This window comes from Lichenostomus cassidix, chromosome 1Aa (assembly GCF_008360975.1).
Source record: "Lichenostomus cassidix isolate B80296 chromosome 1Aa, HeHo_3.0, whole genome shotgun sequence".
Lineage (NCBI taxonomy): Eukaryota > Metazoa > Chordata > Aves > Passeriformes > Meliphagidae > Lichenostomus > Lichenostomus cassidix.
This window is the reverse complement of record NC_139480.1, coordinates 52,108,545-52,252,723: the sequence shown is the minus strand read 5'-3', so window position 1 is coordinate 52,252,723 and position 144,179 is coordinate 52,108,545. Positions and strand designations below refer to the sequence as shown.

At 38.1% G+C, this 144,179-nt stretch overlaps 1 protein-coding gene across 6 annotated transcripts; it reads left to right on the top strand.

The window, feature by feature from the left end:
• The first annotated feature begins 35,331 nt into the window (after nucleotides 1–35,331).
• On the top strand, nucleotides 35,332–127,988 carry CCDC91 (coiled-coil domain containing 91). 6 transcript variants are annotated; one of them, XM_085048958.1, is made up of 14 exons: nucleotides 35,342–35,443; nucleotides 36,892–36,991; nucleotides 53,978–54,020; nucleotides 54,125–54,203; nucleotides 57,392–57,549; nucleotides 60,780–60,968; nucleotides 62,488–62,592; nucleotides 79,459–79,536; nucleotides 88,363–88,470; nucleotides 98,682–98,774; nucleotides 98,961–99,029; nucleotides 100,285–100,461; nucleotides 110,581–110,694; nucleotides 126,436–127,988. In XM_085048958.1, the coding sequence occupies exons 3-14, from the start codon at nucleotides 53,991–53,993 to the stop codon at nucleotides 126,553–126,555; spliced, it is 1,320 nt and encodes a 439-aa protein (XP_084905084.1). In that variant the 5' UTR covers nucleotides 35,342–35,443; nucleotides 36,892–36,991; nucleotides 53,978–53,990; the 3' UTR covers nucleotides 126,556–127,988. The 6 variants fall into 6 exon arrangements, with proteins under 6 accessions (XP_084905081.1, XP_084905084.1, XP_084905083.1 ...); XM_085048957.1 differs by lacking the exon at nucleotides 36,892–36,991 and adding an exon at nucleotides 46,619–46,650 and having other exon boundaries at nucleotides 35,372–35,443; XM_085048955.1 differs by lacking the exon at nucleotides 36,892–36,991 and having other exon boundaries at nucleotides 35,332–35,443.
• Nucleotides 127,989–144,179: the final 16,191 nt, after the last annotated feature.

Sequence of the window (144,179 nt, the reverse complement as noted above, 5' to 3'; positions counted from 1 at the left end):
ATCCCATAAAAATCAAAAATTCTGTTGAGAGGGACAGAATGAATTGAGTCTCTGCTCACCTGACTTTCCTAATCTATCTCCAAAAAAAGAACAGTGCCACATGGAATGATGTTGGATGTCTCTGACTCTCTTCAAGCAGAAACACATAGAACTGCTTTCTACAGACTGTCCTTAATCTTCTGCAGCCATTTAAAGCATCCAGGTAAGAACATCTTGCTTTCCTGAATGGGGTTAAAGACAGTGTGCAACAGCTGTGACAGGAGGTTGTTGTGTATCCCCTTACCTGATTTCAGGCTCTTGTTTAGGCATTTCTTTTCCCCCTTCACACTTCCTCTTGCTTCATCTCTTTTCAGTTCTGGCTTCTGCAGGAGGCTTTCCTCATCTCTTCACTTCACTGCCTGGTCCAGCTGTTTCCTGGTGTTGTCCTTGTGTTTGCTGGCTCCTTCACAGGCATTACTCTTCTCTTGCTCTTACTTGACTGTTTTCTGGCAAGCCTTTTCTCTTTTCTAGCTCTTATCACTGTGCCTGCCAGCCTCCACTACCTGCTGGACTTGGCAGTGGCAGCAACTCGGGATGAAAAACAGGCATCAGACATTCTTACCCCTATATGGCATCCCTGGTGTGATGGTCAGTGTGTTTGTCCCACCCTTGCTGTGGACTGGTCAGCAGATGTGTTTACCCTGGCCACTTGGTCTAAAAACAAACCAAACCCAAACCCCAGGTGCTGTAAATTAGTTTAATACGACAGGAGTGTTTCTAACCTTGTTTATGTCCACTGGACACAAGCTGACGTCAGTGTGGTCCCTCCTGGTTCACATGGTTGTTTGTGCAATTTGAGCAAATTGCTGTCAAAATGAACTGCCATGGAAGAATAAGGTGAATTTTGGCTTAATTGCCAACTCCAGTATTACACCAGTGTAACGCCTCTGAAATCAGTGGCATTGCTCTAACAGAAAACTGCAATAAACTGCAGCAAATTAAATCCTGTTTTCTTGCCTCTGAGAATTTTCGGAGGCTGCCTGATATGGCATGAGTCAAAAATATTTTGTTATTCACTGCTTTTTCTAATTATCAGATTTGTCTCCAGTCCATTTTGTGGTGTTGGCCAGGCACTCGATCTGAGTCAAATTTTCCATACAATCCACACTGCTTTATGTTTCAGTGTTTTGGTTTTTTTTTTTTTTCTTTTGCCCTAAAACCAGAACAGAAGAGCTGGCTAAGCATGTATAAACCTGCCTGAAGAAAAGACTTGTTTTTCCTTTTCCCTCAACCCTCCTTTTCTATTTAATGTTAGTACAAAGATAAAACACAGATGAAGTAGCACAGTGGTTAGAATTATGATTAGCAGATTCTCAATCTGTTCCCTTGCCATTGGACCACTTTATCTACACAAGTCATCCCCACTTAAGAGCCCACCCAATCTCTTGGAGTGAACATTAATTTTTGTAAGGAGCTGTTTTACAATAAGGAGCTGACACTGTTTTGAGAACACTTCTTCCAGCATTCCTTTCCTGCTGGGGTTAGTCCATGGAGAGTTATTCAGGGTTGAAAACCACCTCTACTTGCATAAAGCCATATGAGGAACACAAAAAAAAAAAAAAAAAAAAAAAAGGAATGAATAATAACAAACCCTCTCGTTCCTCATTACTGCATCACTGACGGGTCTCATCACTTGGCCTGAGATCTTGCTTTAGTTCTTCCCATTGTGTACATGATGCTGGCATTGTTTTCCCTACCCATTTCCCCAGCTGGAGGAAGGATGTTCACTGCTGAGATTTAGGTGAAATTTCCTGTGCAAGTTGCTTGCTGTCAGTTTTATGCACTACAATCCGAATCTGTGACAGACAATTTTGTGTAAGAAAAGGATTATTTTGTCTGGGTAACATGATAGTTTCACTCAATTTTCTGAGCATGGGGTAGACCTTAGAGGCATCATTGCAAATATTGATTCAGACAAACATATTTCCTGCTGAAGAGCACAGCCACAGTGGCTCCCAGGCCTGCTATGTTGACTTGCTTAGTGAAAATATGCATAAAACCTACTTTGGTTTACAAGTCATGGCTGAAGGAGCTCCACAGATGAAACTGTAGCTTTTGGACAAAAAGAAAATAGTTTCTTGTTTATATATTACACTAAAAAATTTCAGCGTTGTTGGCTTTGCTAAAAAATTCCCACTGGCATTGACTTTGGACATCAGAGATTATCAGAAGCCTGGCTTGAAAACCTCCTGTTCTAAACTAGCTTTTCCTGAAATTTCCAGCTCACCAGGAATAAAAAAAAGCCAATAGCTTCTGTTGCACTTCAGCTCCTCTTATTTTTCTGAGCGTGTCTTTAGGTGTGTGCTGCCTTTGTCTTGTCCCGGGTCAAAGATATCCAAACAAAACAAATGTTTCTGAAGTTGAAAAAAACATTAAGCTTCTGGCCCAGGTGGAACATCTTTCTGTCTTTTTTTTTCTTTTTTTTTCACAACACCAAATAGATATGAGTGTTACATCCAGCCTTGAATCTCTGTTTTAGCTTTACACTTTTGAACTAATATCTTTTTCTTACTCTGACTGATGTCAGCTGAAGGAAAGTTCCAAGTAAAACGCCCTTAACAGTGCTATTTTAGGGCTGAGGCCATTCTTTCTCTCTTCTCTTCATCTTTCCACTTTCCTGATGCAATCCTCGGTCTGGCCTTGGGCTCACCTCGCAGACGTTAAAAATCAAAACCAAAAACAAGTAAAACCAGAGGGACCCCTCAAACCTCAAAATTTTGCTTTCAGAATAAGCTCAGAAGTTAGTAATTAGCTTCCTCCGAAACAGCTTTTCTGATCCCCAAGTTTGGAAAATTGGGATCACCAAAAGGTCTGGTGGCAGATATGTATCTTTTCCTTTTTTTTTCATTAAGCCTACAACTCAATCTGGCAATGAAGAAGTCTAGAAAAGAAGCAGTGCAGAGGGAGGAAGTAGCTCTGTAACGCTTGGCAAATACTTTCAAAGAATAACTGTTTTTCCAAGTTTGATCGCTCCAGACACAAGCAAACACAAATTGATACATTACCTTATCTAGGATTATTCTGATGAGAGGGAGGGGTGCTTATGGGGTACTAGCCTGCCATACTGACTCAGTTCTTTTTGCAGCAATTAATCTTCCATGTTTGGTTTTACACTGCTTTACACTTGGCCTCACCACAGTGCCAAAAGGTCAGTTTGCTTGTCCAAGGTCACCAAATGACTCAGTAGATTAAGTGAAAACTGAACTCAGAGGACCACCCTGCATTTTAGCTTTTGTTTTTGGGACTCAATCTACATGGCTCCTCTGCTATTTCATACATTCCATTAATCCCACTGGCTACCAGCCACAAAGATACAGCAGAAAGACTGAATACATGTAAATGTGCACGGTGATATACAGCTTCAAGCTGATGGAAAATACATTCGACAAGCATGGTTAAGTTCCTCGGCATTAAAAATACCCTTTAGGCCCATGGCTCAAAAACAGAAGAACATGAGAATACTATTTGTGGCTTTCCCTGCATTTATTAAGATGAATAAGATGAACCTTTTATCTTATTTCACTCTTGCACTAACCACACATATTCAAAATCCCACGTTTTTGCATCCAACTTCCCAACTTACTCCTATCTGAAAACGAAATTAGTAGCTTGAGTGTTATGACTACTCTCCTGTTGATGTCCTCAGGATGCAGAATAGATAAATTCCAAGTTTCAGGATAAGGTATTTGTTTACAGTTTTCCCTCTTGTAAAAACTGAGAGCTGGAGATACGAGGAAATTCTCAGTCCATCAGTAGAGTAAGTGAGGCCGATTTCCATGTGAGAGCTTGCTCCCTAGCCAATGGTGAAAATCTTGTAGAAGTGAGAAACTGCTTCCTTTTAAAGTACTCTGGAGAAATTAGATCTGGGAATGGAAGAGTTATCAAGCAGCTACTTGTTATTACATTTCATTAAGAATCAACAGTAGGACCTGACCCTTGAGAAACTCTACAAGTACCTAAAGCCCCGTGCCGCAAGGATGTCCCAGAGCACTGCGAGGTGGATAACTATTTCCTTCTTTAGGAAAGCATCCTTTGACTTCTTATCTTAAGCACTAAGTGTGGCTAGCACAGACCTTTCCTGTGAGAATTCTTTTCTCTCTTCTTCCTGTGTTTTATAAACAAAGATAACGTTTGGATGTTATTAAAAACAGTGTCTCAAGATTTGGACGGTTCAGGCCAGGCCAATCTGCCTAGGGGGAGGTTTCAAACTGACCAATCTGGGTGACCTTTGAAAAGTCTATATAAGTTGGAATTAAATAATAAAATGCTCTCTTTTATGCTACATGGAGAACCGGGTCTTCTCTCTCTGCTAGCGGCTCAACAGCAACAACTAAGTGCCTCCCTGACCCATCAGTTTGCATAAACTTAAAATATTCATTTGGATTAAAGACATCTATCAGCTGTTTGAGGTTCTCTATGTGTCACTTCCCACATTCCTCTGCAAAACCAAGCCCAATATCTTTGGTAAGAAGCCTCTTTTTTTTCAGAACTTTGGTGAGAGTCTCCCAATATTGGGTTTTCTACTGTCATTACCAGCATTTTAAGCCCTTTTTTCTCTGGGCTCTGTGCAAGCTCCTGGAAAAGGTACCTGTGAGTTCAGATGTTTTCTGAGACAGTTCGGTGTTTTGTTTCCTTCTGTAAGAAATACTTGCGTCAGCCAGTGGTGGTGATCAGCTTTTGGAGACCTTTCAGTGAGTTTTTCTTACCTCAGGGTGTCCTTGCTGCATGGTGAGAGGGCAAGGAGAACAGTACAAGAAGCATTTCAAACATTTTGAAGGCAATGAAGGTGGTTACTGTTGGCCAGAAAAGGGAGCCTCCATATGTTGCATGGCCAGTCTATGTCTATGTCAGTATCAACGACATTTGTCTACGTCAAATGGAATAGATAAGTTGCTACGGGACAGTGGTCTGGATTGTAATCAGAGTTCCCAATGTTCATAGTGCCCTGAAAAGCTCTGTAAATTGTTTCCTTTGAGTTATGTCAGCTCTGCTCTTTTGGAAACCCCACTGCTTCCCACACCTCCATGAGGAAACGTTGCCATTTTCTTTTCACTGAAAATCTCTTTATATCCTCCCCAGCCTCATCTGTAAGTCAGATGTGCCCAGGTTGCCACAGGAATATCTCCTGGGAGGGACAGAACATTCTCTGCTCCATCCATTCTCTCTGCCCATCTCTATCCCTTCTTTTATTTTATTATTTTTTTAATCTGCTAGGTGGCTTGGAAGACACTTGCATGCTTGTCTGCCTGGCACAAAGATTTATTTTTAAATGGAGCCAGTTGCAAGATCAAAAGGTGAATTACAGTGATTTTATTGAACAAACAACACTTGCTTAGAGATGTTTTTCCCACGAGAGCTAAGAGCTTGTTAGAAATACCATGGCTAAAAAATAGCCATGTTAGGAGAACTGGGCTCACCTGCATGTGGAGGTTTCAAGGTTTACTGTGAAACAGTCACATAGTATTTATCCATTCATGGCTCTACTGGACTTGTTTAGGTTTTATTTCTTGGTAGCTCTGGAAAAATGTTTTAGTAGCCAAAAAATCTGTACTTAATTAGACACACAAAACCAGCAGACAGGAAGTCTATTTCCTCACAGAGATACTGTGGTTTATACATTCTGCCCTAATATGAACAAGTCTACTATTATTTTCTGATGTCCCCCTCGTTTAAGGTGCTCTGACTAACATGAAAGCTCTATTTTTGTACACCAGTCATGAAAGATACTCGTCAAGATCCAGGCATGCTAGACATGGTAGCATTGCATGGTTGCTAATTCCATTTGGGGGAAAAAAAAAGCTCCTGTCAGATTTTATTTTATAGAAATTCATATCATTTAAGAGCATTTAAAAGTAACTGTGGATATGTGTGCAGGCTTGGGGCAAAATCTGATGACTCTGTACCAGTGCTCCCACCCTGAATTTCTTCAGTGTTCTAAGTGGTGGTTTTATTTCCTTGTTACTTGGGGTTAGTCCAAATATCCAGTGATTGGAAGTTGTTTAGGACAAGGGCTCTGTGTTCATGGAGTGTGTCTCATAGAAAGAGCCATCGGAAAACTGCTGTAACATAATAAGCAATGAAAAATATTAGTATATGCAGCCAAAAAAAGGAGGTGAGGTCTCACTCGGGATGTTGATTATCCTCACTTAAATTTAGAAGTTGTGTGGGAAAAGTAAAGTTTGTACCCAAAAGAAGTGTTTTACTTTACCTTATAACTCTGAGCAAGTGTCATAGAATTTTCTGAAATTCCATGAATTTCACTATTGTTTTTGATACTGCTCAAGAAGAATTCAGATCTGAAGTGATGGGTGGCCATACAACATCCACCCCCTCAAAGCAAGGAGGAAATTGTTGTGGGTTAGAAACCAGCACTATTTCCTAAATATTGAATGCAAACTAAGGTATGCAGCATGACTTACATGGCAGGACAGCTATGAATAACCTACTCTCACAGTGTTATTTGTCCTTGCTGTTTTTCTGGAGGGAGGGTGGGGTTTTTTTTTTGCTTTTGGTGTTGTTTGTTGGGTTTTTCCCCCATTTGGGTTTGTTTACCTTAGGATAATTATTAGAATATAATTTCTTATGTCTTCAAATATTCTCAACTTGTTTATTTTTGTCATCCTTTCTTTTGAGCCCACAGATTTCCCACTCTACTGTGAAGGTTTCTTGCATTCAACATTTGCTCTACGTTTCCTCCTCCCTCTCTCCTAGATTTTGTCTCTGTTTCCATTGTTCTGATTTCATCTTCCTCCCACAGAGCAAGTAGTATATTCCATGGAAGCATAAAAACAACCTTGAAGGTGATGCCAATATTGACCACGCTGGAACAGGAGCTTCTGAAAATCTGTTCAATTCCAGGAGATGTGGAACAAAGGGGACTCTCTCAGTAAGATTTTACCCCACTCCATCACCATAAAAACATACCTGAATTAGAGCTGGAGTTAAAAATAAAAAAAAAAAAAAAAAAATTGGAGGTAAGTAGTAAGATTAGAAAAAATAGTGAAGCAGATAGAGTCTTGTGTCTCCTTCCATGTTACACCTGCCTGATGTGGCTGAGGTGAGATCCCCACCAGACACAGAGTAAGAAGGATGTGCTGGTGGAAGAGTTCAGGTCTCTCAGTGGTTCTATTCAAGCCTTTTTGGGGTAGATGCCAAAAGCTCTCAGAGATGCTTCTTCTTCCTCCTAATAATTTCTCCAGGTAGGAAAAAAAGTCATGAAGCCCATTTACCAAGCAACATGTCTGTCCACATGTCATGGTAACTGATGGCTTCAGAAGAGAGCTAAGCTCTCACTTTTTGATGGTGAGACCTCTCTGCAAGGCTGGTAATGTTTGGGCTGTGTAATCCCCTCTCTTCATTTGGCTTTTTAGATCCAGCATGTCTGAGGAGACTTTCAGCACTACACAAGTATTTAAGTTTTCTTGACATCTCCAATCTTCACCATCTCTTTTTTTTCAGAAAAAAACCTAATGCTTATTGATGACATATGAAAATATAATCACTACACTGCCCGACCAGTCAAGATCCCCCAGTGCTCTTTTATCATAACTGAGAGAAAGATGGGAAAGAGATGGAACTTTTAACCACATTGTTTTGGACAAAGAAGGAAAAAATATAGCTATCAAAATACCAGTAGGCTCTCCCGTCCTTAACTTCATCATGACAGCCCAGAAGAGCAATGTTTTTCTCCAAAAAGAAGCGTGCTCTGAAGTAGTCCCCCTGGATTATTTTGTGATTTAGTGCCCTGCAAGCTGCTCTGAGAGACCTACCTCCGTGCTGTGTCTGAATTCTAGTGTATTCTTTGCTACAGGCGAGATAGGTGACGGGAAAAAAACAGACCCAGTGGGAACATTATTGGAAAGCAGATTCCTGTTCAAACAAGCTCGAGATTAGTGAGATAGATTTCTAGTGACTAGACTCAGCCCTGGCTTTTGTCTTCCTGCGGCGCGAAACAGAAGACAGATAGTTTGATAGGGGAAAGTCTGGCAAACGTAAATGGCAATGATGGAGCAAAGGAGTCATAACATTCTCCTGACAAAGCCTGGGTGTCTGAATAGTGAAACACAGAGGAAACACGGAGGGAAGATCATGAAGGCACTGCCAGGCTCCCCACAGGCTGCCAGCAGTAGTGACAGTGCCCTCCCAAAGGTGTCACAACAAAGCCAGGTCACACCTTCCTTTTGTCCCCACAAACCTCTCTAAAATGCAATTACCCTCTCCAATAGAGGGATGTTGCATTTTAATCTTTTTTTTTTTTTTTTTTTTTTTTTTTTTGGTGCTGGGCTGTGTGGACATCACCCGCTTCCTGGTATTTTGCAAAGCAAAAGGCATGTTACTCATTGTGACTACTTCTTAAGGCTAAGGTTTTTGGTAGTAATTTCCACATTTCAGAGTTCTCTTGGGTAATCTTAACCTATCTTTTAATGAAAAGGCCATTCCCTGTCTTTACAATTGAAAAAATAATAATTACAGCCTCTCTCTGGCTGTGCTTCAAAAATTAATGCTGCAAATTGTGTAGTATCTTTTTAAAATAAGCACTAGATTGCTTCTTACCAATTAATAAAAGTATTCAGTAATTTCAGGAATGCAGACAACACAATTGTCTTTCCTAAGGATGCCTTGAGATACAGAGGTAAAGCCCTAAAAGATGCATAGCTCTAGTTCACCGTTTTACAAAGTCAAGTTGTGCAACTTTTACCACTAGATGGAAAAATAGATCTAAACTTTATGAATGTATTTTCTGTAGAAAACAAAATGCACATCTAATGTTGGATAGATTTCCAACACAGCACAGGAAGAGACAATGACCCAATAGCTCAGCACCCTTTTCCAGTGGGAAAAAAAAAAATCTCAATACACTTGGAACATCTTGACTTGATCTTCAAAGGACACATTAAGTAACCTTCTCTTTCTCTTGTTGCTAAACATTGGTAATGTGAGCAGGAGGATATTTCCATACCCAAGTTATTTATATGAGCATAAGGGACATCCTGTGCCATAGATTAGACTGAGCCATGGCTAATATGGATTAAAAAAGATATTTCTTCCTAGGCCTATGATAGCTATTTTCATTCTAAAAGTGGCCAATCCAGTTACCATGTGGTACCTATATTAATACATTTGAATAGCAAAAGGGACAAATATGGAAAATATTCCTTTTAGGCTCACTAGCAAGCTGGGTCTTCCTCCCATTACAGATATAAACAAACACAATGAATCACTTACTATTAAGCAGAAGCACAGAACAGCAGAAGCTTTTATCTTTTTATATAGAACCTCTGAGTTCAAGCTTGAATCCTGTTTGTAAGAGCTACACCAAATGATGTTGCTTCTCTGGACATTGATCACATCACACTGTGATCAGTCACACTAAGAAGGCTGCAAATGGATCTGTAACTCCCAACATCCTCCAATACCTTGAACATTATTTGATTTTGGAAAAACTCCTGCCCCACAAAAATTTATATTTTTAAATAAACCTCTGGTCGCTACATCTGGGATCAGGTAACATAAATGAATGGATTCATGTGCTTAAAGCTGAGCATCTGCAGAAACATCTATAGCCCCAAAGTCTAAGGAGTCAGTGTTTTATTTTACATGGTTAGGTTACCCCAAATTTCAGAGAGACACTGAGTACAAAAGGGACCAAGGTACCTAATTTCCACAGAATCAAAGCGCTGGGATGCCTTTAAAAATGAGAAACCCCCTTTCATTAACACTGAGCAGGACCTTATTTCAAAATAGTTCCCCCAGGTTGTCAACATCAGGGTTATAGAGCACAGCCTAGGGATGTCACATCTTTCTCTTCAGCACATCAGAAGAGGGAGAAAAAGGACTGAGACCTTCATGCCCCTTGACCTAATATTAACCTCTGCAAGAATATCTCTCCTGGAAGAATTCTCTCACTTTATTGCAATTGCTCAGTATTGAAGAGTTTGGTAGTCTAAGTTCAGGAAAGTACTTAAGCAAGTACACATTTCCCAGATTTCTTGGGCATGCAGTTTTATTTTAGGGAGGCAAAAAACCAGTTATTAGTATTTCCACACAAATCAGCATGATTTCCTCGCCTGAGGTGTTTCAGTGTGTATCAGTATTTCTGCTTGTAATGCTAGATGAAAGCAGGAAGCACGGATGCTTGCAAAACCAGGGATCAACAAGAGAAACATGGAAATTAATTCCTCAGAGCTCATAGGTGAATTGAGGCTGTGCTCAAACCTCATGACAACTGGTCGATACTTAAATTTCAAGAGCAACATAGATATGGTTCTTGGGATTTTTTCCACTGGAGCAACAGCAGTGCATCCAAGGGGCAGCTGTAAACTTTGATGCCATTATTAAGAGAAAGCTCTTGACTTCAAGAGAAACCAAGCAACTTTGTGTAAGGTATTCCTGAGAATTGCATTGATTTCACAACAGGTTTATAGTTTGGCTTTGGCCTGCAGTCACCAGCATGGCTTCTCTTCAGACATGCACCTTGTACTACACAAACACTTTCAAGAAGGTAAGAGGACAGCTAACCCGTGAAAAGAAAATAAATTGAAAATTCTGCTCATAAAATAAAATTAAAACATCATTTGGAAGAGATTTAAGTATGTGCAAGTTGCAACAGACTCCCTTAGGCACATAAAACCTGTATGCTTACGACAAGAGATAACTTCAACTGATGTTCAATTTGCCAGTTTATTGCAATGGTGATATTTTGAGTTGTATTAAACAGTCTTGACTGATGACCTCTCTAATTAATTTGGTGCAAACATTTTCTTTCAACATCAGACACTAATTTTTTTTTTTTTTTAACCAACTACTTATTTGAGAGTATGATCTACTGTGGCCTGTGCAGACAATCCAGCTTTTTAATTGTGTTAAAGGTTTTTGGAATCTGCTAGACAATGCCTGAGAGCACTTGGTGATTTGATTCATTGATTAACCTGGAAACGTGCTTGCTTCCCAGGCTTGCTTCTAAAGAGTTTTTGGCTCTTCTTTTAAATAGAATTTGCCAAAAAGCAATTACTAGTGAGAGGCAGAAAAACTTGCCTTCTGGATTTGAAATTCACTTTCTCCTTTAATGTACCAGGAATCTGAACATGCTGCCTCCTGCTTCTTATCAGTTAAATATATGCAGTGACACCAGAAAAAGCAACTGTGAATTCTGCAATTCTAGTTCATTAGAAGTCATCATATGGGGAGCATCTATAAAAGAAAATGCTGCCAAGCCAACATTTAAAGCTGTTCATCAACTCTGGATTTAATAACTACCTTATTTATATCCCACATGCTAGGAAAAATATTGTAATTGGGATGGATTATATAAAACATGAGGAATGGAATAATTGATGGAATAATTAAAAAAAAACAAGCCCTGGTATGCTTTGCTTCTGAGACATTTGTTTGAGACTTGTTAATTCAGTGGTAACAATGGAATACCATTAGTGTCCAACTACTTTTGCTTTTCTAGGTGACATCAGTGTTTGGGAGAGAGCTTTTGAATGGAGGACAGAGCTGGAGGATATTTCCTTCTGTCTCTTTGCAGGTGACAAGGGGTCTGGCCAGCTTGCTGCAGGTTTTTGTTGCTGAGTGCTCATCCAGAGGCTGCTCTGCAGCAGGGCAGCTCCAAACACAAGCACTCCATCCCTTAAAACTCTCTGAGTGTATATGTACAGCAAAGCAGGACAGGAGGGTGATGTCCTGCCCTCCTTTCATCCTGCCTGGGTTTTGCAGGCTGGGGAAATGTGGTGCCCCTGAGTGTCAGTGAACCATCTTCTGCCAGCACTCATCAGCCCTGACACAAAGGGAAACTGAGCACAGTGTGTTAAGACTTGCTCAGGGATCTGATGCAATATGAAAGGGAGACAGACCTGCTGCAATACCCAACATGTCTCAATGAATGTCCCATAAACCAGATTTTTACGCTGGAGAGCTGCTGATTGCAGTAGCTCCCCATAGCTTACACCTCTGCACCTGCAGGTCATCATCTAGCAAGTGAAGGACTTTCTAATCTGACATATTTAATTACACACTTCTCATTTAAGGACATCAAGAGCATTGAGTGGTGCTCCAGCAAAGGGGGACTTGTCTTGAAGTTCAAAGGTTGAACTTCAGCAGTGTGGGAACCATGCACCATCAGGATCCTTTGTCTGGCAAAAGTGCTCATGCAGGTTTTCAGCACAAACAATAACCATATCTTCATTGTGAGTATCAGCTGAGCAGGGCAAAAGAATGTTTTTATAACCTAAAACAAAACAAATCAAATTATGTTACACATTTTTTAATGGTTTTCTTGTTTGTTTTTTTAATTCTGATTTTAAAGAGGAGAAGGGATATAGCAGACAAAAATAAATAAATAAATAAAAACCCACCACCACAAATAAAACCAAACCCAAACCCCACATGGTGAGATTCATGGCTATGCAATGAAACACTTAATGCATTCACTGACCCCTTATTAATATGCTTGTCAAAAAACTACATTTTGCAATGTACTGATCTGGAATCAACTCTTCACTTTTTGTTGTAGGCAGAGTATTAAAAAGAAACAACCCAACAAATTAGGCATTTGATCCTGGAGACAAAAAAACAGAGAGAGTTGTGTGTGTGCACATTACAATTATATTATCAAGGCTTTCTGTAATGTTATTATAGGCTGTTCCAAGTTACCATGTATGAAAACAAACCACACTGATTCCAAGCCCCAAAATGAGAGAAGTTAGGGAAATATAATCAGTGCAGCTGTGGCAACAATACTATTGTTAAAGTACAGGGAGATTTTATAAACAGTGAGTAAGAAGTCAAGAAGGAAATAGTTGTAGACAAAATCATTGCTAGAAAACATGAAAGCAACTCTTTTTTTCCCATCCCATCCCCTCTCCACCCTGTGAAAAGATTATCCATGGAAGGGGAAAAAAGGGTGAGGTTGTGGGTGGTGTCCCACAGAAAGCCATAACACACAAAAAGTATGTGTACTTTTTTCTCTTGGAAGAAGATGAGGGGAAGAAAAAAAAAAAAAGAGCCTGGAATTTCTTTTGGAACAGATACTGTACTTTCAGGTGCCATCTGTGGACTATGAAATAAAGTCTATGTTAAAACATGAATAAAAGAGATAAAGGACAATCCATCAGAGCCACTGCCTGCAGCTCAACAGGGATGTTCCCAAGCTGGTTTGGAACAGTTCTGCTGTGAGCACTGGTGGCACTTCAGCTTCTCTGCCAGGAATGTGTAACATGGGGCAGCAAATATTTCAACAAACACTAATTTATCTTGCTTCTTATTGACAAAACTGCAGATGCCTTAGCGAAGAAAAACAAATGCCACTGAATCAACAGCTGTGCTTTGCGGTGGTTTCCATCCACTTTGCTTTGGCACTGTGGGAAGAACTTCGGTGGCATTGCTCCTGCTTTACATCACTGCAGAAGAGCCACTCAAAGCCTGATCCTCTGATAAATCACATTTCCAAAGAACTTGGTGATGCAACTCCCCTCAGCATGAGAGCCCAGGCTTTAGCCCCCATGATTTTCTCTGCTTCCATGAGAATTTAGTGGTGTGATAGACGATAGTGAAGAGGTGAAACTTGACTAGTGTACCATCCAAATATACATTAAATAAAAGACAGCTTTCTATCTGTAGGAAAATGAACTTAATATGAACTGCAAATATATGAGATGTGAGGGCAGTGTTTCCTGATATCTCCAGAGCTACAGGTAGATGGAAGGAGCTTCCCAGTCTAGCTAATTGTCACCTTCCAGTTTTTAAGAGTGTTTGGATCTTGAACTCAGTTTAAAGCACTTCTAGATCATAGCTGGGGAATATGGCAGTGTTGCTGTTCTTCTCTGCCAAGATAAAAGATTTTCACCATTTCTTTTGAAGTTTAGAGTCTATTAAGCAGCACTATAACATTCACATTTTGGAAAAATAGGATTCTTGTGAACTGGCAGGAAGCATAGCATGACTTCCTGGTAATTATTTCCATGATATTAAGTTATTCCCTTTTGAGGTTTGCTTCGAATATATGTATTTGGTAGAGCTAGGAAAGTTTACCGAGCACATGTGCAGGCTCATGAGTGACAATGACATTTTGAAAGAGCTGTGACTGTTTCTTCAGACCACTTTGATATGGTGCTGATGACTCCAGGCCAGATCTTTGAGGGGAGATGTGATTCCACAATTCAATACTGGAAACTGAAAGGTTTAATGGAACTCTGAACTGTAGACAGTAGGAGTTCTCCTAAAGACTACTGTATCTCTTGGCAAAAAGGAAGATGACACCATCATTCCTATCTCACATCTTATCTTTTGCAGAACCAAGTTACTTTCCCTTCCCCCCAACCACCAGGTTAAAAACTCCAAGGAAATAATTTCAGGCTGCACTTTCTCCGCAGTACCTTCAGCATGTTCTCTGTCTTCTCCCTGCCAAAAACACTTCCTGTCCCCCAGACACAGAGAGCTGGCAGCGAGGAGCTTAGGTCAGCTATGTGAGGTTTCCATGGAAGCAATTAAAGCTTCCTGGCAGCAGGAAGGCAGACACTGTGGGATGTGATGGGACTCACTTCACACAGAGCTTTGACCTCATCCAGTCTCTGAAAGTGCTCCTTGACCTCCAGCCCAGCATCTCCACTGCTGCTACTGCCCAGAACGCTGAGTTCCCAGACAGGCCAGGTGTGCAGTGAGAGTTCTGTGCCTCCCTTTGGTACCGGAAATTGCTTGGGATTCAGCCGAATCCCAGAGCAACAATTACTGCTACTAATTTTTCTGACAGGAATCTAAATGGCTTAGAGCCAGTCATAGCATCAATACGGTTGCTGCCAACTACTAAAAACAAGCAAGTCAACCATAATTTACTAGCATTCCCGACTCTTTTGCTGAATTAGATTAGTGCATTTGGAGACTTTGCAGAGAACATTTGAAAGAATTCAGCTGGATGAGGAACAAGAATTGTTTCACTGACATAATTTATTGGGATTTTTAAAGCACTTTTGACAATATACCTCACAAGAGGCTAGTAAGGAAGCTGGGAGGCTGTAAGGTGGGAGTTGTAGCTGTGTGTTGATCACAAGCTGGCTGGAAGAGAACAGAATGGAATGAAAAGTTCAGTTTTCAATATGGCAGTGGTTAGCAGCAGAGCACTAACAGAACTCCACTGTATTCATGACTGTCCTGGAAAAGGCTTTAATCAACATGGTGGCACCATTTGCCATGGAACTGTTTTTTTAACAAGGAACAATTATTCAACTGAGCAGTTATTTAAGTTAGTCAAGACAAACCTAGGCAATTAGGCAGCACAATGGCAGAGGAAGTTCATGATGGAAAATTCAAAATAAGGTGTGTTGGAAGGATATTACTAACGCACATTGTTGAATTTTGAATTAACAGTAACCACCCAAGAGAATGACCTGTGTGTCACCTTGGAGAGCTTAATAAAAACATCTGCTTAATGTGGGAAGGCAATCAAAAGCAAATGAAATGTTACCACGAATAGAGAAAGGGGTGGGGTCCTACAGAACCTGCTCTGGCCAAGACTGCCCAGGATGTGCAGTAAATGGGGACATGTTCTCACTCTGCTGCGCAATTTCGGGGATGAGCTGGCTGCTCCCCTGGAGGAGAGGAAAGCCTTGAGTACTTCCGACATTGCTCTGACTTCTGACATTTTTCTCTGCCCCCAGCTCTCTCCAAAAGGCCTTCCTGTGGCTGCAGACCAGCTGTTCCCAGACTTTTTGCTGCTGGAGAGAAGCTGAGCTCATAAAGCAAGCCCACTGAAATGCAGTCATTTAACAACATACAGGATCTCAGAACAGATGAATAACATGACATTCAATTCAAAACAAAAACAGAAAAATCAAGTATGCAGAGTTATTCAATGCAGTTGTGCTGAAAATTGGTCTAAATTCAAAGGCTAATGCTCCCAATTACAGACCAAGACTTCTTTTGTTTTAATTCCATAATTTAGTAGTCTGTAAGATCAAGAGCTTTGTCTACTATGTTGTGATGAAGGAAGATGTCCACCACAGTGTGGAAGTGCTTATGAATTTCTGAAAGCCTAAATTAAAAACAGCAAGCACCCACAATACCCAATTAATCACCAGGTTTTGTTTGTGGGAGTTCTTTGCACCTCCTCATAAGCATAAAACCCCATAATGGCAAAACATCTCATTGCCTCTGACTTACACACTATTATTCTGTGTGTAAAATCTTATTCTCTTTGCAGTAAAGCTGGGGACTAGAAGGACTGATAGAACCAGTCCCGCCCAAACTTACAGCATGAGGCAGAAATCAAACTTTGATTATATCTAGTTGAGAATGCATTTTTACTCCACAGCACGCTGAGTGTTCCGTACATGTCTGAAAACAGATAAGCCAAAATAGTGCTGACTGTGGTAAAATAAGAAAGCAGCTGATCAAAATGCATAGGGGTAAAGAAAAACCCCAAACAACCCAAACCCTAGAATTACCTATTTACAGAGATTGTGGGAAACAGAGATGTACTGGAATGAGAAGCAGTGGCCACATTCATTTGCCAGAATTGCTTTGTATTAGTCATAAAGGTCAGGTTTAGGCAACCTGAAAGTAATTTCAAAGTAAATTTCAAAGTATTTTGTCTTTTTAGCAAGGAAAGGCAGGGAGAGTGAAGCTGATGCTTGAATACATGGTTAGGAGAAGAAGAGGAGTTAAGTTGTGAAAGCCTGGAGGAGGGAGTAATGCTGAACTGGCCTTTGACAGGAGGGAAAGACACCCTGGGAGACATTGGTGAGGTCTAGGCACAGCAGAGGAAGGGATTGATAAGCAGTCATTCCCATTCCCAACATGGAACTGGAAGTGCCTGAAGTTCCAACTAAAGGAAAGCTGAGCCTGGGCATTCCCACTGTGCTGGATGTAGACAAGCAAGAATGGGAGGAGAAAGAAGAGCTGGACAACTGTCCAGTGAATATCTGCTGGGACTTTCAGTAGCCATCCAGGGAAAGTCAATCTGGAACAAAAAAAATCCCAGGGGGAAGAAAAGACATTGGTCCTGAATGGAACCAGGAATTACCAGGCATCATGTCCTTACTTTGGTAGAAAAAAAAAGATATTATTTCTGTTTATGCTGGTTCACCTAGACAATGGTTAGTCATCCTGCAATCAATCAGTCTGTCAGTTCATGTAGGGCAAAGGAGTACAGTGGATTTGGGTTCCAATCCTGCTGACATTTCACATGCTGCCAGAATACAGTACTTTTTTCCAGTTCATTTCTTAAAAAATCAAGAAGAAATAAAACATTACATGACAATTATGCACCATGGTCATAATGCCAAATGTTAACATTTATGAAAAGCCCAAACTAGAATTATTTATGCAACCCTCATTTGACCACTACAGACATAGTTGCAATATCATAGTTAATTACATAGTTGAAGAGTTATTAATACACAAGATGCCAGTTTGGGTTGTTTGGTTTTTTTTGTTTTGTTTTTTTTTTTTTAGCACAATGAAGGAAACTTTAGCTACAGCAGAAGTCCAAGGCAAAGGGAGTCATAAGCCAGAGAACACAGTTTAAGAGAATGTCTTAATGACTATCAGATACCAACCTGGAGGATTCTCTTCTAGACTCTGGTACTTCCCAAGTAATATCAGACAGCTGACTTGAATTTGTTTTTGCCAGATGATCTGCAAGCATGGTCTCTATTTTTTAGAGTCTGCTTGATTTATAGAAAAGCCTACAGCCCAGGGCCATATTGGATATGTAATGGACTTGTGTTTGGAGCACATGAAGTGGTAGATAGCTCTGCAAAGATCTATTTCTAGGCACTCAAGATCCAGCCCACACAATCAGTGAGAACTTCTGACCTCGAGATCTTTGTGCTTCTGTGCTCTGTCTATAAGACTGTGTTCCCTGAGGCTGACTAGTGAAAAATATACCATAAATATTTGTGGAGCATTCATAAAGTGCAGACAAGAATATTGAGTGACTTGATTGACTACCAATCTATTATTTGCATTCTATTTTTCATTAAAATCACATCAAAACCCGTGGCAAAGAAAATCCCCAAAGGTCTGCTTATCTCAGAGCCCCTTGATCCTTCTCAGTCCCTTTATTTGCACAGGTATGGGATGGAAATTGCATTGGTTCCATCAGCCTGAGACTGAATTATGACTTCAAGGCTACAGTAACACTGCGAGGCTTGTCTCCCACATTTCACTAACTTTCATATTACACAACAGCTGTGAACGTTGCCTTTGAATTGCAATTTTCTCCCCGAATGTGCTTTTCCCAAAACCCCTTGTGTAAAATCCATTTCCTTTCCCTGAAGGCACTCAGAGGAGGGACTACATTGGAGATCTTCATTGTCATCTTTCCGGTCCGTTGTGTATTTGAGACTGCTGGGTGAGAGGGAGCAATAGGACCCGGGTATTGTTTCTAGGATGTTATCACAATTTTATCACTCCTCCAACCATTAGTGCAGCGCTGCCTTGCCAAGAGTCTGGGGAAACTGCAGAGAAATGAAATCTGCTGATTCATCCAGTGCAACAGGGATTAGATTGATGGCACGGTTGGGCATTGCAACTGAATTGCAAAAACCCTAAATCTCTCATTGTTTCACTATTTCTTACTGACATTTGCAAACCTGTGGTCATGTTGGATACCAGCTGCTCTCTGATCAAGGAGCAGAAGCTACCAAAAATGCTGTATTGCCTGTGCTTGAAACATTCCCTGTGGCTGTGGAGGATCCTAACTTTCCTGTTAGGATCCTTGCTTTCGTACTTCAGGACTGGATTATCTCAAACTAAACTACTTGGGGTGCAATCCAAAATCCTACACAAGAAAATCTGCTGCTGTTAGCAGCAATAGATGCCCCCAGTGTTCCTTGCTGTGGAATGATTCCTAGCTGGAATATAAGGAATTGATTTTGGCTGTAAGGTGTTGGTTGTGAGCCCCAAACGCCTGGGTTCTCATGGCCTGAGGAAACACAAGGGATATTTTTGGGCCAAGTCACCAAAGGCTGTCTCCATGGAAATACCCTTGCAAAATCCTTCTTGACTTGAAAGACAGCAGGTTAGCCACAGAGTATCCTCTGCTGACGTTCCTCAGCTTTGGAATGACACAATTTTCTCTCCTGACCCCCAGTGTATGCCAGAAGTTCTCAAATGACTGCCACAGCAGTGGAATTCTAAGGGAGATTTGGGCTGATATTCCTATGATATATGACAGGGATAGCCAGAGTCCTTACAGCCTTCCTCTTGTGCTTTCCTGTGCATTAAACATGAATGTTGAAGATACCTGTGGGACAGATGTTCAGTCTGTGCCACCATGAGAACGTCCTCAGGCAATGGAAGGTGCAAAACCAGTTTCAGATTGAAAACCCCATGAACTAAAAAATAAAAAAAAAAAAAAAAAGAAAAAGAAGGGAATCCTTCTATAGGGAGAGAACACCATCACAGAGATATTTTTTTATTTGTCATTCCTTCTTCCGGACCAATAAAACCCTGCAAACTTATGAGAATCTGCACTTGTTATTTCACCACTTCTGAGCAAGGTAGCAATTCCAAACTCATGTTTATAAAACTGTTTCATCCTTTCAACATCTGTTTCCAGTAGATGTGAGAAGTGGGCTTATCTTTGTTGTCTGCTGCAGTCTGGCAGTTCTACTTGGGATTCAAATCTCCTTTGAATTCCAGAATACATCGTTCTGTTGATCTGGAATTTTGGACCAATCCAAAGAAGCTCACCTGGAAATGATAGACCCATTTTATGCTATATAAATGTCTTTTTGAACTTTTTAAAGTTCATTACACTGATGGACCACCATAGTTAATTATTGTCCTTCCTATCACTTTTTCCTTCTGATGTTTATTATGATTGTAGAGTCAGAATCCATTTTATGATGGATTCATGGATCCATCTTATGAGTGAGTTGTCTTAGCTGTATTTCCTACAATGCTATGAAACATCTAGTTTAACCCTAAGTCTGTCACTAACTATGGAAATTTCAAAATAAATAAAAATATGTGGTAAAAATTAATGCATGGTGGAAGATTTGACCCTTCCCCCCAAGGTCTGATCATGCAGAATTTTATACTACTGAAATTTAAAAGATAAAAAGCATTTTTTTCTTCAAATACTGATGGTTTTCTTCATACTGAGAGTTATTATTTCCAAAAAATTTCAAAAATTGCATTAATTTTGGTGCTAGTTTTCCCTACCCCAAGTAAAGTTTTCATGTAACATACTCATAAACATATATTCTTCCTTTCCTATCCCATTCTTTCATTTTTTTTCCTCTTACTAGCCACACTGTTACTACGTTTGCCAGACTGACTATGCTTGTGATCTTTATGGGACAAATAAGGAGAAGGGAAATAGGAGTTTGCTTCAACATGACTTGTGCCTGCCAGCACAAAAATACGCCTGAGATTGGAAAGACAATTTATTTCATTTTTTCAAAAACAGTCAAAGAGTGCCAACATATGAACTGATGGAAGTTGCATGAGAAGCTCCAGAAAGGAGATGATCAGAGACAAAAGGAGTAAGAATGAATTTGATTTAAATTACTGTAATACACTGACACAGATACTTTTGTAACCACCTGGGATGAGTTCTGACAGCTTTTCCTAGTTTTTATTCACTCATTATTCAGGCAAAACTCCCACTAACTTCTCTCCCACGGTCTATTTTCTGACTAATATTTATGTACATTATCTCTATGTCACCTTGTATGGATCACACAGATCTTACTCATTTAGCTCCAGGAGACAAGTATTTCACACTCAGAGACAGGCAGAGCTGTTACAGCCTAAACATGAAAAAGGATTAGAAACATCATTCCACTCATTACTACTTCACTCTAAGGCTTTATGCCTCCTTACATAAAAACTTTTCTTTCCAGATGGAGAGCTGCTTTCATTGTACCATTCTGACAAATAAATATGTAGCCTAGCCATATGATGGCAGCAATATGCTTAAATATGTGGATTCCAACATTCAATAGGTTTTATTTGTTCAAAAAAGGAAGATACAAGTCAAACCAGTGTTCTGGAGAGCAAGACACAGCAGTCAAACATCACATTCAAACCGAAGCTTTCACAGTTTTGGAGTATAAAATAAAGATTGGCTACAGTTTTAGTTGCTGAGTACAATTCTAGTGGATCCAGTCATTCATTCCAAGGCCATTTCAACCTCTTTAAATGCAGAGAGAAGCATCTGACATACAAATTTGCCTTAGCACAATGTATGTGCTAGATGACATGGAATTCCCTATGCACTCGTCACACCACAGTAACCAAAGATTAAAAAGTGCAACAGGGATCTCCAAAATGGGATCTAGAGGGAAGATGCTGGAAATTTAAAACAAATTTCACTGGTTGATCTAAATTTCTCCAAAATGCACCTTTCAGGAGGTGATGAAATTGAATGAATACTAAATACAAGCCAAAATGGAAAATGATTTCACAAAAGTGCCATGCTTGATAAATTATTTAAATTATTACCCAGAGAATTCCTAGATTCTCAAAAACTTGGTGTGAAAATAGTGGACATGGACATACAATCATGCCTATAAGTCTTGGAAAAATAATTACAGCATTGACAAAGATCAATTTTCTTTCTAATATCCTGGGGTTTTCTCTTCTTGTGATCTCACTGGCTTCCTCAGTATATCTAGCCTGTATAAGAGAGATCTCTTAAGAGTAGAAATATAAAAAATAAAGAAGGTAGGATCTGGAAGGATAAGGGCCACTGGTAATATGTTCTCTTAACCCCCTGATAGTAATTTACACTAAGATTTTTCTCCCAAGGACAGCTCCACTGAAAATTTATTGAACATTCATTTCTACCCAGTGAACTTGAACTCCTCTGATTCCAGGGGGAAAAATGTTTCAGAGAGAGGAAGAGGCATGCCTACAGCTTGGACAGTGAGATACTCTTTAGATAAATATAGATATGTTCAAAGAAAACTTCAGCTCCCAATAGACTTTAGTTCAGAGCAAATGCTGGAGCAAATCAGAGGTTGAGGGGTCAGTCCTTTTCTAGTAGCTGCTGTGTAACTCCAAATAGACCTGAAGGGGCATAACAGTGTTCAAACAACTTGAAGGAAATTGGGTTGTACAACTTTACACCTCTTTCTTCTTTGTTTATTTTAATTGCTCTCTCAGCCTTTGCTCACTAATCCTTTACTAGTCTGTGGTGTTATTAAACAAGGAAGATTATTCAGAAACAAACCAAAATGAAATAAAACAGATTTTCACTGATTTGATTTCTTGATAGAGGAAAGAAACATTTTTTTATTTGACAGATTAAACACATTACAATAGATTTTAATATTTTAAGGATGTTAAAGCACAATTTCTCACCAAGGGATCCAAATAATTTTTGTAAACACCTTTCTGATAGGAGATGTTATATGGAGAAGATTAAAGGTGTTTTAAAAATCAATCAATATACATTTGGTTTGCAGGTGTCTGTGAATTAAACATACAAAACACAATTTTTTTTTTTAACAGATGGTTTCTTACAGTTGTTTTGAGGGCCCACCTGTATTGTCTTACTTTTATGGCCATGAAAGAAAATGTAATTCATAAAGAAATGGAGAACAGGAAAACTTCGTAGCTTAAAAGATATAATTAAAATCCAAAGAGGTCCTGAAAACCACACTGTGCCCTGTTCTTGACAAATACACTTTTATGTATTTATCAGCAACTGAACTCTGCTATCTACTAAATGCTAATGGACATTGCTGGCCTTTGCATCAGGTCTCAAATGTAAGGGAAATTTCTTTAAACAGGTGTCAGTAGTACCACAAGAACTGAAAAATACCTATTTAATAAAGTATAGCAACTTCACTGACATGTTACCAAATGTACACTTCCACACTTAACTAAGACTTAATGGGTGCTTCCACTGTATTCAAATTGTTCCTGTGTGTTTTGACCTTTTCTCCTCAGAATATTGCTTCTCATTTTCGGTCATTTGCCATACGAGATGAAATCCACACAGAGTTCACAGAAGACTCAAACAGAGTTTCTGCTGCTTCTGTTTTCATTTTATTTAGGTTTATTTTTCTAAACCACATGTTACCTTATACCTTGCCAATGTAACTCGTTTGGAAATAACGTATTAATTCAAACAATGTTTGTTTGGAGGAACTCTGTGATAGCTTTCAGCTGGCTAAACACACTTAGATAGCATCCTGTTGGTTTCTGAGACAGAAGTGAAAGGCTGATTTGCTTACCAAGCAACAGCTTTGATGCAATAGCCTTACAATGTAGGAGTACTTACACTTCCATATTCCTGGTGGTAGCTTTTTCTCAGGAGTCCTTCAAGTGCCAAAGTTAATGCAGCTCATGTTTGTATGCAATTAAATCCCCAGATAAAATATTTGCAGACAATTGCAGCATTCTCTAGCTCTACGGAAGCCATTCAGACACATCTTCTACACAGATAACAGCGTGGGCTAAGTGATCATTCCATGACAAATCACCTCTGCTGCTGTTGATTTTGGTGGAAAGTAGCTGCTAAATTTGTTTGCATGCATCCAAAATGAAATGTAACTTGATAACGCTTCCACTGAAAATGTAAAACGGGTTCAGAAAAGGAAACTGCAATTCAGATTTGTTTTAAAACATTTCACAAGCTGCCTAATTATTTTGTTTTCCGGGGGAAACAAAAATCTAAATGTGCCATGTGCAAAAACTGAATGAAATTCAATGTGTTTCTAGAATGAACTTGAAATACTAGCAGTTAAATACAATGATTCATAACCATGTTTTGATAGTGTTTTTCTCTTTTACTGCTCCCTGAAAGCCTCGTAGCAGCAATCAAGGAAAGCAATTGTACACGAATAATGTTAAATGCAATATGAATAACAGTATACCTCTTTTTAGCATAAGAGTATCTCCCTTCCAATTGAAAAAAAAATGAAGTTATTTTCCTAGCGTTGCGGCAACATTATTTTATTATCTACTTTAATTAAGCTCAAAACCCCTGCAGTTAACTTAGAGAATGGTCTAACAATATAAAATATCTTTATTGTGGCACACCCACACCCATACATCAAATGTTTCCCTTTCTAGCTGTCTATGAGAATGGCATTGACTTCAGAGTAATTTGTAAGGGAAACATACAGTAAATAAATGTTGTAAACTGTAGGTAGATATAATCATTATTATTACAGCACTGTGTTATTTGCTGCTAAACCACTGATAGTTCAGGTTGATCAGGGCAGCATAATCAGGGGATCACTAATTAATCATAATTACAGTATCTGAGTTCCATGCTGGTAAGACAAACCAAGTGTAGAAAAACAGCAGTTCTAGTGTCATTAGAAGCCACTTGCCTGTCTCATAAATGTCTTGCTCTATTTCTTGGCTTTACATAGAAGAAGAGCATCTTTTGTGGGATTGTGGACAGGATATTTCCTTTTCTGTGAAGGGAAAGGCCTCTTTCAACTACCCAGCTTTAAAAACCAAACAGAAAAACCCCTGAAACAACAATGAAATGCCCCAAAAACAAAACAACAAAAAATCAACAACAGAAAAACCAAAACAACAGCACCAAAAAACCAAACCAAACCAAAACCAAACCAAACAAAAAAAAACCAAAAAAAAACCCCAAAAAAGTAAAGAGAAAAAAAGACGCAAAACTAAAAATAAGTAAAAATACACAACATGAATAATTTGAAGATTCTCCTCTTTCAGTAGAGTAAGATTATTACTTCTTTCTGGAGCCCATAGGCACTTTCCCACTAAAACCCTTGCCTTTAAATGTTATCTGGGGATGTCCATGGTATGACTATCATAACTTGATAATTCCCCTCCTTTCAAATCCCTGATAAGAAGCCATGACTGCCACTGCCAATCTGTCACAAGTAGATACTGTCTACACAGGATTCATGGGGGTTTTCTTCTCTCATTTCATATTTGCAGCACAAAAGAATCATAACTGGCAGTGTTGATGTAAGTCTTAGCATTAGTTTCAAAAGAATGTGCTTAATGAATGTGCTTCCTTAAAAAAAAAAAAAAAGGAAATTTTGACTACAGTCAAACCTCAGGATATTTGTTGGAGAAAAGCCAAAACCAACCCACTCTAAACAAAATGGAATCCCTGAGACTGAATCCCTTCCCAAAACTAAGAACAGGTTTGGTCCTGTGTTCCTGGAGCTGGAGAGATTCTGAGTACCACATAATTACTCTCATGGCTTCTTCAAATACCTGCTAGAACAAAGCAACAGACCTGAAACGTGTCAGTGGGCTTCAGAATGACAGTCATCTCCTGAACAAAGGATGTTTTCTGTCAGCAGGCCCTCCAGAGTATAAACTTTCCTGGTTCCTTGGGATACACCTGCACTGTCATGTGGACACAATCTCAAGCTTGAAATATAGTTTCTGCAACAGCTTTATTGCCTATGTGCAAATATATATTGAGACTCAAATTCAGCCTATACCACCATGCTCACTGGCAGGGAAGCTGTGCTGGAGAAGGAACATGACCAGAGGATTGGGATCTGATTTATGATTCAGCTCTATTGTTACAGAAGGTAACAAGCATGGCTGAATTAATTTGTCCTGGCTCCAGTCTTCCAAAAACCCTATCAGCTTGCCACGTCCTTCTACCATGACTCAATAGCAACACAATCTCAGAGTTCTATTAAAAATCTGTTAGGCATGAAACACACTTGTGCCCCCTGAGGGAGTCTTTATAGGATTACGTAGCTCTTACATGAAGCAGGTTAGTGAATTACAATATAGAATGGAACTATAAGGGCCTGGGAGAAAAATAAAATTTCTGGAAATATTTAAAGGAAGGAAAAGTTTTCCTCTAACCATCAAACAAAGAAGGCCACAGAGGGAATATGATTCTGATCTGGACACAACAGGAGAATACAATACAAGATTAAAAAGTGAAGAATTTAATATTTGTTCATATGGACCTTCAACATCAACCAGCCCTGCAGGGACACACTTGCCTGTTCCATGGAAAGCAGAGTGGACATAAGCTACATGAGGTAATTTTTGAGGCCCTGCCATTCACTGGCAGGACCGCAAGTGAAATAGGTAAGTAAGCCCACAGCCCCTGGGACGCACTCAAGGTGTGAGACCACAGGGCACTGGCCCCTTACACCAAGGTGGATTTTGGAAATTCCACTGCAGATGTTACACACACTTCAGCTGCAGACATCACTGCAGGTCCTGTGGAGCAAACCCTGCTGACTGCACAGGTGTAATGCAGATGTTGGCAGTGGTGAGCACAGATAAGGGGTGTGTCATGAAAAATGCAGCACATGTGGAGAAACTGGCAAATCCAAAACCCTACTGTGAACATTTTCTGAGTGCTTGAGCCCAGGATGAGTAAACATAAACTTTGGAGGCAGTCTGTGCACAACTCCAGAGGCTGCACCTTTTCAGACCTTTCATATCTCTGTGAAACACAAACATATAGACATACTAGAAGGGCAAAGTTCAAGAGAATAGGTAGTATACTCTAGAAAACAGGTATTTAGACAACCATCTGGTGAAAATTCCTATCTGACATACATTTGCTAATTTCCTTGGTGTGACTGAAAATGTATTCTCTCCAAACCTAGTTAGAATACCGTGATTAAAAGAAAACCATCCAAAAGTAAACCTGAGTGAACAGAAGATGTACATACACTGGGATGTCGCATTTTGCTTTACAAATAGGTGTACATGCTATTTAGCAGAACATTACTAATAATGAATTTGAAGAAGTACAGGCACTTTTATGAGTGTAAGCTGGGTTTATCCATAGGGTGTCTATGGCATGGGAAGGGTTAGGTGGTGGCTAGCCTTGCAGCCTGTGGGGTCAATCTTGCCCCTAGATACACAAGCACGTGTCATTTATGTGCTCCTGTGCTCGCCAACACTTGCTGATTTCAGAAAGTATGTGCACAAAACCGTGGGCAAGACTGAACAGCCACTTCTCAAACTGAAGTCTCTTCACAGAAATGCAAACACTTCTTGCAATCTGATTCTAATTAACAATAGAGTCATTCATTCATTCTCTAACAAATGAGCAGAAATCCCCTTTCCTTTAGCAACACACAGACATTTGATAGTAACTGAGTATTTTGGGTGATTATGTGTTACAAGATCTGATCCTGTTGTATTTAAGACTCAAGTCCTGTTTCCATCTCAGCTACACGCCACAAAACCACTATGCTGGATCATTTGCTTAGGGGCATTGGAAGCAGAAATCTTCCCCACACAGCTGCAAAGAAAGCAGCTTTTTGACACAATGAAGAAAACTTCAGGGCTGTCCTAACACCTAGCTCATAACCCACAGAAAGGTACCTGCTGCATGTCAGCAGGAGCAGCCAGCACTGTCCTTTTTCTGTGATGGGCTGAGCTCAGTCTAACATGAAACTTCCCAGTGAATCCATTAACCCCAATTAATAAAACCAGATAGGTGAAGAAGCACCCCACAAGCTACTGGCAGTGCCCAGTTGCTAGTAAGCACTTGATGCAGCCATAAAGCTATTGCCACTTAAAAAAACCTCAACCAACATAAACCCCTGTGGACCACTTAGCAAGTAATTTAATTACAGAAGAAAAAGTAAACTGTTTGCTATACTAGAAACTAAGATTCTTGCCACAAGAGCCTACTGTTGGCTTATGTTCAATTGTTGTCCACCAGAACTCCCAGGCCTTTTCCAGCATAACTGCTTCTCCAAGGCTCTTGTTTAAATCATTAAATCTTCATGTTTGGAAATATGTTGTTGCTTTCTTCACTCATGCAAACAATATACTGGTGTGATATTCCATTATAATATGCTAATAAATAATGTTATTTCTAATGTATCTAGTGTAGTAAAATGTGGATCAATGGATTAAGGTAAAAATTCTCCTGAGCAATATTGCAAGTATTCAGCTAATTTTTTCAATATGTGGACACATTTCTTAATGCATATTTTCAAAAAGACAGATGTTTCCACCCCTTTAAAGGTTTAATAATATTTCATGCAACAGGGTCTTATGTTGGTTGTTTTTTTCGGTTTTTTTTTGAAGTGGCAATAGCTCGATAGCTGCATCAACAGAAGATTTTCCCTCTAAAAGCAGTAAGAGTTGGTAGCACTTATAACCTGCTCAGCAATTTCCAGGTTTGCTCAATGAACTTTTTCTTAGAAAGAAAAATTAGGGATATCTTTTTCACTAATTTCCCCTGTGTGATAATGTAATTTATGAGTATCAAAAGTCTCCAATGCTACTTCTAATTCTCGGCTTCCCCAGAAGTTTCTCTGATACACTTGCATGTTCGCAAATATTTAGCTCTTTTCAATAAAAATACCTAGTCAAACATTCTATGTTTTGAATTAAATTTTTGCATTGCAGCTGGAATACTTGGGAGTGTTTTAAATAGAAAACCAATCTCCAGTAGATGAATGAATAATCAGGATCAGAATAGTAACCACCTATTTGCTGGGCAATTATTACAATGATTTTATCCCCAAAAATTGATCATTTGGTTGCACAGAGGAAAAAATTTACACAAAACATTTGCTGTATGCTTGTCACAATTTTCCTGTATCAGGCAGTAATATAGGAAATAATTATTCCAGATCTTCATTCCATAACTTTTTCCTTCCATAATGAAACAAAACAACATTGTTAGATAAGTTCTTGGCTAAACCACTTCATTTAGCAGCATTAAAGCCACTTTGATAAAAACAGTGATTAATTTTATCTTAGAACTAAAGAGAAATGTCATTGTCCACTGTTACCTTTCAGTTATCTGCATTTTAAAACATAATATTCTGAACTCTATTATGAACAAATCCCTGCTGAAGGTATTTCACAAGTGATCAAAAGCAGAAACAATTGATTGCTTCTAATTCCAGAGACAGATCATTCTCCCTACTCTTCAGCGTGAAGAGATGGAACAAATATGTGTTCATTCAGGAAAGAGGAGTGGAACAGAAATGCTTGCTCCTTTTCATTCCATACCTCCACGCTCGATCTTTGACTATATGTAGACATGGCTGTGACATTCCTGGTGGAGCAATGGCCCAGCTCTGTGGATTACTGCTGGAGAGAGGAATGGTCAGTCCCCTCTGACTGCCAGTGGAAGGAATGCCATTCCCTGGCTGAGAGCTGTCCAACAGTGATGGGGGCAGCCACCGCTGCTGACAAAGTCCAGGTCTCACAAAAAGGTACACACTTTTTACAAAAAGAACTCATCGAGGATTTTTTCCTTCCAAAACCCTTCTGACTGTTTGCCTGCATCTGTCTCAAACATAACAAATTCGTAGGTGGTTATAAATAACTCTGGGATTACGTTCAGACTCTCAGTCTGAAGATTTTTAGGTCTTACTGCAAGCTATTTTTAACAGTGGATAAAGACATTCATAAGGAATGATATGCTAATATGCTGAACAATCTGAGGCAGTACCTGGTTCCAGCCAATTTGGTCAGAGAGGATTCCAGGACTGAATAATGTGGCACAGCATCTGGTTCAACTGCAGTATTAGAGTCATGCTTTGCACAGTAGGACACACAGTTCCAAACAGCTGTTTCAAAATAATAGTATTTGTCCTTCTTTGGGGCTCGAGATCATCCCCTGAGTAACTGGAGCAGTTGCTCATCCAAGTTCTTTGGAAAGTTTTACAACCACCTTTTAGTTGTTGGATCATTCACCTGACATTTCTGAGATCCCAGAAATTCTGAGATTCAGCTCTGGATTTCCATAGCTTAGAGGGAACTGTGCCAGTTTCTGCTTAAGAGAAGTTCAGGACTCACTGCATGGCTTTCTAGATTACTTAATGTCTGTATCAAGTCATTACTATTAACACAGCAAAATTATCACTATAGTTATTCTCGGTGTTTTATAAAAATATTAATGAACAACCCAAATTCTTACGGTGAAGCTCTATCTGTCAAATATTGTTGCTCTGAGTAGAGGGACTAAAGGTAAGGCATGATTTAACTCTCTCTTGTTCCTTGAGTTAGTCTCTACAAAGCAGTGTTGATGGGATATATCCAGTAGTGCTGAAAAGCCTGTTATTTTCTTTTTACATACGTATTTAAAATGAACAACAACAACAACACAGCAAAAGCCTGAAAAGAGGACCAAAAGCTTTAGGAAAACTTTTGGCCCATTGAATTTCTCTGCTACTGGGCATTAAGCCACAACATATGCTTAAATTTATGTATTCAGGCTGCACTGTGGAGAAGATACTGATTATGCTATAAATAAAATTATGTTTCAGTATGATCTATAGATTTCTTCAATGCTGAAGCTTTAAGAAAGCCAAGTGTGAAAATAGAATTGCTTTCAAGTGGCAATGCTTTTGTCCTCAAAAACTATTTCTTCTGGATAAAGTTCAGAGTTCTTACCCTTGGTGTTGAGAGAATTTATGGAGTTTGTTTGTCCACTCTTTCAAATGCCCACAAAACATGTATACATTAGTTACCAGCTGAAGAATCCAGCCCTGGTTCTTTTTGATGAGGTTTGACTCATTTTAAGGGCCCCAAGTACGCTCACAATGGCTTTAAAAAGGGACTACTTGGATGTTTCCCTCCCAGCTAAACCATTCTCCCAGCATTAATGCAGTTCTCCATGATTAACTAGGTGACTTCTTTGTGCAATATTGTTTACTCTAGAATTTCTACGAACTCCAATATTTATCCATTTTAACATTAAACAGGAGAACTAAAATACTGTAGGAAAATACTGCTTGAAGTAAACGCACCATTCCTAAATTGCTCTTGCAGATGTATGCAAAAGCTGATTTAAAGAGTTGCCTGTGTGAATCAAAAATCTGTCTTAAAACTTTTAACATGATTTCACAAAGATGTCTCCAGTGTAGCATTGCTGCTTATACAAATGCACTTAACATATAAATCAATTAAACCAGGAAAAAAAGGTAGCTGAAAAACAGATCACTGGCTACAAATCCAAAAGTATTTCCACAGGATTTAAAAAACAGCAGGATCAAATATTTAAAACAATTAACACCCAACCCAGAAAAACACCAAGTCACCTAATATGGTGTGTATTTAGATGCACAGGAACTGTGATAATTAGAAAAGGTTAGTTAGGCAGACACTACTAATTGACTGCATGGACAGGACTTGAGATGACAGGTACAGTACAACAGGTTATCAGAATGATTCTTGGTGAAGCTGGAGAAGCCTTAGCATTTCTGCCAAAAAACAGATTCCATAAATGGGAAAAAAACCACCTCAGAATGTGGCCTCTGGGTTCTGCTACTGTCATCTAAAAGAAGAAATACATTATAATAGGTAGAGGAGAAAAGTTACTCTATAACGGTTCTTCTTTAACAGCAGGAGTTTTAAATGTCTTTTAGTAAATTTCCTTGAAAGGAGATGACAATGATTTCTATACCACATTTTTTCCAATAAAACCCTAAAAGGCAAACAAGTACAGTATGCCTTGACTGTGGGTTTTTTAGTGGGTAGAAAAGGGTGGCAGAATTTTTCTCAGCTGGATTGTGGTCTAGCAGCAGATACGCTTTTTACTTTATTTCCAATCGTGAGGACTGAAGTAGGTGGTGATGGGAGTAGTGACCTCAACATGGTAGAAATCAGAGATTTAATTTGATAAAACAGCCTAAATTATTCTACACAGTATGGCTGCTTCCATGATTAACACAGCAGTTTCTTCTGCTGCCCATGCAAACTGTGTGAGTGGCTCTTGCTCCTCATAGTGACCACAACAATGAGAGGATGTTGGCTTTTATTGTGGAAATCATAGTTTGGCAACAAGATGAACTTGGTCCATTCTTTCCTGCAGATCACTCAACAAAAGATCATAAAGGCTTTGGATTCCCTAAGCTTTGGCATTATTTGAAAAAAAAATAGTGGTTATGTTTCATATAAAGAATCCCACTGTCCTCTCCACTGCCCCATTGTCTCTACCTGCTTCAGGGGAAGCAAAGTGAATGCTTCATTTCGTTGGGTTCCATCACCAACTTCCCTCAGTAAGGAAGTCAGCCCTGTAGGTTAATGATGGCATTTAACAGTGGTAAGTCAATCCATATCTACTTTATAAATCATGCCTGTTCAGCAGTTTTGCTTATTTCTCTACTAGGATTTAAAAAAAGCCTCCAGCCCAACAGCATTACAAACATTGTTTCCTTTGGAAGACCCACAAGTATGACAGGCTTCATATCACACAAAAATGCTCAAATGAAGGGGGGTATCACCCACCTATTTATAACCACCCAGTGTTACCATCTAAGGCTGAATGAATTTTTTAAAAGTTCCAGAACTGACAGGAACCTCTATAAACTTTGCTCTCTAGGAGACAAAACAATAACATTCAGCCCAAATTAAGATGCTTTTTGGTCTTAGATTGGTTTGAACTATTTTGGGTGCAATTATACTGGACTTTCTGTTTTTCAGTATTATGAAAGGTCTTTCTCATATTTCACAAAGCTCTAGAGAGGAACATATTTTAAAGCTGAGTGCAGCAAAAAAATATAAACCATCAACCTTTTGCTATTTACTACATTCAATCTTAAGCCAAAATACAAGCTTCCCATACAGCTTCTTCTTCCTGATTCCTTTTAAAAGCTGTAATCAGTGTATAGTTTGCGATGTGTTTCCTCTTGCTTTTTTTACTTGCTGAATTTACATTTATTAAATTGTATGAATGAGTCTGAGACTGAGACAAGTGAATTTTCTTGTTTCCATCCACTTCCCTTCCCTTTAGCTTTCCAAAATACGGTGGCTCTTGAGAATCAATACAGCTTTGGGAAAAATGCCAACAATTTATACTGATGGTCTGATCAAATTGGGGTATTCAATGAATTGCAGTGCTGGACAGTAAGAACATTTTGGCTCTGTTTCCTTGGGGTGCACTACAATAGGAAATAGTCCTAAAACATAAGGGGCATTATCCAGGGAGATTTGCAAAGTGAGCTTAGCAGTGCCTTGAGACAGGTCAGCTGAAGGAAATGTCGAAGTAGATTCACCAAGAGTAGCTTATTTCAAGGGTTACAGTGTGGCAACTCAGCAGGGAAGATGGGAAGATGATTATCAAAACAAAACCACATCAGACCCCAAGGAAACCAAAAATACAGATATTTCGAAAATTATAGCCTTAAAAAACCCCAACACACAAAAAACCCCAACCAGAGATTGCCTGTGTTACAAAGATCTAAATTGTGTGGAAGAGATGTTGAAATTGATTTTTGGGCATGCTAAACATAATCACACATGAAAAATCTTATTATTTGAATTCTTTTCTGGAACTGTGTTAGTGTACTAGGGACACTTTCCTCATGGGCTGCTGGTATATGAGTGAAGGATAGAAAATATAAAATTAACGCAGTCGTTTTAGTGGAAAATCAAAACAAAAGTGCTTTCATTTTTCTCATCTACCAAATTCTGACATGGAAGAAAAGTAAGAGAAATCTGATAATGGCCATTATAAAGCATTAAACTCAGGAATAATATTAATAATAATAACAACAGCAACAATAAAAATAATAGATTGTTGTAAAGAATATATTTACGTTTACTGAATTTCAAAATGGAGAAAATGAGCTAATTAGAGAAGTCTGCACTTTGAGGGGACATTTTTCTTTAGCTAAGAAGAAAAGTGTAAAGTTATGTGTATGTGTATTAAATACTAATTCTCACAACCCAAAAGACACAGCTGTGCTTTAAAGACACAGTAAAATTGTAATTATCTAATTTAGCTTGGTAAGAGCTACTTTTTCTTGGCTTTTTGCCCAGAATACATTTATTCCTTCTGCAAAAAGAATATAATAAATTCTAAAATGAAAAGGAACATGTTACAGAGATGCAATACAAGAACACATTGATGATAAATGTAACATACTTAAGGATTACTGTCTTCAGTAACCCAAATTTACATTAATCTGTACAAAGAGAATAATATCTTGCAGGTAAAAAAAAAGTGAAACCTTCAGTTTATTGACAAAACAGGATCAGGCACTCCAGGCCTCAGAGCAGGTTTGAACACCATCCCGGAAAGAACCTCCTGAAGTTCTGAGAATCTGAACGTTCACTTTTAGCATTACAGAAACCAATCGAATAACTACTGACTAAAACTTTATAGAACCTATTGAATGTACCAACGTTAATATAGAATATTGAGGAGGTTTTTTAGGGGGGGAGATATTTTTTTTTCCCCTTTTACATCCAAGAAGAAATTCTACCATCTGACTGACTTACATAATGGTCTTTAGCTGGGATAATAGTGCAGTAGAAGATTAACTAATGCAGAGAACAAGCCCTTAATTGCTGGTTTTGTTTGCTGAGTATGAGTATTTCACAAACTTCCATCAAACTGTCAACTTTTATAGTGCTCAGGCACACAGGCTCCAGCTTTCTTTTTTTTTTTTCCATGGTGTATCTTGGAAGAAGACTGATAAAGTTGCCTGTTATTTACCCCCCAAAAAGTAATGTTCTGTAGCTACCTTTGGCAACACTGCAGTCAGGTGCAATGGGACACATAACCTACACTAGCATGTCTTTTGGATTTTTAATAATATTCTGCTGAGGCCCTGGCACAGGGTGCCCAGGGAAGCTGTGGGTGCCCCTGGATCCCTGGCAGTGTCCAAGGCCAGGCTGGATGTGGCTCTGAGCAACCTGGGACAGTGGAAGGTGTCCCTGCCCACGGCAGGGAGTGGGTCTGGATGAGCTTTAAGGTCCTTAGCAACCCAAACCATTCTGTGATTCTGTGATCCTACATTTCTTCATGTAGTATGGCGAAGAAAAACCACGGCAAGGTACTGTTCCAGTGCCATAGCGTTAAATCTTTCTCATTCTACGCCCTTCAATGTACTCGCCAAGCATCTATCTACAGGATACTGACACTGCTTGTTCACAGAAGAGGTCCGCTAGTGAAATTAACCTGTTGTTTTCCCAGTACATCACAGCGTGCCATTCACAACTTGGCTCCTTGCCCTTACTTTGGCCTCTTAAAAGTCCACAAACGCTTATCTCCCCCTGCCCAGCCCAGGGCGGGGTGTGCTTGCACAGATGATACCAGCAGTGATCCCAGCGGTGATTGATCCCAGCGGTGATTGATCCCAGCGGTGATTGATCCCAGCAGTGATTGATCCCAGCAGCGGCTCCAGGGGCTGCCCGAGCCCGGCCGGGATCAGCAGCAGCTCCCGGCGCTGCGGGGGCTTCTCCCGACTTCGGGAGCTCCCTAAACACCCACAGAGCACTTCAGAAAGGAAAAGCTCCTCATTCTGAGTACGGCGCACACTGGGGGTTCCCACCAGCCCAGCACGCCCAGGTGGTAACAAGTGGCATCTTTCCTAGAGCGGAATTCCCAAGGACCCGCCTATCTAGTACACACTCTCCGCCTACCTAATGCATATTTATCCCCGTGATGTAAGCTTACGCAATGCTCGAAACACAAGGTTCTTTCCTTCATTAAGCAACTCCTATTGTAGAAGTTATCTGACGCCATCAGTTGCGTTGCCAAAAGGTGAGACAGCCCAGCGCGGGGACAGACAATTCAGCCAGGAGCCATCAAGGTGACCTCGGCCGCGGGGCTGGGGGAGGCGGCCGGATCCACATCCGGGTGAGGCCGGCGGGCGGGCGGGGAGCGGGCGGCGAGCGGCGCCGGGCCGGGCCAGTCGGGGCGGAACGGGCGCTGGTCCTGGCTGGGTCATGGCCCTGTCTGTCGGGATCACAGCCTTGCCCGTCGGGATCACAGCTCTGCCCGCCGGGATGGCGGCCCTGCCCGCCCCGGGTGCGGGAGCGGAGCTGCGCTGGCCCAGCGGGCGGCAGAGCCTGGCCGGAATGTGGCTGTGGGGATGGTCCTGCGATCTCCGGCTCCACCTGCCTTCACCTTTCATTACCTGCCTTCTCCTCCCTCCTCCTTGGTCCTCCTTCATCCTCCTGCCCCAACCTCCCTTCTCCTCCCTCCCCCTGCCTCCACCTGCCTGACTCCTCCTCCGAGCCCTCCTGAGCTGCAGCTCACCCACCTTCATTGCCTCCTCCTGCTCCGCCTGCCTGAGCCCTCCGAGCCCTCCCAGTGCCACATCGCTGATAATCGTGTCCTCAGTGCTGTGGGAATAAGGGTCTACAAAATAGCGTTTTAGAAGTGTACAGGAGCGGTGGCCTGCCTTCCTTCGCTGCACCTTCGTTCCCTGCACCAGAGAGTTGGTGTGCCTGTCAACGGGAACACCCTTAGAGTAGTTCTCTAGCCCAGAGGTCTGAAAATCCTGGCTATGAGTTCTCTGCTTCTTTGCTTCCAAGGCCAAACTGCACATGGCCAAGTTTTCAAACGTTGTCCAGAAACTTTAGTTGTGAAATATCCTGTCTGATTTTTCAGAGGTGCGTGGGTGCCTAGTATCTGTTGCTATAAATGGAGTTAGGTGTTGGAAGTATTTCTGAAAATCTCTCTGAATCTTCAGGCATCTAAACCAATTTCTATGCATCTGGTTTTTAAACATTTTAGGAGTTTGAGGCTTCTGATATGTACAATAAGGTTGATGGTGTCCTCTTGGTACCTCAGCAGCTGAGCCCTACCTTCTGCTCTGGGATATTGTCACAATAAACTCTCTGCAACTTTGGTTCTTGTCAGAGGACTGTAGTTTATCTCATAAGCAATTTTTCTTTCTTGTCTTAGCAATTCGTTTTGACTCTCAATTGCACACTGTGAATACATCTTTTGCCACCTTGCTGCAGCATTTTAGAACTTTGGGTAGTTTTTGTCACAGTGCTGGAACACCTGTTTCAGTAGATCTGCTTAATATTTTTGTTCTCAGCACTTTCTGGCTGTTTGCCTTTCTGCCCTTCAGATTTTGGTCTTCCATATATATTTTTTAAACATATGACCATGTTCTGAGTGCCTCCACATCCATGGCTTGAATGTCTAAAATAAATGTTGATGCTAGTGTTGTAATTACTTCCTTGTTTTTCCTTCAGGGGCTCTCAGTTTCTCACTCCCTAATACTGGAAGCAGGCTGCTGACCATCCTCAAGCACAGACTGCAGGGCTGTTGAGTGCAGTAATGATCCTCATGCTGGTAGGATCTGAAAGAAGAAAATCACAGTAGTGTTCAAACAGGTGATGCTTGGATGCTCAACGAAGAGTAGATAATCCCAGAGCCTTTTTCAGAGCCTCTTAAAGACATTTTAAAGAGTCTGACTCTTGAGAGTCTTAAGAGTATTTTGAAAGAAGACAGTTAAATACAGGAGATAAATTTATGTGCTCTGTGCCTCAGTGTGATTTTGTGAATAGTTGCACTAATAATGCTTTCTGCTATTAGTCTGGGCAATTGAAGCTGAGATGGTGTTTTACTGTAGCTCAGCTGAGTAGGTGGGTGGGTCATGTACACACCAGATTGAGACAATTGGTGTTAAAATACGGTCTTGTCACCTCTGGATTCCTTTTTACCCAAATCTTACTCTGAGCATTGCTATAATTAAGTTTAAGGCTTCCTACCAGTTAGATTTTACCTGGAAAACTGAGCATACCTGGTGACACATTTGCTTCTGTCATGTTCACACATAAACCTCCACGAGGATTTGGAGACACAGTGATCAGCCCATGCTTCACTAGGACTCTTAATGCAGTTTCAGTCCTTTTGCACATAATTAGGGGCTCCTTGACTGTTTGCTGCAGGTCTTGGGCTGTTGGGCCAATTCCTTCACATTTCTTCCCAAGTGACACAGCTGCTGCCAGAGCTTGGTGAGGAGTACCTGCTGTCTAGGCACTGTTAGCTGTTTCTGTGATGTCAGGCTGATGACAGCCACACAGATTTAGAGGTGCCAAAATAGTGATGCTGTAAAGCATATTTCTGGTCCAGAGGAACAGTTGGATCACAGTCTTAAGGGCAGTAATTCCCCAAATCTTTACAGAACTGCTGAGACAGATATCTAAGCACGGTGTCTCTTCGAGTGCTTGGCTGGGTTCCTCCTGGCTTACTGAAAACCCAACTTCCAGGAAAGCTTGCAACACCAAATGGGAAAAGGTTCGTGGTATGATGGAAATGCATTTTTTGTGAATCCTTAAATGTAAAGTTCACAGCACTTTCCTGCCCATGTTCAGATACACGAGTCGTGGTTTGTGCCTGCAGGGCCCAATACCCTCATGTGTGGTGTCATCTGCTGTTGTCCACCTGTGCAGGGCTTGATGCTCAAATGCCCTTGCAAGAAAGTTCTTTCTGCTCATGGAAAACTAATTTGGTTATAATAATGGAGGAAAAAAATTCTGGTTAAACCAATTGTGATACTCAGAACTTTTTTAGCTGTGGTTTTCTTTGTGGTAGAGCTTTTCCCCCAGCACACTACAAGTTCCAGGCTACAGACTTGAAATTTAAAGTCATGTGGACTAAATCTACCTTTAAGTGCAGTGTTAGTGGCAGACCATCTAAAAAGGGTCTCAAGGTGACTTTCAGACATACTTTAAGTTACACTTCATTACTTTGTTACTTTGATACTTCTGAATGTAAGAAAGCATCAGAAATTCAAAATGCAGGACTTGTTTTTCTTTTTTCTACCTCATACTTCTGAAGACTTAAGATTTATGTGGAAATAACCCCTGCTGTTTTTAGTAAAAGTAAATAACTTAAATTTGAGGGTTGGATTTATCTCTTCTGATAAGGCCTCTTGCAACCCTAATCTTCCATCATCACTTTGCATCCCTTAAGCAAAGGTACCTGTTCTCCAGACGTGAGTCTCCAGAAATGGTATTATTTTTACAGCTAAAATTTAAGTGATTTGTAATTTTCTTAATGCAGAATTATATTATCTAAACTTTCTCACTGTACAGTAGGATTTGTGTTACTTTGTCCTGAAAAGTTTGGGATTGACCAATGTGAAGAACTTTGTTTTTCTGACATAGCAGAGTTTTTTCCTTTCTATTGTTCAGTTGGCAGATTTATTTTAGGTGTGCCTGAAGTGAATTCTGGGGGTTCTGTCCACTCTTTCAATTAAACCATTAAAAATGTAAAGTCCATTATAGGGAGTGGTCGGAGAAGCAGAATTATGTAGCCATAAATTTCTTCCTAAGTGATCACAGAGGACTTTCTGAATTAAGAAAAAAGTGAATGGACTTTTTTTCTTACATGTACAAGTGGGAATGGATGTTCCTCAAGAGGTTTTTAGGGATGTCATTTTTACAGAATTCTTCTGCTGTTTTCCAGCAGCTTTATGTGCCATCTGTGTCTGCCTTAAGTTTCTTTGTGTACATGAGGCTAAAATTTCCTGTGATCACCTTGTTACAGATGCTGCCTGGTAATCTTTGCCATCCTTTGAATCAGACCTACAGGAATGGGCATAATATTTTTAAAGCCATTTTGGATCCTCAGAAAGAGAGTTATTTATCATACCTATGTAATGCTAATAAAAAAAAAGCAAGTTTTTTTAAATTGTCATTGGAGTGATAAAAATTCAGGGTTTTTATGTGTTTCAGAGAAGAATTTGGATATGGATTTAGCTTAAAATATGTCTTCTGTTATATTTGCAAGAATTCTAAGTTTTACTTTTAAGAAAATCAAGGATGTCTGAACCATAGTGCTAATTTAGTACAAAAAAAAAAAAAGGCCTAAAATCTCAGGCAGTTTGTGGAAATCTGAGGTCTTTAAAACCCTCCACTTAGTGAAAATGTATAGGGCTAAATTCTCATTTTTAGGGTTTCCACTAACAACTGTGGTAAGAGTTTTAGAATGTTGAGTTTTCACCTTTTCAGCACTTTCCTTGATTAAAGAACCAAATTTGAACCTTCTTATCTGACAACATATGGCATCATAATACTCAAAAATTTAACTAGTCAGGCAATTCCACTAGTCTTTTCACTTCCATTGAAACATAAGTCAGGTCTCAATCAGTTCTTCAATAAAGTTCAGGAATATTCCTGTCATTTAATGCAGTTCTGGAAAAAATGGCAAATTTTGGTGCAGGTACATTAACTGATTCTAGGTGACTGTGCAACAGTAATGGTTGGGGCCTTTTATTTGCTTGGTTTTGGAAAAAGAATAATTAATGCTGGTAGCAGGGGTGGCTTGAAATTGTGAGTTTTGCTTCTATTCGTCTTTCCTCTGGATTTTAAGGCTGTAGCAGATGTGTACAGGGTTGAGCAAGCTGTGCTGGAGGGTGAGTTGCTTGTAGGAGTACAGCTGGAATCTGGCACAAAGGGCTGACAGTATTTAAAACCTTTTTTTCTTTGGAGATGAAGGATATAGGGTGTGCAAGCACATGTTAAGGTGCAAAACATCCAAACTCAAATTATTCCAGTCTGAAAACTAGTAATTTCAAGGCTGTAGCCTTGGATCTGTTGCTAGAGCTGTTGTTTTCCCTCCAACAAAGAACTTAATGAGGGATTTAATGTGCTGTGTAATTTCTAGAAATGCAGTTCACAGGGGCATTGCTGTCAATGTTTGAGCCTGCTGACGGATTGTGTTTCAGTTTTTGTACATACTGGAGCATTGTACTCTGGTTATGAACCATTGCATTCTTGAGAGCCTCTTGTGTGACAGCCCAGCCACACCGAGGCACTGCATCTTTTGATCCCAACAGAAGATGGGAAGATGAAAAATCTCTTTCAAGTGACAATAAACGTGGATGAGAATGGAGTGGAAGTTCCATACTTCAGCATGGATATGATGGAAGGCATGTCCTGTGAGGAGCAGCCAAAAACTTTGGGTTTGTCCATTCTGGAGAGCGGGAGGCTCAGAGGTGCCTCTGCGAGGGTGGCCGGGCAGGGGAGAGGCTTCCAGAGAGGTGGTCGGTGCCCCAGGCGTGTCTGCTCCTCAGAGGCACTTGGACAATGCCCTTCCCAATGGGCTCCAACTCCTGGTGGGGGCTCAGTTGGTTGGAGCAGATGATTGTTATAAGTCCCTTGTAGCTGCAACTGTTCTGTTCTGTGAGCACTCTGGGGAGGGGATGCAGCTGTGTGAGAGGATATTGAATAAATGTGAGCTGAAAGGGATGACAGATACTTGCTCTAAGCTGTGGACTTTCCAAGAAAATAACTGCTGTAGACTTCCTTGCTGTTGCACATGTTCTTTTGGGCACACTGGCTGGAGGCAGAAGAAATGTGGAAGAAGGTGAGCAGGTTTAGAGGTGCTTCATCAGTTAATAACCATAATCACAAAAAGTGAATATAATCTACAGCAAACCAGCTTGCTTAACCTAGCCCTGGAAGTACTTTAAAAATCAAACTGAACAAACGCCTTTCGTCTGGGAAGCAGAGACTAACGATCCATTGCATCAATTCATAAACAATTTGAACTCACTACACAAGATTATGAAAGGATTCTTTGTAACAAGCCTTAAAATTAGAAGCTCATAAGTAATTATTTTTGTCTCCCTCCCTGGTGTTTATATTCAAGTGAAATAATTATGCGTAAAATTTAAAGATTTGAACTACAAAACTTCCAAAGGCTCAGAAATGGTTTTGTTTTCTCAACTTCTGTTAAATTGTAAATAAATAAATATATTAAATAATGCACTAAATATTATAAGTTCATTCTCTGTTTCCCTAATGTTCATTCTATGTCTCCTTCAGGTTTCTGAATAAAGTGAATACAGGTAAAAGGTATCCAATATTCTGCATATTGTTACCTAAACATGGTCTTGTAGTTCTTTATTCCTCATTAAATACTTTGGCAGAACCCACTGCGTGTGGGATATTTGAGTTATTTTTTTCTTGAGGTGGGCTTAGAGAATGATGGAATTGCTTTACTTTGAATTTGTTTTAGTATCCATTTACATTAAATTCCTATGTTTTCACTTAAATATCTTTTATTTATTGCAGAACACAGTGATGATTGGGATTCTTTAACATTTCTGAGAAAAAGAGACCTACAGTCAAGTTCTTTCTGCTAGGCTTGCTTTTTTTCAAAACTTAAACAACACTTTACTATGTTACCGTTCTTGAGCTTAGTGTGTGTGTATAGAGAGAAATAAAGTGGAAATCCTGTCTCTGAGGATTGGAATTTAGTGTAGATTTAAATGGAAACCAAAATATTTTAGCATGCATTTGCCAGTTAAGCTTTTAAAAGGACTTTCCATCGGAGGCAACTTCTAAAATAGTGTTAACAGTGAGTTTCTGAAGAGGTTTCCACGTGATGCACATGCTACAGTCAACTTGCTTGAGGTTCATAAGCTGCCAGAGTGAAAAATCAGCATCTTGGCCTGATCGGCTGTAGGCTGAAGAAAAGTTGTAGTTGGTTTGAAATCATGGAATTGTAAAGGTTGGAAAAGACCTCCAAGATGGTTGGCTCCAGCCATTGACCTCACACTGCCAAGTTCGTCACCAACCCATGTCCCCAAGTGCCACATCCACACATCTTTTATATACCTCCAGGGTTGGTGACTCCACCACTGCCCTGGGCAGCCTGTTCCAGTGCTTGACCACCCTTTTGGCAAAGAATTTTTTTCTCCAATATCCAATCTAAACCTTCCCTGGCACAGCTTGAGGCCATTTGCCCTTGTGCTGTCCCTTGTTCTCTGGGAGCAGAGCCTGACCCCACCTGGCTGCCCCCTCCTCTCAGGGAGTTGTGGGGAGCCAGAAGGTCCCCCTGAACCTCCTTTTCTCCACCCTAAACATCCTGGTGGGTTGGACTGTAACACACTCCCACCAGGATATCTGCCTTGTTGGCCTTCCCCTTGATTTTTACCCAAAACAGTTTTCCCCACCACTTTTTTCTTTTTTTTTTTTTCCCTGAAGAGTTCTTACACATTTGGTTAGCACTAATGGACAACAGCATTGTAAACTAACTCCAGAAGGGGACTCAGAAACTGAGTTTGAAACCGTTCTTGTTTAATCCACTTAAAATTATTCTTACAGAAATTTAGGATTAATTACAGTGTGATGAATGATAAAATGAGATACTGATACTCCGGGACCAGATTAGTTTCATTATTAGAACATAAAAAATAGGTTCTGCTTTAAGACTTTTATGAATGCTTTTTCTAGTTAAAGAGCACTTTAAAAGTGTGTGATACAGCTATATAACTTCCATTGATATGAAAGGTTACCTAGGATTGAATTAAGTTATCCTTATAAATGCACTCAGGAGCTGCCTTTAATGTTTATAAAGAGACCTGACTTGCCCTCTCTTGGGTTTGAAAGAGCAGTATGTGTTTAAGAATCTTGTTTAAATGCAGAAGAGACAAGAACTAATGTACTTGAAAATTTAAAAAACTGATGCAAATTGTACTTTTGTTTGGAAAATATTACATTTAAATTGACTGTGTGCCCAGAAGACTTTGCTGTACATAGATCCTTTGTTTTACTATCTGAAAATATGTGTGCTTTATCTATCTATATCTATAGCTAATCTATATCTATCTATCTATATCTAATCTATTTATCTATATCTCTATATCTATATATCATCTATATGTATATCTATGTATACACACCTATGTTGCTCCAGTGGTTCTTGAACAGTTGAGCAAAGTTCATAGTTGATTTTTTGGGTTTTGTTTTGGGTTTTTTTTTTATTATAGCAAGCATAAAATATGTGATATAAATCCATTTTACTTTCAGAGCATATCTTTAGAAGTAAACCACCTTTGCATTGCATTTATAAGGTGCCAAGGTAATACTGTTAGAAAATTAACTTATCAGTGAAAGGGTTCAAAATACTTTTACGAGATCCTGACTTGCTGAATTGCCTTGAGGTATTCCAGAGTGTGTTTAGGAAAGGTGGAAGAGGTTAATTTACCAGTTTATTGTGATGTGAACTGTATTAAAGACATGTTTCTAGTAAAATAGATGAACACTGAGTAGTGAGAATGCTCAAAAATAGTTACAACAAATTTAAATCACTTTTTATAAGTGGTGATCTAGATGTAGTATATGTAAAAAACACTTATAAATGAAGTAATTTTCTTTCTAACATACTTGAATATTTTTTATAAAAAAAAAAAAGGAAAAGTTAACAAAGTTGTTGCAAAAACAGAATGCATTTTCATTTTAAATGGTCGTATTCTGGTAGCATCTATACTAAAATTTTTCCAGTTTCCTCATAGTGTAATTTGCACCATGATCTGATTACAGTGTCTAGCTAATAAATAAATAAATAATTTTATTTTCAAAAAAGAGATTTTTTTAACGTTAATTTTTATGTCAACATTGAATCCCATGGAGAAATGCAGATGTGTATTTAACCTGGTTTAACTCTACATGACTGCAGGACATGTGGGATTGGTAAAGCTGATGAAGGATGGAACACTAACAGTGTCTTTGGTACAACAGGGACTACTGATTAGCTTTTGCTTATTAATCCAATCCTGATTTTCCCATTGAATTATAGAACCACACACCAAATCAAAAAGTGAGGGAAGGCTGAAAACAGACCAACATCTTCAGAGTTGAATTTAGTTCTAGTCTTAAGCAGGCTGCAGGTCCTGGTCAGAATTCTGGTGCCAGCCAGCCAGGCTCCCTCCTGAGCAGCTGCTCTCATGAAACGTGCTGGGTTTGAATTTCTTGAAATTATTTTGGCGTTTTGGATTAAAAATAAAAAGGTTTTTCTTTGTTCCTATTTGGTGAAATGTTTTACAATAGTAATTTTTTTGTGTAAGTTGTGCAGTGAGCAATATTTGTCCTGGGGAAACTAGTTATTTGGTTATAGGAGTAACTAACATACTACTCATGATTAGTGAAGGAAGATAGTTGTGATTTTTTCTGTTGGTTTTTTTACAATCATGTATTTTAGAAGATGACTGGATTAGCTGAAGTTGTCCATTCACATACATTTTTTTGTCAAAGCCTCTACAAAAAATTATGGTTATCACCTGAAACTTTTAATTGCTAACTATGGGGTTGGGTTTTTTTTTTAAATTACTATTGAGTGTAAGTGTAGTGTATAAATGGTTATTGTTCAAATATTCAAGTTTTTTCTTGCTGACTTTAGTCAAGCAAAACTTGTTTTCATTGGGAATTTTGCTGACTGAAGACTATGTAATTGCCCAGTAATTAATGTAGTTAAAAGATATCACTCTACATGTAGTTTTCACATTGGAACCTGAATGTTCTGCCGGTTTTCTCAGCATTGCCAGAAGGGATACTTTTGCATAGTAATTTCTGGATAGATTTCAGTAGTTCACTTTAAACAGTGCTGGTTTCAAAAGCCATTAAGCTCCGGTGACTATGTAAAGTTCTTGTTACCTTAAATAATTCCATGAATTCTCAAGTATATTAGATCCAATTTCACTGTCCTTATATAAATAAGTGTCCACTGCAGTTTGTTACTACTTTGTTCTTATACATGTATTCTATGTGCATGGAAGTTTTATACTCTGGGATGAATATCTGTTAGGCACGCATTTTTTTCCAATTTAACAAAGGTCTTAGAGGATGTACCAAATTGTGATTTAAAATAAATTGCATGGGAGAAGGAGCAATTGGTTTCTCTTAGACCAGGAAGATGTGGGGCAGTTTGGTTTTGTCTGTTTATTTGGGGCTGAGGGGAGTTTAACTCTTCTTGACTGAGAAATAATTTTTGCTTAGTTGTTAACTGCTGTGTGATATTCTTGGAATCAGTGCCCTCCTCACCTACAGGGTACTTCAATGTCCTGGGAACTTGTTGGGTATGGGACCTCTTAGGAAATGTCTCCCTCTTTCTGGAAAGGGCTTGGTAGTGCTGACAAATCTTCGTCAAAACTTTGGGACTAGAGAAGAGCTGCATTTTGGAAATGCGTAGTAGGCATTAAGAATCAACCTGAAGAAATAAATTCTTTTAAAGTATTGTGATCTGATTAAAAGAAAAGCATTTAGGCATTGAGCCCTAATCCCATTTTCACTCTGGCCTGATCTGGGATCTCTATTATGGCAACTCCCTCAGCATATTACAAAGGCATTGATGGCAATCAGCCTTTTCTGTGAGAAGTAATTTTTCTTTTTTTCCTTTGATCACAACAGAGAACGTATAATTATGATCATATCCAGTTGGTCAAAGGTCATGTGATGAAAGTGTTAGGTTGCATGCCTAGGAGCAAACCCAAAATGAAGATGAAATAAAGGAAGATAATGTGCACAGACATTCTGGCAGCAATGCTTTCTGTTGGAAAGCACTTTAGCATTTTCATTTCACTTGGTTATGAGTTGGGAGCTGGACAGTGTGAAACCTCTTCAGTTTGCTTTATAAGAGTCATATGAAAATGAATTCTAAGTCACATCTTTAGTTCTTCTTCGTGAACCAAACCATCCCTTTAGGAGGGTATGGAAAATCAAATTCATCTGCTTAATATGTGAACAAAAAATCATCAAGTCTTCTTTTTAAGTATTAGTAAAGGGAGAAAAAGGTGCAATGATGATGCATTCTTCTTTCATTGTGGGAGGGAGAATAATATCTGGTCTTTTCTGTTTCTAATCACATATCTAGAGCTTGCAAAACAAAGGATTAAAAGGGTTATTTTTTTAATAACCAGTCGTGTTGTATCTCAGTATTTGCATTAAACTTCCATAAAATTGGAATTCCTAATAGGTGATTTTAAATAATCACCTATTAGATTTAAATATTAAGAAATTAATGTTATTATGGTTATTGAAGGTGTTCAAGACTAGCGACTGAGTTATATAAAATCAGGACTTGAAAATCTGAGACATCATTGTTACTGTTTTTGGTGTCATTTAGTGTCAGGGAAATAGCTTAATAACTTTTTTTTTTCCTGAAATCTGTACCTTTCTTTGGGAGAAGCACTGTACTTCCTGGGTTTGGAGGAAGCTGAGGTGAGTTTCATTAATTGGAAAAGTGAGTCTTCCTGTCCCTTAGGAAACACAGAGGAATAATAAAGGAAAGCTCTGTATTTTTATTTAGTATAATCCTATCTTGCATAGTAGAGTTACCATCTGCTGCTGGTTTTGTGGGGTTTTTTGGTTGTTTTGGGTTTTTTTCAAGTATCCAGGGTCACCTGTCAGCTTTTCTGACATAAGATTGTAGTGATAAGCTGTAAACTCTGACGTTTCATAGTTTTTGTGAACTGTCTATATGTACGTTAAGGAGTATTTTTTGATAATATTCAACTATCAGGTCTACTGATTATCCTTTATATTTAGACCTTTGCTATCTTATTTTACATTTAATTAAGAAAAAAAGCCTCATTTTACCTATCTACAGAAATTTTAAGGTCTTTTTTTTACTTTAAAGATTCTTTATCTGATGAAGGAATGTTGGTCCTTACAATCAGTGATTCACTCAGCACCAGATTTTCCTAGGCAGTGCATTGTGCCAAAACCTGGTATTACCTTGGGTTTGGTTTTGTTTAGTTGGCTTTTTTTACTTTTTTATTTTCGTTTAAAGCATATATTCTTCCTTAATGTGAAAGGTCTTGAGTCCTCTTTTCATGACATTAATGGCATTTATTAGTACAAGTTGCCACACATCCATATGAGCATGTATTCAAAGGCTTGGATTTTTGTTTGACATGTTGTTACATTAAAATGTGTTGCTATGATGCTCTTGCTGTAACTCAGATCATGTCAAACCTTCTGTTTTCACATACTTGTTCTGTGGCAAAGTTCCCTTGAGGCAGAACTTGGTGCCTTTTACTCTTGGAAAGCTTTGCTGTTGTGCAGACACCTCTTTTTAAGTTCTGTTAAAGTACATCACTGTGATTTGCAGGTAAAAAGAGCTGATTGCATTTCCTATCACTGCTTATTAACAGTAATGAATGGAGAAGCTGGAGAATTTCAGTTGGCAGTCTTGAGTTCTTGAAGCTCAGTAATATTTTTAGTGGGAATGCATTTGAAATACCTGTGACCCTTCTGTTTTACTTTTAACCCCTCAATTTCTTAAGTTTATCAGACTTAACCTATAGGACAAAGGTCACTGTTTGTTCTAGCACTCCCAAACCCTTAACAGGATGTGTTTCTGTGTCGTTTATTTACTTCTAAGTAAAAAGATGATGTTCCTAAATCAGTGCAGTACAAAAATTAAGCATATAGGTGGAGTGCTCAGTTGCATAAAATTCTTGGAAGTGATACTGGCTCTTCTCTGGGAGGGAAGCCCTAAATAGCAAACCAGTGGGTCTGTCAAGGCCAGGAGGAAGATACAAACTGAGATTACTGAAACTTGCTCAAAGAGCCATTGATTCATTATGAACCGTTAGACATTTCTTTTTGAGAAAAAGAATTATTTGTAGATGCCTTACCATGTTCATGATCGGATAGTACTATTTAATGATTCCTAGGAAGGGTTTTGAATGAATTAATGAATTGATGAAATATTATATTACTTCTAAAGAAGAAGCATTCCCACACAGTTTTTCTTTCTTATCAGGATTTTCTTTTTCTTAATGCCAAAAGTTCACCTCAGCCTTCTTCAAGAAACATTTCTGTTGAGTACAGAGATTTATGTAAGACATTTTTTCTTTGAGCTCATGATGAAAATATTTCATAGAAACATAGAATCATAGAATGGTTTGGGTTGGAAGGGACCTCAAAGATCATCTCTTTGCAACCCCCTGCCATGGGCAGGGACACCTTCCACTGTCACAGGTTGCTCAGAGCCACATCCAGCCTGGCCTGGAACACTGCCAGGGATGGTGCAGCCACAGCTTCTCTGGGCACCCTGTGCCAGAGCCTCAGCACCCTTACCCTCTTAAAAGTACCATACATTTGAATGGAATCAATTGCAATATAAGCAACTGCTACTGTAAAATAGGCGAGTTTGAATCTGCTGTCTTTTTTATGTTCGCTTTTTCTTATTAGACAGGTCCCTTTATATGATGGAATACACACTGGAATGTGATGGAGAACACTGGGATTTTGGTGATGCCTGATTTTCCCTGTCTTATGGTGGGGTAGGAGACACAGCATGCAGAAATGTTAAGGTGGTTTTTCTTGAGGAAACTTTATAGATGCTCTGAATAGATTTTAGTTTCCATTATGCTGTACATTCATATTCTGGTCACTCTTGGGCTAGATATCCTTTGGGATATGTGTATTCTGTAATAAAAAAATTTCCAATTAATGGCTTAGTAGCTATTATAAGTTTTTAAGACCCCAAATGCTTATCCTGCAGCTGTAATTGGTACAGATCAGGAGAAAACTCTGTATCAGCTGGGTAAAAAGAAGAAAGTTTGTTCCTGTTTTAAAACTTGGAAGAAGTACTTGGAGTTTTGGTGACAGAGCCATGGGGGAAAGTGCGTGTGAGCTGATGAGAACTTGGTGATGCAGAAATTTATCATCTGCCCTGCACTTTATCACAGAGGCATTGCCAGTGTATGTGCTTTCTAAATAACTATTTTAAAATTCTATTTTATTGGGGGTTTTTTTTGTTTTCTTTTTTTTTTGCCTTTTTTTTTTTTAATCTCCTACTTATCCTGGGTAGACTTTTTGGAGCCGGCAGTTTTGGCCAAAGATTTATTCTTCAAATGCTGTGGTCTGTGTTATGTCCAGTGAAGAAACAGCTAATAAGCCTGTCCTGGATTGAATACATTGGATGAGGCCTTTAGGAAGCATAAGAATGCATGTAAAACTGCTAAGTTGTCATAGGTAGGGGTTACCTAACCCTGGAGTTTGCCAGAAATACAAATGCAGCAGCCCCACCCTCAGCCAGCTCCACACACACTGTTCTGACCAACCAAACAGCAATGTGCTCCACCAGTTTTTCCTTTAAAATGTACAAAACTCGGCCTCAAAGTCTAAGTTACAGGCTAGGTTATTTGGCATTCACTTGATTGTACCTGGCAAAATCAGTTCTCTCTATTACCACACCAATTTAGATTATCAGGTAATACATCAGGACTTGATTAATTTGAATTCTCACTAACCAAAGGTGGACATGAATGAGGAAATCTTGCTAAATCACCATTTGGTCTTTCCACCACTTTTGCCTTTTGGATATGAAGAATACCAGGATTTCTGGTGGGATTACAACATTCTTTCTCCCCCTAACAGTTGGAATGGGGATGAGGGGCGTTTTTTTTTCCCCAGTTTACATTTCTCTATCTTATTCCTTGTGAATGGCTTCTGATCTCGCTATGTATAAAAACATGATTTTGGTGTGTCTGTTAGGTAAATGCATTTCACAAAGTTCTCATGACCTGTTTTAAGCTGCTGGCCAGGCTTTTGTGACTGTATTTGGCACAGAAGAGCTTGTGAGGTTCTCAGATATGCTCATCAATCTGGATAAATTAATCAGACATGCAGGAGAAAGTCTTGAGCAACCTCATCTGAATGCAGTGTTGACCCTGCTTGGAGCAGGAGCTTGGGTTGGATGACCTCCTGGTCTGACTTTTGGCAGCAGTTATTGTTCCATTTGATGGATACAAACCCGTTGATAAAACCTACTCAAAATTCAGTGGCTTGCGTATTCATTATCCATGGAAAGTTTCCTTCTTTTCACAGAGTGTGACTGGAGAGCTTCTCAAGCCTTTCAGGACATGACTGTCTGAGAACTGGAATACTTTGCAAATAACCTGGGCTGGATGACCTACTGTGTCTTTTCCAACCATAATTTCTATGACTCTGTAATTTTGAGGTCGACTTCTTGTTGCCCAATTTTACAGTTACTTAATGCCAGTATCAGGCATATTTCAAGAGACCACATTTAGTCATGGTAAGACTGTGTGGGTTGTTTTGTCTTTTTCTGTTATTTTTCAAATCCTGAAGATTGTCAGCACTTAATGTATTCTTTCCTATTCCGGTGCCACAAATAATGTTCCAACCAATAATGTTCCAAATGTGAGGAAAGAAAAATCTGATTCCCCGTTTTGCACTAGATGGTTGATTAAAATAACTTGCCCCCAAAATTGTTGCAGTTCTAAGGTGAGGTGTTAGGCTAGTTCTGCTATTCATTTGTACCAGAAATGCATTTCCATCGTGAGATTAAGGGGTAGAGTTGAGAAATTTGGTCATATTTTCAGCACTGTTGTGAGTTAAATTTATAATGAATTATTAATACATTTCTTAAGAGCTAAATGCACATGTACCTTGAGGACCGTGAAAGCCTCCTAAGAATATTCTTGATTAATTTTCTTTTTCTAAACAGTTATTTTAACATTGGTATGGCCCTTATCCCTTTTCCCTGCACCAGGCTCTGTACTTATGCAAGAAGATACCATATTTTGGGAAAGACATCCCCATAATAAGAACCCCTGCACTAACAGTCTTTGGAGAGAACCTCAGCCTCTGAGTTTTTCAAGGGCCTTACATCAGCATCCCTCAGGATTTATTCCATCCTTTCCATCCTAATCTGGTGCCTGCATATTTGTGATGCATGCTGAGTTTGCCAGTTTCTAGTGTTTCAAGATTTATATTTGTCCATGGCAAACAAAGAGTGGAAACAAATCAGGATTTCATTTTGAAACAGAGGTGCATGGAGGTGTATGAATATATATTATACACACCCAAAAAGCAAACAAACCTAGCTGGGGGAGAATGGCTTAGCCTGGAATTCCTTTGGGGTCTCTGAAGAATAGAAATTAGAGGATTAACAGCTAGGTCTGAAAACACCATTGGTGCTATAGAGACTTGCTTGGAGTCTGTTTATCTTTTATTCCATTTCAGTGATACGTGGAAAAATTCATGAATTAATCACACTGTTACAGCCACAAAATGTCTGTGTTTAAAAATTTTGGAGTGAAGGTAATCTTAGGTTAAAATAGACCAGAGATTGTTACCAGACTTAAAAAACTGTATATGAAATGCAATAAAAGGATGATGGATTCAATAACAGGTTGTTCTCCGGTTTTTCTTTTGCCCTACATTCTTTTTCTCTATCAAAACTTCTGTTTTATTTATGCATAGTTTCTTATAAATGTTCTTGTAGGAGAAATGGAAATCCTCACATGTTTTCCTTACAGGGCCTTCTGTCTTTACTGCCTCAGGTCAGTGTTGTATTCGAAGAGAAATCAAAGTAGTTAATCACTTCTTAGAACATGATTTTTCATATTTTCTATTCTTGTTTGCCTTTTAATTTTTTTTTCAGAGTGTCTCCATTTTAGCATGCCTTTCCAAAATTGCTTTAATTCCTGTTGAACTCCTCTGAACTTGTTCCAGTTCATGTTTTTAAAATATACTGCTGAATGTACTTTCTCTGGCTGAGACATAACCAGTTCTGAGATGATGGGAATAATGTCTCTTGCCCTTTGTGGAGAAAATCTGCTTGGAAGGAACTTTGTGTAGAGCCTGTAGGACCTATTGATGTGATCCAGAGTGTAGAGATAAAATACCTTTCTAAAGGCTCACTTTCTCCAGCTGGCTGCTCTGCCTGCTGCCTGAGCACTGTGTTTTGCAGGGATTGTGTCAATCACCAGTCTGGTTTGGGTTGTTTTTCACGGAATGTGGCATGAATACAGTGACATTCTCAGTTTGTGCTCTCTGCATCAGCAGTCTGTGCTGCCCATACAACCTCCATCCACCGTTTGAGCTCACACGTGCTGTGTTCTTGAGCTGCTGATTAAAGCTCTGAATGTTAATAGAGTGCATGAATGTTTGACCAATTAACCTTAACACTGATGGGAAAAATACCCAACTGCCTGCTTTCTCTCTTGGAAAATGAACCAGCACAGAGCCCAACCAACACAAAGCCAGCAAAACCCCTCGTAGTCCCAAAAATGATACTTAGTTCTTACACCCCATGTGAATATTGAACAATAATTTAATTTAAACAAATATTTCTGCTTATACTGTGATAGGGATGATTTGTCGTAGAATCACAGAATGGTTTGGATGGCAAGGGACCTTAAAGATCACCCAGTCCCACAGGCAGGGACACCTTCCACTACCCCAGAGCCACATCCAGCCTGGCCTTGGACACTGCCAGGGATCCAGGGGCAGCCACAGCTTCTCTGGGCAACCTGTGCCAGAGGCTCAGCACCTTTACAGGGAACAATTCCCAATATCCCATCTAAACTTACTCTCTTCGAAACAGTCCCTTTCCATTAATTTTTTTTTTGCAGTAATAAAAGTTTATCCAGCCTATAGACTGTTTTAGCTGAAGTGAATTAGCTTTATAAACATTTTTACATTCTGTAAAGACCATAAAGGTTTTTTGAATCATCCTTCATTTACATACCAGAATCATATACATATATATAGTTAAATACGTAATACCTTTCTTTCAACAGCTTTGTATATCTTGAGTTACTTTCATTAGCTGAGTAACTTAGCCTGCGTTTTTTAAAAAGGAACTGCAATTTAACTATAAATATATCAAAATGCCACAGAATTCAGGGCTACAAGTCAAAAATGCTGATCAGTTTGTAAAATCTTAATCAGCTCCTCCATGAAACCTAGGGACGGACCTCTGTGGTAGCAGAAAAATTTCCAGAAATTCACCACAGTCTTTTTCCAAGCTGCAGTTTGTTCTGATGTTGCCAGACAGCTAAGAAGAGATGGGAAAAGCAGGAAATCTTTTTGGATTTAATCACAGTGCTGATTTGGAAAAGCAACTTAACAATGGAAAATATTTTTTAGATTTTAAGCCATAAACACAAAACTATACAAAGTCCATGGTGGATCATTACTGCATTAAGATAGATTGTTTTCCTTATGAGTGAAGATAACCCTTCATTTTGAAATCTGGTGGTCAGAAATCCTCTTTCCTGGATGTATTTATTTCTTTGTTTATTTTTAAAATATATATCCAGAATAGATTATTTGCTGATTTTAGTACCATTTGTTGAGGTACTGGGGACCTGGCTGCTGTACTTGAGACCTTTAGATAAAACTTTAAGGGTAGCATCTTTCTATTTTCCTCTATGAGACAACTTTTCCTGCATTTTTGCTTTCCAAAGCTGTTGGATGATGTTGATGGGCAGTGCTTATGTTTCCCTAGAAGTTATTCCAATTCTCTTGTAAAATACCCAGTTTTTTCATGTTTAACTTGATCAATAAGAAAGTGCTTCTGAAGCGAGATCTTGAGGTTCTTGCCCTTCCATCCTCTGTGTGAAAAAGTTCTTATTTAGGCCCCTTGATCTGTTGTAGGACTTAGAAAGGATGGAGACTTGAGGAGATGAGACTGGAGGGAAAGAATGAATGCTCATTTCTGAGTGAGCGGGGGATGAGGTTATGAAAATGTTTTAAAATCAAGATTTCTTTTGTTTTCTAGTTCCTGCTGAAAGATGGATGATGATGACTTTGGAGGATTTGAGGTATATTGTTTGGATTGCTTTACTTTGAAATGTAATTCTTTTCAACTGTTTTATGGACATTTGTAGCATTTTTAAAATACTTAACAATTTCTTCTTGTTTCCAGGCAGCAGAGAGTTATGAGTTTGGAAATGGTGAAAAACAGACTACATCTCCTGCTATCGCTTGGGCGGCATTTCCTACAGGTATTGACAAAATCCCTGTAAAAAAAATCTTAGTATTCTATTGCTGGCCTTATGTATTCACTGTAAAAAGTAGCGTTTAGAAGGGTGTATACAATAAAATAACACACAATAAGAGAATAGCCAGCAGTCAAAACTTGAGCATAAGAATGTTCCTGAGCAATTATTTTGGGAAGCTGCACTTCTCGAAGTTCAACTTTTTGAGGAATGAAAAAGAAATTCAGTTTATACAGTTGAAAAGCAACAGAGCTTCTTCATTCCAAGGATATTCTTTACTTTTGAGTATGGAAGATCTGTCGCAAATTGTGGGAAAACACAAAAAGTTAAAACCAGTATTGTGATGAATTCTTTTACTTCCTTTGGAGAAAAGGGGAGGGCTGAGAATGATCCTTTTTACTTAAGCAGTTTGTAAAGTTGAAAAATATATTAAATATCCTTTATCTCAAGCAGAAGCAGAAACATTACGGAGCTATTTTATTAACTTATACAACTGCCTGGTGCCTGTCTGGATTTTAAGACATTAATTAAACTTTATTAATAAATGTGTAACATCAATAGAACTAAAAGATTATGGAGATGTTACTGATTTTGTTGTGGTCTAGATTTCACTCTCTTCATAAAAAGAAGCATCACTTTAGCAGCACTGGGGGGAAAAAAATAACCAACAACTCACATTGTATTGTTACGCAGAATAAATCATGAAAAGTAAGGCAGGGATTTTGCTCAACACAAGTTCTCCATAAATAATTTTCTTCAAATGTTTTTATTAATTTATTTCTGGCTTTCATCTGTTACAGAGTAATTAGCTTTGTTTGCCATTGAAGCAGCATTAAACAAATACTAAGCAAATGATATTTTTCCAAATAACTTTATTATCCATCTTGTAATTTTCACTGATATTCAGAATTACTGCTTCAATTCAGTAGCATGTCTTAATGTGTTCAATAAATTTAATCCAATATAGCTGTGCAGTGTCTGTCTGTCACTGAAAGTCAATTAAAATCCTGTAAGGTGTGTAGAATTGAAATTATTTGTACATCACACAGAAGTTTTTTGTATTATTTCAAGTGACACAGAAGTCCTAGGGTAGGTTATACCAAAGTATTTTAAGTATTTCAAAATTAAAAGAAAACTCCTGTGTTCTGATTATTTTATTGCTGTAAAATCTTTATGTGACTTTTTCATGCAAATGGTGCTGTGAATAAATTAGTTTATTGCAATAGGCAAGATTTTAATGGTATTGGTGAAGTGCTTTTTAGGCATTGACTTGTAAATTGACTTATTTAGTAACAGAAATAACTAAATTGTTGGCCCAAAGCTATCTCTATATAAGATGCTCTTCTTTTACCCTAGAAATAGCTCTGTAAGGCTTGCTGAAAGGGTCACTGAATTGTAATATCAAGACAGAGGTTTTGTTTTCAGAATTTCTGATCCCCTGGGGATTTTAATAATTGTTTGAGCTTCATTACCAGCATAAAGACATAGAATTTTCCTTGCATCAGCAAGATTGCAGGCGGTCACTGATCTCTGCTTCTGTTAGCAAACTGATGGTTCTGACAGTTCTTACACACAAACCTGTGATAGAATATTCTTAATATTGGGAAGTCAGGGCTCCAGAAATTATTAGATATTTTTTAAGTACAGTTCTGGCAATAACTTACATCTGCATCTTATTTCAGCCTTCTTGGGCACATGACTTTTGATATACCTGTAACTGAGTGCATGCTTCTTTCCTTTATATTGTTGCAGCTCTGATCAATGAGCAATAAATTTATTTGGAAATTCGTCAGGACTAACAGACTTAGCCTGTTGGAGTCAAGTCAGGTAGTTCTATCAGAGGCAAATTTTTGTTTCAGGGGATGTGAAACTGAAGCTTATGGTAACTAAGGCATGGCAAGCAGGAATGATTTAGGGGTTCTCTTTATAAGCGAATTTTGAGCTGAACTAAAAAGCAATTTCACCAGTATATACACAAGAGGAATGAATTAAGAGCGCTTGAATTACAGACATCGCACGTGTAATTCTAGGAATGTCTAATTTATGAATCCTTAACATTGCTGAAAAGCGAAAAGAAGATTTTGTAAAAAAGATGTTTCAGTGATACCTTGGAGAGTTGCCACCATTTCTTGTCTTCTGCAAGGTCATGTGTTTAGCTGAAAGTTTTAAACCACAATGTTCAGAAGTACTCACCAGTTGTTGCTCCTCATTTCCTAGGCTTCATTTTGACAGCTTAAGAAGTGAGGATTTTGTTTCTGGGTTTGTTTTTAAGATGCTAAACATTCAAGATGCTAAACATTACTATAACTAGAATTACTGAAAGCTCCACTTGATTGTAGAAGATTCCACGTAAAATTCTGCTACCTGAAAAATGGAGTTTTATTTCTAGTATTGGATACCCCAAAATATGTGAATACCCAAAGCTTTAATCCCAGCGTGTCTGCATATGTGCCCTGTCTCAGTTGCTGTGTCAAAGTTAGCAGGACATGCTGTTAAATTAAAAATGTATGCAAAACTTTCTATTTTTCTTTCTTTCTATTTAGTTTGTTTAGTTTATGTCTTTTGTGAAGGCATGATTTTCTGTTGTGCCTGGTTGGTAATGCTGATCCACTGTTCAGGATTTTTATGGCATAGGTGGAATTTGCTATGGAAGAGCTCTCAGTCTTGTATTAATTCCATTTAAGTTTTATTAGCTAGAGAGTAATTTACTTTGTTGTCTTTTTTCTCTCTTACAAAATATAAAACTGCTTTATCAGGTGTCTTGGCAAGCTGTTTGTAAGTGTCTTCTAAAATAGTTGTGGATCTTTTTAACTTTAAGTTGTATAAAACCTAGGAAATTACAGTTTTCCAGTTGACTGAAACTGATTAAAGATCATGCTGAAGCTGAAAGGCTGTGTGAATCAGAAGAGACAGAGTTAAAACTGATCCTTTTGAGAGCAGTTGTCTTGTAAAATCTCTGTGTGAATTACAAGTCTAAATTTCTTGTGACTACGATTTTGAGCGTCCTTAAGTTGATACTGCTCAAAAACATTGGCACTTTGAGTGGAATTATTCTTCAGTGCAATTAGATTGTAAGAGGTACACAACCTTGCATTGGTATGACTAGACTTGAGATGGGTTTTACTAGGATAGACTCCAGAAAGAGAACTAACTTTTGAGTGGTTCTTCATATTGTGTGTGTTTTGCGTTTCTAGTGCCTGAAGTCCATAGATCTCCTGATGTTCTTCTGGAGCACTCTGTGCCTTCTTCCTGCCTGGTTCCTTCTGACTCCTTCCTTTTATCAAATGATGACGTGGCAAAAGCTCTTCAAACAGGCCAGAGTGTGATAAATCCAGCTGTTCTTGAAGACCCGGTAAACCCACAATGTTTGAGCTTCAGTATGGGAATTCAATGTATTAAATATCAGTGTTGTGTCTTTTCTGTGCACATTCAGGTTGAAACGCTTTTTAAGGGCAAAAGGTCCTTGCATTTCAATGATGCAGACATTGAAGTTAAATGATTTTTAAGTTGTTTATGAAACCTGTAACTGATAGAAACCATACTACTTTGGTATGGACTGCAAGAGAGAGACGTGTATTAGAGTTATTAAAAGTTAAAGGCATGTTAATGGTACTGGACATGCATTTAGGAGGCAGCAGCAGAAAGGTTCTCTCAAAAGAATTGGTTACTGTTAAAGCTGTAAAGGTTACAGCTGTACTTATATGTCATATTTGGATGTTTTCTCAAGTCGTTTTGGGCCTAGATTTTTAGGATTTTCAAGGATGGGACTGAGCAGCCTGATTAATGAAATGTGGCCCTGCCCATGCCAGGGCATTGGAATGAGATGATCTTCAAGGTCCCTTCCAACTCAACCCATTCTAGGATTAGAGGATTAACATTTACTCTTTACTTAATTATAATCAAATTAATTTTAAGGGGGTTACAAGTTATTTTGCTTTATTTTTTCACCATTACTTTTAAACTTGATTTCTTTGGGTTTTTGTGATCTGACACAATCCTAGTTGTGTGATCTCAGTCTCTCCTTTGTCGCTGTTGAGCCACTAGCAGAGAGAAGAATCCAGTTCTCAGTGGCAAGAAGGAAAGACCTTTATTATTTTGATTTCATCATATAGATAGAGTTTTCAAAGGTCACCCAGATTGGTCAGTCAGAAACCTCCCCCTAGGCCTGATTCGCCAGGCCTGCACCGTCCAAGTCTTGAGACACTGTTTTTAATAACATCCAAACTTTATCTTTATTTATAAAACACAAAAGGAATTCTCATGGGAAAGACCTGTGCTAGCCACACTCCTTGTGGCTGAAGTGCTGCTGAGAATTGATCTTTGTTTCTTTGTGGGATGTGAAAATGTTTAGTTTTTAACTACATAACTAGGTAAGCAAGGAAGGGAAAAGCCTTTCTGCCTGGAGGTTATCACAAGAATTCTATCAGAATCACAAGAGTTTCTGCAGATGAGACTTAAATAAATTTATCCTTCCAAGTTTTTTATTGCCATTGATTGCAGTGACCCCCACTTGAACATGTTAATTCACTGTAAACTTCCTTGTTTCAGGATGTGGGGTAGTGTGCACTCGAATTAGAGAATGCTCTTGCCTCATTGTGAACCAATGCATGTTTTGGGCTAATTGTCAAACCTCCTGTTTTCAGCACTTCCTTGATTTCTTATTCTTCAATTCATTAAGTCTTAAGGCTACTCCTGATGAAAGCTGAATTTCATAATTAAGTCAAATTTCCATTCACTGACCATTTTAAAAGCATTTCTTTAGAACTGTATAAACAACTTGCACAAAATACTGGCTTTGCTTTAACTGACTCCTATTTTTTTTTCTTTTGAGGAGCATTTTTATGTTCACACTTCCAGAAAGACCTGTGGCACCAATTGTGAATTAAAGAATTAATTAGTTACCATTTTGTGTTTGTTCCTAAACTAATATTTTGGGGAAAACCTACAAAAACGTGAAGAAGAGATGTGCCCAGATGTCAATGATAGCAAAGAAATTTAGAAATCCAAAGGTTGTGGGTTTTTTTCTCAAGAGAGAGGAGTGTTTGTTTTTTTTTTTTGGCTGATGCCAGCCAGGGTAATTTTCTGTGTTGAAGGTTCTTCATCTGGCTTTCTGACAAAGTTTTGATAAGAAAATTTCTGTTATTGGCAGGATGATCAAAAAGTGATTTTCTTCAGCCACCACAGATCCTGCCTTTTTAAATTTTGGCTAACAGTGAATAACCTTCAACCTTTCTTGTTTGAGCTAGGCCAGCAATTTTAGCTTTTGTGTTCTCTGGAAAGAACACTTGGGTTATTCCAGAACACGAAGGCTTAGGGGTATTTTTTAAAACTATAAAGTCATTTCATTCGGTAATCTTACAGAAAAATAAGAAAGAAACACTTTGTTACTTCAGACCAAGTGTGTGTGCAAATTCTAGTTGTAGTCCATGTTTCAGTTTTTCTCATCTTGCTCTGTTCAGCTACTGACAGACCACCATCATTCCTTAAACTCTCTGTAATGCAGGCAATAGTACAAATTAAAAAACTAGCAGCACGTTTTGCTGAAGGGAGCTGAGAGCAGGCCCTTTAACAGTATTTTGAAATGGAGATGACTTCACACTTAGGATTAAGCTAAAGGAAAATGGTGGACTTTAAAGTAAAATATTCTTACACCTAATAGAGGGCAATGTTAGAAGAACTGTATTCTTTTATAATTCTATCTCCAGATCCCCCTGAGGTTTCATGCAAAAAACCCTTCTCTGTTACATGTTCCATACTCAGTTTTTGGTGGCACCAGACTCTAATCTTGAGCAGTGCTCAGAAATGGAATTGGCACATATGGCTTCTCTGTGCTTCTCACAGGAGCATTCAGAGCACAAACTGCAGTTTTCTTTCCTGTTTTGTCTCCTGTATCTTCTATACTCACACACAGTCAAGACCTCAGCTGGTTTTGTTAGTTGCTTTATTTGAATCCTTTGAGAGATTCTTGTTTATTGAAAGGTCAATGCATTATCTGAGCGTATGTTTGGAATCAAAGGTGCTAGGAGGGTGGATGAGGTCAGATCATTAATAAAGACATTGAGATGTTCCTTTCACCACCCAAATCTCAAGTGTGGCTGGCTTGCAAATTGTTGAAAAAGTGGCACTTAAATTAATTTAACAACCTTTTCCTTTGAAGTTCCGTTGCTGCAAAGTGAACAAGTTTTTTTTCCCCCCTCATTTATTTTTTTTAATAGGGGAGAAATAAAGCTTTGGATTTTGTTAATTATACTACAAAATGTTTTAAAAATCACCTTATCTATTTTTGTTCTTTTCTGAAAGTGTGTGCCTTATTGTCAGTGTTTCACATCTTTTCTGCACTTCTACAGTTTACTGAAATAGCAATAACTCAATGTCATAGAGATGTCTGAATTACTTTTATTCTGTTAGTCCAGCCTCAAGATGAGATATTTATTTTTGGAACAAACCCTTTGTATTCCCTTTCCATGACCACTGTTTGCAGTGTGCTCTGGGTGAAAATGTGGAATGACTAATCCAAGGAGAGTTTGTTTCCTTGGTGCATTAAGAGAGATGATTCACTTCCACTTTTCTCCTGTGAATTAGACTCAAGCAGATACTCCAGTTGCCTCTTCAAATATAATTGAAGACAGGACTTCAATTACATCAACCACTGCTTTGATAGATTCTGAGACAAAGAGGACAAATGAACCCAAGAGCTGCCTTCAGCAAGCTGTTGCAAACCTCCAAACCAAGCTCTGCACTGCTGAAGAAGAAAAATTAAAAATCCAAAAGGTAGGAATAGTTTCTTTGAAGGAAAACATTTGGCATTTATATGGGATTTAAATATAGGTGGAGCTGGCAGAGGTTTGAAATTCATGTGAAATTAATATTTTCCTAGAAATTAGCCAAATTCCAGAGAAACTGACCACTGCCCCCCCCCAAAAAAAACCAAAAAAAAAAAAAAAAAAAAAGACAAGGTTTCTCAGCATGAGCCATGTGGCTTTGTTTTGATTTTTCTGGGGGGGGGTAGCTAAATTCTTCATGTTCCTTGTGACCTGAATGCAATAAAAGCACCAAGCAGGGCTGTGCCTGTAGTTCCACATCTGAGTTAGGAAAAGGTCACTGAGGCATGGGAGAGTTTCCCTTCTGTTATTCTTAACGCTGTTTCTTGGTAGCCCTCAAGCTGTGCTGGGGAAGGAGCAGACACCTTGTTGGAAAGAAGAATGAGGGTGAAGAACTCGAGCCAAGGATGAGGAGCTCTGCAGTGGGCTGGTTTTGCTAGGAATTGAGTGTATAAAAGAAAGGTTGGAAGGGAAGGAGGAATACAGGCTGGAAGAGGAGATAGGTGGAGAGAGAGGCTCTGGATTGGTGTTCCACAGTCTGACAGTGGAATCTCTCAAACTGTTTTTGCTGTTTTGTCCAAAAGCAGGGTTGAACTGAGCAGACCTGCTCCTGCTGTCCTCCTCATGACCCTCCCAGCCGTGCTTTTGTTTGAATAGCTGTGCACTGACCTGGCAGGTCATTTGTTTCTATACTGGCTTCCTGCATGGCTTGGAGAAATAGTTGTTCTTGAGCAGCTGAAAGGGTGCCAACAGCTTATGTATAACAGCGATGGCTGCATGAGAAAAAATAAAAACCTTTAGCTCTCTCTGTACAGCAAATAATTTTGAAGTTTATTGTCAATGGTGTTACTCTTCCTCTCTGTTGATTGAGGTTGGACAGGCTACTGGAGTGTCTGGCTGCAAGATCCCAGAATATTTAAAGATTTTATTAATTTTGGAGCTGTAGCTAGAGATCATTGTATACATGGATATATGTCACTGGATTTCTGCCTTTCCAGTGAAAACATTTGCTAACAGTACATTTAATATGCTGCTTTTCAAGTGCAGAAAGGCAGAGCAAGATATTAGAAATATGGAAATAATTGGAATGGAATAGAATAGGGTTCCAGTTGGAAGGGACCTGTAGCAACACTTCCAGCTTCCTGAACCCTTCAGGGTTCAGGAGAAGTTAGAGAATGTTATTAAGGGCACCTTGGCCACTTCACATAGGTCATTCCTTATGCATGGGACATGCCTTGGGTTTTAAATACCTCACACTTGAAAATACTGTCTCTGTTTAAAGACTGCAGTCAGAGTTTTCTTGCACAATCCTTTATCTCTGATAATTAAGATTGCAGTTATCTTGTGATTATTAAGATAGCAAACTGTCATAGTGTTCAGAAGATAAATTAGTTTGGTTGATGGAATCTGAGTTTTCACAATTCACAAATGTTTGTCATTTCATGTATTTTATTTTACTAACTTTATAGGAATTGGAATATTTGCTGGAAAAACATAGTATTCTAGAAATGGATTTCTTGAAGGAAAAAAAAGAAAAAGTGCTTCCACATCAAGATCATTACAAGACACTCCAGGTAATTTCTTGCATGTAGTATCTTTGTTTTTCAGGAGGGTTTTGTATAGAGTCCATTTCTGTCCAACAAATATTCCTTGAAGTACCTCTGGGCCTGTTCCAAAGCCTTTTGAATTTAAAGAATTTCTAAGCTTTTTAGATAAGAGGCTGATTTTTGACATTAGCAGGAATATAAGTTTAATATCCCACTTGCCTAACTACAATTTTGTAACTCGGGTCACTCTTCCTTGTCAGGCTCTATTTCATAAAACAGATGAAAAGAAAACCACTTTGCACAGTAGTTGTGTTTAACAGCACAACTTAACATGTTCTAGAGTGGCTATGGCCAATTATTTGTGCTGTCTTGACTAACTTCAATATGGAATAGTTCATGTTGCATAATAAAAATCTGTAAAGTGGAATTAGATGATAGACGGTGGAATTAGAATTGTTTCCATTGTAAAAGTTAACATCATTCCTTAAATACACATGTTAAGTTTCACATCCAGGCCAGATTTTTCATTGAAGTTTTCAGTCATCTTCCAGTGTTAGAGCATAGCAAACTATATTTCAATATTTCAGAAGTTGGTGTCTGTAATTCAGCATCACTTAATTTTTTTGCTGCTGTGAATGCTCTTTAATAGCTATTGCATTGTTTCCCATTTGTACGTAAGGGCGATAATTTGTTTTGAATTCCTGACAGCAGTACATTCTAGAATTTACAGTAATGTAATTATCTAATACTGTTTGTTCCTTTTTCGTGTGCAACATCGTATTCAATGAAAGAAATGTTTGCTTAACTATGATTTAAAAGGAAGTTTAACTTAAACCCTTCTGATTTATGAAGTACCATAGTGGTTAATGTTACTGGTCATCCTAAACAATAGAATGGGTGGATTTTATGTTGTTAATACTTTCACAGTTCTCTTCAAGCAGAAGAATTTGAATAGTGGAAATGTTACTGAGGTTTGCAAGTGTCAGTCTGTATCATCACTCTTTCAGTCAGGTACTGCAGTTTTCAAAAATGCAATAAAAGGGTCATGGACTTTAACTTACTCTGTAGAAATGCTCCTGTGCTCTCATTGTCTCCTGGATACAGCCAGAATCAAACCAGAGAAGCAGAGTCAGTCATGCTTCTAAGAGCTGCCTGTTCAAATTGGCTTCATGAGCCTTGAATTTTGGATGCCGTCTGCTACTACAGCTCGTAGCTTCTTTTGTCTTTCTCCTCTGGCTCCTGCAACACGAGTGTCACCACCTGTGGCCACGCACTGAGCAGCCCTGGCAGCCTGCAGGGACAGATGTGTGTCCCACTGGCTGTGCCTTTTCCAGCACGAGCAGCTGGATATTAGTGCTGTGGAGCTGCAGAGCTTTGAGGCAGGCTGCAGTGGTGAGTGTGGCACAGCTTTGGGAGCTCTCAGGATGAGGTTTCCAGCGGAACCAATTGTGGCGTCCAAAGCTGGAGGTGTGCATTGACTTAATTCCTTTTAAATGGAATTGCTGTGTTAATATTTGAGTAAAAGGCAGAAAACAAATGTCTCAGGAGATGGTTCAAACTGCCTTTTACGTGAACAGGCATTGTTTCATGCACCTTTATATTTCCTAATTAGCTCGCTTCTGGCACTTGTGACAGGGAATTCTCAAAAGCTGTTCTGGATGGAACAGACCCAAGCAATTAATCAGCTTTTTAGCAAGGTGATATTTAGATAAAACCTTTTTCTTTTTAGGACAAGTTATTGTTCTTAGTTCTGAGAGAAGATTTCATTAATCTTTGTCAACTAAGTCAGTAATCTATGTTTTTTTACATATTTTCCTATTGGTTTTTGCCTCAGTCAAAGATGACAGTTACGTTATCACAGTTTTGTTCTCACAAAATGGCATCAATAAAATATGCTTTAGGTTTTTTGATAAAAAAGGAAAAATATTTTGAAAGGCAAGGTAAGAACATAAAGATGTTTTCTCTGAATTGGGTTACCATGCTAGTGAAGCAGGTTTTCTGGACAAGTCACAAACTTTCTTCATCATAGGTGTGAAAAAAGCCTTAAACTGAACTTGGTTGTTCTGAAAATTGAAGAAGTGAAGGTTGGTGATAATCAGTGTTCCTAAGCATGGGAGGCAGAATTCTGAATCTTTGGTGTAATGTTAACATTTAACTAATGGATGACAATAATAGAGTGTTGCCACATTTAGTCTTGTGTAAAACCAAAAGGTAAAAAGTTCTGTACTTCATCCAAATAAAATTAGCTTTAAAAAAATCAAGATTGAGCGGACCATGTAGTATTTTCGCATTCTTAACATTGTTTCCATATGTAACTGCAACAACCAGAGACAGTAAAGGGGCAGCAGTGGGTTCATAAACAGAATAAACAAATTACTATTAACTAGTATTATAGAGTTGTTTGGATATTTAATGCAATGGTCTCTTTAAGATCTTGAATTCATGTAAGCTAATAAAATTAGAGTTGTGATTCCCACATTCCTGCTTCAGTGTTTGCAATGTTTAAGAGGCAGAGTAACCTAGTGCATTTCTAACTGCTTTACTTGCAAATTGGAGCAGAGTTAAAATTGCTGTGGGCAGTGTAATTTTAGGGGTTTTGGCTTGTGTGCAGTGTTGCAACCATAAAGTTGCAAACTTAGCCTTATAATTCCATGCTTATTTTCGACAGGAGAGAAACAGGTGCAAATGTATGTCTGATTTTTACATTGTCTTTGTTGGTATGTCAGTCTTATATTTTTCCCTTTTCTGATCACAGTATATATATTCATCTCAACTTTTAACACTTCAGCTCTCCCTTAGGTAAGAGTTTCTGTATATTTTAAAGTCATTTAGGGCTAGTAGATCATACAAGGTTTTGAAGATCATGTAGATTTTGTGGTCATTTTAATCCTGGAAATCTAAAATTTTGTTGTAGCCGCATTACAACATGTTGTCGAAATGAGCAAAGGCTGCATTTTAAAACTATCAAACTCCCAATTTTTAGCTCAGTGAACCATTAACAGAAAAAATGAACATTCCTGTTCAGTAGGTGATGTTCCCTCATTTGCAAATCAGTGAGGGAACACTTAATTTGAGAAAGGAAAATTTGCTTCATTTCGACTGCTCTGAGCAGGACCTTATTTCTTCGGACAGATTGTTTAGCTGATAAAGCTCCTGATGTTTGATCTATCTACATGCAACTGGTTTTGATGGTTCACTAAGAACTGGATCATAGTTTTGCCTGCTATTTCTTTGATTTACCACCCAGTCACATTTGAAGAAATGCTGCATTGCCACTGGAAAATTCTAGTTGCGGTTAAACAGATTTTTTCCCATCATCATCTCTTTCTGGAAGTTAAGCAGGCTGCTTTTTAAAGAACAATACAGTTCATGCAGTGTGACCCTTCTTTTTGAAACAAACCCCTTCTTTTTTATCTTTTGACAACTGACGTCTGTTCTTCCAACTTAACACATCTACAGTTATTTTGAAAACACTAAAATGAGTCTGTTTCTTTTGGAAACCTTTGTTTCTGTTCCACCATTTTTTTAGGGAACATCTTTAAAATTTCCATTGTAAAGGAGACTTTAAGATGCTTATTTTATTTAATAGTAAAACTGTTATTGCAAAGAATCATGATTGAAAATGAATTTAACTTCACTTTAAAGAACGTTTTTGTGTGTACAAGAGAGGGTCAGATAGGCTCCTTGTGTGAGTGGTGTTTCAGAAAGGTAGGAGAGGAAGATCATCCTGAAGAAAACATTGACAGAACAGTACAGGATGATCTAAAGGAAGTTCACTAGGTCATGCAGTAACACCTAGCTGGGGTTAGAGGTAACAATAACCTAAATGGAATCATTGCTGGTGTTGGATGTTGTGTCATTTGTTTATTTCTGTAACTGTTGATGTTTTGGGAATTTTTCATTTTAGTACCTGCACAAATGTCACATTTAAATTGTACAGCTTCAAATTATGAGGAAAAGGCTTTAAATGCAGTTATGTAAAGATAGGAAAAGTTAAGCCTGAGATTTGGGCTGGTTTCTTCCCTCTTGATTCTGAGGGATGACTTTATTTTTATTCTGATTAATATTGCCTGTTGTTTTGGAGGTTTTCATATGTTAGACCCATGTGCCACACAAATTAATGTAAAGTAGGATGCATCTTTGGTTGTGTCTGTCTCCTTGTTTTTGAAGATAGTGCTTCCACTTCCTTTTTTATGTAAGAGTTTAGTGATGTTTATCCATTTGCTTGATTTCCTACGGACCATTCTTGAGTTTGGAGGAGATAACCCTCGAGTAGGAACCAGGTCTTTTGGAACCTTCTTTCTAGGGTTGTGTCCCATGTCCCAGGCAGATCCCAAAGGGGCCAAAGCCTTTTTCCCTGAAGTCCAATGGTGTGACCCTTCTTTCTGGCCCTCTCCTGAACTCACCATCTCATGCTCCCTGCAGTCAGGGCAGATCTCCACATCCCCAGGCAGTCCTTCCATGTTTTTAAGGCTCAAGTCCACCGGAGGAGCTCATGGATTGTTCCTCATCTGCCTGTGTCACGGGGGTTGTTATCCCTGTGCTGCAGTTATCCCCTGGATCTCTGCCTTGTCCCACCGGCAAATTCTGGGCTTGGCAGCATTCCTTGTGAGGAATCCCATGGGGCCCTGTGAACTGAGGCTCCCTCCTGCTGTCTGGAGAAAGTCTCACCTGCCTCATCCCACTGGACACCATCTGGCACAGGAATTCCCACTTTGCCTGCTAATCCTGACCCCCAAGTCCTTCCCTGATCTCCTGCCCCAAAACAGAGCTCCACACATTCCAACTCCTCCCCTGTCATCGCCTTCCTCATCTTTCCTTCCAGAAGGGTGCATTTATGGTTCTGGAAAAGGTGTTCTGCTGGAAACAGGTCTTGGAGGTAGGTGGTTTTTATGGCTGGAGTACTAGAAAATGTATGTTTTCTTACAAAACTAATATATGACTTACATCCTGTTAAACACCGTCTTCTAAGAAAATATTTAGGTTGGTTTTAGGTGCAGACATAGAGGAGACAGAATGTTAATAACAAAAAAAATAGGTGTGAAAAAAAAGTTTATGTACTGTACCTGCAAACAAATTTATAGATGAGATTCCAGGAAATTTCACGGGTCACAGCAGGGTTTAAAATTATGGAGCATGGAAAAAGGGGGCATTTCAGAAAAGACACTTTAACAGATAGCAGTGCATCTTTTTGCTGAACTGCTAAAGGTATTTATGGATATGGCAACAATCCCTTGCCCACCTCTTTTTCAAGTGGGTGCCAGATACCTCACGTTTATTTATTCACCTTTAATTTTTTTAAAATGTTACTTTCTGTACTCTTCTTTCAGACAGTCATTTTTATTCAAAGTCTTTATTTATTAGTGATTTCAGAGCTGTTATACTTTGGCCTGTTTTTCCCCCCCCAGTCTTGATATTTTCTTTCCTCTAAATTATTTTTCCATCCGTGAGGAAAAGTAACTTTTTATTTCTGTTATGAAATGATTCTGCTCTTTTGCCTTATGCTTTCCTTTTAAACTTCAATTCTTCTTTTATTAATTGTTTTGTTGTCCTGTTTCAGAGTCATTAATTAGAAAAGTGGGTGTAAGGCCAAGCGCTCTGTTTTAAAAATATACTGTGTTCAGATATACCTCTCTTATGCTGTTGTGCTGTTATTTAACAACTTTAAGTTGCCTGACTTGCCTTCTTCAATCTTCATTTCAATCTTCATTTGCACATTCACAGCGAGTGCATTCAGAGGGATTAATATTTTTGGGTTTTTCCTGATTAATATGGAAATTCTACTTAAGAAGGTTGTGAAATGCCCAGATATATTTAGCGCTGATCAGTTGGACTTCTTTACCACCCAGCTTGTCTCATCAAGATTTTCACATTGAGGTTTTTCCAGCTTTTGCAGGAGTAGTGTCCTGTTGGATTTTTGAGGGGATGATGGAAATGTGCAAAAAGAAAGCTGTGTCAAAAGGAACTTCGATTCCTGGATTTCTAAGACAATACAATACTTAAGGCCAGTTATCTGTTCTGCACATAGAATTGAATACAGCCTGAAAAATTCAATTTAAAGGTGTAGCAGGTTAATGAGCAATCAAATTTTCAGCAGCTTGCGGGCATTCATAGTTTATTAATGAGCTGTGAACCACACAAGATGATTTATCAGTCAAAGGGAAATGTTGCAATGCTTGCAGGACGCTTGGCTGTTACTTGGCATGAACCTCTTTAAAAAATTTGGGGAATGGTGCCAAAGCACCTCCATGTCTGTGGGTCCACTCCAGTCCTGTTTGTGTTCAGTGTAAAGCATCTGAGACTGGGTAATTATTGTGAGTACTTGAGCATTACTCGACACCAAAACAGTAAATCTTAGCCAATGTTAGTGAAAATTAGTCAATGCTTTTAACAGAATTTTTGTATTTCCTGTTTATACACTTGAGAGGAATAAGATGTGCAGCAAATACTAGGATGATGTTTTGGGAAGAAATTTTAAGAACTGTCCCTTCATTGCCCTTTAACTGTTAAATCTTCTTGCTTGGATCATAATTCATTAATAAGCTATGAATGACTGCAGGATGCAACTTACACATTACTAGAACTTTTATTGCCTAATTAACCTGCTACATCTTTAAATTTACTTTTTCAATCTGTATTAAATTTTATTTATATATAGTATATACACATTCCACATTGGTGTTGAAACAGTTTACTTGTGTTTCTACACACAGTTGAAATGTATAATTTGCCAAATATTAAGCAAATATATTTGTATAAACGTATTCTAATCTAACTAATTCACACACTGGAAGTTATTACATAGCCAAGAAACTCTTGTGATTTACGTATCAAAGTTGAATTTATTCATCCCTTCTCAGTTACCTCGGAAACTTCCTTATTAATTATGCCTTTAATTTTTTACTTGAGTAAACTGCCAAAATGTTAATATATAGAGGCAAAGTGTCAACAAAGAGCAAATATTTTAAACGGCTGCAAAGGTGTGTAACAAGTCACTTCTATGTAACTCCTGATACTGAGAAAGCACTTCCAGAGATAAAGTATTAGTTACTTTACTGTTGGCTGCTCCTAAATAAATAAATAACATTTTGCTGCTGATACTTGTATAAGTTTTTTTCCTCATTAAAGGCTTAAAAGGTCCAGAACAGCATGTGACATTTAAAATAATCATGTACTTAAACTACTGAGAGCTTTTTTTACTATTCTTGGCGAAAGTTTTATCACTGAAAGAAAGCTGATACTAATGAAAACTAGAACATCTGTTCTTAAACCTGGAGGATATTGAGATAAAACAGATTTTCCCACTTCTATGTAAGGCCTTAAAAATAAACCTATTACTTGAATGTATTGATAAAAACATACAATGTTTTGGTTTTGGATATGCATTACAAATAAAAGCATTCCCAGGCAAATAATTGGTTAGGATGATCAAGTTAATTTCCAGAAATAAGTACCATAATGAAATTATGAAAATGAAGGTCTGAATAATGCTTAAAAATAATCTAAGGCATTGCAATGAGAGAAATTGTGAATTTCTTCAGTTGTTATAATTTCTTTTATGCTTTAAGAATAATTCCAGCTAGTAAGTCTGCGCTTAATATATGTCCTGTTTACGTAGGGAGAGCAATCCTTGTTTCTGTGCTAGGTTTTCAAAGGGCTGAGCTTGTAGTCTGACTTTTGAGATAAGTAAGAAGTGAGTGTGTCACTGAAAAACAAATTTCCATTGACCTGCTAGGCAGAGAATTTGATATAAGGGTTGGTAACTTCAGGGAAGCTCAGAAGGAAAACACAGTTGGAGCTCATAAGCAACAAAGAATGGAAAATATTCTGAACCTCCCTTATATTCAACCTTTGTGTCACTTTAACACATTCAGTGGTGTTGTTTTGAGATAGATTAAGCAGATCTTAGATAACCTATGCTGTTATTTACTGTAAATGTGGTGACAGTTGTCAGTTGAGGAAAATTCTTCAGGGCTTTATGGAATTCAGCCAGAAATGCAGTGGACATCTCCCATGCAGGAAGAAAGAGTATATTGTAGCTAACAAAGACGACAGGAATAGTCTGAAGATATCTCATATTTCGCATAATATTTTCATTAGAGAGTTCTCACATGAATGGGGGTCTAGTGACACTTGCCCTCCTTCTTAGATCAGATTTGTCTGTCTTTACTTTCACATTCTTTTGAGAAATGATTATTTGTAAAATGAAAATAGCAGCTCTTTGAGGCGTGTTGCAATTCCTGTGACAGTATTTTATCAACTTTCAACACAGTCCCATTCTGTCACCACCAATTATCTTACCCTATACCAATCACTGCTTTAGCTGATGAATATTGCATTGCACATCAGAAAGCTAGTAGTATTTTTCAAGGAAGAATAAGAATTTAGTTAATTTTTATCATATTTTGTATTTTTAACTGGTGCTGCACTACTTTACATTTTTAAATGTGGCCTCCAGTCCTTTAAATACCTTTACATATGCTTAATAAATCTGCATATATCCAGTTGAGAAGGCTATATTCCAGCAGGATTTACTTTCCCTTTCTGAAAACACTTTTAGCCAAGAGCCTTACTGTAAGCAGTGTTTGTGCCCCTCTGAAGAGGGGAGCTGCTCAGAACCAGAACGTGTCTTAATCATGATTTTTCTCATCTGGGTAAGCCAATTTGTGGGAGGTCTGACGTAGTGTAAAATACCAAGAAGTTTCAAACCAAGCTAAATCACAGCTCAGGCTTTCTGTCAAACTCAGTCCTAATGCTACAGCCTTTTAAAATATATTTACATTTTAATTTCTCACATACAACAAAGGAAGAGTGAGCTTGTTTCTGCCTCCTTGCCAGCTGGCTTGGAGAAAGGAACTGAGGGACTTCGAAAGGGGTGGTGTTTGCATGGTCTTGGTTTGTAGAGTTGGAGGAAATAAATTGGAGTTGGAGGGAAAAAAACCCATTGTGTCCAAACTAGAATCCCTCTGCTTCTCCTTCTCGCTTTTTCCGCAACAACAGGGTTCTTACTGGGGGGTGGGAAGATTTTTTCTGCTGTGGGATGTTTGGTGGGGTTGTTTGGTTTTAGGGTCTTTTTAGGGGGGAAGGGGGGAAATTGCCTTTTTGTTTTTGACTGCAGCATATTGAACAGATTAAAGAGGGAGGTGTGGAATTACTGTTGTTCAAAATAAAAAATTCAAATATGAAAATCGTGGTTTTAATGTCACTGGAGGGAAGGACAGAGTGAGATGAAATGATGAAATGGCAACCTGGAAAAGATCTGGAGAGTGAATGAGTGTCAGATACTGTAATGGAAAAGTCAGTCCCTGCCTCAAATATATGCATTTATCAAAGAATATTTCTTTCAGTTTTGGTTTTAAGGGTTAATATCATCAAGATCAAGAAGTAAATGGGGTGTGTGAGAGTGTCAATCTTGAGTTGTATTACTCTAAGACTATGTTTTGAAAATCACATATATGTCTATTTTTGTTGTTTTCACTATAACTTTAGAGTCCTGAATATTTATCTGTATGAATCCATTTGCTTTTTGTGGTCAATAGTAATACTTTTTAAAAATAGGTTAGATGACATAGCTTAATGACCTGTAATTTTTAAAATTTAATGGGTCTGTGTTTTTCAAATCGCAGTTTAATTAAAAAAAAGAACAAAACAAAACACCAAAAAACAATTAAAACCCAACGAAGCTTTTAGTTACCTCTAAGCAACCTAAGGTGGTATCAATCATTGTTGACTCTTTCAGCATCCGATGTTTTCTGTCTTAATTTAGTGGGAAAAAAACAGGAGAGAAATTGATTTTGACTTTGGTTTGGTGATTTTAGTGCGACTCCTTTGCTTTGAGGAAGAGAATAGTTTAAATATATAATTTTTTAAAGGTATTGGTTAGATTTTTCACCCACCCCACATCCTCAAACACAACTTTTCTCCTCTGGAGCAACTACTTTTGCTGTTAGTTCAGTTCCATCGTGTTTCACAGTAAGTGAAATAGAGAAATTAATAAATGCATGTTACAGTTTTCACATGGGAGTGCTCTTTAGATGCTCAGCCTCATGTATGGACCCCAAAGTATAAGGGAGGTTTGTGGGGGAGGTTGGGGTGTTGTTTGTTTGTTACAAATCCTGTGGAATTGGAACTTCCTTCATGTCAGGCAAGTGGATGTTGTCATCACCTTTGCTAATCAAGCCTGAGTTCTTAAACACAGACTTGAGAATTAAATTCTGTCATCTTGATTGTCCATCTTACATGTTGTTTGAAAAAGAGCAAAGCAAGCCTTTCTTTCTCCTCCCATGTGTGAGTTTAACATCTGCTTGTAAGAAGTGGGGATTGAGTCACCTCAGAGGTGGTGGGAGGTGCTAAAAGAAATAACCCAAAGCAGACTTAAACCAGCACAACAATTGAATAGATTCTGGAGAGCCATGCCAAATGTGCAGATAAAAATGCACGGTGTCTGGGAAGGAAGCAGAGCCAGAGCTTCACCAGCTCAGTGAAAAGGAATGGAAGAAAAAAGGTGTCATTTGTAAAAATGAGCAGCTTCAGTCCACAGAGCTTAGGAGTGATGAGAGAGTTCTGCTTCAACCCGAGACTGAGGGAAGCCACTGATTATTGGAAGAAGACAAGTAGGAGGATGGATGGATATATGGATGGATGGATGGATGGATGGATGGATGGATGGATGGATCCAGGCCTGGCAGCCTTTTGGTCTTTGGGAATATCATGGTGTAGGTGCTCTTGGCAGCCATTTCTGGGCACAAGGACAAGGTGATTGGAAATGGCCAACATGGACTTACCAAAAGACAAATTATGCCTGATCAAGCTGATTGCCTTCTGTGATGAAATTCCTAGACTGTGGATGAGAGGGATGCAGTGTACAGTGACTCAAATCTGGAGAAGAGAAGGCTTAGAGGAAACCCAATAGCAGATGGCCAATACCTACAAAGTTGTTAGAAAAATGGAGCCAGGCAGCTTCTGCAGAGATATGTAGCAGGAAATGGTGATAGATTGAAACATGGAAGTTGCAATGTGGTATAAGGAAAAAGGTACTTTATGGTGAAGATAAGCATTGGGATGTCTTAGCCAGGGAGGTTGTGAAATCCCTATCTTCAGAGTTTTTCAGGATCTCACTGGACAAGGATCTCAACAATCTGGTTTGAATTCAGTGTTGATCTTGCTTTCAGCAGGAGGTTAAACTAGATGACCTCCAGAGGTTCCTTCCAACCTGAATGATTGTGTGATTTTGTGATTTAATACTTTGGTCATAAGCTGAGAAAAATAAATAGCCTACTCCCAGTCACTAAAATCATAACTCCAATCCAGGGGATATTCCCCAGGCTGAATTACTTGGAATATTTTACTCCAGTCTGGCCTACCTCATTGCCAGTTAAGGGCAGGGTCAGGAATGCCTGAACCAAAAATCTGATTAATGCAGTATTTGAAATGGTAAACTAGTCAAAATATCAGTTACTGTAAACTTAAATCACTGTTGTATGGAATATAACATTCTTGGTGGTTTTCAATATATCTGCCATGTTAGAATAGGAGCTTGTGCTGTGAAACCTATCCATGTTCAGTATGAGGTTTTACAGGAAGCAAAATACAGTCATTCAGAATGTGGAGCTACATTACAAGTTCCCTAAGACACAGTAGAAGTGAGAAGGACTTCCTATAAAACCTGTGTATCTGTGATTTGGATACCTTTTTCTGGACTGTGAGACATGCTTCCTTCCAGCAGGAATTTTTCTGAGGTTAGGCAAAAAGCCCTTTCTTGCAGAATCCATTGCAGTATCTTAAAATAAGCAAGCAATAGTTCGTTCTCCTGTGTTCTTGATATACTTCGTTTTCTCTGGAGAAGGTCTCATTTCTCTTTGCATTTTGTTTTTCCCTTTCACGCTGAGATTATTTATGATTTTCTCAAGAAGTAAAACAAATAAGCAGTAAGCTAATCTTGAAGTTTACAGCTTGATAGCATTTCCCTGATGCAGTAAAATGCTGGGAGTTCTGTTGCAGGTAACATTTGCATTCTGGTTTGGGCAATATGGTCTAACTGACCAGTGTTTGATTTCAGATCATATCCCACTTTTCTCTGGAACAAAAAGGTCAAGAGAAGCTTTTCTTGCAGATCTTCAGCTGAGGAAGTCTATACAAGGCTGTGTTGTCATCTTCTTCAGTGCCCATTTTTCTTGGTATTTACTTTATCCCAAACTCCTTGATTTGATGCTCAATTTCCCAAGCTGCTGGTTATGAGAAAACAGTTCACATAATGAAAATAAAAAGGAGATTCAAATGTAAAGATGTAACTTCTCTTTCTGTTGATTTTGTGCTAATTAAGATTGTTTATGTTATAATAAAACTCATTTTCTATACTGGAAAAAAGGGAAGAAAACAATTAGGTTTTTCATTACATTGGAAAAATTTCAAAGATATGTAAATCTTACAGCTCGACATAAAATTATTAGATTATTTGCATACAGTGATGCTATGAGTTCTTAGTTTATGCCTTCTAGAAGTAAATCTTGGGAAGTTTTTATTCATGCTTAAGTGAAATTTATTCCTGCATGCTTTTGAAGCTACTTGACTGAAACTTGTCAAGTTTCTTCGTAGTCATCTTGGGTTTTTAAACACCCATGAAAAGACTGAAGGTATCCTCTAGGAATGTGCTGTGAGCATCATTATGTGTTACTAATACTACAACTCTATGAAAATTCAATATACATTCTTTCAGTTAGTTATATTTCTAAAGCATCTGTTGATTACTTCTCAAATGTTAACAGAGCTGCAGATGGAAATGTTAGCAATTTTTGGCACATAAGGTATCTCTAGTTATAGTTTTGTTGATATAAATTGTGGGTTTGGTTTTGGACATTGGAAGTTTCATATGTCTGAAACTAGTAACAAAAGATTGTATCCAGAATAAATACTGGAAAACAGCATATATAGTGTAGAGAACTGTAAGCAGTGGGTCCTTGAGAAGGGATCACCTATGGTAAATATGCTGCACTCCACTGTTTGCTTTGTAACATAACAGCAAGATCTTTTTGAGTACTTTCTGTGGAAGAGTTTTGAGGAAAAACAAGTAGCCTCAGGATTAATACCTAGTATGTTAGGACTTAATAAATACAATTACACAATCAGGTAGGTTGGGAAAGACCTTTGAGATCATCAGGTCTGACTGATGACCTAACACTGCCTCACCAGCTAAACCGTGGCACACACATGGGACACACTGCCACCTTTTGGGTGTGGCAGCTCAGCTGATTTTCAATCCCCTTCACCTTCAGCTTCTCCTGACCACACTTAGGCAGCTTCTCTAGGAGGATTTTAAAGAAGTGTCAAAGGCCAGCAATAACGAAAATATCCATGAGTTACCAATACATTTTCCAGCACAAATACAAAATGTAGCCCCCTGCTTTGAAAAAATTCCCTCTGTCCCAGGCTAAACCAGCACAATCACCTTCCCAGGTACTGAGGTGGGACTGCCCAGCCTGTGGCTCCTTGTGGTTTCTTGGCATTTCTTGGAGTCAGGAATGACATTTCCTACCTCTGGTTCTCAGACACTTCCTTGGGTCATTGTGATCAGTGCACAGGTGTTGAGCAGAGCCTCACAATTCCATCTGCCAGCTCCCTCAGTACTTGTTGCATCTTGTCAGGCATTGTGGACTTACTTATATCCAGCTTGCTTAAGTGTTTCCTAAAATTATCCTCTTTCCTTAAGTCGTCCTTTTTCCAGACGCTTGCAGTGTCCAGGTCAGTCTCTTATCTGTAGAAAGAAGGAAAATAGTGTAGCTTTTTTATACATTTCTATATATATCATGAAGTGTACTACAGTAAAGAACTACATAAATACTGATATATTTGTAAATGCATGAGAAATATAAAATTGTGTTTGTAACTGACTTCAGTATCAGTAGCCACTGATGTCAGCTGGCAGCCCTCTCCAAATTAATATTTTCTTCTTTATGGACAACAGTGGAATTTAATTTGATCTGAAGACTGGTGCTTCTGATATAAGAGACATGAAAATATCCTCATGAAGCTCAGAATTCCTTTCATGCTTACTGTGTTCTTTAATGGAAGAGTTCTCTTGTCAGCTTCCCTGGAATTGTTCTCCTGTTTGCTCCTTTTTCCTCACATCCTCGTGCTACCATGTCCCACCATTTAGGTTATGTGGGGAAGTAGGAAAGCATCCAGGACATAAGTTGCCCTGCCACATCTATAGCTTTATCCCAAAGAAGTAACTATCTGTGTAATATTTTAAAAACCTGAAGGCAGCCAGAGAAGACTCCCTGAGCCAAGTGTGGGTGCTATTTACCCTATCATGCAGTTTTGGTAGCAAAATGTACATTCATAGTAACAATACTTTAACATTTCTTTTTATTGTTTAATGTCCTCTTCAGTGGAGAGCCTCTGTATGCACATCCTGTAGGGGAAAAAAAAAGAGCAGATATAAACAATAAGCAGATATAAACAATAGTTGTTCTTCACAAGATATGAACGTCTTAAATGTGACAGGGTAGAGATCCCTGTCACAAATACTCAGAGAGTGGTGTGGGAACTCTAATTGTGTTTCAGTGTGGGACATGTACAGGCTCTTCCATACTGTTTCCTTTGCATAGTTTTTCACATTTAATCAGTCATTCTGTTCCCAGCAGACTGGTCTGTTCACACTCACTCAACTCTGGCTCAACTCCATCCTAACTCAGCAGGAAATGTCCTCACCATTACGACGTTAGGCAGTTGCTTGTGAAAGTTTGTTTGCTACCTCACTTCATTATTCAACTCAAAGTCTTCCATTGTTATGCTCCAGGTACAAATGGTATTTACTTGTATGAAATAAATCACAGTGTCTCCTTGGTTCCTGTGGTGAGCTTAAGGTTGTGCCTAATGTGGGGGTTTTGGTTGGCTTGGGAAATCTCAAGTCTTTCTCTCCTCTCTATATTTGTCCTTATCTTTAGGTTCTTAGCTGTCTCTGACTAAGATGATGATTTAACCAAAGTGAAAATATTTGCCTTGCTAGAGAGCTGGAGATGCTCCTGTGTCTTAGTTCTGTCAGGCTCCCATTCTTATTTCACATGAGCAGAAATAGTGACCAATCTGTATTTTATACACAATAGCACACTCTAGTGTGTGTATTAATTAGCCATTATGGACTGATTCTCATCATACTTACCTCAATTTCTCATTGATTTAGTTCTGTTGCGTTCAGTATTGCTATTTTTCTCCATACTTGGATGAATTGAAGGAAATATGTATATCTTCAAATAACAACTTACCAGTTTATTAGCAGAATCATTATGATGCTGAGTGCCAATTCATATTTTTTTTAAATTATTCCCTGAAAGAAAGAAGAGTTGATTTTATGGAGACAAAAATCTCAGTTTAATGGAGTCCACTATGAAGAGTTTTAATGATGTAAAGGAGGACAAACTCAATTTTTTGCTTTGTGTCTTGCTTTGCCTGGTAATGTGAGTGAGAGGCACTGTGCTTTCTACCAGAGTGGGATATCTTACTTCCTCAGTCAAAACGACTGGGGTTTTTTTAACCTGTATAATATCAGAGTTTGATTTGTGATGTCAGTGATACATGACTACATCGCTGTGTGATTAAACTGATGGATCCAGATGTTGTGTGTCATTGTCTCATGTAGCAGTTTATTTACACATCAAAATATTTCTGTCTTCAACTCTTCTGCTACTCAGGAGTTGTTCTTGCAGGGCTCCACAAAAGCCCATATTTTTAGTAATGAAAATCTCAATGTCTCATTATATTTGGGGCAGAGATAAGACGATTGTGTAGCTTTAGTTTCCCACATTTTGCTAAGATGAACTCTTCAGGAGAAAGGAATTGAATGACAGAGTGGAAACCTCTAATCAAATACAGTTACAGACTGATTAATCAATTATTAATGGTGTTACATGTTGTTTCATAACAAAATTGGACATGCTTTGTTAGACATTATGTTTTGCTCTTTCCAAACACACAGGTCTTAGGAAACATAGGATTGTATTAAATAATTTCAACTTTATTTTGGCCCAAAAAGCAAAAATTATATAGTGTAAGTTGTGTATGGTTTTGTCCTGTGATCACTGCAAGGGAACATTTGTGATTAATGTGTTTCTGCTTTCTGCACTGAGAAAATCCAAAGATAAATTAAATCCAAGACAATTAAGAGCTACCATGTCCTCCCATATGAGCTGATACAAGAACAGACCCTGAAGCAAAGAATAAGGAACATTTTTCTTCTTCTTACTAACTGGTGACTGGAAAAAGTGGTGCTGCTTATTGATAAGTGGGAAATGCTGATGACAATCTCATCAGATGTTCAAATTGCAGACTTACCAGATGATTATATAAAGGCAAAAATACTAGAATGTTTTTCTCCAGGTCCCTTTAACATAATAACTATGCAGAAGATAAAAAATAAACAATGCAGCTTTATTTGAAAAATATATTCCGGATTTCTATTGCAAGAACACTTCTCTTGGAACATTAAGAACAAAACAAAAGATAGAAGAGGAGCCATGTAGTGAGTAGGAGAAGGGTGTGCAGTTGTGAGGAAACTGAATCTGATACTGTTTGATCTCAACATTTTTATTAGTAGAGGCAGTAAATAACACTTTACTAAGAGGATGATTTGGAAGTCCTGCCATCCACAGGTATATACCAAGAAACAAAGAAAATCCTTTAAAAAAAAAGAAATTGAAGAACTAAGAAATAAAAATAAGCCTAATACTGGGACCTACTTGAATTTAGCATATATGTAATATCTAAAGGATCAAGCTGTGTGCATTTCTTAATGAAAGATACAAAAACTGAGGCAAATACTTGGTATTTATTTTCCTAACTAAAATCGCTTTGTTGGGTGCCTATGTTGTATATAATCTTTTCCATATTTTCATACAGGAAAAGCATAAGCAGGAATTAGAAGACATGAGAAAAGCTGGACATGAAGCCTTAACTATTATTGTTGAAGAATTCAAGGTAAATGAGTTGCCAAGCTAACACAAGTTCCAAATGATGTTGTTGTAACAGTGAATAGGATGACTGCCTGCAGTGCACGATTATTAGTACTGCCTGTGCTGATTGCTCGACCTCTCTCACTGTCTTTTCTGTTGCTTTCAATTTAGATTGTTTGGTCTGAAATTTTGCATGACATGTTTTCTCAGTCTGCACTTTGGAAAACTTCAGATAAAGTTCGTTAGCCGTTTTCAGTAAGGAAACTTAAAACCAGAACAAACCCAAAAGTCTCAGTCACTTGTGGTAAACTTTGGGTTGGATTGTTTATCGCAAATCCACGTTTTGGACCTCTTCAGTCTCAAGAGCTGCACTTGCAGGAAAGCAGCATCACAGAGCAGTTCAGCAGGTTTTTATCTGCACAGCACTAAGGGAAGGAGTTGTGGATGAAATAAAGCTGAATCTATAGCTCTTCTTTCACGTTGTTTTAGTTCCTGTCAGCTTGTAAGATGAAAGAACTGGATGTTACCATGGAGCATCAATCTGTGTCTTTTGTTCTGTTATGGAAACTATTGAGTAAGAAATGCACAAAGGACAAAAACTGAATCAAGTTAGGAGGTGTAGTAAAGCTAAGAATTCTAATTAGACTTAAAGCAGATCTGGCAGGAGGAAAACTGATAGAGGAATGTGGAAATGAAGGCTGGATTTGAAAATGAAAGGGGAAACTGAAGACCTGGTAGGCAACTGTGAGCTGAGAACACAAATCTGACAATGGAGTTAGTGAAGGGGAATTTCAGCTTTTACCTGTTTGGTTGCAGTAATTCATGACCAAAGAATGAGCTGGCATGGAGGGCAGGAAGATTTAGTGGTGGGCTTGGCAGTGCTGGGTTAGTGGTTAAACTTGATGATTTTAGAGGTCTTCTCCAACTTTAATGATTCTATGATTCTAGGATAATAAGAAAGCCTTTTAAAAATTTTGCTAAAAACTGTTAGTAGGGTTCTAGCTAATATTGAAATTGGCTCTCTGTGGAATTATGTGTGTCTCCATCAATATGATTTTTACTAATTTCATCTGAAGGGAACCTTATGCAGAAAAAAGTTTCAAAAGTTTCCATTCCAGAGAAAACCTAAACATCCCACTTCTCCATACCTCCCTCATTTCACTTCTTTATAAGAATTATTGTGCTTGTCTTCCCTTACTTCTTTGAGGACCAAGAAGTTCTCAAATGGGAATTTTCTTTGGACTGTGCCCCTTTGAATGGGCCACTGAACATCTTCAATAGCAGCATTTTTCATTTCTGTTTTGTGCTAGATATGAGTAGAACATCTGGCTGTTTCTGTGTGAGCTTGCATTTTGAAAAAGCATGGGGTGACTTATTCAGCAGGGGAGGAAGAAAAACCAAAGAAGATTGCTAGGTTCAAAAAAATCCAAGCTTTTTTGGTTGGTTGTTCATACTTTAATACCTTTCTAGTAACCCTTTGCCATGTACTTTAAATTTAAAAAAAGCCAAAACAAAACACTGAATCATCAAGGAATTCAGTGAAGGCGAAACTGTAGTTTTGTTTGAGAAAATAATCTCATGGATTCTTTTAAAATGTTAATTCATTGTTAATATTTCAATATGGAACAGAGCTAAGATTTTTTTTTTTTTAAATTAAATGAGTCAAATGTGGTTTTGTAATTATAAAAGTAGTATCTTACCTTCTGGGGGCTTTTTAACTGCGCACATCTTTAGGAATTTATTCCATTTTTCAGACATTTTGGCAAGTAGTTAGATAACCAAATAAGAGTTCCTACATGTAGAATTTGTTTAGGAATGTAAAGTAAATCTGATTAGTCCTTTTAGTGAAATACAGAATTGTGAGATTCATTAACTCTTTTAATTTAGTCATGATTAGCCAGACCTAATTTTGTGCTGAAATACGTCTTCTTTAAGACTTAAGACTGTGTTACACTAACACAGATCATATATATGCAGAAGTAATTTCCATTTTCAGTAGATTTTTGTAAATATTATCTAATTAATCCCTAAATTACCTTGAGTGCGGAAATTAACCTAAACAAGTCTATGTGTTGTTTAAAAGGCATGGGAAGGAAAATCTTCTTAGCAATTAAAACAGGCTCATTTTGCATTCCTTGGGGTCTAATCCAGTGAACTGTTGCAGGTTATCCTGGTCAAGGGATTGCTCAGGCCCTAATTAGGTTCTTTTGCAGTTGGGAATGTTGGAATTTTGACTAAACCTCTCTGATACCAGTCCATTATAATTTTGGGATGCTGCTTCAAGCAGAGCCTTAGCACAACTTATGGTAATGCCCAATATTGATTATTTAAGGGTAGCTTGTAAAAATATGAACAGTTCAGCCTTAGCCCCAGGAAATAATCCCCAGAATCCTTCAAACCCCCAAATCCTACAACTTAGATATTGAAACTTTGAGTGGTACGGCAGTAGAAAAAAGTTGACTGACTGGTCTTTTCTGTCTTCCTGGCACAGGTAAGTGATGCTGCTGGTGGATTTGTGAATGTTCCTTCCTTTTGGTTTTCAGAGGAAAAGAGTTGCCATCTTTGCATCTTTGTACAAGTTTGCCAAGACGGTAACCAGAAAATCACAGTTATCTCCCATCTAGAGCTGATTCCACTCCTTGCAGACAGAGTGCAGCAGTCTTCTGTTGTTGATGTGTCTTTGTGTGCTTCCAGATGGGTCATGCCTCCTTCTGGTCCCTTTGCTAGATTCTGGGGAGTTACTTGTAGTAAAAGGGGCAGTATTTCTGCACGTGGATCTTTCAATGTGGTATTACTGGGCAGACCAGACAGACAAGTTTGAGGCCAAATGCCCTCAATTCCTACCCTTCTTAATGTGGCAGCAGTGCTGAAAATGCAGCTTATGCAAGAAGTCAAATACTGAATGACCTCTTTCCAAGGACGTGGATATATCAAAGCCCTTGGAATTAATTTCAGTTGTCTTTGGAATGTTCGCTTTCTGAATGTGTTGGGAAATCCATTAATAAGGACCATTAGATGCTTTGTAGCACAAACCCTCAAAAGCCTTGGCCATTGTTAAGCATCTCACATTCTAATCTTCCTTTAAACAAATAAACCATCCACAACAGGGTCACGAAATTTGTATTTAAAACCACAGGAAAGCAAATTAAAAATTAACTCAGTATTCTGTGCAGGCCAAGTTTCCCCTTCTCATGTTTACCTAATTTTGTTTAATTTCTGTCTTTCATGTCATTGTTGTTTTAAACTTTTATCCCTGGTAATTAACCACGGTAAAGAAAAGTAAATGTAGATCTTGGAAGTTGTGCTTGTGGGATCACATCACATCTAAAGATATTTACCACAAGCAACATAAGAATTTCTCCCATGCTTGTTTAGTCAAGCTTTTGTTCTGGAATTGTCATAGTTCTGTAAATAGATGAGTTTATAGTTTTAATCTGTTTTATTTCCCATCATATAAAATGTCTTCTAATGTAAACTTTAAAGAATATGAGTTACAGGCAGGTGTATTTATTTGATGGGTTTCATTTCCCTAGATTATTTTAAGCAATTAATAGTCTTCTAAAAGGCAGCCTGCATGACTCAGATGTGTGTTCCCTTTATAGAAGTTAACTTCAAGATGCAAAATTCTTCACAGCCCTTGCTGCTGTAAGAGTTTTGTCTATCAGTTTTCAGTGTTAGGTGGTGGGGGTTTTTTTTCAGATTTTCAGAATGTAAGAGCAGACAGATTTTCAAAGCAGGGAATATGTGGGGGCCATCAGATTTTCTTTCAAAAATATTTGTGTGAATAAAGCACCTCTGAACTGAAAGGTTACCCTCTAATAAACAAAGGAAATTTTATAGGATTTTATTACAAAATAAGTCAATCTAGAACCAGGGTATCTTTTTTTAGACATAGTTTATCCCTAGTGAGGGAAAGCTCTGAAATGTTGCCAGTTCTCAGCTCTTTAAAACTTCAGCTTAGTTTATTAAGCTTCCAAGTTGACATCCTGGCTCAGAAAGGCCTGACACATGAATAAAAGGACAAATCCAAAAGTTGTTACAAGGGCTTGGATTTCACTTCCAACTTCTGTGCTTGTTCATGTGCAAGTCACACTACAATTCAAGTGAGCCTGGGACATAAAACAACATTGGTTTGTCTCGTGGAGAGCTGGTGGTTGGAAAAGGAGAGATTCCTTGTGATTTTACAACGTAAGAGTACTCATGTACAACAGTGATGCTACCATGAAAGTCTTGCTACAGAACTACAATAAAAGCAAGGTGCAATCAAGTCTCACACATCCAGAGATCTGGCTATCAAAAATATTTTATCACTGATTAAATGTTCTTTATGTTTTGAAAGCAGTTTAAAAAATTGCAAGGAGTCTCTCTCTCTCCCCTTGTAGTAAGGATGAATTGTGTATGTGCTCCTGGTGATAGAATAATAAATAAAGTCCTAAATATTATAACAATAGAAAAGTTAATAGAAGATTAAGAGTGGGTTTGCAGTTTCTTTCTGGCAGGAATTTGTGAGAACGGTGTTTTGTGAAAAATAAATCCTTTACACTCATGTACCAGTGAGACTGAGCTCACCTGGAAATAGCCTGATCATGAAAATGTGCAGTGACTTGGGCTGAAGAGGATAAATTGAATTCTTTTGAAAGAAACATTTTCAGAAATCTTTTGAAGAATTTTATTTGTATTGTCTTTGTCTTAATTAATAGCTGAATTATAACACCACAAATAGTACATTTTATGGTCAAACAGTATATTTTATGGAGTTAATGTATCTTTTCTGTGGGTCAGGAAAGAATTTCCATTGTGTCCTCAGCTCTGTTTTATCATTCAGCAATTGGTTAATTGCATTTCACCCTTAAATTAAGTAGCAAAAAGGAATTAAATGGTGGAGACAGGATGCTGAATTAGATGAATCATTGTCTAATGCTATAAAGCATAAAAATTCAGAAGTACTATTGCTGAAATTGATGCTGGTATTTTATACAGTTCACATGTTTGAAGCAGTGTGGTAAATGTACTTCTCATTAGGAACTTCTGTTTTTAAAGATGCCTTGTTTTGATCATCCTGACTCGGCAATTTTGAAGTAAAGAAGATGTTTGATGTTGTGGCTTCCATTTAGCTACTGAAGCAAGCCAGTGATGCTTGAGCAGGATATTCTTTTGGATTGACTGAGGGTTTTGATGCAGTGCTTTTGAGTAGCATTCTGAACCATAATCCGGCAACACGCACATCATGATTTATATTTGATACTGATGTTACATACGAGTAGGTTTAACATTTTTAAACAATGCTATGCATCTGGGAAGTCTGTGTTTTGCATGGTCAGAATTTTTATATTGTTTTTCAGAAGGGATAGGAGGGGATGATGACCTCTGCTTTGTTTTTCCTCTTGCCTTTATTCTGACTAGCTTTTTCCTATGATAAAAAGAGGGAGTTGAAAGAAAGGGATTTAGCAATTTGTTACTCAGGGAATTTGGGAAGTATTTGGGCTAACAGTCTGTATTTTGGCTATTTAATTCAAGAGGAAATCTCACAAATTCTAGCTTCTGGTGATACAGTAAATTCTGTCTGGGCAAGTAGCTGTGGTTTCTATTGCCAGTAGGATGAAGATACTACACAGTAGGGCTGTGCAAGTAGGTTTGCATTAAAAATAGGCTGGAGTGTCTGTGTTATGCTTTTGGCAAAACCATAGTTATTGGACTTTTGCCTTTTTAAGTATGAGGATAAATTTTAGAGATAATCTAGTGCTCAATACATAACACACAATGTAGAAATACAGGATGAAGTGTTGTGATCATGTGTGGTTTTAAGTCTTTCTTCTCATCTTGGGTTTTGTACCATTTTTCAGTCCCCAGTCTGTAGTGGGAATGCTGTTCTCCAGGATTCCCACTGCACAGGTAGTGTGCTGTTAATTTCAGGACTAAATTCTCTGACCCCTGCTAAAGCATGTAATAGATGTGTATTTCCTTAAAACCCCCTCAGGGTGATCATGGATCTTACGATGATGTTTGGATCTACTTTCTGTTCAAGGCCTTCTAAAATTATTCTAATGTATAAAAATTAAAGCTAAGGTTAGTTCTTCATCTGAGCTCAAACAGGGGTTCAGAGTAATTTGCTCAGGTTACTTAGTTTAATTTAAGAATGTTTTGTACAGTCATTTGAATGTGTGAAGATTTTTATAATGGTTTGAGGAAATGTTTTTTCTGTGATTTTTATAACACATCATATATCAAACTAAAGTGAAGACTCTATAGAGAGTTCTGTTCTTAAGGGGTTTTGGTGTCTTTTTTCTGTCAGAAGCCACCACAAAGTTTTGGTTATTGAAGGAAAAAGGGTCACAGAATCATGACCCTTCCAGCCCAGTGTCAAGGGAGTTCATTCTACAATATATAGAAGGAGAAATTAATTAACAAGAGCACTTGTATTGAAATCCTACCCTTGACATCATGCCATAGGCTACATTCTGCTGTAACCTTTTTTGAAATAATTCCATTAAAAGGAGACTGTTTCAAGAATGCCAGCTTGATATTAGATCACTGGCCATAGATTTATGGAATGTCAGCCCAGCTGCCTAATTAATAATTCCTCCTTAAATAATTAAGGAAGAAAGTGGTGTTTCAGCAGGGATAGGAGTATTTGCCTAAAATGGCAATTAACGAAAGACTTTTAGTGTCATTGTAGTTGTAACTATAAGATTAGAGAGGCCTATCATCAGGTGTCCAAAAGTGTGCCTCAGTTTAACAAATGAGTTAATTTGTAAATGAAATTGTTTTAACTATTGAGGAGTTGATTATCTTGAAATTTGCCAAAGCTTTGGATGGGTATCACACATCTCTGCTGTATTTCCCATCAAGAAACCTGATTCTCTGAAGTACTGTGCTACACAGGGAGATTTTTCTCACTTTATCCTTCCTTGGCCAACAAGTAGAATAGTCAAATATAGGATCAGCTCTGTGGTACTATTTAAACTGCATTAATAATGTGCATGACAGAAAACGAAGGCTTTTGTTTCTGAGTGTGGAATTTTATGTATTTTCTAAAGAAAAATAGTAATAATAAAGTAATTTTTAAAATTTAACAGCCTCTACATGCCATCCAATAAATAATAATTATTTCTTTGAAAACTGAAAGTTCTTTATGTGATTTAATAGGATTTTAACAGTTGCCAGTAAAGTTTGCAATGCAAAGTGCACAAGGTGACTCAACCCTTGGCATGAGCAATAAACTGTCTGAGAAATGCCATTGCAGCTTCATGACCATTCTGTTACTGTGGTCCCTAAGAACAGAATTGTTGTATTTTCTTTTGTGCCAGTTACATGAATGATTTCTTGCCACGATAGTTTAGGCAAAAGAAAAAAAAAGAACCCAAACCCCAAAGTCCAGGCTTAATTTTTGCCAGTGATTTGAGACAATTCTACCTTGTGCAGAGTAGGATTTAATGTATAAAGATCCACATACAGAGGTTATACTTCTTTGAGAATTCAGTTTTTCTGATTGCTTGAATTTCTATGAATGAAAGAATTGAATTCATTCAGAAATAATTTGGCTTTTTTGAAAGTAAACTTACAGCTTGCTAAATCCCCTGCAAACATCAGAGAATGTATTCTTACACTTTGATTACACTTTTAGCCTTTTAAATCGCTGAATTTGTGCTGAGAACTGCTGCCATACTATAGCATTACTGGAGAAGAGTGATCTGTTCTCCAGAGCTAGTAGAAAATTTGAATTGGTAATCCAAAAATTGTCAGAAGATTTTATCTTTTCTACATATTTTTTGAGGTTTTTTAAAACTATTCACAATTTTATTTGATGTGTCTGTTATGTTCCATGAAGTAAATATATCTCAAAAATATTTTTTGAAAGATGGAATTCTTTTTCTTTGTCTGCATTTGGGCCAAAGATCTGTTTTCTGTAAAAGTCATGTCTGTTTTAACTTACCCAGTCATTTTGACTACTTCAGTATATTGATTACGAATTAAGAATAGTTTGGTCCATTGTGTATAAATAGCCCAATAAATATTTGAGAAGTGCCATAAATACTTCATACTATCAGGGCAAATGACTTAAATCACATGAGCCAAGTCAATGTTAGATACCATCATTGTTCAAGGAAACCTGAGCATAATTCTCCAAACGGTAATTTGGTTTTTTTCACATATCTCCAACGTTTTTATTCCTCTTTCTGCGTTCAGATGCTGGAGGTTGTGTGGGGTTTAGCCAAGCATGTGTGAATGCAGGCATGTGCACAAACATGTGCTCACACACTCCCAGCTCCTGCTCTATCATCTGTCTGTTACTGCCTTGGTACTTTGACTTTCCACACTTGGACTTCCACTGCCTCACATTCGAGTGTGAACATGCTGGGGGGGCATTCTTTTATGTTTTATGTTACTCAGAATTTCCATCTGCTTCTACTTGACTTGTGGTTGTGAAGATCATGCTTGGCCCATGGGATCTTACACAGTGCCGAGAGGATGTGGAGTTTTGTCAGCCAGGGAAATATGTCTGGCTTTTTTTTTTTGCTTTTTTTTTTTTTCTCTTCAGCAGCATTCATATGCTTCTCTTCTTGTGTGGTCCCCACTGAACTGAGTATATTTTACAGAAATACTCTCCCTCTCTATCTTCTGTGTGCTGCTGTCTTTTAAGCAGACTGTATTAGAAATCTGAGATCCAAAAAATGTTAGTCCTGACTGAAAACAAGGTAGTGTTACATGGAAAGGTACTTTAATCGTTGCACATTCCAAATTTATAACAGCATTCCACATTCTGGTTACAGATGAGTCCTGGTGGATCTGCAGTTACCAATAAGCATCCCTGTTATATCTTTGTTGAGTATTTTGTGCTTTCTTTTTGCAGGCACTGCTACAATCTACAGTTCAGCAGCAAGAAGCAGCTATTGAAAAGCAGTATCTATTAGCAATTGAAAAGCATTCTCATAAATGTGAAGAACTTCTTGATGCTCAGGTATGGATGTGCACATGCAAGAATTTCCCTGATTTTCTTTTCGTTTCAACTCTTTCCTCCTTGAAAACAAAATTAACACATATGATCCCCAAAGAAAATTATCCATTTTCCACCTTGTTTCCTCAGCATACCACTGAACACAGGCTTTTAAAAATGCTAAATAAATAAGGACTCTTCATCTGTTGGGATCAACAATGTTCTGTAATGCTGGAGCCTGCTCAGAACAGATTCAAGGAGAGTGTAGCACTGAGAAGAAGTCTCAGAGCAACTTAATGCTTACTTTTTAACTGCTGCCATTTTCTGTGGTTGTGGAGAAACCATTCAATTTTTTTTAATTTATGTAGTTAAATGCAGGGTTTGATTGTGTGGGATTTGCGTGGATTTTTGGTCCAAATTTTGTGATGGTTCTTAGATGATAGACAAAAACACGTGTTATCAACACTTCTTTTTATTTCATAGAAGTCTTACCTAAAAATAAAACCTATGAGGAATTATACAATATCCAGATATATATATAGATATATGTTAATGGCCTAAACTGGTTCATTTAGCATGACTTGAATAAAAGTGCAAATACTGTACAGCAAGTATTTGAAATCAAAGCAGTTACTAATGAGTATCTGAACATTGTCAACCTGTTTTGTTGTCAGTAAGATCTTGATTTGACTGAACTCCAGCTCTTGAATCAAAATAAATTCTTAAATTTGCATGGAGTATATTTGGCCTAAATACATCAAAGGTCCCCTTGAAGTACTCCACCATTTCCAGAAGTGTTTTAAGACCATTTGACTGTTCTGAGCATATCAATTAACACCTATTGCAAATGTGTATTAAATATATAAGCATCTCTATAAACAGTATGAAGGAAATATGTAATAATGTGGAGAAATTGATTGCATCATGAATGAGGTTATTGCACAGAACTGCAGTTATTTAATGCTTGCTATAAAGCTCTGCCTTAAGAGCAAGTAAAAATGAATTTTATAAAAATATTTGTGTTTTTGGAATGAACAAACCGTTTGCTAACTTGATATCACTTTCTGGATGTTAAAAAGCAGTGAATCTCATCAAATATGGAAGCGTCACAGGAAGGTTTTTTGAGAGTGTTCTTACAGGCTGAGCAAAATTTTGCACCTGTGATCAGATGGATTTGCATCAAAACCCCCAAAACGGGACAGAAATGTGAAAACATGTTTGTGAGGTTCAGATTTACCTTGGGACAACTCAGCAATGTGAAGAATTGTTCTTGATCACAAGGACAACAGAGTGGTTACGACATAGCAGTGTCCAGGTCACACCATGTCTGCATTTAACATCCCCTTCAGATCACAGAAAAAGTCACTTTTGTTCACTAACTTCCAAATAATCTCTCATTCGATGCAATCAAGGCTTTCTACCTTTAATTGTAATATAAAACTGGGATTTTGAAGCCTAACCAAATGGAAAAGTATCAGTTCTAATGGTTGAGCTGTCAGGTTTAATTAAATGTGATTTATACTGATAGATTTTATTCGCTCCTAAAACTTTGTGGAAAGATCTGAGAAATAGGTAGTGTGGTTTTATTCTTTTTGAACACATCTACTCTTAAATGTATGTTTTTGTGTTTGTTTTCACATTTCTTTTTCTTCAAATGGTTTTGTTCATTGCTAACAGTTGAGATTGATGAAATTACTACTAATATTTATGCACTGAGTGATGAATATTTTGTGTAATGAGATTGTACATGCATAGCCACTTTTACATGGAGATTTATAAGTATTTGTATCACTGTAAAGAATTTTTTTGAATCACACAGTGCAAGTATAAACTCAACACAAAAATCACTTATTTTGTTGTTTCTTTCTAACATTCTTGCCTTACAAGCAGTATTTTGCCTCCAAAGTTTTAAGCCCATGTAAAACTGTCAACCCCCATAGTTTTTTGCCACTCATTTGCCATTCCTTTTAAATTTTCAGCTGCTTTATTTCCAGTTCCACCCTATTAAGATTATCTCATGATAACGCCTTTCTCATACTTTCCACTTACTCCCATTAGCCCCTTAAATTCGTATTCCCCTCCCTCCCAAAAGCTTCTTTGAGAAGGAGGAAAGGCTCTTTTTCTCTGCCAGCCTTTAACCTACCATTAGAGTTTATTGAAGTCTCTGATTTTGAAGCCTTAATTTTATCAGGTGGAGATTCAGGTTAAAATTCTGTCTAGAGAGGTGCTGTCCTGCTGATAATGTTCAGTGTCCAAGGCTGTGTTTTTCAGGATGGGGGAAGATGTGAAAGACCTCATTCCTAGGTTGCCCAGGGAAGCTGTGGCTGCCCCTGGATCCCTGGAAATGTCCCAGGCCAGGCTGGATGTGGCTCTGAGCAACCTGGGACAGTGGAAAGTGTCCCTGTCCATGGCAGGGAGTTGAACCAGATGATCTTTGAGGTCACTTCCAGCCCGGGTCATTCCATGATGTCAGCATTTCCAAAAGCAAGCCAGGCATTCTTGTGGTGTATTTAGGGGCACCAATGTCACAGTGTCCTCCATCAATGAACAGGGCAAAGAGAATTCTTCTCCTCCATGCCAGAAATCAGTCATGTCATCTAGTGAATAGTTAGGAAAGCTGTGCACATCTGTTTTGCTTTTCTGTCATTTGAGGATATCAGACAATGCCAATGGAAAGCACATACCAGTTTATTACAGCTTGGAAAATCACAAATTTCACCCTTATCTTCTTCTGAGACACAGACCTTTGGTATTGCCTTCTGAAAATGAACACCAACTGTGATCTGGTGGTTTTACTCATGTGCTGTGTGAAAATACATGCTGAGAAACATGATCAACAAACTTCTGAATAGGTTTTTTTAATACTCAGAAATTTCCCTTACTATTCAATCAAAGCTGATGGATGGTGTTAAAATGTGACTATGGAGAGGTATGGTTTTTTATTCTTTTTAAAACAATCAATGATCTACTTATTAAGGCAAAATAAAATATTAAATACCTATAGCAGATCACTTCTTGTTTATGAGAGATGGTTTTCCCTTTATTTACTTTCCACTTGTCTTTCCTTACCCTGATGTTCTCCTTCCTTACTGTTTCTAAGCAGGGGGAAGCAGGCATTCTTGGATGGTGAGGGATTCAAACAGGTATGAAGTGAGGTTCAGAGCACACATTTCCTTCTTAAATAATCACTTGACAATATTCCTTGCACATTCTCCTGCTGGGATTTCTCATGATGATTTTATGAGTGTGCAACATGTCTCACCTTTGCAGTTGCAACAACATTTCAGATAAGCAGAGTTACCCCCATGTCTATAATGCTTTTTCCACTCTGTCATGATGTTGGCTGTCATTTGTATGATAAACAGTAATTCAAAATCCGTTGCATGAAATCTTTTGTCTCTTTGAGACTCACTCAGAGAAGCACTGGTTTATCTCAGATTTGAAAACAATTTGTTGAAAGGTCAGTCAGAATAAAAGTTCCATTGGCTGGAACTCATTTATTAAAGCTTATTGTGGTCTCAAGAACAGTCTGGGGACAAGCAGAAAACTGAGGTGACAACAGCCATGAGCTGCTGGAATGCGATAGTTATCTTCTCTGGTATTTGGATGATGCATTTTGATGTGTTTTGCATAACCTTTTGGGAAAGGTACCAGTATGTCTCCCGACAACTCCTGGAATGTCAAATGTAAGAAGTAGTTTTCTTGTATAGTGAGTGATTGTATGCCAGGGAAAACGTTTATTTCATTCAGCAGCTTGGTGTTAGAGTCAGGAGATATAATTTTCTATGATTTCAAATAATTTCATATCTACTCAAAATGTGCCTCATGTTTCTCTAATAATGCTTATGTTATGAATTTTGATTATGTTTTTCTTCTCCTGTAAACAAAAGAGGTTCTATGTTTTTCCCATCTGATGGTAGAAATTGTGAAATTTATTTAATGCCTGATCTTGAAGGGGCCATATGCAAACTAGATTCTGAGAGTCTTGTGAAGGTTTGCATTTTTGGGAGACATTAGCCAATTTTTTTCAGTGGAAGTAATAATCCTGAAGACTTGCAGACTGAAAACACTGTGGTGGGCATAACCTTTCTGGCTCATGAATTCCAACTATGATAGGTTTGGAAATTATTTAGAGTTCTTACCATGTCCCCTACTCTGGGCATTTCCTCCCAGTTCTCAGAAATCTTGTAGTTTGCTGCTGTAGAAATACTTGTTTATTCATTCCCTTCGAAACCAAGTACTTCTAATCAGTCATTCCTGTTACATTTTCATGCGATTTATCTTCACATAATTCACCTAGTTGTGTCTTTTCAGGTCTCCTGCTCTTCTGCCAAGACTGAAGTTACACTTTCTCAGAACTTCTTTATTTTCTGGTAGTTCCTCAGTATGTAAAGGAGCAAAAAAAAAAAAAAATATTAGAATCCTGTGGCAAATCTGAGAAATTTATTCCTGAATTCCTCATTCCGAATTACCTCCTTTATTTCCGTGTAAATAGAATCAAAATAAAAAGAGCAAGAATCAGCTTTTCCTGTGCTGGGAAGGCTTTTTTTTGCTTTTCTGTTTGCTTGTTTTTCCTAAATTCTGAAAAAGCATTACCTTCCAAACATTCCATGAAAAAATCTGATAACAGCATAACTGTTTGGTGGAGTTTCTTGAATATAACCCCTTACCAGAGTTTTCCAACCTGATTTCAGTATGGCCACTCTCACCTACTAGTTGGAGGTTGATTTTGCAGTCCCTTTGCACCACTAATTCAGCCAGGACACTTCTAACATCTCCACGAAAAATCTTGCTTGGAAATTACATTTGCTTCCTTGGATTTGTCAAATGGCACTTAGAAGTAGCTCTTTTGAGTGATTTTTTTTTTTCTTTCTGTCTTTTGCTTATACAACTTGTTATCTTCAAGCTTTCATTACTTGTTGGGAATTTATGCCATCAACTCTTGTCAATACTGAACAGCTAAGTAATATAGTATGATTTTTCTCCTCTGTTATTTTCCTGTCAGCTGTTGCTGAAAAAAAAATTTGGTTTCCTCTGTTTTGCTGTCTTCCATTATTGAATATTTTGCTGTTTACATTGCTCATATTTTAGGAGTTTGTTTCCTTTATTTTTTCCTGATAAATGGAGCAGTTTGTGGAGAACTCATACAGGCAGTGAAATGAATTAAATCACAAAAAAGAAGAAGTCATTGATACTTCTTTATAATTTTCGTATTTTTATAAAGTTGCTTATCTCTGTACCCTCAGGACCTCAAAGTGTGTTGGGTTTTTCATGGTCTCTATTACTGTGGGCTTTCCAAGAAAAGTATTTTCATTATTAGATGCCTTTATATAGCTTCTCACTTTATTTATAAAAAGAGTGAAATACTTATGCAGCAAAATGTTTTACCCTTAAGTTCAGCCTCTGATGTGCCTCAAATGACACAGTTTGTGCACTCACTGCATGCTGCTGAATGGAATGCTGAGTGCAAGAATATCCTTGGTTATTTCATTACCTCCATTATAATTTTTCTTTACATTCACATTGTTTTAGCTTATTTCATAATGTTTTGTCATTTTTATAATGTTTTCAGAGCTGTCTCTCTGAAAAGCTTTGCTGCTTTGTTAGACACTTGAACCTCAAACTGGCAAAAGGACACAGTTCAACCATGCAGTAATGAGTTATAATTTGAGGAAGTGGAAATATGTACCAGATGTTGGAATTCTTCAGACAGATTTTCCACCTTGCCCTGCCAAACACTGAGATGCCACAGATAGTGAGGACAGTGTAAGAAACCAGTTACAATCCCCAGATCTTGTCATTTGACTTAGGCACAGCTTAGCGGTGCTGAGCAGAAGGTGCAGCATAGAAGAAAATGCTGTTAAATGGAGCCAGCCTTTTCCAGAGGAGCAGAAAACTGTTATTATTTTAATAAGGTCGCCTTTTTCCTCGGGATAATATTTTGAATAGGATGTAGAAATGGGAATATTTTGATAACTTTACGAAATCATGATGTATTTTTGTTACGTCACCTTCCTCTCACAGAATAATGTTTCCCATGACCTCTGTTATTTCTTCCTACTGTTAGGTCCCTTCATGAGAGACAGAAATAAAAGTAGAAATTTGTGAGTTCAGAAGGTTTCTTTTCAAATAGGTGAACAGATTTGAAGTGTTGAATTCTTAAAAAGCCCCATCCAGTGGTTTATTTTTATGAAGTAATGAAACATTTACTTGATGTTTCTAAAGATAATTTTCCCCCGAGTCTTGAGGGAGGAGGATAGTTCTATGTTCATATATTATGAAGGTACAAAGAAACCCCCAGTATTGCAGATGACATTATGTCTGTGTTTTTTCTATTAAACAACAAACTACAATGCAGTTTCATTTAAAAAATCAGTAGATATTTGTAACAAGGAAAACTCGTCATTCACTGGGGGTCAATTAGACAAATGAATGTCTTAATATACTGGTTTGGATAATGATGTCATTAAAAGAAGGTTCCAAGTGTCATTTCATTTGTGTGTGAAAAGTGTTTCCTCAGGTGAAAGACCTGCGCAAGAGGGAAATACCAACAACCTGTTGCAGTGATACTCCAAATAATGCGAGGCCTCTTAGTCGTTTTTAGTGTTAGGGTACTCATATTAACTTGGATGTTCTTTGATTAACTGTGATGTTCTTGGCTGGTTTATTTTGAATGTTTATCCAACTGACTACTTTTACATAAGCTATGAATAGCAGCTACCAAAATGACTTTATCCAGGTGAAATTTGGTGATCCATGCAGAATGATTTATTCAATATTGATAAGAAACCAATCTGCTGAAACATAAATTGGATGCCCATTGCTATAGCAAAAGAATTGCATTTTTATTTAGTGGATGAAATCCTGTACACATTTTGTTCTAAATGAAAAAGTACAGGACTCAGAAATAAGCTATTTTCTTAAAAGGCATTTCAGTTCATTCAAGACACCTGATTTTTTGTTTGACTTCAAATTTGGAGTTTGGGATTAAGATGAATATGTTAGAATAAGTTAGAATTAGTTATTAATAGCATTAATGCAGCATTTTAGCTCTAAAGTAGCTCATCTCATGCATTATTTCATTCACCCTTTAAGTTGGTGTTTAATCTTCTATGAAATCCTTCAAATTATGATTACCTGAAAGAAAAATTTCATGGTTCCTCAAAAATAAATTTAATATATAAAAATAATAAAAAAGACTGACTAGTTGCTAGTGTGATTAAATCTGTTTACAATGTCTTCTGTGACTCACATTCCAGGAAAAAAAGAAAGATTTTTTTGATTTCTTTTTTACAGGAATCAAGAAAAACCACAGGACCTCTGTATTTATATTTGAATCTACATCAAACGTTTTTCATTTGGAACCATTGCCTAGAGAACTTCTTGCAGGGAGGAAAACATTATAACCTATTTTTGAATGCCTTTTGTTTTAGGCTAATTTTCACAAGACTCTTCTTGACCCTCTCATGCTACTTTCCAGAGGGTTGGGTAGAAATACTAGAATTTCTCTCCACTGTGGAATACCACTTTTTAGAAAAGTTGGAGGGTTTTTTCCTTCTTCTTCTTTTTTTTTTTTTTTAATCTCTTTCCTCTGTCTCACTGGGCCATCGTGTCATGAGACAATTTGCTCTTCAGAATTTTTACAACTCCAAATTTTACACTCTTAACCCTGTACTCCCTGTCGAAGGAATAAAAGGAGGTAAATTACAGCTTTGTGGGAAAGAAGTCTAGTTGAGAGTGCTAGGTTATGGAAATCAGGAAAAGTGGTGCATTAAAGAGCTGTACTATTTGTTGTGTCTAAGCTGAAAGTTTTTTAGATCTGAGTATCTAAAATATAGTGTTCAACTGTCTGCTGTGACTTATAGATAATACACAAAATGTGAATGGGCAAGGAAACTTGCACTGGGTGAAAACTTCTCTGTTGCTCTGAAGTGGAGTTTTCACTGAGATTTATTTTTGTCTCACACTGATTTGTGCACCCTATTTCCACTTCTGTAGCCATAATTTTTTATCAGTTTCCATCTTTTTGCTCCTTATTCCAGAAACTCAATAAGGTGTATCTGTTTATTAACAGATGGGTAATTGGATTCAAAGTTCCAACGTACTTAGATTTGTTTTTTACCTGTTTTCTGGTTCTTGGATTGTTGATTAATTAAGGAAACTCTCACCTCAGCTTCTGTTTAAAAACTTCATGGGCCCTTGTGCAGGTTAGGTGTTTTTTTCCAAATTTAAGGCTTCATCTATAAGTCTCCATCCCCAGTTTCACAGGAAACCTGGAAGACTTGGTTACTTTTCACAGGACCACTGGGTCTGATGAAGTCGTTATCCTGCCTACAGGAGACAGATCACTCTGGCTTGAAAGCTTTTATTAGGTTTCCTGTTTGAAGGAAGGGCAGTGTGCTCTTGACAGGTACAATTACCAGGAGCAAGTGGCCTCTCCATGGCTTGGGAATCACAGTTGAGAGCAGATGTAGCTCCGAGTGGTACCAGAAGGCTCAAAGCTCTTCCCTTGTGGCAACTTGAAATGGGGATAAAGGTAACCCAGAAATCTGATGGACAGCCTTAGTATGAAACCTGGAAATCTGATGGTCAGAGTCAAGCTGGAATTCACTGTCTGCCAGGCTTAAACTAGAAACTCTCACCTCACTGAACAAACTGACTTCCATTTTTTTGCAGATGCTTTAAAGATAGAGGTGCTTTTCTGTAAGGAACTCTCCTCAGAAACTCCCGTGTTGATTCTTGACGAGAAAATAAAAGTTCAGTCTTTTGCTTGACATTAATTAGCTTTGATTTGTGGCATGTGTCTGCAAAGATAATTGCTTGTGTTTGTTTTATGTTGTGTCATTGTGAAATAACATATTTGCAGTCCATGCAGTTAGTCAAGTGAAGAGTCATGGAGAGCATTTAGCTAAAAAAATCCATTTCTTGTTTCACCTTTGAGTTAATGGGAAAATGTAATTCCTGTAAGTGCCCTGATATTTAAAGATGATGTCTGAAAACACAAGAAAAGTGAGTTACATATCATTAAATATAAACATGATGTGAATTTTGCTACTCCTTCCACAAGTGTTTTCCATTAGAATATGTCTACCACATTCAGACCTATTTTAAGTAAATTCACAAGGAAATGCCTCTTTACATGTTTATCCTGGAAGGGCAGATAGGTGTTTTATTTTATAAAGCAGTCTAAAAGTTTTCTATTCTTCAAATGAAAAAATATTTTTCAGAGCATAGTATTGCAGTTTGGTAATGTATTTCTAGCTGCCATTAGAGACACTTGAAATTAAAACATAATAAAATTCGTGAAACAGACATACTGGTTCTTAGAAATGCTGGTGAAAGGGGGATTTGCCTGCATAACTGTTCGTGTAAAAAAATTATGTTTGTTATATCCATTTACATTAATATAAAACTCTATTGTAACACTTTCCTCTTGGTGATCTTGTAAAATATTATTGTGCTGTGATACTTTCAGGTTATAATATGTCATCTCTTAAATAACATGTAAAAAAGTGCACTGACTTGCTAGCAATTATCTCATGACAAATATGTGGCATCAATAATTTCCAGCAATCATGTTTAGTTTTGGAAAACAGCTTAGCTCTTACAGACAAAAGCCACATCCTGAAAATTCTTTACTTGATACAGAGAAAATCAAGTCAATGGGTTGTGATTATGAACAGTGACAGGTTCTGTGTCTGTGTATAGACTACGTGGTCACATCACTTCAGAGTTCATTTTCTGCCTGAAAAAATGTTTTGGGTAACAAGAAATTGAGGAGAAGGCAGCATTCTCCTTTGTTCACATTTCCTGGCTCTCGAGGTTCATGATATCACAAATGGTTCAAAAAATCACATTTCCCTTCTGCTCTATGTGGCTATAACTGAGAGGTAGTACAAGCCTAATTTAAATGCTGCGACTGTTTAAATGAAATACAATCTTTATCAATTGTCTAAGTATTGCTTTAATAAAGCAATTAATTTTCAAACTTCTTTCCCAATACTTTTTAGACTGAGAGGAAATACTAAATATTCAGGAAGCTAAACATTTCTAATATTGTAATATTTTTCATTACATGAAATATTTAAAAGAGTGCTATGTATGTAATTTAACTGAATCTACATTTTAAGTAATTTTGTAAGTAACTGACAAGTCTAAGTGTCTTGGATGAGTTCTTTGTGTCTGTTTTACTCACTGGCTGTGCTTACAAAAATATGAATGTTTTCTCCCAATAGCACCAGCGACTTCTTAACATTTTGGAAGCAGAAAAGGAAGTGTTATCAGAAAAGATAGAAGAAGCTTTGATGCAGCAGTCGCAAAAGCACAAGGTATTGCTTTTGTTTACAAAAAAAAAAAATAAGAGATCAGATCAGCATCGTGGAGATTATTGGGAATGATCCTGTCACAATAGCTGACAGGAAGAGGAAGCTTTCTTAAGAACTTTGACTATTTGAAATTATTTTTAACCACTCCTGTATTGTCTATTGCAGTTTAATTTTTCATAATACTTGCAGGAAGTGCTGGACAAATGTTTGGATGAAGAAAGACAAAGGAGCAAGGAGGCTCTGGCAGCTGCTGCTAAGGTAGCTCTGGTTAATTAGTGGATATGCAATGAGAGTTCCATGGGTGTGATTAGAAATGCCAAGTTCAGACACCCAGTTTTGTTTCATAGCTAAATTTATCAAACTGTTCTCACCTGTGTTCAGGAGAAGCTGGTTCTACTGAAAATGAACATACCTACTATATCCCATGCCATAATACAGAGATGTAACTTCCTTCTCTTGGACAATAGCCTCTGAATTGTTTATAACAACAAATCACAACCTTGCAGTTCATTTGTTGCTGTTACCTAAATGTCTGCTTTTGTGGTCTTTCAACATCAGTGCATCTCAGTCTGAAGAGCTTGGGTAGCAGGGTGAACTGATGATCTCAGTGCAATTAGCTTCAGGTCTTATTTAACTTTCATTGAATATGGTCATTTTCAATAAGCAGAAAACTATTTTTAAAAATCAAATAAACACAAGGACATTTTGAATTATTTTATGTAAGTTGCTTTTGACTAAAAGTGACTGTTCAGTTTTTAAATATGATTTCTCCTGTCTATTTCATTATTAAGTGCATTGGTGTTAGGACAATAATTTTGTAAATGTTAAGCTAGAATTAATTGCTAATACTGATGTAAAATCCAGTGTAAAAGTTCAGTTGCATGTAATGATCTGGGGGTGTGAGTGATGTGTGTTACCTAGCACAGTTCATCAGGCTATACTGTAATTTCAGATCATGGTTGAATATAATGATTGGGAGGAAAAATAAAGCAGTATTTCTTGTAGCATGGCTAAGGAGCTTTGGGAGGGAAGACACATTTGTCTTTATTACATATTGGCTAATTTTCTACAGAAAGTGCTCACACTGTTTTTGCACGTCAGATATCTGTAGATAAGAGCAGGAATATCTCTTACATGGAAATATCAAGGGAGGCCCATGATGTGCCTACTCTTACATGGGGTTTGCTGCCTTTTTTTTTTCTTTTTTTTTCTGTTTTTTTTCTTTTTGTGTTAAGCAGTCTAGTTACGAATTCCTATGTTTTCAGTAGGTGGGAATTTAAGAGCCTTACCTGTAACTTCCTTTTCCTTTCTGTAACTACACAAGTCATTGCCCAGAGGTAATACCTGCTTCGTAGCACCTTATGATAAATTTAACCTCATAGTTCAGAAGTGAAAATATTCACATCCCATACCTTGTCAGCTCGTAGGTCTCATTAGAAGAAGGTAATATAGATGAGTTAGTCATTCAAGCTGGGTGTGTTTCTCATCTAATTGTGCCTGATCTGTTTCAAAGGCTGAAAAAGAAGTAGTGCAGGAAGCTGTTCTGAAAGCAGTAGAGGAGGAGAGGAGAAATATGGAGAAGATTCATGGAGAAGAGAGGAAACTCTGGGAAGCAGAACGTGACAGTCACAAAGAGAAGATTGCCCAGGCTGTTTCAGAAGCCATGCAAGAGCAAAGAAAGCAGAATCAGGTTAGTATGTTTTACCCTTCCATGCACCTGTTTTGTGTATTTTTGTTTTTAATTTTGAATGTCTTCTGTTTTTGTGGTAGATCCTCTTGTGACAGCTGTCGTTGGGTTGATATTTGCAATGCACAGCAATCTGTTTATCCTCATCTAGGCTGTGTGCCTGGAGAGAAGCTGGCACAGGCAGAACGAAATTCCTGTGACCTTTACAGACACATATATTGAAATTATATAAATCGTGACCTCCAAGTGCCTGGTTTTGTCCCCTGCCTTCAAAAGGAGTCCAAGACGAGGATCTCAGAGTGCAATTTATGCTGTAAACAGTTTGGGTGACTTCCACACCTGTGGAAGACTAATGATGTTACATTTATTCCTTATAGAGCAGGTACAAAACTAAGAATGGCTTATATAACCTGGATACCTAAACCAGTAATGAACCAGAAATGTTTCTAGAGTTAATAACTGGAGAGGTGCTTCTGTAACAATAATTGTATGTCACTTAAAACAAATGGAGAGGGACATTCCCAACAGTACTTTTAGCAATTCTAGGAACTACAAATTAAATATGTTCTAATAGCAGTTAAATTACTCTTCCAAAAGTTGAATTTTTTAGTCTGTGATGGTGGAAATATTTGGAGGAACAGCCTGTGACTTCACTTGATTTTTGGGTAACATACATCGAATGTTATAGTCTTCAGAATCTTAAGGAGTATGTATTTCATTGGTGTATTGGAATTTGATATTGCTGTAGTTTTTTATGTCCTGAATAAGGAAAAAAACAAACAAAAAACCCTCAACCAAAATAAAGCTTGAGAATTTGAAAATACAAGTAAAATATAGCCTATCACACAAACTCTTTGGGAACAGACACCATTTCTCTTTCCAGAGCTAAACACAATTAATCACCTCATACCTAATCAGCTGCACAAAAAAGTTGGATTTTGATGCTATGCCATTACCATACTCTGTATTGCTTACATTCCTTATGTAAATAGAACAATTTTAAGTTTTACATCTTCTTTACTTCTTTTGAATGTAAAAGCCTCAAGTGGTAAAATGTCAGTTGACAAGACTTTCAGTGAGGCATTGAGCACTCAAACTCTTCTTCAGAAAAGAAAGAGACCCAGCTGACTTAAAAGCTAAATTCAAGCTGAGATCAATTGCTTGGGCTTTAGTTAGACACAAATCCCTCAAACTGTCCAGAATGAGAACTAGTACCAGGTGCAAGGAACCTGTTCCTAGAAAGGAGACTGATAAAGCAGTTGTTTACTGCAGTAAGCTTTACAGCTTGTGGAACATGAAGAAATTAATAGGACTGTGGTAATGAAGTTTGGGAGGGGATGAAGCCTGATGGTTTTTGCTGAAGGAACCCCATGGCTCAGTCCTGGAGTTGAGCCAGGGCTCTGTATTTAGGGATTTGGGGAGCACTGGGTGTCCCAGGGGTGGGAGAGGTGGGGACAGAGCTGGCACAGTGACTTGGGGCAGGTTTGCCTTCCGTGCAGGGCACTGCAGGTTCCCATGGCTGGTGCTGCCTTTGAAGTTGTCACAAGACAGGATGATATCAGAAGTAGTTTAATATTGACGGATATATTCTTTGATAAAGTCTGAAATAGCACTGCCATGTCAGTGCTTCCCTGAGGAGCAGTTCAGGCCTCTCCAAAGGACAGGTTTTTCTGCTCAAGCTGCTTTTTGATCAAGCAGTTTGTGGTGTGGAAGTGCCTCGTGATGTCCTTGTTGTAAGCAGCACTGAGGTGTTGCAGACTCTTGTGATTAATTCTGCTGTAAATATCATGCATTTTATCTTATATCTTCTGTCATTAGTTAATTCCATCTCTTTTTAATATCAAATACATCTGACAACTTTTATTGTAACAGGAATCATTTCTCTTCTTCAAACATATAATTATTTCTGCTGTGTGTCAGGTTCATTTTTCAAATACCTAATCTGTTTTTAATTAAGAAAAAATTCAGATTTTTCTTGAGATTTCCAAAATTCTCTCACTTATGTGCATGATTTATCTGAATTTACACTCTCTATTCTCTAATTAATGAGAACAAATTCCCTGAGGAGGATGGACTTTCATGCAGAAATTGGTTTCTTGGAGAAATTTTCCCTTCTTCCTATGCCAAGAACTTGCATATCTCCTTTAGGCCATTGCAATTATAAGCAAACACCAACTACTAAAATTTTCTGTCAACAAAAGAAGTCCTGCAGAGCTGATGTGCCAAATGATAACTTATATGTGGTGTCAGATACAACTGTGGTTTAACAATGAAAAACTCCTGGCCCTACAGGCAGTTTGTGTGTGGGCATTAATATTTCCAGTGTAGAGCCTTCCATGCAGAGTTGTTTCTTATTTATGTTTTGTTTTCTATAAGATTTCTCTTTCCAGAGCCATAACTGCACCCTTGACTCTCTTGCTGTTATTGTTTAGACAATATATCAAGTCAGCTCTGTAACACCCAAAAGTCAAACACAGACTCTAACACTTTACACAATGGCATGTAAAAAAAACCTAGATTAAAATTTTATTTTGCTGTAAATTATTTCAAAGAGATTTGCTTCACTGATTTGAACCAAAGCAAAGAAATTATGCATAGTATTGAAGAGAAGGAATTCTCCTTCACTAATACTGTAAGTCTGCAAAATGGAAAGATCACAAAGGGTCACTGTGCTCTTCTGCAAATAGGTGAGGCAGAATGGCCCACTGAGTCAAAGTGCCCACAATTAACTCTAGGAATAATTAATGGAAAAATTCAAAAGCAGTCAAAATTTTATTATTTTCTTTGAGATGCAAACCCAGAGAGAAAGTGGCATTTTCATGTGTATAGGGCAGGAGTTGATAAAAGACATGTTTTAAGAACTGTAGCACCACTGGGTATCTGTAAAACACATAAATTAGGAAAATAAGGGAAAATAAATTTCTCTGTCATAGTGGTATGAATTTGTTGGCTTCTCCTTTACCTTCTAGACAAGAGAAACATGTTTAGTTTTGATTCTTTGGTTTAAAGGAGTACTTTACCCTCAATTAATTTTCTTTATTAAGATAAAACAGATTGAGGTTTTTTTCACCAGTGTTTAAATACATGCACTATGGCTATATATGGGGAAGCAAATGAAAAAAAAAAAAACCCACTTAAGTATGGCTGGGGAATTTCACTGGTCAAGCAATTTCAGCATAAGAGCAATAAAGATTTGCAGATCACACTTGTGCTGAATCAGGTGGTGAATTTTCCCTTCATCACCTAAATAATTTCTTTAAAAGAAGAAGAGGGGAGTGTTTCCTGTACAGGCATGGTATAGGTATTGTTTTAGACTGTTTTGGTGGTGCTGTTGCAGAGTGGCCAGGAAGGAGATCTGCAGTGGATGTGAATTTGGAAGGTTTATGCAGATGCCTTCTGCTTCTTAGATATTCCTGCTTGACAAAACTTTGTCTCAAAAAAAAAATGTTTGTCCTCAGTCAAATAGTTGTCAAGTCTGCAGATAAGGAGATGCTACTTCCATTTAAGATGTGTTGTACTAATTTCACATTGCCAGAGCAAAATCTGGATACTTAGAGACAGTTTAATAAATAAGTCATGATTAATATCAAATATTTTGTTACCAGATATGAAACAGCAGAGTAACGATAAACTTTCAGTGAAAGTAGGAACAAGATGAGTTAATATTTCAACTTGATGAAGCAACCTTGACATACTATTTTATTTCTTTCTTTAAGAAATTAAAGGATTACAGTAACAGGAATATTACTATTTTTTTTATGAAAGCTTTTCTTGAAAGCTTTGACTGTTCCCCTGACTTGGAGGGACATGGGATTTGTAATTAAAACAAAGGTATTGTTTTTTGCAGCTTTATAACTCTGAAGGGATAAATGAGATATTTTACATCACCAGGGAAATGGTAAGATTTTTTAGAGCACTCTCTAGAGGCTGTGAGGTATTAGAAGTCCATATGACTTTCCTTTTGGTCCAGACTGGCAGCATCTTCAGATTTTATAACTGTGTTATTCAGGTGCTTCATGATTTTATTTGAGGGTTTTGGGGGTTTTTTGTTTGTTTGTTGGTTGGTTTGGTTTTTTTTAATTCAGAACAGCATTCTCCATTTGAGGGAAGGGCAGGCTTGCATTTTACTTCAGGAAGAACAAGCTCTCCTTGAAGGAAATGAGTCGTCTTTTGATTAATGTTCATTTGCACAGGAACCTCCTTGTGATCCTTTCACAACACATTGAGAAGTCATTATAGATTAGGAACTCATCTGTTCAGCAGACTAGATGTAGCCTGGCATGTCTCCAGTATTTTCTATTTTTCATACATTGTCTGCTGGTTTTTACAGCGGCATCTTTCCTGCAAGGAGAGTTTAATGTCTGGGAGCTATCAGTGTTGAGAGGAATCCCTGGTGAAATTTTTCCACTAGAATGTTTTTTTCTAGGACACTTGTTGGAATAAAAAGTGAATGTCCTCTAGGTAAGGAGAAAGTTTAACAGGTAGTTTGGCTGAGGCAAGAGCTTTTTACCCCAGAATTCAAAATCGCAGTGGAGCTCCTGGGGTACAACTCTAAACTGGAAAAACAAGGGACAATCCTCTCTGTTGTCATCTTCTTTATGTTTATCTTTACTCTTTGAAAAAACTCAAATCCAAAACTTCTTTGGGGAGAGGTGATGATATCCATACAATTTTGAATAAAGTAGGAGGCTACTATATTGAATTTATAATCACTGAGCAGGTCAGAGTAGCTCCCATAGCTAGAATGCACAGAGCTCTCTGCATGGCAGTTGTTATCATTTTACAAAGCCAAAGACTCAATTACATAAAGGAGGTGAAATCCATGGTGGTGTGGGAGAGAATCAGCAAAAGAAACTGAAGAGAATTTATGCACCGCTATTTTTGTTTGAAAATAAAATCATTAAAAGTAAAATGAAAGCTGGCAGCTGCAGGGTGAACCCTGGAAATTTAAGTCCATCTCATAGCTTGAAATAAATAATTCTGCTAAGGCATTTGAAGCAAAGAATCACCTTTGTCATTTCCTGGAGGCTTAAATTTAAAATACTTTATATAATCTAGTGTAGTTTACCCTGATTCTCAAGGGCAAAAGAGCCTGAGTTCATCATTGCCATAATCCACACAGCAGATCCATTAGAGGCTCAAGTGTTCTGAAGGCTGAAAATATTTAGGGGGAAAGAAAAAAAAGAACTTTTAATTTATTAAAAGAACTGACATAAGCTCTGCTTCCTCTTGGACATGAGCACAAGCACTAAGGCAAAATTATCTTACCAATGGGAAAGTATTTTCAGGAAAACTGAGGCTGTGGTGTCTCATTCAGCCAAGCCACAACTGAGATATACTGAGATATACAAAGTAAAAATATTTTTGCAAGAAAATTAAAATAAAAGGCTTATGAGGAAAAAAAAAAAAAGTGAACTTCCCACCAGTCTTTGCTGAGTAAATCTTTAAGAATTAAAGATGATTGGATATGTTCACACTTCTGAAGGTTCATGTTCTTTGGTGTTCTTTGCAGAACAATAAATTTGTAATTTATGATCTTAGAAAGCATTAAGACCGTTTTACTGGCAAACATCTAGATAGTTGAAAAAGAATTTATTCTTTAAACTGTGTTGAATGACTTTCCATGGATTTCTGAATAATAACATATGCCATTGCTTAGAAGGTGGAAGAAAAATGTCGAGTGAATGGCTCCTTACCTGCTACATTATCAAAACCTTTTTCTCTTTTCCATGCTCATCTTCTTGAGGGAGTGCTTCTGTTGGTAGTTTGGCAAGCCTGAATGAATTTGGTACTGAAATTCTCAAGGAAATTGGAATTTCAATACCAATTTCGATTTGGTATTGAAATTCTCAAGGGTTTCCACACCCAGTCATATGTAAGGGAATAAAAGATATGTAAGTGAAAACATGAAGCCATTGCCTTTATACCTCAAGAACTGGCTTTTGTTTCTTTTCTACTAGTGCTAAAATTAGCTGTTAAATTTTTGCTGAAAATTATTGTTTGTCTAAGTGTTTTTCCCCGCTGTCCTGCATTTGAGAAGATTGTAAGGACTAAGAAGCTGAAAAGTCTTTCTAAAAAGTCTGTTATTAAATATTAATTTAATTTGAATTTCCTTTCCCTCAAACCTCTCTGTGTCTATGATGTAAAGAGGTTTGAGGGCATTGCCAGGTAAGGGAATACAGACTAGTTTATGTTTATCAGTCTCTGTCCATTTGTAATTCTTTTTGTGTTTCACAAGGGTTGCAGAGTCCTGTGGATGAGTCAGAGTTTGAAATACTCCATTTATTCTGTTTCTGAAGCACTCACCAAAAAGGCCTATTTGTTGATAGAATTTCAGAAATAACTTCTTTAGACTCTGTAGGATTTTGATTGGGTGGGACAGTGCTAATCTTTGGAAGAAAAAAACTGCTTGTTCAGTAACAGGCTTGGACTGCTGTAACATTGCTCTTCATGTTCAATATCTTGTGGATTCATACAAGAAGTTGTTGTGGGGTTTTTTTCTCTATATCCCAACTCCTACCTAAATAGTCTGTTGATAATATAGAACTTGCTCTTCAAAGGACCTCTTCTCCAATTTCTGTTGCCTTTATTGTTCAACTTCCAGTGGCAGTGTGTGCTCACACTTCTCTCAGGAAGGTAGCAAACCATTATTTTCAGTTTTACTCTCTCCTGGTTTTTGCACCGCTTTGCAGAAACATTCATTTTGTTTATGGAGACACATTAAAAGCAAATGTTGTGTAATCTTGGATGTGTGAGGGGGGACTCAACTGAGATCCCTACCATTAGATGAGTTTATCTTTAATATGCTCGGAGAGTCTGGAAAGGGAATAGTTCACGGCATAGAGGCTTTAACCACGTCTGACTTCAGAAGTAGATTGTAGTAGTTTATAACCACAGACATTATAATTTGAGGGTTCCTATTTTCTGAAAAACCACTAACATTGCAGTCTGTGGTTGCATTTCCTAGATAAAGTTTAGTACTGCCACCTGATCCTCGTGTGGAAACAAAAGAATTTTCCTATAAAATCACAAAGCAACATATGGCTTGCTTTATTTTTTAAACACTGTCTGGAGTTCTCTGGTATATTGAGTTTTTTGTATATACATGTTCTTTCTTTCTTTCTTCCTACAGATTTATATGTTGTGATTGTGGGGTTGTCACTGCTAATAAATGGTTGACTGTGATTTGTCAATTGAACATTTGAATAACTGTATTTTATTTTTTATTTGGTATTCTTATCTTTTAACTGCAGTCTTGTCAAGCACATGTATAGAGAGTTGTGCAAAGAAGCCAACTTTGTGACTATAATTTAGTGCTCCAGCTACTTATTAAATATGTTTAAAAAATAAAGGAAGGAGGGAGAAGAATTGCATCTCAAGTGCCATTTTGTAGAGTGTTCTTCCTCAGCTTCTTGTGGGAAACTTAGTTTTCCCATTTTCTTGACTCTATTAAAACAGCACTAAGAGCCTCAAATAACATTCTACCCTTTTTTAGATAAAGATGAATTAAGGGCCAAATTTTGCCTTTGTAACCAAAATCTAAGTTAGGATAATATCTAAAGGTGGATATAGCATAAGAGGGAAGAGCAGAGAAAGAGAAGAAGAAAAAATAAGCATATGCTGAGAGAATGTACCTGCAGCTGGAGCTTTGTTACACAGTAGTAATAGGTAATATCTGAATTTAAATAACTTTGTCTTAGTTGATAATTTACCCTAATGACAGAAATAGAGTGAAGACAGGCAGTGACTGAGTACTTAGAGGAGAGCACTTAGTATAGAAGAAATGAGGATTCTTTTCACAGAAGAAATAATTGATATTAATAACTGGTATAATTGATGATCCATAAAAGTATTGCTAGTGGTTTCTGTTTTCGTGCATTTTATTAATAGACTTGTAGAATTGAATTGTGTTTTTATTTGGACTTTATAGACCAAATATTTATTTGGACAATGTAGAGTTTCAAGTATGATATCAAGGATACTTAACATACTTTAATTGATTGTAAATATTTTATTAACGTAAAATTTTCTACATATTAAGATATAGAACCTTATCAGTTCTGTAATTTGCTTTTGAAGAGTTTAATGGGATACACGATGGGATTTTTTTTCCATTCTAACACCAGACAGTATTTTGGGACCTTTTGACAAATTAAACTGGCATGAAAATATAATTACAAGAACAGTGTGTTTCTGTAATATGTAATTTTCTGCTACTTTTTCTGTTAGTCTTGCCAGAGTTCTGCAGTGAAAGAGACCTCTTTCTCAGGACTTTTTCTTTGGTGAAGTGAATTAAAATAGAAAGAAATTATAATCACTTTTCACAACTATGATTTTCATATGTACTGCATTCCAGAACAGTGCGGACTACATAGTTATAAATTTTAAATCTGGGATTTTAGACTTTTTCTGCTATAAAAATAGCTAAAGTGTAGTTTTGCAGAAAGTATTCAGTTTTGGCTGAAATAGAGCAAATAACTAAAGGTAAGAAATAGAGTTTGCTTTTTCAGTTGAGTAACTTCCACTGAAGGGACTTTAAAAAATTAAAAGAGTTTGATCCAACTCCATGGATTCTTCATTTTGTACAATAACAGCATATTGTAAAATTCCTCTCTTAAATATACAGATGAATTATGCAACTTTATAAATATCTTCTACTTCCAAAACCTTAGAATTCTACCTGTTCTCTGGCCACCCTTCCCCGTTCCCACAAATTCAAGTTGTAAATATGTTTCATAAAATGTGTGTATTACTCTGCAGTCAAGCAAACCTATAAACAAATCTGTGGATAATGCAGTGTTGTGTCCAACCAGTGAAGAGTAATAAGGAATCCATTTATATTTACCTTTAATTTTCTAAAAGTTTTGGTTTAAAAAAAAAATCGCAGACGTGAATAAGTACACTAGAAGTCATGTTGTGTTCCTTTTTGAAACACTGGGTTTTTCCCATTATTTCCTGCTTAATCAGCACTAGTGTTTCTGTTTCTTCCAATTTGGGATGTCCAGAACAAAGGCATAGGAATTGCCAGTTTCTGCCTGATTTCTGAGACACTCTCCATCTCCCTCTTGATCTCTCCGACAAATCATTTGGGATCATATTATTACTTTTACTGGATGTTGTTGCTTTCTGAAAATGTTACATTTTAAGGATTTGTAAGAATCTCAGGTTTGCCATTTTGTTCTCCTGAATCTTGGAAACTGAGCGCTTGAATTAGTAATGTCATTACTTGTTCTGTGAGTGGCTTTTGGGACTTAAGTTTTGGGACAGTGACTTTAGCCCTGCAATTTGTTTCCTGAGCTGATAACTTGACCAAATACTGCAGCTGAGAGAGATGTTTTAAGAAGTGGTTCCTGGCTTTCTCTTCTGTAATGCATTTGATGCAATGTGTTGTGCATTTGATGTGATGGAAATGGTCATTTGGGGGGGTGGGTGGTTTTTTGGTTTTTTACTGCTGTGTACAAAATGTCCCTGGAAACTCCCAAAGTTTGGAAGCAAATTACTATTTTTGACAAGTCTTTAGATAAGCTTACAAAATGCTTTGATAATTGGTATTACAGGATGGAAACAGACTTTGTTGGTGTGGGAATGGTTCAAAACTGCACCAGGGAGGTTCAGACTGGACATGGGGAAGCTCTTCTGGACGAGGGGCTGGTCAGACAGTGGGAGAAGCTTCCAGAAAGGTCATCAATGCCCCAAAGTGCCAGAGGCATTTGGAGAATCCCTTCATCATGGGGTTTGACTCTTGGGCAGCCCTGAAGGGCTCAGGCAAGTGGAGCAGATGATCTTGTAGGTGTTTTCCAACTGAAGTTGATACCTCCCTGCCCTCCCTGCTTCTGGTGGAAAGCAATACCTGCATTGCTTTATTTTTGTCTGCTCTCAGGGAACATTGTATTTCTATTAACACAGCTTTAAAGCAATTATTTCTCTTTTTCTCTCTTTTTTTGCCACTTAGTACTGGATTTATAGATTTTTATAAAGATACTGCATACATTTAGGGTAACTCTTATTGAGAAAAGAGTGCAGAGGTGATACAAAATTTAGGAGGATGAAAAGGGATGACCTTTATAACATTTGTGAATTTATTTTTTTTTATTTACACTTGCATGCTTTTCTTTTGAAAAGGAAATTGTCAAGGAAGCATTAATGGAGGAGCAGAAACGAAGTGAAAAGGCAATTGAAGAAGCAGTAAAAAGGACAAGAGAGGAACTGATGGAATATATTAAAGAGCAGAAAAGGGTGAGTTTCCAGTGGATAATGGGTTTCACCATGAAGTGAGAAATTGCTAAACTTTATTAAACCTCAAACCTGTCTTAAAATGCGCAGGAAAACAGAATTAGAGTTAGGTCTTCAGATCTTTTCTCTGGTTTTCTCAAACAATTTGTTATTATGATATATTTCTTCATATATATTTATAGACTTTTAAGTCCACCACAAGCCAAAAAGCAGAAATTAATAGTTCTGTTAAAATTTATGGTGTTTCTTATTACATAAAGTAGCATAAAGATGGGGCGTAAATGCAGTCTGTCAGATTTAAATTGTGATCTGAGCTCAGATCACAGAAGGCATTTCAGTATAAATAACAGGTGCTGTTTTATGTTCACAAATGAACTTCATTGTGCAGTTTGTATGTGCACAAAAGTCATTATTTTTTTTCTTCTCAACCCATATTATCTGAGAACCTGAAAATGTACTGTTACTCTATTGAGCATGATTTATAGTCAGTGCATTGGTCTTGTTATGAAGTGTTGCAATGTTCTGAAAGTTGTTTTCAGTTGTTCTGTTAATGCTATATCCTGGCAGTTTAATGCTTGTGTATAAACAGTAAAATGTAACTCAAGGGACTTTGATTTGCTTTCAGTAGGAGGAGGAAAAAACCCCACACTTCTCCTCTTTGAAGCTCTTTATGAAAACATAAACAAAAAATATTTCTAAAAAACCTCCTTCCCATGGCAGTTGCAGCCCAAGATCAAATTTCAGTATTCTCAATAAACAAAATCACTCAGCTTGAATCTAATGGGTAATTTTGTCCTGAGAAGGAAGGAGAAATAATGAGTTTGCCCTCTGCCTCTGTATTCCCTGCTTTTATGGGTTCAATAGTAGTATGGGAAATAGGATTTACCTTCAGAAGTTTCACTCTGCTTCTCATTAAGACTGCAGTTAGGTGAGCCCCTTCCATTACGCTGTGTCTGGAGACATTTCCTTTTAGCAGGATTTGTTTGATTTGGAAAGACAATTTAAACAGAGTCCAGTGCAAAACATGATCCATAAGGATGTTTGAGCATATCTGAACTCAGTTGTTTACGAGGATAAGCTGTGGCATAGGTGAAAGTCTACTGTTAAAATAACTTGTGTCAGAAATAAATGGGTCAAGAAGGCCTCCAGTGCAGATATAGATGAAAATATCATATTCAAAGAAACAAAAACCTCTTTGTTTTATCAAGTAGGAGCATAAATTCCTTTCATTTCGTGGAGCATATCAGATGTTTCAGTCAACCTTTTTCTCTTACTGATCGATTGACACATACCCGGTAATTAAAAAAAATCATACATAAGGACAGCTAGATTTTACTGGCATAGGATTGATAAAGACTGCCTGTATTCAATTTGGAGGTGAAAGATTTGTTTAACTCCAAATCATGTAGCATAATAGCTTTTATGTGATTACATAAGAGGCAGAGGAAATGAGCCTTGGTCAAAGCTCATGCACCTGTAAGAGTAATAAATATACTTTAGGACTATGCTAAAAAGTAGCAGCTTATGGAAGGAATTCCTAGAAAGAACTGAGGGAAAATACCTTGTCTAGGATTCAGAGAGGTTTGTTTTTGTCCCTTTGAGTGACTGGTCCATCCCAGGTATAAAGCTGACTTGGAGGAGTAATGCTTCATTGCTGAACAGAAAATAAGCTTGAAAATAAATAGTAAAGTAGCAGAGAAGCAGTATCTGAATAAAATAATATCAGTGTTGGAGTATATTAATCTACTTGCTTCTTCATCTTATTTTGAGGCTGTGTGTTTCTTTGCATTCATTATGTGGACATACAGATTTTGTGCAGCTGAGTGTAGCTTCTGCTGTTCTGTGAAGAAAAATCCTGAAATATATTTACATTTTATATGACTGGCTGGCATATAATAACTTGTGTTACAAATTGGTGACTTTCATTTATTGATCCATTAATGTCAACTCACTTGCAAAATCATGTATCAAAACCAGAGAATTTGGTTTTGAGCTCTTGTAGGTAAAGCTTATGCCCTTAGGCAGTTATTAGCAGAGCTTTGATATGTGTGATTGTTTTGCAAGTGCACTTAACTTCAAGAGTCAAGCACAGCTTTCTTCTGAAGGTTTATTATTTGAAGACAAGTGCAAGAGGGAGAGGTTATGAAAATCAGTTTCTTTTAAGTTATTAATCTCAAATGAGGGATTTTTGGTGTTCTTGGGTTTTCTTTTTTTTTTTTTAATAATACTTGCTATATTTTAATATGCCTTAGAACAAAATAGGGTGTCATTACCATTCTTGTTCCTGAATGTTTGCCTTGGCATTTCATGCAAGGCCTCAATTGCAGGCTGACGTGCCAGCAGCTGAAGCTGAAAACAAGACTGCGGTGGGCAAACTCAAGATTTAATTTCAGAAAGAGTGTTTATATTTTCCCTGGGGCCCCATTAATGAGAGTCCAAACCCTAAATGTTACCACCAACACATTTTAACAGACCAGCTTCCCAGTTTTTAAAGTGTGGTGTCACCTTGAGTATTTTTCTTTCAACTTTTCCCCCCCTTCTTCTGACTTTTCAAGGAAAGCAATCAAGTTGTATCATTTTTGGCTGCATTCAATGTCATGTTTGGGGAACATAAAGTTCTGTGTAATGCAACAAAGTTGCATTTGAAAATACTTAAGCCTATCTTCTATTTCTGTATCAGCTCTTTTAATTACTCAGCCTTAAGTTCCCAGTGCAAAACCTCACGTTACTGCAGAGGTCACCACCATCCAGTGTGTCCTGGGGGTCCCCATGGTGATGTCCTGGATCCAGCTGATCTCAGGACATCTGTGTCATGCCCAGGAGAAGCTTGTGACCAACAGGTCAGTGCCAAGAGAGACTGCAGAGATGGGGTCACTGCGAGTTCCTCAGCTCAGTTTCCTTCTCCTTCAGCTGGGCCTGTTTTGTGGCTTTAATAGGATTAAAGAAACATTTACATTGAGGCTTTAGGAGCATTTTTACACTGCTCCTCTACCCAACTCAAAGAGCAGCATAAATCCAAAGGATTAGGCGTGGGATTTATGGGAAATTGTAGTGTAAGATGAGTTGGAGCACCTGGCTCTCCTTTTCTCCTCTGTGGAGCAGGATCCTGACACAATGTCCTGCATGGGATGCAGAAGGGAGCCTGGCATTTCTTCCTGAACTTTTAAGCCCCTGTAAGTTTTGAAATTATTGTTTCTAAATATTAAAAGGAAATTAGAGTTTCCTGTGGAGGAATAGAGTATTTCTATTGATTGATCCTATCAGGCATTGTTCTTCAGAGGATGTTTTGGCCTTTTTCTGCCATTTTTCAATAGCAAAACATCATGCATTTAGGAGAATTTTTAATTTCCTGGAAATTATAGTGCTCTGTCTTTAACAAATGGAAAGGGGGGAAAAATACAATTCTCCTCCACTTAGCTTCATTGAAATACAAAGGAAATTGCTAAATAACCAAAATTACAATTTCCAAACTCTTTGAGTGATCATTTATGCTGATGATAGCAATTTAGTTGAAACTACATACATAGCCTGTTGTAAGGTTTTTTGCAATTACTTTAGAGTAAAATTGCCAGAGTTTGAAATTCTTTGTTTAAGTTAGAACTGTTTCATATATCCTTTTGTGCCTCAGTGTATAAATCTACAAAGACTAAGATTATGCCTGTACTCTTTAGTCAGGCGAGATTCCAGCTGAAACTGAAATCAAGTGGTGTTATTACTGAGAAAATATTGTGCTATCAAAGCCAAAAAGGGAAAAAATAACAGGATGAATTATAATGTTCAGCAATGAGATGACTGGATACTACATGATTTCAAAGCTACCCTCATGATTGAGATGTATTGTGCTTTTAATCCAATGTGTATATCTTAATTACTGTAAGAGTAACTTTGGATTTAGTCTGTAAACACATAATTATTCAACTGGCTCTGTGGACACGGACTGTTCCCAGGAATAAAGATTTGCAGTGCACACTGTAGCAATGTCACCCAGATCTCTCTGTCAGTGGAGGGTGCTGTGGTTTTCTCATCATCAGGAGATAAAGCAGCACCAGGGAAACACAAGATCTGCCATGCAAAGTCCCTCTGTTCTGCAGGGATTTGATAAGAAAGCAGAAGAGGCTCCCAAATGTCTCTCTAGTCCATTAGGAAGGCTGAGTGTGACAGGAGGAAGGGAGGCATCCTCCCACACCTCTGGTCCCCTGGACGTGAGGCTCTCCTGTGGTGCTCCTGATTCACCCCACAGTGTTAGAATTTCATCCTGTGTTTCTAGGAAGGTGAGAGTTGTAACCAGATCATCTGTTTGAAGATTGGTTGTTTTGCATTCTGTATGACTTTCTCAAAATACCTTCGGATATTGAGTAGAGGAAAAAAAATTGGAAGTTCTTGATTAGATATGTGGAATTATGTATTTTTAATGCAAATTGTGACTCTTGTTCATGGGCGTTTTCAAGAGACCTTTAGATTAACCAAGAGTTGGTAATTTAAGAAAAAGAAGCAACAGGAACAACAAAACCCAGAAAAATCAATGCATCCATATGTGCAAATGAACATGAATACCCTTATCTTGCCATCCTAGTGAGAAGGTTAGACAGGTCAGCTGAATTTTGAGGGTTAAACATTTAATATTTTATTAGTGAATGTTCTGAGGAGGAGGACTTTGGGAATTTTTTTCCCATTCCTCTTAAAACCTTAATTCATTTGCTGTCTTTGTCTTTCGAATTCATCTATATGCTTGTAACTGGATTTGTATTTCACTGTCATTTCTCAATTCAGAATTTATGAGTATGTACAACTAGGTATTTTTGTAACATTACAGCGGTTATAAATTTGATCTTTAAGTTCATGTAATCCACATTGCTTTGTACTAGATGGAAAGTTTAATCAGTTCAATATGATCACTTGGATTAATTAAAGCTAAGAATATCATCTGCAATTTTATTTTCTTAGTCATAGGTCAACTTCTTGGCTTTTTCTAAGTCCCTGCTGTACCATTCTCCTAGCACCAAGGGGATCCTAAAGAGTCTTAGAAATTAATGATGGCTGTGCTGAGCAAAGGCATTTTGGCATGCACCTGCAAGGCTGTCAGACTGCAAAAGAGAAGAGGCAATTGTTCCACTCTGATGCATTTTATTAGGAGTTTCCAGTGCAAAGATCAGAAGTTGGGTCACTGTCTCTTCCATCCCTAGATTTTTTGTGATACCATTGTAATTACATTGGAATTGAGCCCCAAAGAGACAAGGACAGAGCACAAAAGCCCTTTTCTGCATTGTTTCCATGACATGCAAGGACAGTTTTGTGGTCTCTGTTTTTGTGTTGTGAAGATGTAGAAATCACACTCATTTTAATGAGGTGATCTGTACAATTTCTCTGTCCATGTACCAGGATAAGATAAGCCCAGAGCAACTGCAGAACCACCACAAAGTCCCTTTACTTAGCAGATTGTCTTGGCTGTACAGTTTTGAGGGCAAATCATTTTTTTCTCTTGTTTACTGCACAAATAAAATGAGTAGATAACTTTGTGTATTAGGATGGTTTATTCTGTTCTGAACTGTGCTCTCCTACAGCTGAGAAATATTCAGAGTTCAGGGTTTGTTTGGGTTTTTGTGCTGCTTCTCATTGCACCCAAGTCCTTCTATGTGGAGATACTTCAACCTTGGTAGTTTTGTCTGCTTACTTTTTTTGCTGAGTTTTTAGCTGGGGAATCATTGAAGACTTTTCATAGCTGGTTATATGAAGAAAAATTCAAAGCATTTTTACCCCAAGTCTTGTAGCTTCTTCGTTCTATTTTTCAGGTGTGCCCTTTGCTGTTTTTATCCTTCTGCTGAACTCTGATTTTAAAAAAGTAAATGGGAAAGTTGGCCTTACCATATGTGTTTTGATGAATCTTTCCTCTGATTATTTCCTGCAGTTGGATTCCTACAGGAAAGCCAGTGGGATCAAAATTTGAGTCTTAATCGAGTTGTCTGTGAAGCTAGAGAAACACGTAAAGAAATAAATTTTCTTACCTACAGCAATAGGAAGATTAGATAGATGAAGCAAAACGATGTGGTTCCCTGTTCACTTTTTGCATTCAAATCTTTACCCACATTAGAAATTCAGCAAGATGCTTCAATGACTTATATTTAATAAGTGTTCGTGTTATTTTCTGCTTTGGCTGCAGGCTACTGACTGATAGAATGTGGTCGAGTACACTTTTTCCTCCCTTGCCCTTTCCCCCCACCCCACCCTGCTTAGCCACAGTTTCTTCTCTTTTTTGTAGTCATGTATAATAAGGTATTGCCAATATGAAAAACCGCTGTTCTCTTTTCTTGGTTGTGTGTTCTGGGTGTTGTTATTTCTCTGCAAAGCCTTAGTACAAATTTGCTTCTGGCAAAGCAGCACAATAGCCAGGCAGGTACCCAAAGGAGCCTGTTTTGGGGGATCCACTCTGTCCCTGCCGCTGGGAAGTCTCTGCTGGCCGACATTGCAGAAGGATTTGGAGTTGTGTGGAGCAGAAAGCCTGCAGGTTATTGTGTTTTGCTGGTGATTCCTCCCTCCTCCTTCAGAATCTCCCTGCCTGAGGTGGTGTAAGTGATGCCCTGCTGAGAGCCATGGGTCCTGGATCTGTGTGTGTTTTGAAACCAGCAGGTCTTGTCTTTGATGACATTGTTGCAGCTGCAGCTTTATGAACTGCTTCTCCAGCAGCCGTCCCGAATTTTGCTGCAGTAGCTTGGCTTCAAATTCCAAACTGAGTTTGCCAGCAAAATGTGTCTGTCAGTAAAAAACATTGTCAAAAGCTTCAATTTCTCAATGCTGAAGTAGTCCAGTAGTAAGTGGGCTCAAAAATTTCTGTCTGAATGGGAGGATATTAATTTTGTGTTCCCTGAACCTTAATGTTTAGTTACTTATCATATTGTCTGTATAGGATAAATTGCCACAGATTTAATGCCAAATTTATTGCAGATTTGCTGCAGGCTGACTTGCCTTGTTTAATTTCTTCATGTGAATCCACCAACCTTAATCTACAATGGTAATTTTAGAAAGATACTTGTATTTTATGTGATATCATCTTTGCCTATGACTTCTAGAATATAACATTTCATCCTGTCACATTGTAGAATTAAAGTTTCATCAAAATGAAAACCTGGCCGTTAAATCAAGTGCTCCTCAAAACCCAGAGGTGGGATTTTTCTTCTGCTACTTGAGTATCCACCAGACTCCAGTGTGTTTTTAGGGAACACTTTACTTCAGAGTTAGTGGCATAAAGTGTCAGAGGAAGCTTCAGATAATCACAATACAACTCCAGTCTCCTTGATATCTAGGTAGATTAATTACAGTCTGACTCACTGTGTTGTTTGTAGTTTCAGCTTTCCATATAACACTGTTTGGTCTCCTCCCAGCCTAAAGCAGGCTCTGTCATGTTATTAATTAATATTTAATATAATTTTATAATAAATTGTTGTTATTAGTATTAGTATTGAATTATTATTATTATTATTATTCTCTGTGTGTTATTAACAACCTGTTAACACTTCTTAGAGGCAAGGAAGTTGTGCTCCTGCTGAGTCTCCTGTTTATGAAGGATAACATTAAATATAGTTGTTTAGAAACACCCATGGCAAGGGAATAGCATTTACACAACTGTGGAAAGGTTCACCCTGTGGTTTCACAGTCATGCACATTATTGGGATATTTTTTTTTCACTTTGCATACACTGCAAACACTTATGATGCAATGATTATTTCTATTTTGCATACTTATTCACAGATAATGCAAAATACATGCTCACAGTAGCAAAAAGTATTGCTCCTATTAATGCCTGTATTTGCTGTTTGCTTTTCAGTTAGGCTCAATTAATCCAGTTTTGTAGATATCATGTAAGGCAAATTCCTTATGACTCCACATGTGCCCATCAGATAACTTTTTCCCTTTTTTTTTTTTTGTTTGTTTGATAACAATAGAAATTTTTACATGTAGGAAGATTGTTGCTGCTTCTAACCAAGTGTGGATTAATTTGGAATATGTCTGCATTCTGACAAATTAAGCAGATCTTTGCTACCAGATCTATCAGCCAGCCCAGCACTCAAGGCTTTTCAGGAAGCACAGCCTGATAATCTTCAGGCATTTTCATGGAGACGTGGCAATTTGGGTTTATGAAGCTCCACAGAAGCCCTGTTTAATCTCTGCCAAGTCATTTGTAGCTGTATTAAATCTGATAAAGCTGATAGTGCTCAAGACTGACTTGGTTCCTTATAACAGCTGGAGATCAGGAGAAAACTCCTAAGGACTTCTACACTCTATGAGCACTCAGGGTCTGACAAGCCTGGTTAGAAACCAGTCTGAGTTACTTATAAATCCTTTGTTTAGGTGCTGTTCTAAATTTCTAGTTCTTTTTCTTTTTTTTTCCTTCATCACCCAGGAAGAGATCTGATGAATTTGGCCACATTGTGGTCTTCTGCTTGTGCCTGCCTTGTTGGAAGCTGCAATCCAGTGTATGCATCAGAAGCTGTGCAGACACTTGCCAGGGCCAAACAGTGACCATTTCTCATGCAGAGATTTTGAAGACACTGTTTGCATTTGTTTCTGGATGTTTGTCTGAAGAACCTTGAATCTGTGATATTAAACCAGCACAATCAGATTGCTGGACCAATTAGCAATTGTGGGAGCAATTATGGTAACTCCTTATTTTTAGTGTACGGCAATAATCTATAAACAATTTGGTTGAGAAACCCCATATTTACAATCTGTTCAGTGGGTAGGTCACCCCAGAGATTGCTCACGTACTAATGTACATAAATATTTCCATTTTTATTTTTGTAGGCTTAGGAAATACCCATTTTTCACCTTCTACAGTAGTCTGAGCAGGTGCTGCAACTGTTTTTAGGTTTTTTTGCATTCAATCTAATTTCCTTGATTGAAAGCAAATTTCTTTCTCTTGTTTATATGGAGGGACATTAGTAGTTTCTTATACTCTTGGGTCCAGCTGGGAGACAGTGGAGATTCTGAGAGTTTTGACAGGGTGTTTTCCCACCACCTTGAGCAAACTAGGCAAATCTGTTTTAAAGATGTGTCCAACATATGGTATTATTATAATGATCAAGTTCAAAGCATAAAATCCTTAAGGTTTAAAAGTTGTAGTGTTATTTATTTAAAGGGAAAAAAACATTTTCACATGGCAATATAATTTATTAAACATCACTCTTTCCTAGAGGTTGTCTTGAACCTGATGACTTTCTAATGTGTAGCAGATACTGTATAAATTACAGCCATGGAGAACCTTGTTTTTATATACTTAGTAAGTGTTATCAATAGTAGAAATTCACAGGTGGACAGACAAAAATGTCCTGTCCTGGGATTAACTCTAAAATAAGCTCTGCTGCACATATGTACCATATGGATCTGTTTTCCTTCTCATCCATTACAGAAATGAGAGGAAGTAGTTCATTGTTTCCTCATCCAACTCTCAGATTTGCAGGTTCCTCAAGGTAATATTTTTTCTATATGGTCTATTTAATGTGCTAGGAATTTTTTTAAAGCCTTCTGTTGAATCTCTGGGGACAAGTTCATGTTCGTGCACCAGGAAAGGGTTCTGGTCCCATAGTTTTACTAGAAAATATAATTATGTCTCTGAACTTCTGCAGCTACAGAACATTCCAGGATCCTGTCAGGCTCATTCACTCGAGTGGATTAGTCATGGGGAAGAGAAACCCCAAACAAAAACTGTCTATATAATATAAAAATTGTACCAAGCAACCCCCTTCTCTTTGAATGCTCCTTGAAGAGGAGCATTGACCAGTCAAGCAGTGAGAAGACACTGATGAGTGTTTAATTAGCACTGCAAGGGTCTGTTGGACTGGGTTTGTTGGCCAATACCCAGGACAGTATGTGCAAAGAATCCTAACACTAAGCTGCATTAGTGCTTTGCACCATCACTTGGGGCAGGAGGAGCCTGCGAAAGTTCAGTTTTTAATAATACAAAAAAATCCATGATTCTTCCAAAATACTTTTTCTCTAGAAATGTTTAGAAAGTGCCAGAGGTTTAAAATAAAACAAAACCATTTATTCACTTAGAACTGAAGTGCAGACCATTGTTGGGAAAGATCATAACTGTATTTTATAACGCAGACAAATGCCAAAATTATTTAAAAATAATTAGCTATTGTTGCAGATGTACATGTAATAAAGCTAAACAGAAATACCTAAAGGCAAATTCAGCTGCAACATCAATGGCTGGCTCTAAGCAAAAGTTGTGTTACTTCTGGATCAAGTGCTCCAGGAGCAACCCAGTATATTTTTAACATGTTTGCATTGTTGAGCACGTCCCTGAACAGAGGAAGGAATGCACTGACAGAGTTTTTTAGTGAATTATTTCTGTATTATGAACAAATCAAGCATCAGTATAATTTCTTCCTTATACTTAACTAATGTGTATTCCCCATTCTACTGATTTCAAAGGGACTTAAATTTCTTTCTCTAGTCCTTAATAAATAAGGACAGAATTATTTAGAAAAGCAATCTGTCATCATCAACACTTTCGACTGGTGTTCTGTTCTCCATGGACACATCCATTTGAGTGTCGATCAAACAGTGCTAAATTCGAACTGTAGAATAAAATGAAAAAATATTCCGGAGTCTTTTCAAGTAAAAACGTAAATTTTTCGTTTATATTGATTTTCTACGAAGATGACATGCAGGAAAATTATAAAATAATATATAATCTGAAGTATCCTTGTCATCGTTCTTCAGTCTGTATTTATTCTTTCTAATATAAAATTTTTTTAGTTAGGAAATTTATATAATACGAAACCATATAGAAAAATAATAAATAGAAATCAGTTACAGTTTGCAAACAACAAATAGACAAAACTTTTGTATATTTATCAGTAATAAAATATATAGAGAAATTAGGACTAAATAAACTAGGATAAACTACTTTACCAAATATTACAACAAAGCCTCCAGTGTCAAAATATCCCCTTTCTGCTGAACAGTCCTCTGAGAAGGGACAGGAATTATATAAGATTCTTTATACTACAAGTCCTTTGAAAAACATGAAATTATGTCAGGCTGATGTCCATAAATAATTACCTGTAGCTAATCAATATTCAACTTCAAAGAAATGCCTTGGTGTTGAACCCTATTCAGCAGCCTTATGATCTTAGGGAAACTGCTCTGCTTCAATAAATCATAATTGCATGATTATTTATTTATTTGATGTGTGATCAACTCTTAAAACATCTGTTATAAAGTGAAATACAATCAAAAGCTTTCTTCCTCAACATCTTTGCTATTTTTTAATCTCTGGTCATTGTAAGTGTCAAATTTTGTGATAAAAGGAAGATTGCAATTTTTACTCCTGTTAGTATCACAGAGCCAGAGCAGTGAGCTGAACTGCAATTCAGTTAATTGCCATTAATCCTCTGAGTAGTATTGGAAATACAGGTACATTTTCCAATACGTATTTGAATGAATGTAGCTGCTATATCTGCAGCTGAAAATACATTTGGTAGTGGGAAGTTGTATTACCTGAAAAATAATTTTGAAAATTACACTTTTAAACATTTTTATATTTATACAAACAGGAAAATTGAAGAGCCATATGTAACATTAATTTTGCTTTCTTCACTTTTCTGGGTGAACTTCAGGCCACAGTGAGATTAATAACAAAATACAGAATTACTATGGTGAGATCAGGATTTCATCCTTGAACCTTCACTGCTTAACCTAAAATTATATTTTCTGTGTGATGTTTTATTAGTTACTAGAAAGGGATAGTATAATTCTGACATACGTCAGTTAGTTGTAGAGTCCTGGCTGGGTTTCTCCTCTAGTAATTTGAAATATTTGAACAGGTTGGTGAGTATTTAATGGAGGAAGATAAGCATGAATGCCATGAAAACAAAACTATTTGCAGGTAGATGTTTGCAAGGGGAAGATACAGAGGATGTGCACACTCAGTTATTTGTGTAAGAAGCTAATTTTTTCTTTAGGCATCACTCAATGTAGACTCTTCTAACATTTCACAAGAAATTCAAAAGGTAAGATAAAGCTAGGAAGATGTAGAGCTGAGAACAGCTGTTAACTTTGGTCTGGTTTGAGCTGTGGGTGGCTGAAGTGATGCTGGGCAGGGTGGGTTGACTCAAACTAAAATAGAGCAGCCTGGGATGGAAATATTCACCTGGTGGTGATACATTGCCTTTTCTTTCATTTCCAAGTCCAATTCTTGCACCCACTCAGGATTTCTGCTGGGGCCTGGGCCTCCAGGTCATGCTTTTCATGGCTTAAAGCCATGTCATCCTGTGGATATGACTGAGGTGAGACCCCACAGGATGTCTCATCCAGTCAGTTTTGGCCAGAAGGATTGTGGAAATGCACTAAGGTCTGAAAAGCTGACTGAAGCTTTAAAGAGAGGGGAACAAACAGCACTGAATGTGTTTGACTGCCCTGCAAGACTCATCTCATTTTTGGTAAATGAAATGTCTGAATGATAGTGGGAATTTAAGGAGTGGAATTCAAGAAGTGTGTTTCCAAATCTCATATATCCAGTTTCTCAGCAGGATCCATGCAAGTGCCTGGAGAAGCAACCTCTGGTTCTTAAGGAAAAAAAATCTGTGCAGAGTTAAAAGATACTCTTTTAAAATAAGGGAGTTCAGGAGCATTAAAGCTTTAAGTTAATTAAAGCTTCACCAACTGGACACAGTCTAAAGAATTTAGGAAGTTTGACCTAATAGATTTTATAGAGTGAAAGACAAACATTGGCTAGCAATGGCAACAGTGACAATATGATGTAGGAAAATGCCCTTTCGTGGTAGATCTGAACCAACATGATGCATTTCTCAGCATCTATAGAATTAGAACAGTTGCATTGCTTTGGCTGTGTGCATGCTTCATCCCAAATATGTGATTCATACTGATTGCATTTGCATATGAGTCACATTCAGTTTGAATTTGCCAGATGTCTGTTTATGTTTGTTTAAATAATGAGATCATTCCATGAAGTGACCAGGACCTAAAAATATAGAGAGAAGACTGTTTGGGGACGCGAGATTTGAAATATCTTATACATATTTTCCCATTTTATGGTATATTATGAAAGCAGGAGCACAGCAACTTTGAGGCAGTGTTCAAAAAAAACTGTGTCCATTGCTAACAGTTCATTAAACAATATATTATATAACAAAGCTTCATTGGATTTGTTTTGCTTCTATTTCTCAGCCAAGCCAATTTCCCCATTAATGAGCATGTTCTCCTGAATACATTCAAATGTACCCTTTTAAAAGCCAGCATCATTTTTGCTTCTCTTTTTCTGTTACGTGAAGAGCCCAAGTCTTTTTGAATTGTTTCGTCATTTACTGTAGCATGGAAGATTTTTAAAATGTCCTGCTCAAGGCAAAGCTTATTCAGAAACTGAGCAAACAAGAGGGAACTGAATTCTCAAGTTTTATGTTAGCGAATTTACATAAACTTTTAACAAGCAATAAACTTTCCTTATGCACAAACGGAGGCTACAACAAACCACTTGAGTTCAACAAAGGCTCCTCAAACCTGTACTTAATTCTTTTGAGACTTTTAAACCCCTGCTCCAGCCTGAAGAAATTCTGGTTTGTTCATGCTGCAGCCAATCACTACACACATTAAACATTCACTTTAGTACTTGGTGAAATAAATTTAATCCTATACAGTTTACGATTGCAGCCTTGGTAAAGAAAGTTAACAGCAACATGTCAGAACACACATCTGGCAGGCTACTCTGGTCTCTTTAAAGCAGAATTTGCAATGAAAAGCTGCAGGAACAGAAAATGGAGAGTTTAGCCAAAGCTCTTGGTCAAAGCTCAGTAAAGACCTATCTAGGATTATAATGATATAATATGCTACAAAAGGAGACCAATAAAATTCAATTTCATGCTAAGCTTCTCCAACTGATATACCTACCAGATGCAACAGAATTTGATGACATAATGTGAGAATTATATTAATTAGAGAAAGAGGTTTCTCATGTTCTTTCTTAAGATTCAACAGATGGAGTTATGTGAACTGTGCTGTATCTGTCTGTTCATTCCCCAAAGAAATATGGATCACAGGCACAAAAAATATCTGCAAGCTTCCCCAGGCAAAATGTTTTGGTCCAGAAGATAGGAAGGAGGCAAAATACTTTTCAAATCAGAGAAAATGCACCAGCACAACAGAGTGGGGTTTTATTTGTTCGTTTATTCCAGACTGTCTGTTTTAGATACACCTTCTTTAGAGATTAGTTTGCTGTTTCTTCCATCTTCTTGTCAGTAGCAGCTGTACTTGAATATATCAAGAGCAGACTTTTCTGACATTTATTTGAGCTAGATCTGCTTTAAAATCTGTTGTAAATCAGCGGGCTGGGTTCACATCAGGCTGCGTATGGAGCCCTAATGCCTGCTATTGCTGAGAGATGTGAAAGTTTGAGCAACAGCTGAAAATTTGCACAAGCAGACCAGGCTGGATGGAGCTTTTAGCAACCTGATCCAGTAGAAGGTGTCCCTGCCCATGGAACTTGGTGATCTTTAAGGACCCTTCCAACCCAAACCATTCCCTACTTCTGTTACTGAAGGGGAGTTTTATGATCGTGTGGTTTTTAGGAAATATGTGTGTGTTCTACTGGTGACTAGATTTGACACATTCATCTCTGTTGAAACAAATTGCCAAAATATTCTAACTGGTTTTGCATAAGTTTATAAGAGCTTATGGAGCAGAAAAGCACAGGGTCGTAAAAATGTTTCCCTTCGCCGCAGCTTTATCCTGAGTGCATTTTCAAAGTGAAGTGGGAAGCTGTCACAAGCTTTGCCTTGCATTCTGTGTTGATATTTTTTAAAAATAGTCTATCTGTTACAAAACAAAATGGGCATTCAAGTGACTGTTAGACCAAAGAACTGGAGTGCTGATTGATAAAGAGATCAGTTTTTGTTGAAAGCTCTAATTAAAGCTGTGAGTCCAAGATACGTTAGTCAGGATATATTTTTTTTTAAAACCTTCCATTTGCCATTGCATATGAACATGTATACAATAGTCTAGCAGAAGTGCTGGACTTCTTCAAAATACCATTACTTTCTCCTGAGTGGCAAAACTTTCATGTCATGTTAGCCTTGTACCACTACATTTCAGTCTTACCCTATGTCATTGTTATATAGGTATTTAGTTGAATTTGTGGCTGATTAAAAAATAGTCAGATTGAAAACATCTCTCAGTTGTGATAATATTTGTTTGACATTTGAACTTCAAAATTCAAATGGAAGAAATTTTGCAATGGGTTTTATGTTTTAATTAAGAAAATTCAAATGCCTTTCAGTAAACCATATTTCTGTCATTTATATGATATAACCTGCCAAGTCTTGCTATGGTGTTCTTACCTCTTTTAGTGGGGAAGACAGGGCCATTGTATATATTGAAAGTATGTATATATATGTGTGTGTGTGTGTATATATATATATATATACTGTGGGGAATTACCTAGCATGTCAGCCAGGCTATTTAGCATTTTCAAATAACTTGTGTCAAATTTGACAGCTTTAAAGCTTTTAGCATTGTGTACATTTGATTTTGAGAAAACTCGAATACTTCATCTGAAAGTTGTTATTAAATTGCCCACATTGAAATTACTTAATTTGAAATTATTTAGTTGAAATTCTTTAGTTGTTGAATTTTTGTTGTTGAATAGTTGACTTTTTGCTGGCAAACCCTGGCATTTGTTTTCAGGTTTTCTTAAAGTTCATCAATCTTTTATTTCTTTTGTTTCAACAGCTTGATCACGTTGTCCGTCAAAGAAATCTGCACAGTTTGGAACTTTTCCTGTCATGTGCACAGAAACAGTTAAATGTTTTATTAAAGGAAGAGCCAACCCCAGAGGAAAACAGAGACTGACAATCTCAGTGCTGCTCATACAGTGTGATTTGTGAAGCTGCAAATCCCCATCCAGAAAATGATCAATATATTCCAGTCTTTTTGGATTGTATCATCAAGTCAAGATTGATCCGAAAGGCTCTATAGAAATGTTTGTGGATGATGTTCTTTTATTTATTTATTTATTTTACTGCTATTATCTGATAGCAAGTATAAGAGGAAAAAAAACCTTGACAAAAAAATTTGTTTTATTTGGGATTTTGCTTTCTTTATATTTTCTAGTAGCCCATGGTTGAAGTTCTAGATAACTGCAGCAATGATGATAACATTTCCCTGTTATGTCTCTTTTAAATTTGGCATCATGTGTTAATGTGATTCACCATTATTTTTGATATTATAAAAAACGGAGACAAACATTTTGTTGATTATAGATACGAATCCATCTCTATTTCCAAAGTATCTGTCCAATTCCATTGCCTCAGGTGAGCTTGAGCAGCTTATTATTTCTTACTGCTTTTGTTGTATAACAGAAGAATCAATACTGAAACATAAGAGTGGTGTCAGGCGTTTCTTAAGTAATTCATAAACAAATCCAGCTCTAGAAAGAGCAAAATTTAAAAACTAAACACTGCATCTGTTTGAAGTAGTGCAAAACATGGCCATAACCAATGTATAGTATGTATTTTATTCCTGTTTTAGAGAGCTAGCTCAATTCCAAAAGTCATTTTCTCATGAAATTACGATTAATGTGACTGACCTCAGTTTCAGGAAGAAGATGTGTGTAATTATGTGGAGACTGATACTGTACTGCCTCAGTGGAATTTCTGACAGAATAAGGAGTGCAGCTTGCTGACCTCACATGCCCTTTCTAAATTCATTGAAGGAAGTAGAAAAACTCCCCACTGACATTACTGGACTTTGGATCATTCACAGGTCTTTCTAGTCTTGCTAGCAGCAGATGGAGTGGAATTTCTGTGCCTACACTCTGTTGATTGTAGATTTGGGGCCTTAGTTATAGAAGAGTTCTGAATGAAATAAGGGAAAAATAAGTGTTCATGATTAGGTATGTAAATAAACTAAGAATTATCTCTCTTAAGGTGAGCATGTGAATCAATGGGGGACTTAGAGGCTTTTTTTTAGTGTGATTCTTGTTATTCAGAGGTGTTTGGGGCTTTTTTGTTTAGCTGATTTTTATTCATCAATATTTTTCAAAAACTGCCTTCTTATAGCAATAAGGAACACCAAATGGTTGCATATATACTTGGCAGTATGATATATACATTGCAGAAAGTTAAGGTTTTTATTTAAATCTTTTTCTGTGCTTCATTTTTGTAATCAAACCCAAAGGTTTTGTCTTCTGTATACAAAAGGTTCACTGAAGAAGTAAATAGTGCTGGTTTTACTAGATGATAACCATATCCTGCAAATGGATTAAAAGCCAATCTTCTGATTGACCCGACTGACTGATCAGTTTCCATTTTTTCTGGAAGTCAAGAAAATCCTTTAGTGGTAATGGATTACCACTAAAGGTAATTTTCTGCTCATTTTCTGTTCCTAAACCTGTGAAACTTTGGTTTCTGTAACTGCACCAAGGATGATGCAGATGTCCCCATGGGGGTTTTTTTTAATGTTTAGGTACTGTAAAATGAAATTGAATGCCTAGTGCTGTCTCACAATATATGTTTTAAGTATGGAAGTGTGGTATGATCAGATTCCTAAATGAACTTCTTGGTTTTGTTCTAGGCCTGTACTTGAAACAATATTCCTTTTTACTAAAGACATCCAGGTGTTCCTCTTCAAAGCCAGATCCTTACATGTCTATTAGCCTTCTCCTGATTTGTACTCTAACTTGCAACATTATGCAAAAGCACTTTTTGGAGAAGCTTATGATTGGAGCCAGTAAGATTTCACTGGCAGCTATGGTGCATCTTTCCCATTAGAACTTTAAGTGTTGTTTCATTTCAGCTCTTGAATATTGTGATTGTCATAGAGAATGGTAGGTGTTTTTTTCTTACCTTTGGCAGTTTTAGTCCTTTGATCTTCCTGTCTACCCTGCAAGCAAAATTACAGCCTAGACCACAGAGATGGAAGATCAGATTGGGAGCTTGGGTTACATTCAAAACTCCAAGTCTCAGAGAAGAACTTTACTTACAGAGCAAAACCAGATCTATTCAGGAGGTGAGCTTTGCAGTATACAGTAACTTCTGCCTTCTCCATGTTGCATGCAAAGCTTTAAAGCTTAGGGATATTTTTCATTATTTTTATCTGACCACAGGAGAATGCAGTTTGTGAAAATTTGGGAGAAGGGAATCATAGAATTGTAGAATGGTTTGTGTTGGAAGGGACCTTAAAGATCACCCAGTTCCACCCCCCTGCCATGGTCAGGGACACCTTCCACTATCCCAGGTTGCTCCAAACCCCATCCAGCCTGGCCTTGGATGCTTCCAGGGATGAGGCAGCCACAGCTTCTCTGGGCAGCCTGTGCCAGAGCCTCATCACCCTCACAGAAAGGAATTCCTTGCTAATATCCAATCTGAGCCTACTCTCTTTCAGTTTAAAGCCAGGGAGATGTTTGCAAAACCCAATCTAGATCCTAGAAGTTGACATCACAATTTCTTTGTAATTCTTTTTTATTCTACATACAGACTGAAGAATGACATAAAAGAGAAAATAGCATGTTGTATGACTGCGGGGTAGAGCTTTATCTGCCTCCCTCTGAGGCATGGCTGCTAGTGTTCAATTTTGGCAGCCTGCAGTAGGAGGAACGAAAAACTCTGGAACTAATCCTTAGAATCAAAATGCAAGAACTAGACCATCAACAAAGCTCATATATAATAAACATTTTATCTATATGGTTATGTACTTCATATTAGAAATAAACCATAAATCTTGTTATATAAAGGCATGGTTTGGACACTCTGTTGTGTGTACTAGAAGTGACCTAAAATGCAGGGCAACAGGAGATCCAGTGCCAAAAATGCTGTCTTTCATTGGTCCAATCTATTTTAACACTTCTACTTCATGGTCTGGAACTGAGCAGTGTGATTTGTAGCCAATAGTTTGCTGAGTTAAAACTGAATACTGTGGCATCATGCAGTCCTACACATTTGTGTTATGTTTCTGTTGGCTCCTTATCTACTTCCACTGAAGGATTCTAGATTGTCTCTGAGACCATATGTGAGCAACTCATCCACGAAGAGGGAATCATTGGCAACATGCTTTTTGTATACTGTCTGTACTTAAGCTACAGGAATATTTGGATTTTTGCCTTGCTGTAAGAATCTCATTGACAAGTTACACTTGAATTCCTTGGCGCATTGAATTCCTTCACTCCATCATTAGGTGGCAGAACAAAGAAAAAGCAGGAGCCATTCCAGAGGCTGAGATCACTGTAGTATTTTGAGATTTTTTGTGCATCTTTACATTGGCTTCTGATCAAAAGTGTGTCATGTCCTGCCAGCTCAGTAAATGCTGATGTTAATTCCCGACTGTCTGAAATTACCCATGCAGACATGACCTTAGAGAGCCTAATTCCTTTCCACACCAAATCTCCCTTACAACACTCCAGACCCTCCTCTTCCTCCATGCCTTCCTTATGCCTTGAAATGTTTGAGCTGACAGATTTTTCCCTACTGCTTGGATGAAGGGAACATGGGATAAGATTTTGTCCTGTTTCCTAGAGGGAAATAGTCACCAATACAAATTGTTTATCAGGGGGACACATAGTTTATGCTCACTTTCAGATCACAGATGGTGTGGGTGCAGTTATCAAATGGACTTAGTTTAGGTACTGTAAACTGCATTGCAGCAGTGACTCAATGTGTGGATGAGATTGTCCTAAATTGTTTTTTGTTTTGCATGGCCATCCCAAATGATATATAGAAAGATTTTGTAACATCCATGGCATTCTTTTTTCACCAATGGTCTATAAATGTGCCAAAGAAACACTGGACTGGAAAATACTTTTTACATGGGTACAATTCATGCCTTTAATTCAATACAGTGTTCTTGCAGGAACTGACAAAAAAAAAAGTTTTCTTGTCTATGCTCTGTCCAAGAATATTGTTCTGAGGCTTCAAGAAGACTGATCTGCTAGCATTGTTTTCATTGTTTATTAATTTTGAAGCCCACATGAAACCAATGGTACTGCTGCTGAATTAGGGTCATATTTGAACAGTAGAACATCATAGGAAAACCACCCTGAGTCGTACTATCAAGTTTTGTATTTCCTGAATTGCTCAAGTTTTCTATTTGTTTCACCTTGCAGTGAGACAACATTCTTGTGATAATAATTAAAATTATTGTCCTATTATAATAGCAATAATAGTAGCAATAGTTTTCTGTCATAATGTGGTAATTGTATTTTAAATTTTTCTTACATGCTGTGTAATTATAACAATTCTAATTTGCATCAGAGGATCACATTTGCTTACATTGCCTGTAATTCCTCACATTTCAGACTTACACAACCAGCATTTTTTAGATGCTTTCCATTGTCCAGAATGAATAATACAATGCACAAAGTATTACTGACAAAACACTCCAACTGTTCTTTTCAGATGACAATTTTAAACAGTGTAACAGTGACCACTAGTAAAAAAAATGAGATGTTTAAGACTCATATCCTAAAAATGTGATTCCCAACAAAATGCTACAAATTTATCTTTTTTCTTCACATTTGGTAATGAGTCAGTTCTAATAGGTATAAAACGCTATCAGAAGTCAAATTATTGGCATTCATTCTCTTTCTTCAAGTTAAAATATTTTGTCTTCTCTCAAAAGCCAAAGTGAGTGGCATTCTTTTTTCATCAATGGTCTATTGATGGTCATCAAAGGCCTCTCTGCATTTAAAAAGAAACTTGTCCTAACTGACCCCCTCTACAGAATGCTGTAGGAGGCCCTTTAACCAAGGGAGAAACAGAACTGGTTTTGCTGAATGAGCTTTGAAGGATGTTCCAGTTCTTTTATCACTACCAAATTAGGCTACTGGTTAAGTCTTCACGTCAATCTTTCTGCATAAAGTTTCCAGAAGATGACTGGTCATGGTGATACATGGCCAGTGTCTATATTTGTGGCAATAATTTTAAAAATTCCATTACTTAAACATTCCACTCTCTTATTAGGATCATGTATTAGAGCATGATTGGGAAATGTTGGCTCCCAGGAAGTCAGCAGGAATTCTGCTGTTGGTTATTTGCAGCTCAAGATCTCTTCCACATTTCTCGCCATTGTGACCACATTGTAACACACACAGTTCTGTCTTTGTGTGGTTCTGGAAATCTGCAGAGAAATCAAGGGCAGAATGGATGATCAGTTCTCTGAAAAAAGTGTCAGCACTTGTTCTGTTGGCAATGTCCTGGAGAAGGAGGATGAGCTGCTGGCTTGAGATGCTGGAGAGGGAAAATGAGTGTCTCATTATTACTATAATGCTGCTGAGAAGGTTTCATCTCAGAAAATAGTATAGCATGACAATCTGTACTTCAAAATTACATCCAAAACCCCAAAATAAAATAAAATAATAATAATAACAACAACAGACACTTAGGCTTTTTAAAACTTGAAAGCATTGCATGGTTGACATGTTGAGATCCAAATGTCAATAGGGGTTCCTGAGCATCTTGAGCAGAATGCTTTAGGAGCTTCTCTGGAAAAATAGCACTTGCTGGGGATACTGCAGAATCAGAATGATGAACGTGTTTTTGCTTGATTGCTACACTAATATTAAAAATAAATTTATCTACACAATGGAGAAGTCTTTACATGTCTTCCAGATAAAATGGAAGAGGATCCAGAAGTTGTGTCCAAAGATAATGTATCATCTAATCAGGCAAAGGGTGAAGGGAGGCGAAGAGGGACAGAAAGTGAGGGGTGGGAAAAGTGAAAGGAACCCAGAGACTGCGAACCCCAAACAAAGGGGTGCAGAGGGTTAAAAGGAGAGGGAAGAGGGGAGTGGTTAGCTCCGAAGAGCCAACCATGGAAAGCCAGAGGGGAGGAGATGAGGAGGGGAAAAGGGGTTACAACCAATGGGTTTACAGCAGAGGAGGGTACAGACTCAGGAAACCAATAATACATTGAGCTAGGGAGAGATTTCTAGAACATAAACCATATACAGAATGGGAGCAGGGGAGAGCACAGGACCAATGATCTCATGCTAACATGCATACCCTAAATCCTGCTTGCACACTGCAACAACAAACCACTCAGAAGTATACAGATTATCACAAACAGGGTGAGCATCAAGCTGTACTCAGTTTTACCATATCAGTATGTAATCTAAGTGTCATAGTCACAATGTGTGTGCACATTTTCAAGACAGTTTTTCAAAGACAAATTTTTCAAAGAGCAGGTGAGTTGAAGGCAGGGATGATACAGTCATTCTTCACACTATTTAAGAAAGATTCAAATGGATGATTGATTGATGGAATGATTGATTGTAAGTTGGACCAAATGTTGATATTTATTCTGAAGCATATGCATCCAGAAGTTCATGCTGGTTTTCACAGAGGAATCCTATAGCTCAGGTGACTGTAGCAAATACATGTTCTGATGAAATTTTTCCTCTTGGTTAAACTGCTAAGTCTTTTATATCCCTCATATACTCTTGTTATTCTGCAAAATTTAATGATGGCCATTTCCAACACAAAGCCTAGAACTGTCAGTTAGCAACTTTAAAAAAGGTTTTCTGCATTATAGCAAGAGTTGATCCACACTTTGTAGACTTCCTGTTGTTGAGCTCAATTACGTGAATGCATTTTTCCCTTAAAGAAGGCAAAACGGGAGTGCCAACTGGTTTGATTTTATTAATCAAGAAAGCCTGTTGGTCAGTCATGTTTCTTACAGTGCTCTGAAAAAAGTACATACTGTTATGAAAGCGTCCAGAAATAAACCAGAACAGATGCGTTTGCTAAATTGCAAGTCAAAGTTTGCTAGTGGATTTCACTCCTACTGTTAAATAGCAAGGCCAGGATTTTGCTCATTGTTTCTATCTAATGCCTCGCCTTCTTGACAATGGAGCTTTGAGGGAAAGTCAGCTATTCCAACCTCAGAAAGAACTCTCTGATGAAGAAAGAGAGGAACATTGAAAAATATTCCAGCCTGGAGTCCAGCTGGGAGCATGGTGTTCAATCTCCAAAGACAGCATTCCGTCAACTTCACTGGTCAAATCTATCCTTCTACTCCACATTTGCAGGGGGAACTCCCTCAGATTATAATGTGTTCTGAGTCTTGGAGGGAAATGTTTTAGCACAGTTGCAGAGTGAGGATACATCTGGTACTCGGCCGTGGTTCCTGACATGCTGTGCTACTGTCTTGGCCTTTTAATGTTGAATTTTCTATAGCTGCCTCTTTTGCATCACGTTAAACTCACTTCAGATACCATACTGAAAGAAAAATTGAAAGATCTTGTAATTTTATGTTCTCTTTTATTACGGAAACCTTCTGATACATCTTTGCATAAAGGAGGAGGTTGCCAGTACTGCAAAGCTTTTGTCATTCTTCTAGTGCCAGGTATGGTGTAGATCTTACTGCAAGTCTTTAAAAGCTAGTCTTTTGTCCTTAATGCTTAAAATCAGCTGATGGGGCAGAATTCTTCCTCTTCAATTCAGGAATTTGGGGGTTTTTTGCAGAAATGGCATCACATATCATTCAATTTTAAGTTCATATTTGGTAGCCATGTGGTGTTTGCAGTTCAATTTGAGGAATTGACCACATTCTGCTTCTGTGTTTTCCTCTCATTAAATGGCCCATAAACTAGTGCCCCCATTTATACATGCTTGACAATGCTATAAAATCCTAGTCAAACATTATCATCAAATATATCAAGATCTTTGTGTATTTTGAAAGTCACAGAGTGTTTTTATTCATTTTGATAATAAATAATCATCCTTTTTTAGTGTGCTTTATAGTTTTGATCTCCTTCACATTCAGTCTTTGCACTGGAAATGCAAGTGCTGGAAAGTCCTTTTTCCCCCTTTATGACATCTGAGATGTACAGGAACACAAGAGGTATGGTGTTAAAGATCAAATATTGTAAATTCTGTGATAAAACCACCAGGGGATAAAATCACCATGGCTGGAATGTGGCTCCCCTGAAGGAGGATGTCACTTCTTCCCTGCTTCTCCTGTCCTGCTGTTAACTTCAATTTCGTGGCCATAACTTCACTTGCCCCTCAGGGTGAGGGCAGGAAAGTTTCTTAACATTTGACACTCCAAGTCCTACCTCATTCTGATACACAATAAAACAAGATAAAATGTGCAGAGCTGATACGGCCAAAACATATATTTGCAGCATCTGTGAGTTAAATGTCAGCAATCCCATTTTAAATATGATTGCCAATGAATAGAAGGAAAGCTTGGTGCTGCTGGGGAAAAGTAGTTATTCTTTTCCCTATTGGTTACCCTGTGGATATATCTGAACTAAGGATAAAAACAAAGAACATAAATAAAAGTGGCTAATCACAGGATCTCAGCAGAGACAAACAGAAATTTTTAAAGCTTATTGTGTCCTCATAGAAGTTCATTAAAGCAAAGACAATGCAATGGTCTTTGACCCATTAGAGCACACAGTGTCTTTCCCTGAATTGACTGGAGTAGTACAAAATTACTGGTTCTCATTGTACCATCAAACCCAAAGGGCAGCTTGTGTCTTTGAATGGAAAAAAGGGAAAAATTGTGGAAGAATAATGATCCATCAGCATTGTAAGAAGCTTTCATTTAGTTCTGTAAATAAATAATAGTTTAATATCGTGCTAGGGCCAAGTTAATCACAATGAAGTATGAATAGTCTTTTTTCATCTGAGTAAAGTCAGCAAAGCAGGGAGTGGACTGAACATAGGAGTGCAAGGGTGCAATACTGAAGATCACAGAAATCTTGGAGTGAGCAATACCAAAAAGAATGAAAATGGTGGTTAGTGAGAGCAAGTCTTGTCAAGGCTAATCAGAAAGAAAAAACAAATAGTGACCACTGAGATGCAGATCTCGGGTTGGGGTGGGGACAGAGAGGCAGGAGACCAGGATGAACTTCTGTGCAATGTTTGCTTCCACACACGCACTATTAAAGTTGGAGAGTGGTGCTGAAAGGGATTTAAATAGAGTTGATTTCCTGAGCTTGTAGTGAGTCCATGCACTTTGGGTTTGGCTGAATTATTTTCCATTTTTATTCCTTTTTTTTGTTGTTGTTGTTTCCACAGGAAGAAGTAATAATATTTTCAACCCAACTGTAATTCTGGTCCAAATCAGTTTAAAGATTCTAGTTTGGGAATGCCAGGATCAAATTCTCACAAGCCTTCTCAGGAGATTATGGCCCAGTAAAGATTAAGATATTTCTGCTGTCTTGATCTGGATCCAGAAATTCTTTCCACTTCTGAGTCTGCTTTCCACTGAGTGCTGCTAAGGTGTATTTGAATCAGAAAAGTGGACTCTGAGCAGTTGTTTTTCTCTCTCCTTTGTCCCCTTCTCCACCCCATGTCTTAACCCCCAACACTTACAAAAGTTTCTACCTTGCTGCCAAAAATAAAAAAAGGAAAACAAAAACGTCACAGCTCACCCTTCTGTTTTTTTTAACAACATCAGATCTTGAGGCTTTGGTTTTGTCTCGTGTCTATATGAGGTAAAAACCACTCAGCTTTTTTTTTGTTTTTTTCTCCAGCCTTAAAACCTGATGTTGCTTTGGGTTTGTGGTAAAAAGGAGATTAATGTGCTCATGTATTCCCAACAACAAATATTCTCTTTTCTTTTGCCTTCAGATTTTTTGCATTGATTCTGCAGAATCACATGACCTACTGGGCTGGATTGATAGCCAGGCTTAAGCCAATATGTTTTTTCCTATGCTGTTAAGTGTCCCTGCTGACATCTGTTTTCTGATGTGTTTTTGGATTGCCATGGAACAATGCTGTCAAGACAAATATAATTGTCTATGATTTTTCTTTTGTTTTTTAATTATACTGTCAAAATACTGCACAAGGTGGTCCTTAGCTTTCCAGGCAGGAAAGACCAAATCCACACACACATGGAGTTCCTCACTTACCCATCACAGATGTTGTCACATTGAGCTAATCATGCAACCTTGTTGAAGAAGCTGTAGTTGAAGGCAGAGGAGTTCTGCAAATCATAGCTTGAGTGCAGAATTGCTCGAGCAGTGACTCACTAAGAACTCACTGTAAACAAATTAATTTGTGCCTCAGTTTACTGCACTGGAAAAATTAAGTGTCACTTAAGTGTCTAGAAGCTGAAATGCTATTCTGAGAACACACTGAAGTGCTTTCTAATTCAGGTGACCACTGGTAAGTGTCGTCTTGACTGTATCTCCCCTGAGAAATAAGCTAATTAGTGTTTGGAAAGCTGCCATTTCCAGCAGCCATGCACTCAGGACATTCCTCCTTCTCCACCATCTCACTTTGTTTGTAAGGGACTTCTCAGTTGTTTTCTTTACACTGGAAAATGTGAAACACAAAATAAGCATGAAGCAAAAAAAGATTGCTAACGAGTGCTAAGGAAGGTAAAACTGCTGGGATTTTTTTTTTTCCAGAATTATTTCCTCCATAAAAAATCTGTGCCTTCTTTTTTATGGGAGGAGGTAAAAAGCAAGGATTTGGGAGCAAGGGGTGGTGGGGGGGAGTTGCATGTGGCTGTACTGATTAAATATTAGCTTTGCGCCTATTTTTTTGGCCTGCTAGGAGCTATGTACCATGGTGATACATAAACAAGAAGTGACCAATTATTCATGTGAAAAGAAGCTTCATGAATCACAGGGAAACTGTCAATTATGTGGAAAAGCACATTTCACACTCTTTTCAGGATCTAATTGTGGACAACATGGAATCAGTATAACAACTATGCACATTCCTTTTAGTAAGATATGGGGTGGGTAGGAAAAGGTGTCCTGATAGTATTGGAATGATTTGCAACAAACTCTTTCCTCTCTTTTTGAGGCGAAAAATAGCCTATTTTAGCTGCCTGCTCTGGTGTGGCCCATTGAAGTTGGTGCCAGGGAGGGTGTTGTTTGTTAGCAGAACACCAAGGGCACGGTGTGTGCAGTGCCACCAGGCAGCTGGGGATGAAATACCTATTTCAGCAGCATTTCTGTTCACTGGAGGGCATTTTTGCTTCTTTGGTGGCACACTGAAAGGGAGGAGTTTTTCCAAACACTTGGCTCCTGGTGGACAACTTGCACCGCTTGGGTTGCTCCTTTCTTGAGGGACTGAAGTTCCATAGCTTGACTTAAACTGGTAAAAGAGAAAAGAAATTATTTTAGCCTTAAATCAGAATGCCACGAGTTAGTAACACACATTTTCTGGATGTGGGAGGTCCTCATGCTGAAAAATTCATGTGCAAAGATGCAGGCATAGAGCAGTACATGTAGACAGGATAATCAGAAAGGGGCAGAAATGCACAGGTCCTACATTCAGCCTGTCTTCAGAGGCTGCACTTCCCCCTCATTCTGTGTGCATTGGATGGCCAGCCATGGTTTGCAACAGCAGGGGTAAAGTTCCTAGTATGAAAGGAAATTAACGGAGGGTTTGCACCGATGCTGGTTTTTAGTGGCTTTGCCCATGATGAAGTGACAGCACAGGGTGCCAGTGACAGGACTGGAGGATCAGCCCCATGACATCCTTTGAGTTCAGAGTGGCTGAAGAGAAGGAGTGAGAGGAGGGGCTGGTTTATGCTGCAGGGGAGGAGTGCTGCTGCTGAAAACACACCACAAATGGGGTAAAAAATAGCCAAGGTGTCCACAGTCCCTACTTTACTTTTTGTCCTTTATCACCATTCATCAGGTGCCGTGTCACATTTAATATTTTTCCATTTGCCTTTGGCCAATGTGATCTGGTACTGCTCAACAGCAGAAACCTGTTGATTCTGGACTGCTAACTACTACTGGCTGGCACACCAAACTGTAGGGTGACTGAACTGTGGTGGAAGACAGACAGAATTGTTTCCAATGTACACCTTAGGAGGCCCTCAGTAAAGCAAACATTGATTTTGGAGAAGGCCGTTTTTTTATTTTTTTTTTTAACCTATCTGCTGCCAGCAGGCTGTAAATAGGATCCCTATATTTTTCCCTGTTGATCCTAACCCAGGCTGGAGCTCATCAGCAGCCTGCAAGCCAGCAGAAGCTGCTGAGCACTGCTCGAAGCCACACACACCTCGGAGCAGATGAGGTCTGTCCCAGCTGTCACCCGCTGGGTACAAGGCGGGAAGGCAGCAGCCCACGGGTGGCCTGGGACTGCTGGTTCACTGGGTTCACCTCGCCTTCGTGGCCTCACTCCTGCTGCTATAAATCATATAGGTACGAGTTTGTTCCTGGAGCAACTTGTTTGCTTTATTTATTTGGAAAATTTCTGTAACTGCGCTCGCCACAGCCTCTTTTTCTGCCGCTGAATTTGCCATAGCTGGGGCTCGCTCAAGAATGCTCTGCCTTAACAGTGTGTGATTTCCCCTCATGATTTCTGAACCACATTCTGAATAGATGTGCTGGTGAAGTGTGGAAAATACATTTCCAGATAAAGTGATGGTATCTCAGAAACGACCCACTTCTCCAGAGACAGAATGCCACAGATTTGAGGCACCCTCAGACTAAAAAGGAGTTAGACATCCTGTACTGTTTGCCTCCTCCCCCAATTTGAAGATCAGTGAAACATTTAGAACAGAAAACAATTTATTTTTAGTACAATCACACAGTCACTTCTGGTTTTATTTATATTTAAATTAAAACCAGCTTTTAGCCCTTCAGCTAACCCAGCCCAGAATGCTAATGTTATTTAAGAAAGGGGAAAAAGAAAAAAAGAAACAAAATAAGAAAAAGTTTAAAATAGCTAAATAATTACTTTGAACCTGGCATCCCACACTGAGAGGAAACAACAGCACCCTGTGATGGCTACAGGTTTTAAAAAGTTAGTGGAAAAACAAGTCAGAGGTGCTGTGTATCTGTAGAAGGGAGGATGGCAGGGCATGGGTTACAGGAGGCACGTGTCTGCTTTGTGGCAAAGAAATAGTTAAAAACTGAGTCAAATACCCAGCGGTGCCTGCTTGGAACATTTTCCTTTGAGTCATTTTGCTTGAAATGTAATAGATGGCTGGTCAATCTGTTGTTAGAGCCTCTGTAGTTGTTGCCTGGAATATTATTCCAAAATGTTTACTCCACAGAGGTGTCTCATGAGCGGTACCTCTTACTCACATCTGTCACTTTTTTTAGGAGGGGTAACTTGAACTTGCTCTTTTTTTTCACTCACATCTCACAGATGTTCAGAGCAGCACAACTGTTTCCTTCAGTCACCCTGTCACTGACTATGTATTTCCAAGGGGAATGCAGGGACAGATTTAAAAGGGATTGAAGTGAGCAGAAAGACAACTTTAAGTCAAGTACATTCACAATTTAAAAATATTTCCAGTACAACCAGAGTGCCTGGGAAAAATGAAAAGATCAGTGCCTGGTCGTAGGGAGGTTTCAATGAGAGAGCCAGATCTGATGTTGGGGAAGTCAGTGAGTGAAGAGCCTTAATGTAATAATCCCTGATATTCCCAAAATCCCGAATTCATGATGTGTGAGTATGTTTTAGTGGATTTTTTGAAAAGCCCAGAATGTATGTGAGACAAAGAAGGCTCTATGTGATTTATCTTCACATCACCATGCACTGTGGTCTGTAAACAGCTGATGTGCTCCTGCCACAAACTCCACACAGCCTGGAACCAAAGGGGCGCTGCAAGGAATGTGGGAATGCTGGGTTTGACCTTAAACTTCAGGGTGCACACGCTGCCAAATCCTTTTTGGAGAGATCTGGGGGCTCATGCTGGTGCACGGTGCTGGTTTGAGCTTAGAGGAGCTTCAGCAGCATGGAAGGCATCAAGACCTGGGATGGGCTTTGGCACACACTGAGGTGGGGATTATAGTGAGTTCATGGAATCATAGAATTGTGGAATATTCTGGGTTGGAAGGCATACATAAGGTTCATCCAGTCCAGCCCCCGGCCCTGCACAGACACCCCAACAATCCCACCCTGTGCATCCCTGAGAGAGTTGTCCAAACACTCCTGGAGCTCTGGCTCAGTGCTGTGACCATTCCCTGGGGAGCTGTTCAGTGCCCAGCACCATCTGGGGAAGAACCTTTTCCTGATATCCACCCTAACCCTCCCTGACACAGCTCCAGCTGTCCCTGGGTCCTGTCCCTGTTACAGAGAGCAGAGATCAGTGCCTGCCCTCCTCTTCCCCTCGGGAGGAAGCTGCAGAACTGCTGGGAGCTCTGACCTCAGTCTCCTGCAGCTGAACAGACCAAGTGCCCTCAGATACACCTCACACAACTTCTCCTCCAGGCCCTTCACCATCTTCATATCCGTCCTTTTGGATGCTGGAATTAGCTGGCAGCTTCCGAGACTCAGAGTCTCAGTTTATGTTAGTCCTCCGTGAGGACTAACATAAACTCCTCTCTGCTGCTGCAGTCCCTCCAGATCTCCCTCATCCCTGCCCTCACAGTGGGGTTGGATTCATGATCTCCAATGCATGGACTTGGGCCTGATATCTGTTTTGGAAACAAGATGAATTATCTGCAAAGGTGTGCAGGGGACTCTCAGGGAAATTGCTGCAGTGCTATCCCTCATGGCATAAATAGCACTTTATTCTTCTGATTTCTTAGAAAGCTCCTCAGCTACATTCTTACAGAGACAGCTGTTTATGGAGGGAGTGAAGGAAAATGCCATCTAAGCCCTCCTGCTCAAAGATTCATGCTGGGCAATGGTAATGTAAAGGTTTTTTCCAAGATTATGTGCTCTCCAAAGAGAGTGGATAGAAAACTCTCTGTCTTCACAACAGCATCCCACAAAATCTCATCTGGATGGGTTGATTGGGATCAGATGATCACCAAACTACTTTGTGCTATTTCCACAAGACTTTCTGTCTTAAGCCATTTTCATTGACAGGCTATTTTGTGTATAGAATCAATGTGGTAATTGTTGCTTCAGAGAAGCTTTGATTTGCACTTTGTACCAGGAGCTGTGTTTGATTAACTGTCTTTTTCAGATGGCAAAGTACTGGAGGGAAAACATTCCCTTTCCCAGTGAACAGAATGTAATATACTCTGAGGAATTCATTTTTCTTGCATTTTTAAAAAATCCTGTATTTTTCATGCTGTCAACTAGCATCTCATATTGATGTCTCCGACAATTTAAAGCACTGTGTCACCCTTTGCAGATGTAGTGGATGCCAATATCACACTCAGCCTGGTCTGTCAGAGTTCTAGAGCGGGTGTGACAGGGGATATCACCTGGTTCAGTTGGCAAATGTTCTCATAGCCTTCACTCCGAGGCCTGGGAGAGTTATGGGCTGTCTGGATCACTGGGAATCACGAGCTAGTGTTAGTTTAGGGCTCTGGGGAACAAACAGGAGGTCCTCACGTGAAAGAGCATGGAATGTGTGAGTGGGAAAATGCTGGGATGTCTCCTGACCCCCACCTTGAGAGTGATGGGGTGCTGCAGTCGTGCCAGGATGGGGAGAAACAAGTTCCCTGGAAGTATCCGAGGGTCACACCGTGAGGCTGCACTTGCAGCAGAGGACTGCAACTTTGCCTCTGGGCAAAAGATGGCAATTATAGAGAAATCCGATTCTGGGCAAGGAACTTGTCTGAAGCATGAAGGGTGCACTGTGGTGATAAAGCACCATGATGTCCTGAAAGATCCACACTAAAAGTGAGACAGCTTGGAGCTTGGAGTGGCTGAAACCTTCTTGTGCTGCAAGGACTGCAGAGAGGATGAACATTTCCCAACCTCTTGATCGATGTCCCATGGCATCACCTCTCCCCAAACACTTCCTTCCTTTTACGTAAAGCAATCAAGCGAACAACAGAAAGCAAGTCTGCTCTCAGTTCTGAGTTTTAGGAAAATGTCTAGCAACTGACAGGAAGCAGTCTGTGACCTCACCTGGCAGTGAAAAAAGCCAGTTCTAAAAATGGCATTTAGAACAGTGACGTTGAATTGGTATCTGCCAGAGAAGGACACACACAAACTTTGTTTAAGCAGAACCTAATTGTCAGCATGAAGGAATTTGGAGATGTTTTGACATGCATTATGAAATGGAAGTGTTGAATAGGAAGACAAATTTTTTCAGAATACAAACCCTATTTTTGTTTACATACCCAGAAAAAATTTAATGCTACAGTAATGCCCTGCTCCTCTTTTCCTTTCCATAGTTTTATCCCATGTCTCTGGTGTTTACATTCCAGTTAATTTGAGTGAGCATATGGTTGAAGTAATTACCTCATTGTCCTTTTTTTGTGTAAAAAGGACCTGTATAGTTGTCAATTATGGATTTGTAAATGAAACTTCCTTCTTCTACCTGAAACTTTCATGAGTCATTAGGAGGCAGGATGGAAGGATGTGTATTCTTAGGGAAAAATGTCATAAAACATGGCCAGCATCATTTAAAGCATAAATGTGGTATTCTGGAAGAATATTCAGTGGGGACAACTGCTTGGGTCTGAGTTTTCCTCAGTGCTGAGCTTAGCTTGATAGAGTAGCAAGAAGATGGTTTTTCCTTCCTCATTACTCCCCCCAGGTTTTAACTGTTGCTTGCTTGGAGGTAGGAATGAGTTTGGGTCACATTTGTGCAGCTTAAACAAATGCTTTGTAAAATTTTTCTAGCCCAAATTCTCTTTTGAGCTGTATTCTTCTCTGAGGATGATCAGAGGGCAAAGCATTTTAGCACTCCTCTCTTGCTAGTCTAATCCGCTGCTGTCTCCACACAACTCCAGTTTGGTGGCAGCTTCTGTATTTGGGAAGGTCTTAGCTTTCCTTAGAGCAGCCACTGTACATCTTGCCCCACAAGGGAGGACAGCTCAAAGGGACTATTCTGGTATGCCATTTAGGGAATGGTTCAGGGTCTGATATGCTGAGTTTTAAGGGTAAATATACAAGTTCCCTGGATCCTTCTTGCTCTTTTTTGGGGCTAGTGCAACGTCTGCCTTTTGCCAGGCATTAGGTATTTTCCCTCATTGCCAGAACCTGTCAAAGGTGATAGAAATAATGTCCTCAGTGATGTCAGCCTTTAGCAGCCTCAGATGCCCCCTGATGTGATGTGATGTGATGGAGCTGCACACATCAGTTGGGTGAAGAGATACCCAGCTCTTTTTCCTGTAGGCACTAACAGATTAGAATGGGAGGCTCAGAAACTTGGGAGGCCCAAGGACAAGTGTCACATGTGCAATCTGAGCTGCAAATTACATCTTTTTCCCTGTAGCTTGTCACTAGGACCCTGAACCCACTGAGCAATGGATTCATGCTGGTTTTGCCCTTTCTTCTACCAACATACACACAAAACCTTCTGGTTCTTACCTTCCTTCATAGTTTCAACTCCAGCTGAGCTTTGGCTTTGCCCTGACTGCATTCCTACTCAGGCAGTTCATGCATGAGTCATCTTTTCATTTTGCCATTTTACCATCACCTTTTACAGTTTTTGCTGTTTACATTGCCAGTGCTATCAAGCTACACCAAGTTTCCAGAAATAGCAAAAAAACATCCTATGTGACTCAGTTAATTCAGGGATGATTAAATGGCAGCCCATATAAAACTGCAAATGAGTTTTATTTTGTTTAGTCTTGTCTCCTCCATCTCCAAGAAATGAATGCATTCAAATTCAAACCACACAGAGGGATTTTCTCTGTATGA

Bases quoted from the DNA above. Each gene is read 5' to 3' on its own strand.
- CCDC91 (XM_085048955.1), top strand. From the start codon at position 53,991: ATGGATGATGATGACTTTGGAGGATTTGAG. The intron at 57,550-60,779 runs GTAAACCCACAA...CCTGTGAATTAG, and splicing joins CAGCTGTTCTTGAAGACCCG to ACTCAAGCAGATACTCCAGT. The intron at 98,775-98,960 runs GTATTGCTTTTG...TAATACTTGCAG, and splicing joins AGCAGTCGCAAAAGCACAAG to GAAGTGCTGGACAAATGTTT.